This window comes from Micrasema longulum, unplaced genomic scaffold (assembly GCF_059751315.1).
Source record: "Micrasema longulum isolate JH-2025_06_02 unplaced genomic scaffold, ASM5975131v1 h1tg000215l, whole genome shotgun sequence".
NCBI lineage: Eukaryota > Metazoa > Arthropoda > Insecta > Trichoptera > Brachycentridae > Micrasema > Micrasema longulum.
Window position 1 is genome coordinate 1,158,864 of NW_028277420.1, and position 121,896 is coordinate 1,280,759.

Consider the following 121,896-nt stretch of genomic DNA (forward strand, 5'->3'; position numbering starts at 1 on the left):
AAGTACACCAATCGCAGCGTATTTCAATCATGGCTTGTTACATGAAGATATGATAAAATAGAATCCAAGTTATTTTAAGTTCCTCTCTTTTAAAATTGAATTTTTAAACAGTTTTTTTTTCAAATGACCTTTAGTAGGCATAGTTTCTTTTTTTTCATGAAATATTTTTATTCAAAAATAGATAATTTATTCCTCCGTACTTGAGCATATAATATAATATGGAAACTTCACTTGACTATTAAAATGAAATGATTTTTTTATGCCTCCAAATTTTTCTTTGTACTATATCATCGGTGATACTGCAATGCAACCTTTTTTATTAAAGAAAATGTTTTTATGAAATAAATTCGTTATGGGGACTAAGAGCCGTAAGTTTTAAATTATTGCTCTTTTTACTCTAAATAACAATAGTTTCTGATACTGGTATTTAACAGAACGCTTTTAGGTTCCCCTGACAAATAATTCAGTTGATAGTTACGCGGTATTGCAGCATCACTGACGATATGTTTCCTTAATACACATATTTTTTCAATAATCAATCTTACGGTTCAGGTGGTAGTTCAAGGACTATAAAGTATTGTAGTGTAAACACATACATATTTCGAATATATACGTCTTGTCAACCATGTTGGAAATCTAACCCTTCCACGGTAAGAGAAGGTGCTAACCACTACACTACGAAGTGCACTAATCGTCGTAACCGCATGTATCCATCTGCTTGGACACAGACAAGAAGACATATATTTATTGTATAAAAAAGAGAAATATTTAAGTTCTTAATTTTTAACCAAATATTAAAATTTTATATAAAAATGATCAAGATACGCTGCAGTTGGTTTATCAATGCAGTGCCCTATGCACCATAAGGTGCGGAAAGGGAATGATGATGATGATTTTTAGGCCATTTTGCGAAATTTGTAAATAACTGTAAAATAGGTATCAAATTGTGGTAGAGCGGAGTTCAAACCTTGGACGTCTAATTCGTGAGCCTGCGATAATATAAACCAGACCATAACTTGTTTCAAAATATGAATTATTGAAAATATTATCTTTTTTAACTCTGCTACATATCATCGCTGTTCGCTGTGAAATCATGTTCTTTAAAAGGGGCACGTCACCAAAGTAACATAGAAAGGGTAAATCTGAATGATTGGTTTTTTACTGCGTGCTTTAAATTTTAATATTTATTAAACAAAAATATTTGTTTAAACGAAAAAAAAATTCCACCACAAGATTAAAATAATTATTTCTAATCTTTCCTTCCTTTCACCAACTCTTATAGCTCGCATTGTCCAAATTATAAACAAGCAAAAGTCACTTAACCAAATTTTAGCCACCTCGCCTCATTCAAAGCCTTCCAGATATTTTATGTCAGAAAGAAAAAAATGGAATTTATTAAAAAGACAAATGAATTGCGTTGTGTACATAAAACCACCAGAACACAAAAATCAGATTTTTTCTTGGTCTCCAAACTTTCAAATTGCGATTTCTCAGAATGATTTTTGGGTTTGTGGCTTTTGCCTGAATGGCGACAATGTATTTTATAATAAAAAGGAAATAAAACACATTTTATTTTAAAACTTATGTATTACAATTTTCAAATCTTAAAAATTAGATTATCCTCTTATATTTGTCACATTCTATTTCCACATCAGTTCACAAACTAAATACACAAGTTACAATTAGAAATGAACCTCTAGTAACCCATTTGTAATACTAGGTACAAATAAAAGTTAACAATCTCCGCTGGACGAATCATCACTGGGAAAATAAGTCGACACTAAACAGTAATAAACGTAATCAGTCTTTACTTCTAGCAAGTAATTTATCATTAAGGGAAAACAGCAAAGACTGGATAAATATTTTTGGAGGCAGAGTTATGTACATGGAAATAAATCTTTAAAAGAAAAAAAATCCAGTCTTAAAATTTCTATAATACTTTTCTAAATGTACTACCTATTTACATAGCGTAACTTATTGATGTTAAATTAAAAGGTATTATAAAAATATTGATTATTCATTAAAATTGTTATAATTTCCACAGAAATTTTATGTATTTGTCACAGCCGGATTGTCATTTTAGCCAGAATACATATTGGTTAGCCGATTAATAATAGCAAAATAAATGTGTTTCCCTTTTAATGTATATGACAGGTTTGAGAAACAAGTCGGTAACTAACATGTTTCTAGTTGTGAAATATTGCACTTTTAAAGTTAAAAGATCATCCCAAATCAACAATTTGGATAAAACCGCAAGTTGAATATTATAAAATATGGCATATTTTTATTTACTTTAAAAAATATATATTTGATACCAGTTATGAAGAAATCTCATTTTATTTCAATTTGTATTTACAGTTGAAGATCTAAAATGTTCACCATTCTACACAGAGGCTAAACGTGGCTTGTCAAATTGTAAAATGCCAAGTGTTGACAATATGGCTAATCGTCGATCAGCCCGTTTACAATACAGAGACATTTTGTAATTCATCTAGTCAATATGTATTCCGGCTAAATGACAATCCGGCTGAGGCATATTCGCCATTACGTACCTTTCATCAACAGGTGCTTAATATTATACACACAGTATTAAGCGCAGTTCAGATGGCATTGGTAATGTTTTGGAAAAAACGGTATCTCTCGTAGATAATATCTAAACTACGCGAGATGCTGTTCTCCCGAAACTGTAAAATAACAAAAAGAAATACATGTCTGTGAAGTTTAAAAAAGTTTTTTATTTTAATAGTTGAAATGATTATTTTATTTTCAAATGATTCATGTAGAAAATTTATACACACATTTCTGTGACACAACGTCGCTTTAGTTTGTTTTTGCCCAACGAAATTGAGTTAAAAAAACATATTGTTAAAATGTTTTTTTTAACAAATTTTGTCTCAAGTTGTGGTCATTATTTATGCCTAATTCCGTAAAAAAAACTTTAAAGCTCTTATTTCTGCAGATTTGTGTTTCAGTCTGTTGGACAAAAATGAACTGAAACGACGATAATGCTTATGGGTTGTTGCCAATAAAAATGAAGTATTCAATAACTTTATATTTCAACAGAGATAGAGAATCTTATTGAGGGGAGAATATGGAAGTCTAGACATTTACCTACTCTGAGAATGCGAATCATAATATTTCAGCGTTTTTACTCCACAAAAATTAAAATATGGAAGAAAAAATAAAATGGAGTTATTAAAACAAAGGCAAAAAAGTGATCTATTAGACCAGCCAATGACACATGCGAGTGCGTTGACTTTCATACTCTTTTTACAAAAAAAAGGTTCTTTTTTTCTCTGTTTCTATTACTGAATCATAACTGGATGAATAAACTGATGGATAATTTTGATAACAGAAAACGTAATATAAAATATAAACTAAATATTAAAACTAAACATTCTTTGGTTTTAAAACAAAACAAATACATATTCACTGGCTAATTAATTAGTTGGGAAACACCCAAATCATTAGTATTTATAACCAACTTATTTTAAAACAATATTAAATATTTTCTCAAATATGTAACATTCCAGTATTATAATTGATTAAAATAAAAAGTAGTACCTAAATATGGTATAAAATGTACAAAATGCAGAGTTTATAATAATGCTAAAATTTCTTAATAATTTATCTATGCAATTAGTGCATCTTTCAACGACAAGAATTTCAAAACGGAAGAATATAATTATCAAATTATTTAAAATGCTTAATTTTTATCAATAATACTCGTATTTTGAATATCTCCAAGTCTGATGTTCAGGATTTAACCCCTAGGGATTTTTCTAATGTATTTAAATTACAAAGATAAAAAAAGTCAGTAGCAAGCATAAAATTGAGAAAAACATATTTCAACAAAGATGGAGAACATTTAAAAAAAGGGAATATGGAAGCCCGGGCATTTACAGGGCTCATGATTTAATTGGCTGGTTTAAGTGACCACTTTACACACTGTGTGATTTGGTCATGTATCCAAAATAAAACACGTTTATTGAATTTTAATTCTACTTTATTTTTAAAAATATACAAGAGCGTATATTGTGATGCGTTTTGTCTTGTTAGGACACTTTTAAACTAACTGAAATATTTACAAAGTTTCTTTATAAAAGTTATTTTGTAAATGTCCGAATAAGATGAAACGTGTCACAAGATACGCTCTTGTGTATTAAAAAAATAAAGTAGTATTAAAATCCAATAAAGGTGTTTTATTTTCAATACATTACCAAATTTAATATGGAATTCTACCAATTATCTGCATAATATTCACACTTCATACACTGATTAATATTCACGATTCTTTCATCTGTTGATTTTTGTGAAGTTTTAACTTTAGAGTTAAAACCTTTATTGTTGCGGGTGAGGTTCATCTGACTGAATTATTCTCGAAATAATGCTGATAAAATTTAAAGCTTAAAAAAAGAACATTCCAACAAGTGTCAAAGATACAAGATTTTATTAGAAACAATCTTTCCAAACTTAAAATGGTTTAAAAACTCATTTATGTAAATTGTATTCGTAGACTCTGCATTCTGTTACTTTAAAATGGCAATATTAGACGTAACTTAAGATTAATGCTATTCTACAATGTATGTGTCCGAAGGAGGTAAAAATATTAAACCAGTATTATAAAGAATGGTATAGTACATTATATCTGAAAAACTGCAGTTCAATCAGACACAATGAACTACACACAAAATAGACATTAAAAGGACTCTGGTTCGAGTATGAGGGAAGTATAATTTATATTTTAGTCAAAATGAATTATACGAGGAATTAATCTTAGCTAAATTTGTTGCAACAGAGGGAAAATATTTTTGAGAAGAGAATATGGGAGTCTAGGCATTTACAGGGCTTATGACCTGCGATTGGCTGGTTTAAGTGGCCACTTTACACACTGTGTAACATTCACCATTCTGTCTATGTTTGAACATCCACATTTCCTCAACTCTTCCATCTGTTGACTTTTGTGAAGAACTGAAACCTTTATCATGTGGGCGAGTCGTGAGGTTTACTTAATTACTCTTTTACTTCACAAAAGTCAACAGATGGAAGAGTTGAGGAAATGTGGATGTTCACACATAGGCAGAATGGTGAATGTTACACAGTGTGTAAAGTGCCCAATTAAACCAGTCAATGACAGTTCATAAGCTATGTAAATGCCTAGACTCCCATATTCCCTTCTCAAAAATGTTTTCACTCTCTGTTGCAACAAATTTCCAGAGAAAATCCAGCTAGTCTGCAAGCATTTGGACAAACTTAAAACATTGTTGAATTAATCTTAGGTTAAACAATTAGGAATCTATTTTTATTAAACCTGGAAAAAAAAGTAAACTCTTTTTGTTTTATTGATTCAACATCTATACTCTGAAATATCACATTAAATAGTTTTTATCACCACATTTAACATTTTTTTTAGCCTTAAATTGCCTCAGAAAATTCTCACGGAAGATAAACGTTTGAGCCATAAAATAGAAATTGACATTTTAAGACACACTACTGACTGGAAATAATAAAAAGTGACCATTATATAATAAAATAAAGTGTGAGGATAAAGAAATGCAAAAAAATAAAATAATCGCTAAGTTGTAAAAAATTAACTAGGGATTTTTATATAACTTGAGGATACATTGTGTTTGCCACATAACCATTGCTTTTGCCCCTGTCTGAGCCACCTGTGATCGGGGCCCCGAGTAGCTGCCAGTTTGCCTGATAGAAGTCATTATAAAATAAGATATTCCGACAAAAAAAATGAGGGCGTCAGTGTTCCCATGACCTTGTCTTCTTAACCAATCACAAAAAAGAAAACCAATTATATATTTTTTCAATTTGATTTTTTGAAGGAATAACCCGCTGAGCCTCTATTTTGCGGCTTGTCGTCAGCAGGTGGGACAGAGGGGATACGGAAGGAGGTAATGAAAAATACACCATAACACCCGGACCAATTGAGAAAAAAATATTTCTTGGATTTTTTTCTTGCAACTGGCGGGAATCGAACCCGCGACGTCAGTTTTACAGTTGGCCGTCTAACCACTGTGCCGAATTAATTTAGTTAGACAGGCGCTAAATTAATTGAGTGTTGCCGAAATCGGATAAAACTTACAAGGTTGGGATCAGCTGCAGCTACACATCTTAAGCTAATAATTAAGTTACAAAAGGGTATTTGGATTTTTACCCTTTTTTGACAAACTGTAATATACATGGGAAATATAAAAATATTAAGGTAGGTACTGGTCTGTTAGGAATAGCTGGCGCAAACATATTAACACATTGCGGTTGTGTGGTATCTGTGAATAAGCGCATGGTATGACATTGTTGGCATGCGCATTATGAAAATAATATGTCTCTCTCGCACCCAGACGCGCTTATGAGCGGGACAGAGACAACTATTGCTTTGTTTGCTGCTAATGATATTGTAATAAAATATACACAGGGTGCTCTTGGGTTCGTCTGAATTTTGCTGCGATTCTTAATAGTAAAAATATAGTAATTTACGGGTAGTAAGAAATGAATTAAAAACACTGGATTATAAATGTAATTTCTCAGTCAATCGAGTCACGTACAGGTTGATTATCTAGTGCTGGCGCGTTCGCAAAACTCACATAAACTTATTTTTAATGTACAGAATGTTGATTAAAATTATTAACATTTCATTTTAGTCAAATGTTCCGTTTATGAAAAATCTCTTTTGGATAAGAGGCTTGTGTATAAGAAAAAAAAACTGCCAGTTGAGAAAATGCCATATATTTATTTATTTTTAAACAAGTACATTTTTTACCAAATATTTTGTGTTCAATTAATACAGAGTAAATAAAATGCACGGTACAAGTCGTATTGAGAAAATATATTTACACACTTATTGATAAACAATAAATCCTATTATTTGTAAACTAAAAACAATCAACTATAAAAATATAACCTGTTGTATGCATTTAATTACATTGTTTTAATTTTTTATTATAATGTGATGAACACAAAAGATTAAATAAAGACATACTCGTGTACAAATAAATTTATGACATATTGTTAACCCATTGTTTTTTTTTTCATATACACAACCCACTCTTATCCGATAGAGATTTTAAAAAATGATACCACACTTGATTAAAATTTAATATGTACAACCATTTTATAATCACCATCCTATAGACTTTGTGAAAGCGTTTGTGTGAGTTTTACGAACGCGCCAGCTCTTGTTAATCGATCTGTATCGCAAACAGTGTCGGTATAAGTTTTGAAAGGAGCGAGAAAATTGAACATAAAGAAGAATATAAATAAAAATGCAAATAAATTTTTGCTTGAAATCAAATGCCAACCCAAAATTTGTTGGAAATTAATAAATGAGTATGATACAAAAGGGTTTTGAATTGGGAGATGAGTTATTCGACATCCATAGCGGTGCTCATGTACTGATCTATTTCTTTATCTAAGTATCTGCGACTGCCGGCCATATACTCGTCCAGTTGCAGGTCCAACTCTTGCTTGCTCAGTGGAGGTCCCGATTGGGTGTAATTCCAACCTAAAATATAATAAAAACAATTCTAATGATATGATTCAACACTCACTTAAAATCAAGTGAAGCTCCTGAGGATGTTTAGTAGTTTTTTTTTTGTTAATAAACTGTCAGACTAAGCCAAAATTTAAAAAAAATATATATGTTTGGCAATGTATCCAAAATAAAACACGTTTATTGGATTTTAATTCTACATTATTTTTGAAAATATACAAGAGCGTATATTGTAACGCGTTTTGTCGTGTTAGAACATTTTCAAACTCTTGAATTAGTTTAAAAATGTCCTAACAAGACGAAACGCGTCACAATATACGCTCTTGTATATTAAAAAAAATAAAGTAGAATTAAAATCCGAAAAAACGTGTTTTATTTTGGATACATTACTAAATTTAATATGGAATTCTACCAATTGTCTGCATACACAAAAAATATTTTATGTATCGTTTTATCCGCTCTATTTTTTAAACTTTTGAAATGACTCCGTCCGTGACGTCACGGGTCGTCATCGGGGAGTTGTGCTGACATTTAAAATACAACCCCGTAGCTGTCAAAATACACTAAATGTTGACAAAAATGCCTACCCGAAAACCGAAAATCTATCTCAACACATAACATTGTGTGAATAACAAGTGACATTTTAAGGTAGCTCTTTTTTATTGAAACCATTTTTATTCATTCTTCATACTTTTTTTCAAACATCGCCGTATATTCAAATGCTGTCATTTTTACCGTGTGTGGGAAAACATTTTTTATATCCAATTTCCCGTAGCACTTCACTTCCTCATTGTTTTTATCACTGAATAGATCCCTCCGTACCTTTGCCTCTGCCCCTCCCTCTGCCCTGCCTTCCCCTCCCCGCTCCCCGGCCCCGCCAGCTCTGCTCCAGCGCCCCGTTGCTCCCTCCCCCGCCCCCGTCTCCCCCTCTGCTGCGCCAGTTGCGGTTTTGGTTATTTTGGTTATTATTTCTGAAAACAATTGAAATTATTTTGATTAGCAAGGTTTCGCACCATACGATGAATGTTTTATAACAAATTTTGCACTTCAATCAAACTAAAATGTATCTCTTTTATGCTGAAATAATGGCATCAAATTTCTTTTTAGTTTATTTCAAAACACTTAGCTTGGATAACTGTGTTGGTAGTAGGAACATATCAAGTCATAATCGGCAGAACAACGTAAGATACACTTTTGGCAAATTGCGTTTTTTTAAGGAAAAGTGTTCCTTATTGCCCCCTGTATTTATTTTTATTTATTAAAAGAAAACCACAGGCATTATAACAACAAAAAAACAATATTATTTACAATTAAACTAAAATTATAGGCCAATTGTAGTTTTCTATATTTTACTCGGCATCATTTGTAAAAAAAAAAATATGTGGCTTTTAGCGTTTAAACTTATTGACAAATTATTTTTAAGCTAAGCAAAACAACGTAACCAACGACAATGAGGAAGTTCAGTGTTTTTTTTTGAATTTTTTATTTGTTAATAGACTGTTAAACTAAGTCAAAAAAAATATTTTTAATTTTTATATATCGTATTATCGGCGCTACGATTTTTCAAAGTTTTGTATTTCTGAAATAACTCCGCGTCAGAGGTTCATTTCCGCTTATTCTCATTCAGTCCTTCTTATTGGTCCAGAAGCGACAAGCAGACCGGAAATCTTCCATAGCTCTCAGATCATAGGTTGATTCACATGAACCAGTGACGTCATTTAAAGTGGTGCGTTTTTATCAAAGTATTTTTTATTATTTTTTCTGTACATTTTCAAGAAACTTTGTAGTAAAATTTAATGCTCTAATTTTTACCCCGCGTAAGAAAACATTTTTTGTATCCAATTTCCCGTAGGGCTGAAGTTCCTCATTTAGGCGGTTACGCTAGCTCGCCACCAAAAAATAAACCTGTCAGAGTTATAGGCAAAACAGCGTTCCGCCACTATCTTAAAAGCGGAAGGTATTCAAACAATTTGGCTGTCATTTCAGTATTGGCCAACCATTATAAATCCCATTTACCGTATTATTTAAAAAAATATATGGAAGAATTATTTTTTTTAAATTTCTCCTGCACAATTCACTATTTGTCGCTTACGTTGTTCTGCCGATTATGGCTTGATATTTGACCTATTTACCCAGTACCGAGTGACTGCTTCCCTAATCGAAAACCTCACCGCGCGCCCCTGGCACCCACCCTACTGTCTAATCATTTTATTCTTTTTTAGTCTTAATTTAGTTTTTTTTTATACATTCACTATCAAATAGAATACGTATCGACATTGAAAAGCTATGAGGCGAACTTATCTCTTTTGGTTTTTCTTTTACAGATTTTTTTCTTGTCCAGAGTTCGGATTCTATTTAACATACAGAATTGTATTCTTCATTCGCCCTGATAAGGACACCTCTCAATAATGGGCTATCATATTTGAGGTGGTCAGCGCAGAAGTGACCTAATCTACAAATAGGTATAAATTGACTTAAACATTGGAAAGGGTCCATAACCATGCGTTTTATAAACTAGAAGTGATGGAACCAATTTTTTTATCCATCAATAAATGGCACTGCTCACACTATTACCAGTTTGCGTACACGGCTAAGTTTGTACATGGCTAAACATTAAATGTGATTATCTCAGTTTTCCATGTTTGTGGGTTACATCACTTATGCGCTGACCGTCTCACTTATTAGTTTAGCGGATCTGATATTGAGTTTATAATACATTTGTATAGGTTATACCTAAAAGATCTTCTTCCTCTGAAATTCCGTCCTCTGGGGTTGTTTTGGTAACTCGGCCAGTCGGCTTCTGAAAGGTCACCCAGTGAACTGGAGCGGCTGTAATAAAACATACAAGTTTAAACTTCTGTTAGACAAAAATTTATGTATATGGACACAAGCAGTTCCAGAAATTTACATCTGTAAATATGTAAGTTCTGATAAAAATATACCAATAAAACAAAATATATACAAACATTTATTTTTAGATGCTTTTTAAATTGTAGCTAAATAGATAGTTGACTCCGGGAGCCTAAAAGACCTGTGTTGAATTGGAATGCATAATAAAGGGTATGGCAATAAGAAGTGTACAATTTGTTTATTCAATAAAACTCAAATAATTTAGAATTTTCAAAGTTTATACATATCAATATAAAATATAGACATGGAAATTATGTATGGAACAGGATGTCGCTCAGATGCCCTCTTTTTTGCCTTCTCTGGCATGACTCCATCCTTTTGTTGAAATTTTCTAGGACATTTTGACAAAAATTGGGGCTTTATCTCACCAATACGGCGGATTATCTCGTTCTTAGGTCTCGAATTGTTGCTGGCTTATCAGCATAGACTTTTGCTTTTAAAAAGCCATAAAAGAAAAAAAGCTGGATCGCGAGATCTCGGCGGCCGACTGATGTCTCCATTTCAGAAGATAGTCCAACCTCTGAACTTAGATCGCAATAGACCCATTGTTTCATTCGCTGTGTGGTAGGTGGCACCGTCTTGTTGAGACCACATACCGTTGGCATCCTTACAACGCAATTTGGGCTACAAAAAATTGTGATTATGTCACAATGACATTCATCGAATCCGTTAGCCGATAAACGCATCAAACTATGACTTTTTGTGGATAAATAGGTTAATCTACAATCTCTCTTGGATTTTCAGCTACCAAATGTGATAGTTTTGTTTATTAACAAATACATTGAGGTGAAAATGTGCCTCATCACTGAAGACAATTTTCTTCAAAAAATCAGCATGAAATCTGGTATCCCATTGCTGAATGCACGGCGCTCCATTAATAATTTCCCATGTCTCACTCATTTTTACTTTTGCTTCTCTTGTGGCTGCAACCCTCCAAGCGAGGCTTCATGACCTCCAGGGGGTCGGGACCCACAGGTTGAAAAACACAGCCCTGTATAATCAGAAGTGGAAGCATTTTTTTCATTACAGAATGCTTCAACCACTACACTTCGAGGTGGACTTTTCTCTACTCGATTTCCTCTATCAGGATTTTTATCTGAGAGTAGCCATCCAGTCGAAAACACTCGTCCAGTATTCTCGTTCTATTTCACACACGAAACAGAGCTCTTCACTATGCCAGAACGCAGAAAAACCGTTTATATAAATTTTTCAAAAGATGGCAAAACACGCTACATATTTTTTATAAATTACAAAGGAGAGCTTTGATGGGCTCTAAAAAATGGTAATTTTAGTTTACAAGCCTAATTTTAGTAGATGAAAGCTTTATGCAAGTTTTTTTTTCACAATAGCATGTTTACACAAAATGCTAAAATATTCAGTGACGTAATGTAACTCAACATGCCTAAAAAAAATATATATTATTTTGGCCATCTTTTGAAGGAATATTACTTTAAAAAAATGTTATAACATCTTTCTCGCCAACCTAAGATTTCCAACAGAGTTAGTTCTGCTGAAGGGCAGCTGCCTTTGTGTGGGGCGGCGCAGGGTGGCGTAGCTGCTGGTTCTCCGCAGGGCTCCCGACCAGGGCCGCGGGGCCCCGCCCATCCAGGGCCGAGTGAGCCCCAGTCGGCGAGGGGACAGAGGGGAGAGCCCCTTCTGCTGCAGGCTGCGCGGGTTGGGGCGCCGTCGCGGAGACAGCTTGCCTAGTGCCCCTATTCTCTGCTTAAGAGGGATCTAAAAAAAAATTTTAAATGTCAAAATATTGAGAGAATTAGATCCGTAATAATTTGTGCAGTCGACATACATTTTTAAAGAAAAAAGTGTGTTAAAATTTAATTTATTTAAAATAATTAAAGCTGGTCCTATCAATGTTAACCTTTAGAACTCGTTTGGCGGAAGTCACACGTCCAAAATAAAAATATGCTACAGCTCCTATGACGGGAGTCACCCGCACGAGCATATTGTCATGTAAAAATTATGTAACTTTCTTATTTTTTGACATAATATAATACTATTACTGCCATTTATTGAATAGAAAAAAAATTCTGATAAATAAAGAAAAGAATACTTAATAAAACAGATTTCTACTTCAAAATACGGATCATAATAAACAAAAAAATTATGAAAAAAAGAAAAGGAGAAAAATAACAGCGTGGTTTTGTTAGACATGTTCACAGAAACCTGGTCTGCACCCAGGATTGTATTTTACAAATTCTTTACGGAAGGTTCTTTGTTTTAAATAAATCCATTATTTTATTTTTGTTAACTGATATTTTCTATTATTTCCCAAGGATTGAATTCAGAGCTAGGTTCTTAAACAGCGAGTATAAAATAAAGAGTTAAAATCATCATTATCTCTTAACTGTATCGAAGTGGTACATAAGGCAACACATCATCACTCCTAGCGTATCGGCAATAATTTATTATATACATGAAGGTAGGATGATCAGTCTGCATTTTTCTGGTGATGAATCAACTGATAGATTAGCCAACCTGTTGTAGACTTTTTTAATAACAAATGGAATCAATTTATTATCCCTGTCGCGAGTTGTCTTCGGATGAAAGTATGGTGTTAGGGAAGTGTAAACTAATCTTCAAACAATTCATTAAAAAAAAGCGCCATAAGTATGGAATTAACCTATACATGCTTAACGAATCTGATGGAAACATATTGAAATTCCTAATTTATGCTGGAGCAAATGATAAGGATTTAAGCGGACCAGATCATAGTGACAAAGTAGTTATTAGAAGGAAAACTACAAAATGGCTATTCCTTATTCGTGGATAACTTTTATAACAGTTATGGTTTGGCTAAAAAAATTGTTAGAAAATGAAGCAGACTGTACCGGTGCTCTCAGGTCAAATAGAGTTGAAAACCCAAAGGATGTGTTAAATAATAAGTCAAAGAAGGGGGAAAAGGTGTCGATGTTTTGTTACCAAATACATGTTGAAAAATGGAAAGATAAGAAAGAAGTTATGTATATTTCAAACGAATTCAAAAGTGCATTTACAACTTGTAGAAATAAAAGAGGACATACTACGGAAAAACCAAAAGCAATTGCAGGATATAATAAGTTTGTGTCAGGTGTCGACAGACAGGATCAAATGTTAGCAAATTACCCATACGAACGAAAAATTATAAGATGCTATAAAAAATTGTTTATACATACAATTCAACAACTTCTAATAAATTCGCACAAATTTTATAACAGATTTTCCAGAGAAACGCCGCTCATTCTCTATGACTATCGTCTTGCGGGTATTGAAGTTTTACTTCCACTTCGTAGGACACAAGTTCACACACAAATACCAACCACAGTGCCAACAACAACCCACAAAATTTCCAAAATCGATGGAAAAACACAAGAAAGGGGAAAAGGAGAAAGGATAATAAGGAAGGCTTGCAGAATGTGTGTGAAAAAAGGAGACAAGTTAAAAAAAACCATCTACCATTTTACTTCATGTCGAAATGCACCGGGTTTTTGCATCGAGTGCTTTGAAAAATATCATTCTCAATTATTGTAGTTATAATAAACTAAATGAAACAACTTTGTTTTTAACCACTAATATGAATAACCACCAAGTTAGTGCTTCAATGTAAAATGTATATTGTAGTTATCTTTATTATTTCTTCGTATCACTTATGTATTACATTTCTGTTTTTATTGAGAAAAAAATGACAGCAAAACATTAACTCCTATAGGGGTTTGCGGCATATGGATTAAATTTTTTATTGTCCCCGCCACAAACCCCTATCGGGGTTGACTTTTATTTTTTATAAACCGATGCGTTATTTTATAATGATTCGAGACCCAGAAAAACATTTTTGCCATTTTGGCTTTTATGTTGCAGATATGCGGAATATGAAGACAGTCAACGAGTTAACCTAAAATGATATTTTTCCTAATATTTTCATACAAATGGGAGATATTAGAAGGTAAAGTTACATAATTAAATAAGTGAATCAGTAAAACTACGGCATGGAATTTACCGTTTTCAGGGTCATAGCTGCCTGTGCCACCGGCGTGCTCCCGATCCTACTGTACATCATGTTCCGGGAATTCAAATTATCCGATAAAAATGGATTAGGCCACGTCCTCTGCGGAGGCAACGCAGTCCTGACATTCTGTAATGCCGTAAAACGGTCACTCAAGGATAGATGCGTTGCATTCGTCACGAAAATCTTGTCGACAACCATAGTGACCGCCGATCCAAGCCTATATTAACATATAAAACTTCTTAACATTCATGAGATTAAATATTATTTTCATTACAAATCGCAACAAAACCGCTGTTTCATTTTAAATTTGCAAATTTTGACAGGCGGGAATTCTGCCGAGGCAGCCAAGAACATGAGTATTTAAAAAAATACTAGCCATACGAACCTTGATGATTTTTAAAAACGAATATATGATTTATTTACATTTGTGTAACATCAAATTAATTAATAACAGTACAAAATAGATTTGAATAAACAAAAATACCGGAAAACAACAAAGCAACGTTTTGAGTTTGGACGAATTTTGATTTGACATTCGCGAATAAAAATACTATAATTTTATCTGTGGACGTGGGAAAAAGACATAGACAATATTAGTAAAGAATTATAGAATCGAGATGGGCAATATGTCCGAGTGAATGTATCGTATTTGGTATTTTTTTATATTTGCAAACATTATATTCGGTATATAATCTACCGAAGTTGAAATTAACCGACTTGTGGAGTAACGGAATAATTTATCTCTCGAAAATGTGATTGGTGCATGCTTGGTTAAGGAGTTCAAAACCCACGACGCACACATAAATTAGTAGTGTTTTCATTATATATTTTCAATTTTTAAAACACTGAGATTGCATGTACACGCATTAGCTTAATAGCTGCTAATGAATACAATTATATGAATTATTTATTTAAAATAAAATATTCATAGTTCCTCGACTGGTACCTGAAGCGTAAGACTCATTTTTTTACGCTCATGTATAAAAAATGCTCAATATATGATACGAATGATGAAGAATATTATGAAAAAGTCAAAAATAACGGCAGTTTACATGGCACAACGCTATTATTGGCGAGTGAATGTTTATGATACTAAGCAGGTCTCATAATATTTTTTAAATAAAACTTTAAAGTGCCTTTCTATTTTAAAGTTTTTTTGTTATAATTATATTGGAATAAACAATACACAGTATATTAAAATCAAAAGATATATATTTTAACAGAGACGACGTATGCAAAAAAAAATAATGTCCAGGCATTTACAGGACTTATTGGTTTTAGAGTCAGATTGTAGTTATTATTAGATTTATAAAAGCAGTTTGTAGCAACCTTCTGAAAGTTTACAATCGATCTATGATAAGGCGCAAACCCCATAATTATCGATTCATATTGAGACGGATTATGGTTTATGGACCCGTGGTAGTGCCGCGGACTCTAAATTAAGAAACGTTCAACGTTCGAGCCCTACCCTCCCACAACTTGTACCTATTCCATTTCTCTAAGACGGTTATTTTCACGACTTGCAAAAAATGAAATATTTGGGAAAATTTAAATAACGTATAAATAAAAATAATTCTCCTCAAAAAGTTTAAAATTAAAGTTCAATAAAGTCATTCGAGGGTTACATTTAATACTCAATGCTTAGTTGTGCAGATTTGAATTATACAAAAAAATTTACGGACGAATAACTGACGAAACCCTATCCTTACCCAAGGGCGCATTGGGCACTGCATTGAATCACCGAATGCAGCGTACGATCATCTGTTACACGAAGGTAAGTTAATCGGTCGTAGGCTTCAGTGACAGTAAAATATTGGGTTGTTAATTCCCCTTTTGAACAAATATTTCATATTGACCCTGCCAGGAATCAAACCTGGACCTCACGCACGGTATGCGAATGCGCCTACTAGTACACTACAAGGCGGACTCTTCTCCGCTCGAGTGAATTTTTTCAGCATTTTTACCTAAGTAGTCGTAGAGTCGGAAACGCTCGTCGAGGGTAGGTACCTACGTGCTGTATTTCACACACATAACTGTATTTTGCATCCTTCCCGACGCAGAACTGTGTGCAACAGGCCTGTAAATGCCTAGACTTCCATATACTCTTCTCACACAATTTTTCTCTGCCTGTGTTTAAGATTATTAATTTGATCTATATCTTGATAACTGATAATCATCTCGGATTGAGGAGCAGAGAACCCGTCGTGCGACCACGCCCCCGCCCGGGGGACTAACGGGCCGCCGCTGCCCGCACCCCCCGCCAGAGTTGAGAGACCTTGAACTCTGCAGACATGTGAGTTAAGGCCGAACCCTTCCACCTTTCACGTCTACCCACGTCTAACGCCCGTACTAGTGATGCTTGTATCTACGAGTACACCATTTGTTTCCCTAACCCTTGAATTCATAACCAGTTATGATGATAATCGATTAAAAAAATCACTGACATATAATAATAATTTAATAATTATATTTTATACGATCTGTACAGTGCGTTTGAATGTTTAATAATCCTGTGTTGATGTATTAGTGCCTGTCGGCGAACCAAGTAAACTTTAAAAAAATGTTTGTGGTAATGGGCACGAATAATTTACATGAAAATTAATTGTTACACACACATAAAGCAGAGGGTATCAAATATTTTAATAGACTGTACTTAACATGACATTCTGACGACACGGCGCGACGTTCAAACATTCAAATTCATTGCCAGATTTTTTACCCTGATTTTTTTCTTTTCAATATCATCAAAGTTTTACTAATATAATGCATGTGCCATTACTTGTTGCGTTACAATAAATTTATTACAGCAGTTGCAAACTTTATATGATAATTGAAGTGTCTTTATTAGTTATTCAAATAACTTGTTTACTTACATAAAGAACGGCAAATATTAGAATCAACCAATTACCCCGATAACCTATATTGCATGCTTGTTTCGAAATATGCAAAAAGTTAAAACAATAGCACAAAATTTTACACACTTTAATTAAACGGATATAATTTATATTTTAACTTCAAGGAAAATAAAGTAATTAAGTTTACTTACAATGCAATTTTGACTGCAAAATGAAACTGACAGATATATTTACATAGTGGCGAGGATGAAAGCTCTGTGATAAGGAAGTTCAGTGTTTTTCAAAAATAATTTATATATTTAAAAAAACTATCAAACTAAGTTAAATAAAAAATTGTAATCGTATTATCATCGCTACGATATTTTAAAGTACTGAATTGTTAAAATTACTCCACGCTTGACGTCACTAGTTTTCTTCGGTGAGGTGTCCTTATTGGTGAGATTCCTGGATACCGGAAATCTATCACAACACCCTATTATTGGTTGATTTAATATAACTTGTGACGTCATTTTAAGTAGCTCATTTCAATCATAATAATTTTGAGTATTTTTTTCATACATTTTAGAGAAACATCGAGCTACAATAGGGTATTTTCATAAACTGGGAATATGATTTTAAATGTATTGAGTATTTAAAGAATATTTTTATAATTGCGAGCATTTTACTATAAATTTCTGAAACTAATGTAAAACTTCTTTTCTCATCCACCACAAACTTTTTAAGTTCCGAGTATGGAAATGTAAGGCCGCAAGGTAAGGAAATATTTCATGTTTGCTTCCAGGATATATTCATATAAATAATTGTGTTATTTGAATGTACTTTAAATATATTGCTTTGCGCACATTAAATACAAAAGAGAAGTAACGTGACTTTGACAAAACATAACATATAAAATACCATTCTTACCACATTTCGTTTCATAACGTTCAACCATTTTTTCCGCATATTTTCATTATTGGGAATGGCCAAAAAAGCTTTATTTGGCGTCTTTACCGGAGTGTTTGTGCATATCGGAACTAAACAGTACTTGTAACTTATAACTAAAGACATTTTATGCCCATTAATTAGTTAAAACAGTGTAAAATAATCGATTACAACAAAAACAACACGCTGGCTATACAAATTCGTGTGCACTTGTTTGAATTGTCGGTCGGAATCGTAACATGTGACGTCACAAGCCCATTTGGCAACCGAATGGTCGTTTTGGCGCAATTTCAAAGTACGCATTTTTAAACCGCTCTGAAAAATTAACGCGTGGACATAAAAAAAACTGTATAGTCACCAACGTAATTTTTTTTGCAAAATAAAAAATAAACGTGATAATACCATATTAAATGGTTTAATTTTTACCGCGTGCTAGACAATATTTTTACATCTAATTTCCCGTAGCACTGAATTTCCTCATTACAATTTATTAAGGCATTGGGTCCACAACAAAATACAAAATAGAGACGCTAACAAATTGTACTGTCATTACTCTACTCTCTGATCCCCCCAATCCCGATAATTCGTAACACTGATCTAGCACCCAAAACAAAATACCGTTACGTTTTAATATAATACAATAGAACTCCGTTTATTCGAACGCCAGTCATTTAGATTACCAAATATCCGGATCAGTATCAAATATCAGGAAATAACGGAGATGAAAAAATTAAAGGAAACGAGTTTCTCAGTCAAAACAATTAACTTTACTTGGCATGTTTCAATAAGTTTTAAATGGGATTCCAATTCGTTGTATCTATTATTTTAAAATCAATTAAAAAGTAATCTTAAAGCAAATTTTAAGTTTACTTACAAAACATTGCCTTATTTTAATGGTTAATCTAACTATTCGGATTTCTGCATATCCGGATAACGTCTGGCACTTATTCATCTAGATAATTGGAGTTTTACTACATTGAATTTTTCTAATCATATTTTTTACCTACACAAATTCAGCTCATAACCTATGGTATTTTAATTCATGTTCATTTGGTTGGGGTTCAGTTTTTTAAATCGTGTTTATTTTAAGCGATTTGCGGTGCATATTTTAATAACTACTGTTCTCTACTAATTACTACTTTGGGCAAGTGACGAGAGGTGAAAAATACAACGATTTACTAGTCACACAGATAGAAGGCGCATCTCATTGCTGCACCAAGTCCTTGTTCAGGGCAGCTGCCTACAAAGCAAGAGGTGCTCCGACGATATCCAACCACCATCGGGGAGAGGAACGATAAGAATAGGAATAATAGTTTAGTGAGTAACAAAAAGTATATCGGTTATCAATGAACAAATGAATAATCGATTATCGCAACCGATTATCAACAAGTAATCTACTACTTCACATTACACAACTATCATCATAATATCTACCAGAATAAATACATGCCAAAGAGCGCGCGGTGAGAGCATCTCTTCTGGCTTTATCCAGCCAAACTTGAACTCTCCTGAGTGGGGAAAAACGAGTATCATAAATATTTAAATATCCATACTCGTACATACATGCATGAAGGAAATACGTAACCATAAATGTAATTGAATTACAGTTCGTTAATTTGTGAAACGCTTGAAAAAAACATAAAATCATCTCCAAAAAAATCGAGGAATGTCCTTAAATACACTTTACAAAAATAAATCATTCACAAAGTCTCTCTTTTAGAAGTTTGTGGCTCGTTAGCTTGTTTTATATGGAGAAAAAAGGATGGAGAAGAAGTTATGAAAAATACACGACAAAACCTAGAACAATTCAGAACAAAAATTTCTCGCAATTATTATTAGGGTAGTTTCAGGCTGGCATAAATTTCCTGGCCCAGTTGTCCATTCCATTTCGGTCAACCAGTTCAAAAACCATTTGGATGTTTTTTTGAAGGAAGAAGAACGCAGACAAAAACCAGTCAACGAGATATAGGCGCATCAGTAAAGGCTGCCTGCCACGAATAACAATAATGATAACTGGCGGGAATTGTACCTGGAACTTCAGTTTCACAGTTGGGCGTCCAACCAATTGAAACTGCGCCTGAAGCATCGCTTTGGATTCTATTTTATATTTTAAAATATGTCACTTCAATAATGAATTGAACAAGGAAAAATGAAAATATATTTTTTAGAGCTCGTCCAAATGGTTGGAGACTTAGAGGATAAGAAGAGTAAAATTCCTAGACTTCCATACTCCCTTATCTAAAATGCCCCCCATCTACAACAGTATAACTTTTATCTTAATAGGGGTTAAATCCAGTCCTTGTTGATTAATTGCGCATTAATTTGCCTTCCGAAGACTTGGCATAAAAAATATTGTTTAATTTTAATGCGCCTAAACGCTGCAATACCAATAACAAACGAGCTGAAAAATTCAACAAAAATAATGTAACTATAGCAGGAAACAGTTTCATGCTTGTCCTTCTGATTTTTCTTTAAGTAAAATAAGAAGAGCCTCGGCAAAATTGAGAGCTGTCTTCCCGAGCCTTTTCATCTTTTCTTTTGTTACCTAGAATTAAGCACCCATCCAGTTTTATGATCTGATTCGTAATTTATGGACCTCAGATCAGATGTCCATTACAGTGTTGACCAAATAAACATAGATAACGTATTGACATGATTTAACTGACTGCAACATGTGTGGTAATTAAACCTGGATACTAATCCTGCAATCATTGTGTACAGCGGTAGTCGGTCCGCACACACTCTGCGGTGTTGAAGAGAAATAATGGCGTGGTGGAATTATTTCACGTTTTATATTTCTAAATAAATAACAAAATACTGCGAAACCATCTAGGACTGACGGCGTGGCGCGGCGAGAGACGCCTGGCCATATTCCATTCCATTTGCAAGTGGATACCGGAGTCGGTGCGCCTACTTACATGCAGTTGGTAAGTCAAGTTATTGAATATTCATTTTTACTAACGGTTCCATACAGAATAGTAACTTGGTACATCACACCCCACTACCTACTGAACTACTGGAGAAGATAGTTCATTACGATTAACAAACCCTAATGACCTATTTTATTAATATGCATATTGTTATTTTCGTGATTTCGTGAAAACAGTAAGCTGTTTCTTGTTATTTAATAATATTACAAATTATACAGTGGGTTCAAATGTTAAATAGCAAGCACAGAGACATGCATATTTTATAGGCCCAAAAATGTTTTATTTTTTTTACTGGTAATATTTCATTAATCCCAAACTTGCACAATTTTCGTTCTAAAAAACACGAACTACCTCGGATTCAAACAAAAAATATTAACTCTTTTTTTCCTTTGATATATTTTGTTGCCCTTTAATAATAAGGAATATTTTTATGTTTTTTTTTTATTTATTTCCTTTTTCAATTACTAAAAAATATAAAATAAACCTCCTAATCTTTTACATAATACATTACTCTTCTCTTTCCCATATTATACCTGTCTATTATAAGAGCAAAAAAATTATGAACATTTTTTTTATACCCACGAACAGGCCATGCCTTTGTGGGGTTTTTCGTTTACTTTTCTTACTATTAATATGTATTTTATGGCTATGTAACTATTCTTTTTTTAAATACACTGTTTTACCTCTTATGTTTATTGTAAAAAAAATATAAAAAAATTTAGTAAAATAAATAAATAACCCAAAGTGTTTGTGTCTGTTGGTGAACCAAGTGAACATAAAAATTGAATGGTTGAAAACTATCGATGTTGTTTTTCATCGACATATTATCATACCTTTGTTCTCACTCAGTGGTGCAAAAAGCACTGTCAAATGCAGCGTATTTAAATCATCTGTTACGTGAAGGAAAGTTGTCAAGCCGTACAATTCGGGCGCTAGCCTAGGTAGAGTGAAATATTGAAATCTTGATAAAGATTGACAAAAATATAAAGTTACCAATCAACAGATGATCTTGAACCTCTTTTACAAGGGAGGAATTCTTGGTATTATTTAAATGACTCATAATTGACTATCAAGAAGTTTTAGTAACTATTTTAAATTTTGAATGTTTAAATAAAGCTTTTTTATTTTAGTAGGTACCTAATGACTAATTACGATTTAAAGAAAAAGATAAAAAATCAAGTATTATGTATGTAAAACGTATGATTTATTTTGATAATGGTTGGTATCTGTACACGTCATGTTTTGGTATTATTTAGCAAGTTATCTTTTTTTTAAACACATAATGGCTGTGCTTATTGAAATGCTGTCCTGCGAACAATGAGATGGAAAAAAGTTCAATATAAACATATTTTCTTGTTTTTGTTCATGTAATAATAGTTTAAAAATACATAGAGTTAGGAATACGTTATTGTTTTTTTGTAATATGTGTCTTAATATGAATAAATACATTTAAAAAAATATATTTACATGTTTTATAAGTACAAGTATTATCAAACAAAACATGATTTTTTGTACTGCGAATATTGTCAAAAATAGGATTCTTAAGAATTTATTATTATTCCTGTGTACTAGGCAGTGTATTATATCTAGAGCATTTAATAACAAGACATTGCAACAATATTTTTAAAAAAAGAATTTAGGATTTCTGCCATTTCTAAATTATGGCGTTATCTTTATTTTTATTTACCCAAGCATATTAAGTATAATGCATAATAAGATTATCAGCGTCAAAATAGATCTTCACATGTCGCAGTGACGTCAGGAGCTCAAAGCATAGCACTGACCCCCCCACCTCTAAGAATATAGGATAATTATATGACAGTAGATTAATATCATTTTTTAATGTGTAATTTGTATAACTATGTAGTTTTGTATTACATATTTTATAGCTTTGTATGGAACACTGTTATGTTTAATGTATACATGTTTATATTTACAAAAGGCGTTTGTGCCGTGTACACTAATAAAATAAAGTACTAAATATACGTAATTATTATCAATTAATGTGTAAACGCATGGTATCTTATTTATCACTTTTAAAAAAGCCAGTAGCTCAATCACAAATAAATATCGACGTGCTTAAAAACATGCTAAGCATTTGAGCGATCACAATGAACAATAATGAACATGCTTAAGTTATCGCAGTCATTAGTCAACGCGTGTGTAATCTCTAAGTCAACGCTCGTGTCGGTTTATTTTTTGTTTTCCTGGTAAATAAATACTGTTCATTGAAGAAAAATCGGCGTTTACTATAAAAAACAACACAATATTTTGCATTTGCAAAATAGTAAGGAGTATCTAATACAAAAAAGTGAAAATTAAATAACAATTACTATGTCGACTGCTTTTTCTGACATTTGACTTGCCAACCGCCAGCTAAATGCAATAAATAGCATGATAAATAGTAAATAAATCAATAAAAATAGCAGTTTTGGGGTATTTTCCATATTTACACCGGTGAAATTTAAATATTTGATTGCTCAGCAGGATTATACGTCGCGAAACGTAAATGTTTTGACGTTTAATATTAGGTGTTCACGGGTGTTGCATTGTGATCGCGAATACGATAAACAACCATGGTGAGAAATTGTTATTACGTCGCTTATTAGCACGTCGATAGTTATTTGTGATTGAGCTACAGATTCCTTATTATTTCGTGCATCGTTTTCCAACAAACCATTTCTTTCGTGATTTCTAATTCTAAAGTAAAAAATACCAACGAATTCAGTTAATTTGTATATACGAGTAGTAAGCGAACATAAAACTGATTAAAATTGTAAAATAATATGCGTACCTACGTAAATGACACAAACTACCATAATTATTTCTATTGCTTTGATTTAAGTTATTTATTGACAATTCTTGATGGAATTGCAATAAAACAAGTAAATTGCAATAAAAAATAAATATGTCCCACTCTGTTTCATTAAAATATTATTGTAGTGTATATTTCTCGACTTATTATTAAATGTAACTAAACTTTAGATAATATTTCATATTTACCAGTCTGAAGATGCCCATTAGAGGGTGAAAGCGCTAATTGGCCAAATAAATAAAGGGAAGCGTACCTAGTATTTTTAATTGGTAACTTTATTTGAATATAAGTTATTATATTACCTTTACCATAACGTAACCCATCTTTCTTCCTTTCACTCTTGTTTTCTCCTATATTCATCGACATTGTAAATAACGTTAATTACCATTCATCAAAATACGCATAGAATATTGATCATACACAAATAAATAAGTAGATACGTATTAATTAATAATTCCATCGATATCTAAATATGAATATCACGTCCCATGTCATACGTCAGCGATCTTCAAAAATAAGTTACTGAAATCGATTAAATAATAATCTCCAATACAGAAACCGGTCATCGCGATCATTGTCAATGGATGGTTAGTTTCAATGGCACGATTCTCCGAGAAAATAAATAACTGCTTCGGCTCCGAACGACCGGGTAAAAGACGCACCGAGACAATAAAATTTTACATCGAAAGAATAGATATTTGTTTTACTAAGTATTCGTGATTTGTTTGTTCGCGGTTGTCGGATGTAGGTGGAACAACGGTATAGTAGCCTTCGGGGGGCGCGGCGGAGGTCGGGGTCGGGAGGGGGCTGTCTCCTCACCTCTTGCGCCTCCTCCCCCCGAGGATTGACCTAGAAAGCTCTCGAGACCTAACACAGAGAAGAGCCTACGGACACCGACTCGGTAAAGGCGCTTCTCCATTGCACGGTACCGGTAACGGAAAACGCAACGCGTCGCATAATCTATACGATTAATATCTTATAAGGTGACGTTCACCTTTACCCAGAACTAGGAATTGGATTGTGAAAAAAGAACACAATAATCGTTGCAATATGGCAGTGGTCGGCTAACTCATTAGTCAAAAGAGCCAAAGATCAGCAGTTAAACAATTAACCCACAGTAATGGAGGCGGATTCTTTTTATAAGTGACATTTTTTCAAAACAATTATCTAATTCCCTACCATTAAACATTAAACCGGCTTTCTACACAACTAATAATAAAGGAACATTGTTAAAAAATCACAAAGACAAAGTCCATAAATATAATAAATCTGGGATATACAAATTAAATTGTAATGATTGCGATTCAATCTACATTGGAAAAACTAAAAGAAACTTTAAAATTAGAGTAAAAGAACACTTAAGATGCTTAATTAATAATAATTTTTCTGAATTCGCAAATCATCTGATCTGATGAAAATAATCATAACTTCAATAAAGACACTGGATTAAAAGTACTTCATATTGGAAATAAAATATTAAAATGAGACAATTGAGAAATCTTAGAAATTAAAAAAAAGCGATTCATAATAAGAAAACAATATTAATAAACAATATTTATTTTAGTCCTCTCCTGTCTAACTTCGACAATATTGATATCAAATTACCACCCGTGTAAGAAAAAAACGACTTGATTTATTGGGTCCACGTGTATTATTTAGTGAACATAATAAAAATAAAAAAGGAATCAATTAATTACATCAACCACTAATTTTTATTTTCCACCGACCGGTTTCAAAGCAAACAAGCTTCTTCGTCAAGGTTTACGTAACTAATGAATTGATTTATTTTTTTATTTTTATCAATAGGCGATGATAAAAAGCTTTTGATGTTGAAAGAAATTGTGATGACAATATTGATCATTAAAACATTTCTTCTGGAAATGTCTGCTCACAAAGCGGTTCTTGTTGAGTGATGCAAGGGTAAAGACGTATCTCGTGAATAATTTTTGACTTCAAAATATTAAAAAAAAACATTTTGCTCTATCTGCATCACTGAAACATTTTTTACGAGTTTAATTTGATGTTTTTCCAGGCATTTAATGACAGCATTTGTATTAATATTCTCGCCACGTGCTGGAACTTTCGGTGGAAATAATCCGTTGAGTTCTACAACAATGTTTTGAGTATGTCCAAATGCTTGCAGACTTGTTGGATATCCTCCCTAGGGAGTTATTCATATATTTATTGCGACAGAGAAGAAAAATATTTTCGAGAAGGGAATATGGAAGTCTAGGCATTTACAGGGCTTATGACCTATCATTGGCTGGTTTAAGTGGCCACTTTACACACTGTATAACATTCACTATTCTACCTATGTTTAAACATCCACATTTCCTCAAATCTTCCATCTGTTGACTTTTGTGAAGACTTTATCACGTGGGCGTGGGTGAGATTCATCCGGTTGAACAAATTTACCTGCTAGGCAACGCCTGAAAACCATTTTCCAATTTTAATACTTCTGCTTTTACCATGTTGTTAATTCAACAATGTTTTGAAAATGTCAAATGCTTGCAGACTGACTGAATTTTCTCCCCAGGGAGTCATTTAAATTTAAATTTATTGCAACAGAGAGGGAAAACACTTTCGAGAAGAAGGTAAAGCAAAAAGGGAAAGGGGAAATGCCTAGATTTCCATATTCCCTTCTTGAAAGTGTTTTCCCTCTCTGTTGCAACAAATTTAAACGTAAAGTTATTCTTCAAAACCGGTGGACGGCCTAAATCGAATGAAGGGGAAACTTGCGTTGTGTGAGCCGCGGTCGAGTGGCTAAAGAGCCGCACGCGGCTCGCGAGCCGCAGTTTGCCGACCTCTGCAATATGGCAACAATTAGACAAATCTAGGAAAACATTCGTTATAAAAGCAGTTTTATACTAAAATGATTCAAGATCCCCCACTGATCTCTGAAACTTAAAGATGTAGGTTCTGCCAGTGTAGGTGATGAAACATCTTTCCACATATTATGTGAACGTGATGCTTCATATGAGAAAATAAGCTGCATCCTCGGTGGACCATCGGTTAAATCTGATGATGCGAGAGCTCTCGCTCCCTACCTTATAACCCGGGCATGGTGGAGGAGATTTTGCAATAAATACGAGGCTCTTTAAAGACAAAGGCTTTTTTTTTAGTCTTAAAATAGTTCATACATAATACAGGTAAACGTCGTTTTACGCCGGGGTCCCGTTCCGAGAGACACCGGCGTAAAAAAAATCGTCGTAAAATGAACATAATAATATATTGGAAGATAGAAGGTTAGGTTCCGTGTCAAAATTCTAAGAACAATCTAACACGTGTATTTAAAACATATCCTATGTATATTTGTAATGAATTATAAATATATTTAATACCAGTTTAAATTCGTTTACAAAATAATTAATAATCTCTCGATATAAATAATGAACTTTTTATAATAAATACTAACTCACCAGTTCGTCGGTATCAAATTAAATTCTCACACTTAAAAAAAAAAGATTCCAATTTCATTTGCTTTGTTTGTTGTTTCCTTTCTTGCAAAATCATATGAACTACAAATATTTTAATATTCTTTTAATTTTAATAATAATAAATTAAAAAAGAAAATCATACCTTTTTATTTTTCTTAAAAACAAAACGAAAACTAACTCGGAAACAATTTTACACACACAAAAGGCTGCTCGCGTGCACGGCAATAGAATAAAACAACATGTAAAGGTGTGTCTGCTATTAGAATTGCGGCGCTTACTGTCTTCTGGTGTCGACCGAACCGGAGTATCCCACGCCGGCACCAACCAACCAAGAATTTTGCGGTTTTCGGCCCTAGGAAGGCGCCACGATTCGCATCCGTAGAGGAGAATAGGTGTTATGCAGGCGTTATATAGGCGGCATTTGGTTTTCACTGAGTAAATACCCAAAACAAATGATCATAGCGTTGATAATACGATACATAAAAAAATAGATTTTTATTAATTTAATAGTCTATAAACAAATACAAAAAACTGCTGAACTTCCTCATTTTGTTCTAAACAACTACCCATACAATAAAGTTCATGATAAATGTGTGGTTCAACCGACTTACTTTATTCCTACGGGTCGTCATTGATGATTTGCCTTGTAGATATATAAAATGCTAGTAATTTAGCGTGAATATAATATATTGACGAGTAATTAACCAACGATGCCACAAACGAGCGAAGAGGTGAGTCAGGTGAGGAGACAGTAGAGCCCCTGGCGAGTCCCGTTACTGTGAGGAATGCTAAGGCCTAGTCCGGAACTGCCTGACCTTTGAAGGAGACATTGCGCAACTATAATTACCGTGACGAACTCTGCCTTTAGTGGGAAATGCGACGTTACCATTCCTCATAACGAGCACCACTGAAGCTTTTCAAAAATCCAAATTGGAGGCATTTTTATCAGTTACTCGAATTTAAAATTAGGTGTACCTAAACGGAAAATGAAATGCGCATCTCTTGTTATTTTTAGGAAATAATTAATGAAAAATATTACGTTACTTTTGGATTTGATTACTGGGAAGATTGACTTAGAATTTGCGTTTTTATAAATATCTTGATAGTAAAATATTTCATTGATTTAACGTGATGTTACTGTAGGACTGATGCATTTACTTCCTGTAACATGTGATCGAGAAACGTTTAGTCTAAAAATGCAGTGAAATATACACTAGTGTGTTAATAGGGGTTTAATGATGATAATGTATATTTCAAATTATTATTTTTAAGAAAAACAAAGAGGGGTTTTTGCTTAACCGTGCGTTGATGTTTTTTTCATGAGATGGTTGCTCATTTTTCAAGTGATAAATGTTTTTTCATATATTTGGTGCTTGGATTTCTATCTTACTAAACCTATTTTTTGAAATTATTATTTTGTGGAATGATGTATGATTCGATGTAATAATAAAATTAAAATATCAATATTTTTTTACTATTTCGATTATTTCATGGAGGGGACACTAAAGGATTCGAGAACATTCTACATGAAATTTAGCTGTAAGTCTCATATGTTTATCGTGTTTATGAATAAATTGTATACTATTATGTTATTACCCGTGTTCGTCTTTGCTACATAGTTTTACGTTCTTTTCGTTCAGTTTCTTGTGTATATGTTTCTTCGTGTAACTGTTATAATTGGCTCAGGCCGTATATATAATAAATAAATAAATAAATATGAACAGGAATAACATGTTGAGTCAGAAATAAAGTGATATTTTCTAATACCGCGAAGCGTAAGAATGTTCAATAGTGTCACATTCCGTCACTTCTACTCTGACTTTAGTCACTCGGTAGGAAGGAAACCGTTCAACATAACATCGCATCTACTTTGATAATAATTGTTGTTGTTTGGAGAGTTAATTCCCTTTTCCCCATGTCCCGTACTGTGATTTTGTGCTTACAAAACGGTACAAGTTCAGTTAGAACATTGGTATTGCGTATTATGCATTTTCTTATTTAAAACACTCTTAGGTATCACAGTTAAATGCATTTATACTTACAAAACATAAAGAAATATTATAATATACATTCAGCTTACAATATGCTTACGCAATTGATTGAGCTGAAAAATTCTGTCATGTGCAGATTTTGATAGTTAAATCGTGGGTCCAGGCAGATGAAAAATATAATAATAATAATAAAAATACGTTTATAGTTTTATTCCACTTATAGTATTGATTTTTTTACATGACCGGGTTGAAATCCGTTACCGACATCATCAGACTGGTGGGAGACTAAACAAATGTCTGTGTTATATACAAGTGAAAACAGGGGTTGTAAATCATGATTTTATATAATTATGGGGTATAAAACAGTTCAAATTAAAATGATTTAAGCATAAAGTAATAACAATTGTATAAATTTAAGTTTTGTTTGAATGTACTCGTATATAATGAAAACATATGTAAATTATATAATTTTTTGAAGTTTTAAAAAAAAAATGTATTTAAATTTTATTAAAACTATCACAGGGGCCACTGGATAGTAAACCCTTCGACAGCTATGTCCTCGGGCCTGGGAGTAATTAAGTATTTCTCTGAAAGCGAAATTCCCGGAAGTTAAAGTGGAATAAAACTCAATACGTATATTTATTATTATAATTTAAATGCATTTCCACCAAGAAACGTCAGTAGAAAAATTTAATGTATTAAATAATATTATGTTTGTGAAGTATAGCCAGAACCCTGGGTGACTGTTGTGGCTCGATGGATACTCGGGTAAAAAAGTTGAAAAGGGAAATCGAATGAAGATAAACCCGCCAAATAGTGGAGGCATTATCACATTCGCCTATCATGCTTGTGTTTTCGGGTTCGAATCCTGGCAGGAAGATGTGAAAATTTAGTTTTTTAAAAGTGCAGTATTCATAGTGTCTGGCCTGACACATGAAACATAAGTCTGGTCACGATAGCTTCCTTTAATAATGTTTATTTATTTATTTATTGACACTTTATATACATATACAATAAATATACATATAAGGGCGGGCATATTGCCTTAAGGCAATTTCTTCCTACCTACCCAAACCGTTCAGTTTGAGAGAATTATAAATACATGGACATATTGAATCTTACAATTTTATACAAAAATTAAAAGCAAAGATTAACAAAAATAAATATATGTATAAAAAAAAATAACACTTTACTATGAGGAGAGGAGAGGGGATGGGAAGGAAAGAAAAAGGATAAAGGAACAATTTAAATATTTAGATAGTGACATTTCAATCTCGACTTAAATGTAAATAAAGAAGGGGCGTCTCTTACATTAGTGGGTAGATTATTCCACAATCGAGCGGCTACTACTGTGAAAGAGGAGGCAAAAAAATTAGAGCGATGACAGGGTATTAAAAGGGTTCTCTCGTTACTAGAACGAAGAGATAGTCCGTGTTGTGAAAGAGGTTGGATGAGCTCTCTCAGATAAACAGGCGAAGTGGGATTATTTAAAATATTGTGAAGAAGTGATAGAATGTGAATGTTTCTTCTATGCCTGATACTGAGCCAGTGTAGTTGCGTGCGATACTCGGTTATGTGGTCAAATTTGTTAATGTTAGTCCAGATACGTCCAATACGGTGTCTTATATACAAATAGAAAAACGAATTATTGTGAATATGTGCTTTATGACACTTCTAGATGTAGATTTTGCAGTGCGGATGAGAAAACACCCATGAACGTTCAATGCGAATGTGATGCTTTATATCATAAAAGAAGTTAAACCCGAAGATATTAGAGCGCTGGCTTCCTACCTGATGGATTTGGGCATGAAAGATTTATCAAAATGAGAACTCTTGCCCCCCACACAGTATCCAGGCTTTTTTCTAACCTGGGCTCGGAGGGCGAGAACCAATTCACTATAGATCTATAGATCTTCACAGGTTGCAGTGACAGAAGCTTATATGGCACTGACCCTCATTTCGAAGAACAAGAATAATTATGTCACAATTAAAAAGTGTTTGTGTATATAACGTAAATAATTTGATTAAATTTTTATTGAGTTTTTGTTAAAATGTAGGTTTTTACCTAAACGAAATTAAATCACATAAAAAAACCATCTGACTCGTATGTGAACGGACGTAACAAATCTTTTTTGACGTACAAAACGCACCGTGAATGGATTCTGCTCCCAAATAACAAACTGCAAGTCATTCATTCAGTATTCTGCGCTAAACTAGCAACAATAAAAGGAAAAAGGTAAGTGAAGAAAATCAACGCGAAAGTTATACTCCGAGAAGAGGAAAGGGGAGGAACTCACTCCCGGATACGAGAACAAAAGAAAGCATAGCCTCCCACGCGTCACAATGTTCGTATTCTCGGGAAGGGAAGGTGCATCGAGGTGTGAAAGTATACAGACACTTTCTTCAGGTGACTCTACTGTGATAAGAGATTTTCTTTGATCAAGACGACTACAATACCGTTCAGTAGGTGATAGTAATGACAATGATTGCTATTTGTATTTGATTTTGTTAGCACGCTAATTATATTAACAATTGGAATGCTATCGCCAAGCTAAATTGCCTAATAATATTTTCTGATATTTCTGTAATATTTTCTCAAAGTGTCTAGTTAGTGAGTTTTTTAGGAGTGATGATTTTTAATGTTGATTTTTAGAATCTGTTGTATTTTTGGATTGTGCTTTCATTTATTTTAAATGGAAGATCTTTTCCTGGGAGTTTTATATTTTCGGTACCGCTTCCAGGAATTTTCGTCAGATCTTTTCAGAAAGTCATTATATTTTGAGGTTGAAGATATTGGATATAAGGTACTGGACAAATGTTTATTAAGGAGTTAACAAGGTATTTCTGGCCATGTAACTACGAAATTAAATCTCAGTAGAATGTGGCTATAAGGTTTTCCTGTAATTTGAATAAATTAATACCTAAAACACGTACAAATTTTTCTCAGATATATTTTTTGAAACTCCAGGAGAAATATTAAAAATTAGGATTTGTCTAGAGAAAGAAAACATTACAGGAGACCACAACAAGACACTGTCTACATTTATTTATTGCGTGCGTGTTGTTCAGATGCTGATACGGAATTGGTATTTATGTTGTTATTTTAAATTTTTGTAGATTTAAATAATAGGTATGCTTCCCACTTTCCATTTTGTTGTATACCAACTCAACACAGGGCTTTTACGTTACTATTTTATGCACTTTTGAAATAAATAAAAGGTCGCTCAGTTGCTGTAAAGGGGAAATATCAAATACTAAAAATACCGATAAAAATATACGAAAAGGATTTAGAATGATTCATTGTATTTTGAAAATCAATACGACTATTGCAGACAACTTTATTGTTTTCGTGTAGATATTCAATTTATTTTTTTAATACGTCACTAGAAAAACGCGGCATGTGACAATGTTATTAAAAAAATTGAATGGTCAAAAACAAATAAACGCGAATCGTGACGTATTAGGAGCGTGGTCAATGGAATGATCGTTTTTGCGGGAATTCAAAATGTTTTTTTATGCTTCTAATGAGTAACAAAAAAATATTTTTTTAATGGACAATATTTCATATTTCTTTGAAAATGTTTTTAAAAAGTGAAATTTCCTAATTAAACAACTTCGTAAAATTTTACTAAAATTAACACGGATTTTGACCAGTTGCTATTGCTATCGTAAATCCAAAAATGAGTTCCCGATGCTAACGCTAACAATGCCACCAGTCGGCAGTAGGTGAAGAGCAGTCAGTAGAAGGCCGTCGTGTCCGCCGAGCGGGCGCTGATCTCTCCCATCCTCACAGTGCGGGTACAGTTATATTCGGTACTCCGTCCGACTTCTGCACATACTTGCAGGCTAAACACATTACGGGACATTCGCTACACGAGATATACATAAGCGGTACCGAGTTTCGTCAATTCAAACATTTAGATTTAACAACACACTGAATTCCGCGGTCTCCAGTTTAGTTGTGCGCCCCCAGGTCGCGATGTACCGCCTCCCTTGACAGGACGCAGGACTGGGATATCCCGGGTGAAGGATCCCCTCGGGCGTTGGACTGCGAGGACCCGAAGGTCTAGTGAAAAGTGCGAGATACAGTGAACAATGATTCCTTGGAAAGTGTGTCTGGTTCTGGCGGTGGCTTCCTGGAGCGCGCGGGCGCAGGATGACTCATTCGCGGGAAGTTTTCTTTCAGGTTATTGTTTCATTACATATATTTATTTTTAAGAAATAACCGGCTAAGTTTATATTAAAGAGGCTTGTCAGCAAGCGAAAAGACAGGACATGGGAGGATATTTTTTAAAGTACCTAGACTAATAATTAGAAAAAATATTTATTCGATTTTTCTCTTATAACGGCGGGGATCGAACCCACGATGCAGTTTCACAGTTGGCCGTCTAACTGATTGCCCTACGGCACTATGGCTTTATAAATATATCATAGTATTGATTATGATTCTACCTATATATACTCGTAGATACAACTGTCCATTCCATATGATGACAGAATTTAATAAATGAACCATATTTTCTTTTGGTTAAAGCCTTGCATTTCTCCGGTTCTAATAACAATAAATTCACATATGGCATTATTTATTTAGCACCTTTTGTGTTTTCCACTATCTCATACTTTTTTATTTCGTTTTCTACTCAGCTTAAATGGTTTCAATCATAATCAAATCTTACACGAACTCCTCGGGATTCTGTAACAGTGGTGGGTGGTGGGCGGGTTCGTTATCCTCTCGATGACCTACTTAAATCTTATTATCTAAAAATTAGGAATATAAAAAAGTCAGATCGCAACTGATTCAACCTGTTTTTAAAACAAAAGAGTTTTCGGGGATCCCGTATGTATATATATATCTATTAAATATTGTTTCATTACTTCGATTGCAAATTCGTGGTTCCAAAAATAAACTATTATAATCATTCATTCATTAATTCATTCATTATTCCCTTTCCGCACATAATGGTGCATAGGGCTCTGCATTAACACACGAATCGCAGCGTAGCTTGATCATTTTATATTACATGAAAGTAAGACGTTTAGTCTTACGCTTCAGGTGCTAGTCCAGGGACTTTAAAATATTCTAGTGTAAAAGCACCTTTTATAATAAATATTTCATTTCAACCATGTCGAGAATCGAACCCGAGACTTCCCGCATGTTAGATAAACGTGCTGACCACTACACTACGAGGCCGACAAATTATTATTATTATTATTATAGTAAACACGCCAGATTCACCGATAATATATGCTTATATTTGTGTATCTACATGAATCTCGTACGCATTTGTGTAGGTGATTACGATATTTATATAACGGTGGTATAAATTTGTTACGATCTTAAATGTTTGCGTAAATTGGTTCGACTCTGATACTTTTAAAAAATCAATAGATATTATTATGTATACCACCTTCCTTGGAATATCAGTTTAGTAAATGACTAAATGAATTGTACGCGTTTAGCTTAAACATACATAACATATTATAATCATTCAACATGATTTTTTTTCCAATGAATGCGTAAAATAGGTAGGTCACTTCAAATCTATATTTGCAAACATTCGACTACTACAATTCCAAATACTTAGACAAGTCGTCGGTAAACCTGATAACAATTGTGGGATTTCATTCAATACACTCTTTTCCATTATTATTTTTTTACTATTTTCTCAGAAAATAACGGAATATTTACAAAATATTATTTACTAATCATGGAAAAATTTAAGGCTTTAAAATTGTTTCACAATAGGCAGGAGGTCCGTCATTGCAAAATTAAGGGAAAACGAAGATAGGAAAAATAAGTTTTATTTAGATGTGCTAATCAGATGAACAATAAATGTGTTAGAATACATGCTAGATAACGTAATTGACGTAGTGCAAGTGTTAATTTTATTGTAATAATAATTTCAATGTTTGTTATAATATGTCACTACGTTATACTACATTAAACATTGAAGTTTTCAGTACTATTTGATTTTTATAGTATTTTGTTATCAGTTTATTGAGCGTAATCTTCCTTGCTTCTGTTAATGTCAAAATAATTTTCTTTTATATCTAAAAAAAATATCAAGCCATCGCGTTGAATGTGAACCTAATATTTTTTATTATTTTGGTGCGAAGTAACGATCAAATTTGTCGAAATAGTTTTACTTTTGTTTAATAAAACGAATAATATTGCTATTTTTTGTTCCTATATCTTGATAAAACGCCATACTTGATGATTATGATTAAAATATCCATCAACTCCTTGGCTAATTTTTACTTTATTTAATTCACCGACTTTCCCAGCATAACAATGCAAACTAATTGTAATTATCGTTTGTTGTATGTCCCTCAAACAATTCTTACCTGATCTTCTTACCTCTCAAAACCGTAAAAATAGTTTAAAAGTTGAAAATGTAGTAAACAATTTACCAGTCTTGAAGATGCCAACTTATGGGAAAGCGCTCATAGGTAGAAAAAACTAAGTAAAACTTTACTAAAGGATTTTATTGATTTTCGTACGATAACCATTAACAAAATTAAGGTTGTGTCAACATTATTACCAATTCCATTAAAAATACAAAAACTGTTAATATCACTAGCAAAAATAAACAAATTGATTAAAAGACAGAGTGATCTTATAAACTACCTGTTTTTCCGTTATTAATGCATATAAGAATTAGAAAATGTTAATATTTTCCTCGTCTTAACCGTTACTCGCTAGATCAGTTATATTCTTAGATTAAAAAAACCTTTTTTGACCTAGATAAATACGAACACGTAGATTTAATTTCTGTATTAGAACTCGTACGGTACACGTAAGTGCCTTTTAGTGTTAAAAAAATCTTTATTGCTAATGAAACATCACTAAACTCTCGAACTTACCCGAGACAATTTGTGTCGTTATTTGATAATATTTTTTAATAATATATGTTATTGTGTCATTTTTTGTACTTATAATATATATTGACATTTTTTTTAAAAATTAATATGACGCCTGCGTAATGTATGATATTTTTAAAGTGTATGCTAAAATTGCTGGTCGTTATTTGCCTCGATTAAAAGTTTGCTGTCAGGAAATTAACAAACTAAAATGCTTCATTATGAGATATAAAAAGTGGACAAATTTAAAATTGGCGTATTTAAAAAATACGTTAAGAAATTGATGATCAATATATCATAAATAGGTTTAAAATAAGCAAATGTGAGTATCTTAAGTAAAATATCACAAAGAGTTGAAGAAGAAATCATGTTTTTTTTGTGAAATTAGATGGAGAATCAATAGGATGAATTTGTTATTATAGTGGCAAAATGGGGTTGCGGTCCCGTGGCTAGTGTCTCGGACTCACGGCTCAAATGTCCGTGGTTCGAATCCCACTCTACCCCAACTTGATTCCCATTTTCTAATAGTGAGTCATTAAGAATTCGTTGAAAATAGCCCTCAAAGTTAAATATTTGGGTAAATCATAAGAACGCACATTTTTCTTTAAAAAAATTGTTTAGCGAGTTACCTGAAAACATTAAAAGCCTTATAACAATTCATGTAAATTTAAAAAAAATGTTTGTGATATTTTTTTTATATTAAATGCGATATACTTTGTTGTGTTCTTATTCGTTAATTAACTTAATAAAACAACAATATTAACATTAATTAAGTAAAATTGTATTGACCTTTAAATCGGAAAATTCATTTCTTAACCCTTATACTGCTAAACAACGATATATCGTTGTTGTTAATCCCTATCATAAAGTTCTAACTAGACTGATTGCTGACGTCATAATCCCCAAAAGGGTAAATGAATTCGGGAACTGCTTGTTGCACTTAACCGTCAGTGGTATAAAACATTTTCAAAACATAAAAATTACTATTTCGACGGGTTATATGTGAAAAGCAGACAGAACCGAAGGGCATTTATGACAAGATGTATGAATGTGGAAGAGGCTAGGATTGTATGCCAGGATAGACGTGTGTGGCGGTCCATTCTCTCTGCCTACCCCTACGGGGAAATGGCGTGATGGTAGTAGTAGTAGTTATTATTTAGTTTCGTACCTATTTCAGCCCTACGGAAAATTTTATACAAAAAATGTTTTACGCGCAGTAAAAAATTAAGCATTAAATTGTACGCCAAAGTTTCTTGAAAATGAATAAAAAATCATTAAAAATATCTAATGAAAACGAACAACTTTGAATGACGTCACTTGTTCATATGAATCAATCAATGATAAGAGGGTTGTGTAAGATTTCCGGTTTGCTAATCGTCAATGGACCAATCAACAGAACTAACCGAGAAGAAGCGGAAGAGAACTTGCGACGTCACACGCGAATTAATGTCAGAAATACAAAACTTTAAAAGATCGTAGCGCTGATAGTACGATACATAAAAATTGAAAAAAAAAGCTTTGTCAATTTATTTTTTTAAAAACCACTAAACATCCTCATTATAAATTTACTTATGATGTTTAAATTCGCAGTGCTTTTAAGAAAAGAGAAACGACTAAACACAGGAAACTTCTAGCTAGTCGGGACCTGAAACAGTGAACTTTTTTACATTCCAAAAACAGTGAAATAAATCAATGTTAATAGTTAGATTTTTAATCACCTATATGATAGATATTTAAGGAAAATAATTATATTTGGTGTTTTCCCCGCTTTTAAACCCGATTCAGTGATTACGGAAATATTGATGTACTTCCGTAATGAATAACTAATTAAATACTTTACCTTTAATAAAATAACTCTTGTCTAGTGAGGTCCCTATATCACCGGAAAACCCCATAATTAAGAATATAAACAAATAAGTAAAGAGCCATAAAACATAAAAATAATTCACCATGAAACCTAATGATTGTCAATTAGGACGTTTGAATATTGAAAAAATCATTTGTTAATTTATTATAATGGGTAGGTACCCACAGTAATGGGAAATCAAAATGTTATAGCTGTTCATTAGGTAGTAATTATTACTCTACTAACAAAACGTAATTATTACAATACAAACTCTATTCTACAAACTATTCTACAAAACAAACGTAAATGAGGTATATTGGCTCGATATTGATCCAAAAATACTTCAAGAAAAAGCTTCTTCGATTTCGTGCTCTTCGTAAGAGTCATATTATAAATTATTATCACTATCACTTAAAAAAATATCTTTATTGTCTTATTCACTTTCGGAATAGGTTGAGCTGCTAAGCCTCTGAGTTTCTCGGCGAGGTACTATTATTTCTTTATCACTTTCACTATCCGTTATCATTTGGAATGATATATTTTGTAAATTTATTCATAATAAAAAGGACGCTTTGCAGAGTTAAATTGTTAGTTAGAGTAACAAAGTAAGATTAAAAATATATATAAATGTAAAAAATATGTAATTTACCTCAGCTGTTTGTAATTTCGGCAACTGTTGTCTATCTCGCTCAATCCATTATGCGTGAACTAGCTATTAGTGTAACGGAATATTTTTCTTAGAAGAGATATCAATTTGTGAGACAGTTGTACAAAAACATTATTTTTTAAATTAAAATTATATTATAACAACTACCAAGAAATAATATCACTTCTTAGTACATTTACCGGTTACCTTTAAGTTTCAATCTAAATAACTCCCTAAAAAAATTTGGACATACTCAAAATATTGTTGATTAAAATAACTTGCATAAAAAATCCAGATGAAACTCACCGACATCAATAAAGGTTTCAGCTCTTTTAGTTTGCAAAAGTCAACAGATGGAAGAGTTGAGGTAATGTAAAAATAATCATGAATGTGGATGTGTAAACATACCCAGAATAGTGAATATTTCGCAGTGTGTAAAGTGGTCATTTAAACCAGCCAATGGCAGATCATAAGTCCTGTAAATGCCTAGACTTCCATATTACCTTGGCAAAAATGTTTTCCCTCTCTGTTGCAACAAATTTCAAGATATATTTTACTCAATTTTTGTTTAGATGCATTGATGGAAGTGGTCGGTTTGATAATATATATCAGAGCACTTTGCCCCGTAATCAACAAAAAAACTTTCATAATTATTTCGTTTCAATAATAACAATGCGCCTTGAGATTGCAGTACGAGATCAGTTTTGTTTGTTTTTATTTTCAATTAAGAAAGGGTTTACAACCGCTGTACGAAAATTGTCTATTTGTGGCACGAATTATCTATCTTGCTCACTCCATTGGGCTTGAATTAGATATTTATGAAATGGAAGATTTTTCTTGGAATTGCTATTAATTGATAAAACAGTAGTGTGTTTGGAAATCAACGTATTCGATAAAATATTTTTTAAATGTATACATAAGAGGATTTCTGATTAGATTCTTGAAAAACTGCGTAGCAGCGTAAGGGTTAAAGTGGTTTTCTTAAAAAACGAAAAGATTTTATATTGATACAAAATAAAATGGTAAGCGATTTTAAGTGTCGAATTCAGGCCTCCAGGGTTCATTTACGTAATATAAATATGCACTTTATTTCAACAAGTATTTTAACATTGAGCTGGTAACTTTGTAATCGCTTAAGCCACTGTGCATAAGGTTCTAGACTCGATTCTCGACAGCATATTGATATAAACCATTTGACAGGTTGAAAATCTCTAGGTCTATATTATTGCAGGCGTTAGGCTGTATGCAGCATGTTGCAGGCTGCAGGCAGTACAGAGCAGTTGACGCGTGACATTTCTCACAGCAACAGAGAGTGAATCAGTTTCACATTTAGTAAATGCCCGAGATGAAAGTAATCACGAATATATTGTGTCAGTAACAGCTTACTCCTACTAACATAGTCGGAGGTAGACCGGTGCAGCGCGGCGCGGCGTCCATATCTGCACATATACCTACCTACTGCACAAACATACATAATATTAATTTCAAATTATTTTAATTTTACAAATATTCAAGAACTTATAATGGTTTTTAAGGCTGTGCTCGTATCAATCCATGATAATTTACAGGGGGAAAATACAATGAATTATTATTCTTGTAACTTGCCGGGTCCCCCCGACGCTGGCGATCACTACAGCGAAAGCATATGTTCCTGCGCTAATTTTACATTAATTTATTTTTATTCAGATATTAAGAACATTACAGAAAAAAAACGAATTCCTTTCTAATACAGTAATAGATCACAAATTACAATAGATAGTTATGTTATTAAAATAATATGACAAAAAGTAAAAAAAAATATTAAAAGTTAGAAAGTGCTTTCCCAAGGTAAGGCCCACTGTCGTGAAATATGTCGACATCCGAGGTGATGCGATTAAATAGCAAAATTGTTCAATCAACCGGCATAACCATCGGCATGTTGGTCCTGCATCGTGGTAGGTAAAACAATCGATGCTATCTTTGTCGAAGATTGTTATCCTACATCCATCAGAATTTCTGAGTTGTGAATGCGACCACTGATTACCTAGAAAAACTGAACATCCAAATGATTGTCCCTCCTCCTCCATAATGACTGATAGCCTAGCATCCGCCGTAAAAAGTCGGTTGGAAAGAGCCGAGGATAAAATCCACACTCTTTTAGGTACAGATAGCGCAGAAATTTCTTCTGCACTCTCTCCACCATCGAAGAGTATCAAGCCTCATGTGGAGACCAAATAATGGAACTAAACTCCAAACGACTACTTACCGAGGAATTATATAATGTCCTCATAATTTGAGTGTTGGAAAAGATCTTGATCAAAACCAAGCATTTTAAGGGAGTCATTATATAGATTAACAATATGAAGATTAAAAGATAACTGAGCGTCAAACAACACCCCGAGATCTCTGGACGTTGAAGCCCTTTCAAGCCTCACTCCGTCCATGAGATAACGATAGTATATTGTTTTGGATGCTCTTGTGTAAGCCATTACAAAACATTTGGAAACATTGAAGAATAATTTGTTTTGTTTGCTCCATTGAATTATATTTTGAATGTCACACTGAAGTTTGATACAATCTGAAGAAGTCAGTATTTCACAAAACATTTTTAAATATATTTCGCAGCCAGGACGACTGCTTATTGATGTACTCGCCGTAGTGATTCCTGGGAAAAGATGACCTGAGCGGTTTCCCGTTGCCTTCTCTGGTGGATTTTTTCGTCGGGGTTACCTTCCCTTAGCTGGTTGGTTTTGGTTTTGAGGCGCCAAAAACTTTATACATAGTGAAAATGTTGAAAAATTGTATCTGCTAATGCTTTCAAATCGCACCTTTCAGTAAAGCAGAATGTAAACGTAAAAAGTTTTCTGTACGGTAATATTAATTTATGTAGATTTAGATAAAAAATAAAAGTAAAGTTGTTTTGAAAACCATTTTCCCAAATTTAAAATTCAGCGTGTGAAAACAGTGTTTTTAATATATTATTTTTATGTTCTGTTCTGTTAACTGAAAAGAATTTAATTTGTTTATTTATTTATTTTTATTGTAAGAAGGTTGGGGATGAGAAAATAAAGTGGAGGAGTTTAGAGAAGGATTTTTCTAAGATAGTTAACCAATTTGAAATTTACTAAAAAACGGAGACATTCTAAAGGTATATAAATTAATTTCATTTTAATAAATGTTTCATTTTAGTGTTTCAAAAAGTTTTTCACAAAATATATTATTTTTAAAAATTAAGTAAGTTAAGATTTGGAGGAAATATCGTAGATAAATGAGCTTTGAACACATTTTTTTGGGCTATTGCCTTATGATTATAAAAATAATTAACCTGTCGTGTTGACTTAACGGGACAGTTAATTGAAATACGCTCTGAGAAATAAGGACTGTCGATAAAATTGTTAAAAATTTTGAAAAGAAAAGACAGACCAGAAAGTAATGTTATCGCAATGGGTACAATACTCAGAGTAATAATTCGCAAAAGAAACCCTTTAGCTTTATTGCATAGTACAAAAGCCTTATTTTTTTTTTTGGTTTGGTTTTTAGTTTAACAACAAACGCGTAACGGATGGTTTGGGTTTTCGCTTGCAATTCTCGACCTGAGTACCTATGGCCCGCTGTATCGCTGTAACCTGTAGCTTATTTCATTCATCTTGGCCCCTCACTAGGGCCCAAAACAGAAAAATATTGAGTTTTGAGAATAGGTGTTTCAGAAGAATTTTGGGTGTGCGGTGGTTTGACTTTGTGAGGAATAAAGTAACCTGATAACGGAAGCAGCAAGCTCCGGTGACAACTCTCGTCAAGCGGAGGCGAAACGGTTGGCTAGGCTATATAATGCGGATGCATCCCGAGAGCCTTAACCACGCTTGCCTACTTTACAAGGCATCAGGTTCTCGACGTGCTGGACGTCCACTGCTGACTGTTCGTCGGCAGTTCATGTCAAAACTCCGAGACGCGAACCTGACTTGGGAAGACGCACAGGAGCTGGCAGCCGACAGAGATGCCTGGAGGATTTTCGTGGACACCATATGCTCCATCTAGGGAGCGGACATGGAATGATGATGAACTTCATGGTTAATAATCATCAAATAGTTTTCGTCCATATGGGCTACTCTATTAGCCAGTGGCGTTTTATTCCTCTAAGGGTACACTATCACTCGTCTTTTATTTCTACACTAAAATATAATGGACCTCCACTAAGAATTTGAATTAAAACACGAATATTTCTTTTTAATTGCCCCCCAAAAAAATATTTCAATAATTAGCAGATGCTTATTAGATCTAAAGAAAGAAAGAAAGACCCATAGATTAATTCCATTTTCACGGAATACATAACTTTATTTCGCCTACACGAATGTGTGAGTTTGATCCCTCTAATTGATTATTTCCTACCTTTCGTTCAGATCAGCACTTCCTCGTGCATTATATGGTAACGTAATGTGATAACAAGAGAGATGAACCCATTGTTCGTGCACAGATAGCCATCGAGCTTACTGCGAAAGGAGTGCAGAGGAGGGGCGGTAAAATGCTGAACCACAGAAGTGGTGTTGCAAGCTGCACATTATGGACGGAGACACACGTCATGTGCAGAGGTGACTGCTGGTTATTGTTTATGTCATGCGGCGGGGAGGAGGAATAATAGGACCAGCTTATGGCGGAAACGGCGAATTGAGGTCACTGCACATTCTTGTTGAATTCCTCGACCAAACAATATCTGCGTAGGTAACGTATATCGGAGGAAGCGTGACATATTGCGGTAGTAGGGACCGGTGGATTCTCTATTTGTTCATACATTATTCTGTTCTTCTTTCGATAAGAATTTCAGATTTGTATTCTGAATGAAAAATTCATTTTAGAAATGAATATTCATAAAAAGAGTACGAGTCTAACAAGGAAAGACATTTTCATTAACAATAATAAAATCGAAGCGGTTGATAAATACACATATCTAGGACACAAAGTCTAAAATATAACTAGATAGCGGAGTTGCCAAGAAGAATGGGGTTAAGTCGGGCTGCTTTCGGCAAGCTCAAATACATTTTTGAAAATAAACAAGTCTCTGTATGGTTAAAAAGACAAGTCTATGAATCATATATCTATTCTCTTTTTAATATATGTTTGGACCCCTGTATTTAGTAGCCTTACGTGTCATGTACAAGGCTTAGGTAAAATTCGTTATATTTTATCTTATGGGATATTTGATCACTCATTTTTATTCATTACTTTTATGAGTCCAATCACCATTGTTGGAAAATCTAAAAACAATGGCCCGTGATAACTACTTTTAACGACAATGTGAATGGATATTCCATCTTTCCTGCATTCTGCTTCAAGATTATAGCGTTGTAAACTGAAAAATGGGCACTGAAATAACAGATGTTCGATACTCTATGAAGAAATATCATCGCATGGACAATAGTCATCATTCCTTATTTTAAACCTATATAAGTAACTTCTCATAGCTTCGTGTCCGGTAAAGATTTGGGTCGTTTCGAAAGTACTTTGGTGATGACGACGGAAGTTTGCTGCCGCAGCCAGCGTTGGGTTTAGTGATTTTACCGGTAGAAGAAACGCGGTAATGATCCTCCCAACGCTGCTGCGTATTTTGAAATCAAAATGTATTTCGAATTTTGTATAAAAATACAGCGTTTAGCAAAGCTAAGGGGAAAGTCACTGTGCAATACACACCGTGTGTAATATCAGTTATTATAAGTGATTACTTAAACTAGGCAATGACAGGTTAATGCCTAGGATTCCGTATTTTCTCCTCAAAAACGTTTTCCTTCTCCGTTGCAATGAATTTCAACAAAATTCGTTGTTTATAAAAATATTTCATTCACTTATCAAATTATAAATATTGTTCGCTTCATTTGTAAAAAATAAATCAAATTATTTCATTTTTATGCAACAAATATTTGGAAACTTACGTTATTTATTTGTATAGAACAACTAAAACATTTTTTTTAAATCACTTTTAGTTTTTGACAAAAATTAAAAGTCACACCCGCAACTATTATTGCCGACTTTTTATCAAAACATTATCTAATAATTATTACGTTGTTATGAAATTTCCGCCGGGATTCTGATCCACGCTTACGAGGGTCATTGAATCCGTTGAGGTCAAGCTGAAGTGCTAGATTCGTGTCATGTGTCAGGTGACAAGTGACAGGTGTCGGAAGTCAGGTATCAAAAGTCAGGTGTCAGAACTATTATTATTATTATAATTTAGCTGATTTAAATTTTAAGTCTCGAGAAAAAATAATTTTAAAAATAACCACGTTGTGGTCCCGTGGCTAATGCGGTTACTCACGGGTAAAAGGTCCGAGGTTCGAACGCCGCTCTACCATAACCAGGGCCCCGATTACAATGGAAATTAAACATTAATCTTCAATTTTATCTACAAAGTAAAATTCAGTTTTCTTTTTACATTTTTTTCTTCTAAACACGTTCAATTATAGGTTACCAACCAAGATGCTTTAAATGTTTCTGCAAATATACTACATTTTTCTACAAAAATATCGGTTTTTCTTTATAGACAGTCGAAGAAAACTTTGTTAACTTTTCATTTTAATCGAGGCCCAGATTGAAAACTGACTCAAAATGTTATATTAGGCATTTACAAGGCTTATACAGAACAGGCTGTGATGATGCGCGAACGGAGCGAATGATGGAGCCTATTTTAAGCATTTACTTAAAAAAATATGTTTTTGTATTTTAATTTGACACTACCCAGTCCTTTTATCAAGAAAATCTTGTTTTTTTACTTATTATCGTTGCGTAGTCTAACCAAAATAAGCTAGCTCACTTTTTAAGTACGTCTTTAATGAATAGAAAAAATATTTATTTCAGCACTAGTACAATTCAAGTTCACTTTTTAACATGATGCTTTAGCACTAGCCAAATGAAATTTTCAGAATTACTTTACCATAAATAAGAGTAGTTTTTAAAATGGGATGCAGACAAAAATTTAATTAAAAAAATCAATTACAGCCCTTAAAAGTTAGTTGATAAATTTAGTTTGCATATTTTTGGAAAATATTATTTTGAATTAAATCAAATAACGACTCAAAACTGTATTGTAAGATAAAAGACCAACTATTGAGCTACTTGTAAAAAAAAAATAATTATCGTAGACTTAATAGTTTGGCTACACATTTTTTTCATTTCATTTATTTTTGCACCACAACAGGCCAGGAGGCCCAATCACAGTGGTGAATTGCATCACAGAACACCCAGGCTTGAGAAAAATCATATTTTGATTTTTGTGTTCTCACCGGGAATCGAACCCGGAACCTTCCGTGTGTGAGTCAAGCGTCTTGACCACTACACCACGGAGGCCACTTGAGGCATTCAGCCTAAAATAGGATTTTACTACAAAATCTTTAAAATCTGAATAACTTTTAAACGACTGAATATCGCAGAACATACATGGGGGTTAAATCGATAGGCATTGAGGTCCCCCATCGTTCTGCCACCGATGATCCGTCCTCCCAGTTACAGGCTGTATATGAGCTGTCAATTTAATAAAAGGCCTAGAAGTTCAAATTCAGTACTTTGGGCATTCTAATAATATCATTGAAAAAAAAATCTTTCAACTTATCTTCGATTGTTATCTGTCAGTTGTTATTTTAATATCTCTTCACAGACGTATACAAACACATTGTTAGTATCCTGTCATTGGACAGTAAATATGAATATTTTAACTTGAGTCACAGGAGAAATTTTGCTTTCGCAAAGAAACCGTGAGTCAAACTACAGAAGAAATTACGTTTGCTGTGTACAAAACCCTGCAATATAAGGAATGACATTCTTGTATTAGTTTATCAAAGCGACTATAAGAACAATTGATTATATTGATTCAATTTATAATTGCAAAATGAAACTGACGAATATTTTAACAAAGGTGGCTATAATGAAATCTCTGTAATGAGGAAGTTCATAATTTTAAAAAAATACCTATGTATATTTGTTAATAGACTATCAAACTAAGCCAATTTTCAAATATATATATTTTTTTATGTATCGCATCATTAGCGCCATTATTTTTTAAAGCTTTGTAATTTTGAAATTCTCCGCGTGTGACGTCACAAGTTCTCTTCGGTGAGTTCTGCTGATTGCTGATTTGGAATTCGAAAACCGGAAATTTTTCAAAACGATCTATCATTGGTTGATTCGGAGAAAGTAGTGGCGTCGTTCAAAGTAGTTCGTTTTCGTGATTTTTTTCAAACACCTCGGTACAATTGAATGCACAATTGAATTCCAAAAAACTTCTCGGTACGATTGAATGTTTTAATTTTTACCGCGCTTAAGAAAACATTTTTTATACGCAATTTCCCCTAGCACTGAACTTCCTCGTTGCATAGACTAGATATTTTTTTTTTTAACTAATGCCCATATTACAACGGAAAATGAAGGAGTTATCTTCAATTGTGTACAAAGTAAAATCTATTTTTCTGTATGAACAATTAAATATGCACACATTTTTTTTCAACCATGTTCAATAACAGGTAACCGACGAAAATAATTTTCAATTTTTCATAGAACTATACACATTTGCATTTACTTAATTCGATTATACTCTATAGACAATCGATGATAACTCTCTTAAATTTCCATTGTAATCGGCGCCCTGGTTTAGTTCAATATAAGTACAACTTTTGATTAATAAGTACAGTCCATTCAAGTCTCTTATAATAGTTTCTTTATATTTTAGTAACAATAAGTTTTTTATATTATAAATCATCATGATTTAGTGTGCCTCAAAACGAAATATGTATGTTTACTAGTGACTGACCGAAATAAGATTTTTAGCTGAAACCGCAACTTATTTAAATAAGTTAAAGGGCACTTCAAAATATCCAAAATTTGTCGTCTTTATTGTTAAACCTTCCGTGTCCATTAACATAAGTGTAAAATAAAAGCCATAAATTTAATTGTTCGTTGTTATGTAATATACTACTTTTACTTACAAGTTGGCAAGTTAGTTAGTTAGCGTACATACATATATGTAACAGTTCTTCAATGTACGCTATAGGAACTTTAACTTATTAGCTATAAAGGAATTACAAAAATATCAATATGAAATATCTTAGAACTCACGAGAACTTAAGAGTCGCGAGCCACAACATGCACCCGAGTACAGCCCAACGTAATCCGCCACATCGTCGCTTCAGTTCGTTTTTGTCCAACAAAACCTTTTGAACGAAATCGAGTTAAGTGTATAGGAGTTCAAAAAAAGCCTGTATTTATAAAATTCACATAAAAAAAAATATTTTAAAATTTGTGTAAAGAATTTTTTAACGAATTTTGTCTCAAGTAGTAATTATTTATGCCCATATCGTAAAAAAAACTTTAAAACTCTATTTCTGCAGATTTGTGTTATGGTCTGTTAGACAAAAACAAACTGAAGCGACGACATCCCGACAGCGGGTTTCGGCTGAGTCAAAGTTTCGGCCAGTTTTTGGCCGAGACTGGCCGAAATCGAAACCGAAACTTCGCTCGGTCACTAATGTTTACTTGGTTCTCCGACAGGCACTAGCACATCAACATAGGGTTATTAAATATTCGAACGTACTTTTTATATCCGTGTCCAGGCGGATTAAGAATACAGTTATGTGCGTGAAATATTACAAGGACTCTGGACGAGTGTTTTCGACTCGATGCGATGGCTCCAAAGGGGGTAAAAGTCCCGAAAAAAAAAATTGAGTGGAAATAAGTCAGGATTATTGTGTAGTAGTTGACGCGCTAATTATTGGCAGTTTCAATCAGGAAGCTCAGTGGATTTTTACATTTTGAACATTTAAGTTTGTAAATGAAAGTTCATTGTAATTTATTATTAAAATAAAAGACGAGTGAAACTTTAATCCACAAATTTGGATTATCCGGTAACCGGTTTCATCGCTTTCGCGACATCTTCGATACTGATATCTTTATTACGAAATTTAAAGTATTTATATAAAAAAACAGAGGTAAGGATAGAGAATTGAAAATTATATGACAGCAAATTATTTTTGTAAATATTTTGTTTCAAAGATCATTAATCAATAAAGCTATGAAACCGGTCACTGGATATTCCAAATTTGTGGATTAAAGTATAACTATTCTTTTATTTATATATAAAAAAAATATTTGTCTATCAAATTAAACAATTTTTTTAGAAATTATTTTTAAACAGCGGCCTCCGTGGTGTAGTGGTTAAGACAAAAACACAAAAATTAAAATGGGATTTTTCTCCTAATCTGTTGTGAGAAAAAAAAAAAGTACATGTCGAATCCTTATCGCCAAGATTTTTTTTGTACTTTTGAAATTACTCCGCCGGCAACGTCACTATTTTGCATTGGTGAGTCGTCTTGACATTTTAAAGTAGAACCCAGTAGCTTTAAACAAAATATACACTAAATGTTGAAAAAATGTTTAAAAAAATGGCTTCCCGGAAATCAGAAATCTATCATAACACATGTTAACGCCATCTTTGTTTGGTTGATTGACAAGAACTAAAAGATGTGACGTCGTTCAAAGTAGACCATTTTTATTAAAGCATTTTTATACAGTTTTTCATACATTTTTGAGAAATTTCGGGATACAATTAAATGATCTAATGTTTACCGCGTGTAAAATAACATTTTTATATCCGATTTTCATAATTGGTTGGTTGGAAGAAATTGCCATTTGGCAATAAGCCCGCCAATGTACAATTAACATTATGTACAAAAATTGAAATAAATAAAAATATATTAAAAAAATCCCACGACACTGAACTTCCTCTTTATAATTTTTTTTTTCTTCAATAATTTTTAATTAAAAGTCGATGAAATAGTGTCTAGTAAAAAAATTTAATTATTAGTAGCATAAATATATTTTTTGAATTCATAATTTTAAATTCCAGGGAAAACGCTTCGTTGCATCGGCCACGCCCCTAATACGTTTTTGTAGACATGTTTTTTAACCATTTTGTGTTTAAAATCATGTTTGTAATAATTTCTTCATAGTATTTGGAAAATACAGTTAATTTTTCTAAATACATTTCACATGTTTTTAAGGGAATTCGTAGTATGTGATATTTCCCTATTACCAACGTATGCAAATGTTAATCTTATTTCTGACGTTTAATCAAAATATGAATCGATGTTTAAAAACTAGTTTTTAATTTTTTTATTATTCCAGATAATTTTTTGTGGAAAATTACTCCAAGGGCGCAGAACTACCGGTTTCGGCATTGTCTCACACGTTCTGACGCCCAGACAAAAATGAAATAGATTTTTGTCAAATAATAATCAGTCGAAGAAAATACTGAGCAGTAGTCAGTTCTCATAGATGCCCTTGAAAATGCCATGATTGATTCTAGGTACACGAGGATGATTAAATATGTATATGAAAATGCTACCATGGATGTAAAAGTAAACGACGACCTAAGACGGAGAAAATCAAGATCAAAAAGGGAGTAAGACAGGGGGACACGATATCTCCAAAACTTTTTACATTAGTCTTAGAAGACGTTTTCAAGATGCTAAATTAGGCATAAAAATACATGGCAAGTATCTAAATAACCTCCGTTTTGCAGAAGGTATAGTAATAATAAGTGAAGAGGTAAATGAACTGGAATCTATAGTAAAAGAATTATACGAAACCTCTAGAAAGATCGGACTGGAAATGAATATGGTCAAAACCAAAATTTTGAGTCCAATACCTAGCAACATATGTACCGGAAGTAAAACTATCGGTGCTGTTGACGAGTACATTTACCTCAGGCATAAAATAAAATTGGGAAAATTTAATCAAACTGCGGAACTGCCTAGACAAATCGGGTTAAGTTGAAACATGTTTTCAAAAATAATGAAATCCTAAATAATCTGAAGACCAAAGTCTACAACTCTCATGTTCTGCCGGTGGCAACATACGGTCTTGAAACCATGTCACTCACTTCTAGAAGTGTTCACAAAATTAAGTGCATTCAGCGGTCTACGGAAAGACAAATGTTGGGCGTCTCCTTAAGAGACCGAATAAGGAAAGAAGAGATTAGACGCCGTACAAAGGTGACCGATATTGCAAAAAGAGACAGAAATGGCAGTGGGCGGGTCATGTGGTGAGACAAGAAGTCGATAGGTGGGCCCCCAGAATACTAAACTCGAGACCCTACGAAAGTAAAAGGAAAGTAGGGAGACCACGGAGAAGATGGACTGACGACGTCATCGAACTCGTAAGCCATGGATAAAAACAGAGTGCCCAGGACAGAAATTGGAAAAATTTGGATGTGGCCTTTATCCAGCAGTGGAGAGAAACGAGCTGATATGAAGAAGTCAGTTCTGGTATATAATTCTGTCAGACCTGCCATAGTACTCATATTATCAGGATCGTAGAACAACGACGCGTGTGATTTTCTTCAACTTTACGCGAGAGCGGTTGAAATTTTATTTTATCACAACTTGAAAAGTACAAAAGTATACCATTTGATTGTAGTTTTTTTTTATTATTAATAAAACATATAATACAAACATGAATTAGATAGTATACTACAAGGAGTTATAAAGAAAACACATTTGGAACCGTATATAAAAAGAAAACATTTTTGTGGCAATACATAATATCATACATAGTGAATACAATCTAAAATAGTAAGAAAACATGATATAAGAAACATTAAACACGGTACTTTACACCATCTATATAAATTACATAAATAACTATCACTATCAAAAGGATTTAAGTAATATTTTTTAGTTGCGACACTTTTGGACTTACTATTAGACTTTTCGTGTTTTAGCTCATCGGGCAGTTTATTCAATTCGGAATGGCTGATATTTTCCAGAGACTTCTTGCCGAACTTCGTCGAGCGAAATTTGGATATATGAAGAGTTTTTGAGTTACGCGTATTGTGGTTGTGAATATCATTATAAAATTAGTTGTTATTTTTTTCCTTTACATAACTTTTTCAAAATCAAATATAAAAGAAAGTCTAGGTCGCATTTTTCGCACATGCGTCGTTGTTCTACGATCCCGACGCCGACGATGTGAAGTATGCAAGTCTCGCGCATGTGCAATGAATCTTCGGCAAAAAGTCGTGTCTCGAATATTGTTTCGGGACTGCTTTCACCGCTCTAATGATAATCACTAAAGTGAAAACCGATCCACCGATACTGGAGCGACCAGAATCGCAAATTCAAACGTTATAATTAATTATTTAATTGAAGAAAAAAAACAAAGTCCATTGACATATTTTACGCTTTTTAAAAGAGCGTAATGGTGATTCGACGGTGTGTTTATTAAGCGAAATTACAGATGTATGGCGGGGACCGGAAACGTGACAGAGTTTTAGGAAATGAAAGTGGCGAGGGGCTTCGGAGGTCGTTTTGGGAAAGAGCCTAAGCTTGTTTCAATGGGTTCCTTAATCTACTTCTCCCGTTGTTCGCTAAAAATATATTTTGTAAAAATTTTCATCATGGTTTTTATTTATTTATTTGGTTTACAAAAAATTAAAAATAAAATACAGAAACATTCAACTAAAAAAATGGACACTACTTTTTAAAAAAAAAATTAAAGAAATATTTGCGTTCTTATGATTTACCCAAATATTTAATTTTGAGGGCCATTTTCAACGAGTTGTAAATAACTCACTAATAGAAAATCGAATCAAGTTGGGGTAGAGTGGGATTCGAACCATAGACCTTTGGTCCGTGAGTCCGAGACACTAGCCACAGGACCACAACCCGATGCATACTTACTTACTTATTATACTTATTTTTCATCAATTACGTGTAAACAAACAAACCATCTCGCCGTTTCCCCGCAGGGGTAGGCAGAGAGGATAGAACGCCATATCACTCTATCTTGGCATTCAGACCTCACTTCCTCTACATTTATAAATATGATCATGCACGCAAGCCGATTGTTCCTACCTATGTCCATCTTCAAGTATTTGATGGACTTGATTGTGCCATGCCTTTCTCGTTTTTCCTCGTTCATGTAAACACTAATGAAATACGTGTTTTAATAAATTTAACAGCATAAATTATTAAAATGTAATTTTACATTTAAAGTACTATTTTTGCTACAATATTTTAGTTTTTCTAAATGTTTGTAGACGGTAAGATAAAAAGTGGTAAAAAACAAAGTTGTGTTATTTATTTTATCGATTAAAATTAATTAATTAATATAAAATACATCTTATATATACATGTAAACATTAATAAAATACGAATTTCAATAAAATTTACAAATTATAATTTTTTTAAATTTGAAACTGTAACAAGTCAGCAATAATTCTCTAGAGAAGCCCTTAAGCCTTCTGAATTTCCGGTTTGGTTTTAGTTTGGGTTTTAGTTTAACAACAAACGTGTAACGGACAGTTTCGGTTAGCGCTTGAAATTTTCAACCCATAACCTACGTCTCATTTTATTGCTGTAATCTGTAGCTTACTTCGTGGTCAATAATCATACAATGGTGTTATCCGGTATGGGCGACTGAATTAGGTTATTACTTTAAGGTTTGTAATACATTAACGCCAAATACAAATTATACTGAGAAAAAAGAACGGTGTGTACAATAAATAAACATGAAAATCTGTTTTAACTAATGTTCGTTTAATATTAGTATAAAACCACTTACCGACTTTTTCAGAGAACTCACTACATTAACATGCACACATGATAATATATCATCTTACAGCAAACCATTTATTTTTTTGTCAATTCTTTAAAGCTCTTTTTATTATTTATACATTCAGGCATCTCATCATATATTTTTTAACCTTTATATCAGTTCAGTTCAGTGCCAAAAATCGACGTTAATTATAGTAAATAACGTAATACGTTATGTTAGCAAAACAGTGAAAAAGGGTACAATTAAGTCAAATTAGAGTCATGTCAAATTCAATTAAAATTAAATTGTAAGCAAACATATTAGATACTGTCTATCCTCAATCATCATAAGCACGACAGACCTGGGTGGGCCTTGGCTGAATCTAGGAGTCTCCTCCACTCTTGCCGGTCGGTTGCCCTTCCTCTCCAGATCATCACTTCCAACATTGTCATATCTGCGCTGATGCAGTCCATCTATCGCATTTTGTGCCTTCCTGGCCTTTGTCGTCCTTATGGCACAGAGAGAGTTAGGCGTTTTATGGGGTTTTCGTCGTCCATTATAATTAAATGGCCAGCCCACCTCGCGCGTCCCACCTTGATGGAGTTGATTACATCGGGCGCTCGGTGGATTTCGTATAGCTCTCTTTTGTAGCGATGACGCCGATGGTTGTTTTCTCTCACAGGGCCATAGATTGAGGACTCTTCTTTCGAAAGCTGCGATGGTTCTCTAAATACTTTTTGTCATAACCCAGGTTTCGGGTACATATTCCTGGATTGGTTTAGTCAAAGTTTTGTACACTATTATTTTAGTATTTTTTCGTCTATCCTCAATGGGTATGATAAATACCTGTTCTAAGGTAGGCAGCATTTATTTATTTTAATATAACACAGTGTAGAGTTATTTTATTATACTCTACTAGATAGTAGCTATTTGTTAGTTCATATAAATCATATGATTGAATGTATTTCATGAATTTAACGGATTTAACGGATTTAACGGATTTAACCTCAAGAAATAAATAAATTAAATATTTTAAGTTATTTACGATTTTTGGTTTATTACACACGAAAATACAGAAATTAAACAAAGAATACTTTAAAGTGAATTTGAATGCTGGTGAAGACAGAAAAGGGCGAGTGACGTGTGCCCTTATGTAGGTCCATTGGGCACTGCAGCCATAGACAACAACACATCCTCGTCTCTCAGTCTCTGGTCCCCACAACAGCATATCCAGTCTTCGTAATGTCTAGAGATTATTTGAATATGGAAATAAGATGAAATAATATTTAAAAATATGATAATCTTACAAAAATGATGGAACTAAAAAAATCTAACTGTTTTAGCGTATGAAATTGAAAAAAATATATAGAAAAAAGTGCGAGAAGGTAAAAACTGATAGAAACGTATTAAAATCCAGTGAAATATATTGATATGTAAAATTCGACAAAATAACATTTTTTAAATACGGCACACTAACAAAAAAACATGCAGTTTTAGAATTCTGATTTTTCTTAAATGACAGCTTTATTATATCCTTGTTTTTGTTTACACTATCTTATTGACGAGGTTCCGATTTGCCTGAAAAGGAAAACATATGAATCATGTGCACTGCCAGTGGCTGTATATGCATTAGAGACGATAACCCTCACAAAAAGAAATGTAGAAAAGCTCAAATGCACACAGCGATCCATGGAAAGATCCATGCTCGGTATAAGCCGAAGAGACAGGATAGGAATTGAGGAAATTAGGAACAGAACCAGAATAGCTGATCACACGGGTCACGTAGCAGGACTGAAGTGGCAATGGGCTGGGCATGTTGCGAGACAAGACCCCGCAAGATGGACCCCTAAAATGTTGAGATGGAGACCTTGGGAGAATAAGTAAGGAGTCGGAAGATCTCAAAAAAGATGTTCCGACGACATAGCCGTTGTGGAGGGTAAAAATTGGCTGTAAGCAGCAACCGACCGAAAGAAATGGAAGGATATGGAAGAGGCCCATACCCAGCACTCTCAGCAGTGGAAGACAGAAGGCTGAAGAAGAAGAAGAAGATTGATGAAGTATCTGGGCATTCGATTGTTAAATACAAAAGCAAGCGTATTATATTATTTAAGTCACTTTTTTATTTGTATCTGATTGAGTTCTTCTCGCATTTTTATATGTTATAATATCTACCTATGCTAAAGCACAATAGGGTTTTTTCAAAAATCAGGAATGACGTTAGAAATATCATTTATAATTTTTGGGTTTAAAAATAATCACATGAATAAACTCTAGCAGTTGGCACACGTCATTTTGACGTCACGCGTTACGACCACCGACTGAGCTTCCAAAAGTTTGGCGTCAAAACGTCATACGTGTCGTTTGTCCCACAGAGCGCGGAACGTCTCGTTTTCGGGTAATTCAAATTATGCCTATTTTAAACTTTCGTAGAAAATTTATCCGAAGTTGCACGAAAAAATATTAATACCGATGGCACAGTCATTTTTTCGCTTGTTTAGTAACAATATTAATAAGAAAATGTAAAATAACCATATTCACATGGCTCTGTTTTGAAGTACGTCTAATTTGTTTAAATTTCCATCATTGTCTGAAAATAATACTGTAGAACAGTAATCTATAAAATAAGGAATAATCATAGATTTATTTATGAGTTCTGCAGTATTTCTATCCAAATTGGCTGAATAACACACTTACACTTATTTAAGCGTAGCCACTCTCAAACAGCGTCATGTTTACTAAAAAAATTTATGACATTCGCCATTTTTATTATTTTCATTTTATTTAATAAAAGAAAACAACAGCCATTGTAACAAAAAAATACAATATTTGCAATTATAGACTAATTATGGTTTTCTACATATAAGAAAATACAATACAAAAAAATATATATAAAAAAGCGTACCCGTGAATAGCCACTCCGTATAATTCCACTTGTAAAAAAAGAAAATATAACATTAATAATGAGAAAGAACACATATTTTTTTTTCTTAACATACAATGGATTTAGATATTTCATCAACCTCTTGACCCGTCGGCGCAGAATGGTAAACTATTGTTTTCAAAAACATGTAATAATATTTTGGTTATCAGTTAAAACTGTTATTGCATTTTTTCGTAACTGGATATTACGATGCTTCGTACATTATCAAGCACTCATTTGATCTAACTTTGTTGCAACAGAGAGGGAAAACATTTTTGTGAGGGAAATATGGAAGTCTAGGCATTTACAGGGCTTATAACCTGTCATTGGCTGTTTTAAGTATCCACTTTACACACTGAGTAATATCCATCATTCTGCCATGTTTAAACATCTATATTTCCTCAACTCTTCCATCTGTCGACTTTTGTGAAGTAAAAGGGCTGAAACATTTATCATGTGGGTGAGATTCATCGGGGTGTTTTCACACTAGAATATTTCATAGTCCTTGGACTGGTACCTGAAGCGTAAAACTGATAATCTTACCTCTATGTAAGAAAAAAAAATATCAAGATACGCTGCGATTGCTGTAACAATGCAGTGCCCTATGCACCATTAGGTGTGGAAAGGGAATGATGATGATAAGATTCATCCGGCTGAACCAATTCACCTGCTAAGCAACGCCTTAAAACTATTTTCTAATTTATACTTCTAAAACAATAATGTTTTGAGTATGTCCAAATGTTTGCAGACTACATGGATTTCCTTCCTTATTTAGGGAGTTATTTAGATCTAACTTTGGTGCAACAGAGAGGTAAATCATTTTTGAGATGGGTTATGGATGTCTAGGCATTTACAAGGCTGTCATTGGCTGGTTTAAGTGGCTCATTAGATCTATTCTACAACTTGTGTTTTAAAAAATCTATGCAACTAAGCGCATCGCGTCATATACCCACTCGGATTTGGTCAGCCCCTTAGCTCTGTAGTTAGCGCAATATTGTAGCAATATAATACGAAATGTTATAGTATTTCAAGTGAAATCTATCTTCAATATTTTTTGAAATTTTTTGTGCATTTTTTTTTGGAAAATAATTTTTTAAAAAGCTTTTTAAGTCAAAGCCAAAGCAAAACACATATTTTAAAAATGTCAACTAAACTTGTAATAGAATTATAATTTACCAGAAGGCGCATAGAAAAAAGTTTGCATCCATCGCACTATATCTAAAAATCTGACATTCTGCCTCCGCGCATGCGTGAAGTGGCCGCGTAATGTTGCCAGACCGCGAACAATTATTATCAGAACAGAAATGAAAGTTAATTTTGTGTTATGTTATACCACAAAAAATATTTTACTAACTGGATTATAAAAAAAAACACGTACTTTTACCAGTAAAAGTTGCCCAGGCAAACGTAAAAAAAAAACATAAAATAATAATTTGGTTATTAAGTCAATTTACGTTTAATATTAAACTAAGGCTTATTAATAAAAAGCCGGGTAAAAAGTTCGACTACTCTGACAATACTTAAAAAAATGTCCAACCTGTTTGGTAAAATAATCGAATTCTTAAACATTATTATTCATGAATTTGCTACTTACACATGAAATGTGATCTCACCCAATCCCCATTTAATCCCAGCAGTATTTTGACACTGGAAAACGACACAACATGGCGTAATTGAATTTAAATCAGCAGTTGCGTCCTTAGCGATGTCTACAGAGTAACTAATGGCCAAAACGTACTTATTTATGGGTTAGGTGATTTCAGTTTTATACGCGGTTACTATTATACTTATACAATATTATAAGTATATTAGACTATTATACTTATAATATTGTTTTAATTTACGAATCAAAATTATTATTTGTTATTATTATTGTTATAGATAACTTACTCGTATATAGCGCCATTTTCGTAATAAAATAACCTCAGGGGCGCTTTACATCGTGATTGTATAGATAAATCAATTTAATTGAAGCTTTTAAATTTGTAATTGTATTGAAACTACTTATTTTGTTATCACATGCTACGGACTTATTCAAATGATTTAGAGAACAAGTGGGTTTTAAGTTTTTTTCGAAACATCACTCCACTCTCCGGGCCTCGCACCTCTGCTGGGAGAGCATTCCATGCCGTAGGGCCTGCGACCGCAAATGCGCGTGCACTAAATTTAGTGCGCTCTTTGCGTAGAGGTGTAATAACTTTTTCTCTCGCCGAGACGTAGCTGATCTAAGCGCAAGAAGCCTGTCAGTTAGTGCATCTGGAATGCATAGTTCCCTTAGATATTCCAGAGTAGAGTTGTGCGGTGATTTATACATAAGCCAACAGAGTTTGTATTCCACCCTCTGTGGAAAACGTAGCCAGTGTAATTCCCGAAGTAGTGGAGTGTTATGACTGAACTTAGATATTCTGAAAATAAGTCTCGCTGTAGCATTTAATACAGACTTCGATTTTCTCTGGACAGTTTATTAATTCAGAGAAAATCGTTAAAGATAGGGTTTTTTGTAAAAGACAACCAATCTCTCGGGCAATATTAACAACTTTTTTAATTGCATTTTTCTGATTTCTTAAATGTTTACGTTTGGGACCATTTGAACGACTTGTAAATAAATCAGTAATATGAAATGAGAATTAACTCGTGACTTAGCGGCGTTTGAATTTCTGTTTCTTGTTCCGCAACACTTCCAAGGAACCGCTGCCGAGCTTAACTTTAAAGTCTCGACAAGAATAATGAATCCTGGTATATGCCATAATGTCGAGGTAGTAATGTAACGTTTCGCCACAGGTCTGCTGGACACCCTGGACTCGACGCTGGACGCCAAGGACTGCCCGGGCATGTGCGTGCACGCGCTGGCCACCCTCATCTGCTACGACGTGCTGGAGGACGTGCAGTGCCCCAACCCCAACATGAAGTGCTGCGTGGACTCTGCGCCAGGTAACCCGCCGCCACCCGTCTATCTGGACACTTCTTAACAGCAAAACATGACGTATCAAACTAAACTGATCACATTCCCAATAACAACTTAAGTTAAATAAAAAGTTAGCGGCCCCTGGCAAGCGGCTTGCTCAAAGCACGGGGGGTTTTTAGAGATAAATACGTCGAATCGAACCTCACCTAAATTACCGGTGATTTTTAAAAGAAATTGAACCAATCTAAGTATACTTAAATATCCCTACTGACTTATGAAATTATCTGAACTCAACTGAACCGAAGTAAACACGACTCAGCTGAAATAAACTGATCAAAACTGAAAACAACCGTGCTGAAAAAAACTGAATTAATATGATCTAAATTTATTGCAACAGAGCGAAAACCTTTTTGAGAAGGGGTTATGGATGTCTTGGCATTTACATGGATTATGACCCGTCATTGGCTGGTTTACACGCTACATACACTGTTTACACACTTTGTAACATTCACATTCACATTCTGCCTTTGTTTATTTATTTATTTTAAACTTCAAGTACAAAGAATAAGTACTTTGGCGGACTTATTGCTAAAAGCAATATCTTCCAGCCGACCAAAAAACAGACTAATCAAAAAAAGAGATTGGTCAAAATTTTGTACTGAAAATATATTGAAACATCCAAATGTCCTCAACTCTTCCGTCTGTTGACTTTTTGTGAAGTAAAGAAGCTGAAACCTTTATCATGTGGGCTGATGCTCATACCAACCGCCTGGCCAAACGACAAGTCATAAGCCCTGTAAAAGACTAGACTTCCATATTCCCTTCTCAAAAATGTTTTCCCTTTGTTGCAACAAATTTAGATCGGATTGACTCCCTAGAGAGAAAATCCTGCCTGTCTGCAAACGTTCGGACGTACTCAAAACATTGTTGAACTAATATGACCTGAACTGATCTAAACAGATTATTATGAAAATAAAACTTTGTTATCAGTGTTACACAATTTTATTCTTTTACAAGAACACAACTATAGTTTCGGGAGAGCACTCCTCCCATCGACGGGTGATATAAAACTAATATAATAAACACAGAATATTGTTCACAATGTCATCGAATCTAAACAAAAAATAAACAGATTAATCAGTGAAACTTAGAGCAGGGGGTTTTTATTCTTATCTAAGGTGTTGGCATATGAATGGATGGTTATCTTAAGTACAGATATGAGAACATGGACAAAACATTAAGTCGAATTTATTTCTTAAAATTTAGCACATAAGTGGAAGTTGCAATAAGTAAGTCTAAGATTTAATGTGTGGGAAGACATCGCTCGGCTAAGAGAGTGTTAACAGACGCGGGTCTGAGAGGGTGAGTGCGGTGAGGGTGGTCGCAAAGGGAACATAGTCAATAAAGGCGAGGGGTGGTTGAATGTGTGATTATTAATTAGATTGTTTTCAGAATTTAAATTTTTGTGAATTTCTATAATTTCTAAATCTCTCAGACCCGCGTCTGTTAACACTCTCTTAGCCGAGCGATGTCTTCCCACACATTAAATCTTAGACTTACTTATTGCAACTTCCACTTATGTGCTAAATTTTAAGAAATAAATTCGACTTAATGTTTTGTCCATGTTCTCATATCTGTACTTAAGATAACCATCCATTCATATGCCAACACCTTAGATAAGAATAAAAACCCCCTGCTCTAAGTTTCACTGATTAATCTGTTTATTTTTTGTTTAGATTCGATGACATTGTGAACAATATTCTGTGTTTATTATATTAGTTTTATATCACCCGTCGATGGGAGGAGTGCTCTCCCGAAACTATAGTTGTGTTCTTGTAAAAGAATAAAATTGTGTAACACTGATAACAAAGTTTTATTTTCATAATAATTTATAATGAAGTGTTACGAAGTGAATGCCGATTCAATTAAAAATATGATCTAAACAGAATTACTTTGCATTAAATTTAACTCTCTTATTTTAATTCTGGTATTGTTTTTTTATAATTACCTGCCTTTTCTCAACCTCGTATATTCTGTTTCGTAAATATCCAGCTATGTAATTAAGTCCTTTAGTCTGCTTTGGTATAAAATCATTGAACAATCAACTTCTAAAATCAATTTCTGCAAATATTATTGTAGATTTGTTGACTAATTTTTTTTTTTGTAGGGAATGAGACGACGAGCCGGCGCCCCCCTCCGGCGCCTAAAGTCACCGAGCCCCCGAGCACCAGCAGCACCACGGAGGAGCCCCCGGCCCCCTCCCCCGCCGACAAGCAGACCCCTACCAAGCAGGCCAACAAGAAAGACAGTGGTAATACTTAGGTTAGCATTGGCGGCCCCACACTAGGCCAGCCAGGACAAGCCATACTTTTACCATACAAACATATACTATAGAATACGTACAACGTTTAGCAAGTGAAAAGATATCGTATTGAATAGATTCACCATCTTCAAATTGAGGATTCCGTTTGATATGGCAAATATTTGAGGGCATTGGAAGCAAAGATAGCAACCCCAAAAAAAATATTTTCTTTGGTTATGATGTTATTATGTTTTTTATCCACTTTATTTTTATAAAAATCATGAGTTGAGTTGCAAATGTGGTTTAAAATCATACTTTTGATGGTTTGAAAATAGTGTTTGGAAGCAAACATAGCAATATCCATCAGCCATTTATTTGACCAATGACTGGCTTGAGATTTAATTTTTCAAAATGGCCGTGCGATACAAACATTAAGAAAGTTTTTTGAATTCGTTTTTCTATTAAAGCTAATTTATTATTATCTTAAAGTTTAAGTTCAGTGAAAATAACATTTCTAACATGAAGACTCTCTTTGGCATTAGTGTAGCAGTTTTTGTTATTTTTCTCGAAAACACTAAAACGACAGTTTGCTATTTGCTTCCAATGCCCTCATTTCTCCATTCTAAAGCGCGGCAAAATATATTTTTCGTATCATTTGCGCATGCGCTTGTCTCGCGTAATTTTAAATGTCACGTTGCGTATGAAATAATGAAGAAGTACAATGGTTTTTATAAATTTTTAAATAGACTATTAAACCATGCCAAATTTAAAAAATATATTTTTGTGTATCGTATTTTTTTTAAATTTTGAAACTACTCTGCCCGTGACGTCACAAGTCACAAGCTCTCGTCGGTGAGTTCTGTTGACATTTAAAAGTAGAGCCCCGTAGCGAAAAATACACTAAACGTTGAAAAAAATGGCTTTCAGAAACCGGTGATCTATCACAACACATAACAGCGCTATATAATAGATATAATTGGTTATTTTTCACAACAAAATATGTGAATTATAAATGAGATTCCCCAGAACTCATTAATCTACTTGCTTACTGTGTCCCCGTAAAATTAAAACTAATCATCGGAAACATTCTACGATCCCTCGTATATATGAAGCATTCAACAAAAAAATTAATGGTCTTGAAATATTAAATACTCCATACAATATGTACAGAAGAGAATTAATGGGCTTGATTCAGAATAACAGAGAATAGACGTTTTGTTTCTTTTCTTGCTCTGTATTCATAATTCATTTAATCATTAAATCAAATGCAATTTTCCACGCTTACTTTCCTTTAATTATCCTTTACCACTCCTTATCAATTTCCTTCTTTTCCTTCCCACTATCTCCTTGTTTTATCCATATTTATCTTATTTTAATATAAAGTACATTTATAATTTATATAGTTAAAACGTTAAGCCGTCTTCGCTTTATTACAGTATTATATAGTGAATACATATAATTGTATGGCAGACCCTACTATGTAAACATTTTATTTATTTAATTTTTTTATTAATTTAACCAGTACATCTGTTTGTATTCGAAATAAATAAAATAAAATAAAATAAATAAAAATTCTCTGACGTTTCAAAGACGTTTATTTTACCTATTTTTTTCATACGTTTTTGAGAAATTTGGCCGTTCAATTAAATGCTCCATTTTTTTCCTAAGATAACAATTTTATTCCTTTTTGAGGGAATTCCTCACTGGGGGTCACCATCAGATCCACGTGGATTTTCTGCGATGACGATCTTAATTTGAAACAGCGTCAGAGAATGGTCAGATGCAATGAGCTCTTCCAACCTCTATCACAGCATGGGCTAAATCTTTGTTCAAGTAACGAGAGAACCCTTTTAATTCCCATTCACGGCTGTAATTTTTAGTAGCTGCTCGACTGTGGAATAATCTACCCACTAATGTCTGAGACGCCTCCTTCTTTATTTATATTTATTCCACGCAGGAAATGTCACTTCCTATTTTTTTAGTATTTCTGTTCTCCTCCCTCTTCCCTTCCCTCTTTGCCCCTCCTCTCTTCATAGTAAAGTGTAGATATTTGTTAATTTTTATTTCTTAAAAAATGTATATGTTAATAAATTATTTTTTCTATGTTGAACATATTGTAATAGACCAACAATATGTTCACGCACGATTTTCTCAAATTGAACGGTTTGGGTAGGTAAGAAAAAATTGCCTTAAGGAAATATGCCCGACCTTATGCGTATGTATGTGAACTGTGTATGTATATAAAGTGTTTAAATAAATAAACAAATATGTGTGGTCTGTACTCTTATATGGAGTTGAATTATGGACCCTCAAAGTAAGTGTCGTGAAAGCTTTTGAAATGTGGGTTTGATGGATATGAACAAATGAAAAATCTCCAATTAAATCATTGGCTAGGGAGTAGAGAAGATGCAGAATTCAGGACAGAGATGCTAATTTCAGAGTGATAGTCAGCGTTGAGGTGACCTAGCAAGACGCAGGAAGAAAAAAAAATGGGGCAATCCATATCAAATCAATAAAAATCTTCTTTTGCGACAAATGTCGATTGTCAGAACTATAAAATACACCTTTTTTATTTTATTGTATTTATTATTTAATTATTTTTTTTACAATAAACATAAGAGGTAACAGAGTATTAAAAAATAATGGATAACTCATCAATAAAATACAAAGCAATAAAATACATATTAATAGTAAAAAAATTCCACAAAGGCATGGCCTGTTTGTGAGTATACTAGAAAATGTTAATGAATGTTTGCTCCTATAATATATTTATTGGAATATGGATATCAAGTATGGAGTCCCTAATTTACTAAAGACATCGAGTTATTGGAAAAAGTCCAAAGATGTGCTACGAAAATCCCCAAATTAATCAAAAAGGATGCCTTATCACGGTAGATTAAAAGCACTACGACTTACATCATCGGAAGAACGACGGAAGAGAGGGGACTTGATTAAAACTTATAAGATACTCAATAATTACTATGACTGCCCACTTCATGAGATGGATCAATTAAATCCCAGCACAAATTTACGGGGTCATAACTGGAATTAAACTGGCTCTATCGTCCCCAATTCTACCTCAATCCCAAGAAAAACTTCCTTTCCAGCAGGGCAGCAGGACAGCAGGGCAGCAGGGTAGTTTCAGACTGGAATAAATTGTCAAGTCTAGTTGTCCATTCCATTTCGGTCAACCAGTTCAAAAATCGTTTGGATGCTTTTTTGAAGAAAGAACGCGAACAAAAAGCTGTCCACCAGCGCATCAGCAAAGGCTGCCTGACTAAAACAAATAATAATAATAATAAAACATTGAATTTAAGTTTGTTAACTGATGGAAAAATGAAATCAAATCTTTCTACGGGAAGACAAACGCATTTACGAAATACGTACAATCAATATTTATTAAATTTATTTAAAGTTTTAGCAAAATAATGATTTACATAAATAAATCTACAAAGAAAGTGTTTCCGGACTCGCGGAAGAAGTCGCCATTATTATTAGAAGCAGGTAGGTTGATTGGTGAAATTTTCATTCAGTGTTTGAACCACCTGACCAGCCGTAGATCTGCGTTCTAGATAAATAATTACTCGCGAGGCTCCAATAAATTTGCAAATTAGATTCATGATAATGATACCCAATCCAGAGCAAGATTAGTGGTTTTAATCGTGTTACCATAAGAGGAAAGATTTTTAATGAATATTGATAGAGTTGAACGAATCGTGCATAAAATAATCGAAAAAAAACAATATTTAATTGTACATTAATAAAAATGGGTATTTTTAGCATTAATAATTCGTAAATTTTAAAGTAAATGTTTTTTTCACATCATCTGAACGTTTAATAAATTACTTATGAAACAATAGATACGGATATTCAGATGATGAAAGGATTATTATAGTAGTATAGTATTAGAAAAAAATACGCTTTTTATTTGCTAAAAATAATCAAGTTGACTGCAGAGAAAAAATACATTTTTGGGAAGAAAATATCGAGATCTAGAAATTTTATTCAGAAAATAAAAAGTACACTTTTATAGTTTTAGAGTATTCAAAATTAGATTTAATTCTAATGGACTAGTGAAGTTTTTATAGTGTATTACATGCTAAGGTTATCAATAAACTAATTTAATTATTTCAAGTACAATAACAATATTATAAGAAAGATGACCTGTCCTTGGCTGGTTTAAGTGGGCACACTGTATAATATTCACCATTTAACCTACGTTTAAACATCTTGTCAAGGAAAAGAGCTAATATATTTAAATATGCAGCGAGATTCATCTGGCTGAAGTATTTCACCTAATAAGCAAAGCCTGAAGACATTTTGTGCCCGTAAGTTGAATTTTGAGAATGTTCAGCTTCCAGACGTACACATTGCCCTCTCTCTGATGCAATAAATTTAAATCTTAATCATTCCCAGGAGAATAAAATCCAGCCGTTTCTACAATCATTTGGGCATACTTAAAATATTGACATTCAAATAAGTTTATAAAAAACATACAAGGCACAAAAAAAATAGAAAACTTATCTAAGACGAGAAAAAAGTTAACAACGTAAATATAAAATTTGGTAAGGTATCCAAAATAAAACACATTTATTGGATTCTTGTTAGGATATTATAAAACTCGTATCGAGGTTGATAATGTCCTAACAAGACGAAATGCTTCACATATATATTTTTTTTAATGTGTTTTATTTTAGATACCTTATCAAATTTTAATATGGAATTCTACCCATTATCTGATTACACAATAAATAACGTTAAATTCACAAATAGATTTTTTATTTATAAGCCCCAATATGAAGCAGTCGCTATTTCTAAATTTGTTGCAACAGAGAGGGAAAACATTTTTGAGAAGGAAATATTGAATTCTAAGCATTTACAGGGCTTATGACCTGTCGTTGGCTGGTTTCAGTGGCAGTTTACACACTGACTGTGTAACAATCACCATTCTGACTATGTTTTAAAATCCACATTTCCTCAACTCTTCCATCTGTTGACTTTGGGAAGTAAAAGAGCTGAAACCTTTATTTATTTATTTTTTAAACTTTTTGTATCTAATGTTAATTTTACATTGCCGGGTTTATTGCCAAATGGCAATATCTTCCAACCAACCGACAAAATAAAAGTTTTATAATTCAAGTTACAAAACATATTCAAAAAAAAAAAAGCTAAAGATTCATAAAAATATAAATAAATATATTTGTGTTCAAATTATCTTAAATCAATAGTCAATGGGAAAAAGGAAACAGGAAAGGAGGAGAGATTAAGGAAGAGAAAGGAGATGTTTCTTCAGACGTGATTTAAACAGAGACACAGTAGTAACATCTTTGATGGTGGATGGGAGATGATTCCACAGTCAAGCCGCATGGACACTATATGAGTTAGAGAATATCATGTAGGTGAAATTCATCCGGCTAAACCAATTTACCTAATGTTAAACATTGTGTAAAGTGGCCATTTAAACCAGCCAACGACAGATCAAAGGCCTGTAAATGTCTAGAATTTCATATTCCCTTCTCAAAAATGTTTTCCCTCTCTGTTGCAACAAATTTAGATCTTAATAACTCCCTAGGAAGAAAATCCGGCTACTCTGCAAACATTTGGACATACCCAAAACATTGTTGAACAGTCCATATTTGTTTATATTGACTGTCCACGATGTCCTAATTAATAATTAAAATGCCTCCCAAATGAATGAATTTAAATTAAACGTAGGTATATGGAAATTTTCGCCTCATGCATCTAACTAATCCGCCTCTGGGTACCTCAATTAACTATTAATTGCACCCATCTCACATCGAGACGAAAGTGATCTAAATTTTTAGATGTTTTTTAAAATTAAATAAAGACTCGGTTTTCTCCTAGTAAGACTGCAATTCAGTAAAAATTATTTGATCGATTGATAAATAGATAAATTAATGCTGGTCCTACACATATTTAAAGCATGATATTTTCAACCACAACAGAACGGTTGAAATCAAATGGTCGATTTTACGCCTTCAAATATTATTACACGTTGACGAATAAAAAAGGATGACGAAGAACAAAATCTAATACAAATATAAATGTAGGTAAATCAAACTCAAGTTTTAACTGTCTATCACAAAGATGTGATTTTTATTTATTGACGGGTCCCGGTGAATAGTTCTCGCCCTCCAGGCCCAGGTCTATAAAGAGCCTGGCTAGTATGTGGAAGGCGAGAGTTTGCATTTCGCTAAATCTCCCCCTCCAAGCCCAGATCCGTAAAGTATCGGGCTATTAGGTAGAGAGCGAGTTCTTTAAAATTCTTAGGTTTAACCAGTGGCCCTCCGAGGATGAGACTTCTTTTATGATGTAAAGCATCACATTGAAAGGATTATTCTAGCACGGTGTTCGTTCAATCTGCAGTGCCCTGGGCGGGCCCTAGTGATAACCCTCACTTGGTTTCGGCTGAACGTTATTAGGTCAAAAGCAAAACTTTGCGAGTACCTTTTTATTAGTTCCTTCGCATGGTGCTAACCAGATACTTTTTGCCATACAGTTTAGTTTATATACATATGCATAAGGGCGGGCATATTGCCTTAAGGCAATTTCTTTCAACCTACCCGAACCGTTTAATTTGAGAAAATCTGTGGTGTACACTGTGATAAACATATCGTAGGGATATTAGAATATTTTTACTATAAAATAAAGCTTTTTTATTATTATTAAAAACAGAAAATACTAAATATCTACACTTTACTATGATGAGGTGAGGTAGTAAAAATGGAAAGAAAAGAACAAGGAGAAAAGAAAAACTCAAATATTCAGATAGTGACATTTTGGTCGTGATTGAAATGTGAATAAATAAGGGGCAAGCCGGGCGTCTTTGGCATTAGTGGGTAGATTCTACAACCGAGCAGCTACTTCTGTGAAAGAGGAGGCAAAAAGATCGGTAAATTGGTTTTGAAAGGGTTCTCTCGTTACTAGAACGAAGAGAGCCCATGCTGTGAGAGAGGTTGGAAGAGCTCTTTAATTTTAACACCTTCGTAAGGTCGATATGAGCTACGAGGTCTTTAGATATTACATATAAAATATTTATAGAGATATTTAAGTTATTAGATGCGATGTCTACTGGCTACACATCACCGAGAAGGGAGAGTTAAAAATTGAACTGAAAAATTTAATTAGCTTATTTACAAAAAAGAAATAGAACACATTTTAATATATCTTATTGTTAATCAAAGCCTAAACACAATAGGTTTCAATTCGATTTCACCATCGAACAAAAATACACAACTTATTATGCTAAGGAGGTATCTCTCAAAAAATATTATTCAGTTTTTTATAAAAATAATTTGCGAAACATTTGAACTTGCGGCGTTTTTTAATTAAATTGAGTGTATCCCATTGTGATGCGCCTTGCTTTACGCAATTAGCATAGCAGAGTTCGTAAATATTAATTAAAAATATTACCTAATAATAAATATTCATAAAAATTACTTTTATCAATTAAGTTAATTTTTTTCTGAACACATAATAAACGAGCGAATAAATATCGTTTAATCCTGTAGATAGGTTTATAAAAAGCACTTGGTGCCGTGAACATCAATATATACTTTTATACGAAAAAACTGCAGTTAAATATTTTGTGGAGGATTTTTTGTCATCGGTTCGCGAAATAAAAATAATTAACAATCTTAAAAAAAATTTTTTTACTGGACATTTTTCCATAGACATTTTTTACTTTTAAAATTTTTAAAAAAATGTCAAATGTTGTTTTTTTTTATTTAATTATTAAAAGAAAACAACAGGCATTACAACAAAAATAAATTATTACAAATAAACCAAAATTATAAGCCAATTATAGTTTTCTATACATCACTAAATACAATGTCAAAAAATAAGAAAAAAGGCGTACATTGAAATAGCCACTCCGCATCATTCCACACGTAAAAAATAAACAAAATGTTACAGTAATAACGAAATAATAAAAAAAAACAAAAGAAAAAGTTTTTTTGTTTACTCGGACTTAAAAATCCTTTCGCCGGCGGATCCATACGGAGTAATACGTCCTCCCTTCTTTCTTCTTTCAAACAAGAGAAAATAATTACAATATTAAAGTGTACAAAAAAAAAAAGTTAGGTAGGTACAGTTAGATTATTTATTATTATTATTTTTAATCAGGGTTCAGGCATTTTCTTTAAATTTGTTTAAAGTGGGGAAATATATATCTATTTCAGCAAAAAACGTGTTATAATTATATAAAATTCTAGGCAAAGATGCATTCTTATTATTATTCGTGCTTGAAATACCAACATGAAATAATTGTTGCAGCCGAGTCGTACGTTGGGGAATACGAATTTTAATTTTCTCAAGCAGTTGAGAGCAATCTAAGTTGTTATTGCATATTTTGTAAAGGAAAACGGTATCATTGATGATTCTTCTAGAATATATAATATGTTGGTATTTCAAGCACAATTAACAATAGGAATGCATCTTTTCCCTGAAACTTAAATTATTATTACAGTAGTTTTCTGAAATCGATATTTATTTCCTCGCTCTAAACAACTATAAAAAATGCTAAAACTTTAATTTCAAAAAATAATTATAGTTTAATCCTCCATTTTTTTTGTAATGCTTTCATTTTATGTTTATTTTCTATTGTTGGAAAGAAGAAATAAGGGAAGGCTGATCTGGGGTTACTCCGTACGGATACGACAGAGTAAACAAAAAAAAACATATGTTCTATTTCATTATTATTGTCACATGTTATTTTTTACTAGTGTGCTACAGAGTGTCTTTTCACGCGTACGCTTTTTTTTATTTTTTGGCCTTGTGTTTATGTTTATGGACACAGTCACATATGGAAAATTATAATTGGCCTGTAATTTTGGTTTATTTGTAAAGAAGATAGAACTCATAACAAAAAAGACAGAGACACTGTTCTGTGGCCGGTGTTTCTGAGAAAAGAGATTCAGTCAGTTATTGACAGTGATGAGGGATGTATAGATGCTATAACAGGGCAAAATTCAATGTTTATTTTTATAAATTATAGAAAAGGAATTATTTAATCGGATTACAAAGGGGTAATTATTCCTATTTTGAAATAGAGCAATCTCTTAATCTGTCTTCATTGGAGAAACAAAGAACTGAGATGGACCTTATATGCATTTTCAAAATACTTAATGCTATAAGTGATCTCCCATCTCTGTTGCACTCAATTTCTTTTCATGTTCCCAACCGTGTCACCAGAAGTCAAAATCTGCAATTTATAAAATCTTCTAAGAGCAACTTTTGTTTTTATGTCCAGAATGTGTAGATTAGTCTATTCATCACATGACTTGGAATTCTTCGGGATAGATATTCCGGCTTTTCGTGGATCTCTTCGCGACTAAACAGTGTGGGATGAAGTTGGATTGGCATGGTTCAGCTCGAAGTCTAATGTCTTTCGTTTTTATTAATGTTTTGTATACCATTATTGTTTTGCCCTTGTTTGTCTTTGCTACATATTTTTATGTTCTTTTTGTTCAGTTTCTTGTATTAGGTTTCTTCATGTAACTGTTGTAATTGGCTTAGGCCGTATATATAATTAATAAATTTAACATGTTTTTTTCCATGTTTTTTTTTTCTTCAAATGTCTGAACTTTGGAGTATTCCGTCTATTACTTGTGGTAACACGATGTTACATCACCGCGCGAAAAGGAATTATTTACCACGGTATTTTGAGAGATAACCGATTTGTGTTTAATTTCTAGTGAAGAGTTGCCCCGGGGTGTGCGTGGCCGACCGCATAGCGGAGTACTGCGAGGCGTACCTGTCCCCGGCGGAGCTCTGCAAGGCGGGGCTGCGTTGCTGCGTGGCCAGGGACGCCTACGGGGACACGCCCCCCGACACGCTCGTGGTGCCCGCCAAGCACGTGCGCGCCCCCAACGCCACGCGCTCGCCCTCCACCACGCGCAGGCCCACCACCTCCGTCGTGGTGAGCAAATACTCCCACCGTAACTCTCTACCCTACATTCACGGAGACTGGACGGCTGTACACGTGCAAACCGCGAGCCCGCTGCGTGATATCGCATGATTGGACCATTTCACACCGCGGCATGATAAAATACAATATGGTGGATCGATCTGTCTGATCTGATCGCCTGGCAAACGCAATAACCGGTACACCATGAGACCGACTAATATCCAGTCGATTTCCTTTTGCAGGATTTTTACCTGAGAGTAATATCTAAATTAAAATAATTGTTTTGATAAAATTACCATTAAAATATCTTTTGTTAAGTTTGACTATATTATTTGAATCGGGTTGTAGTCCCGCGGCTAGTGTTGCGGACTCACGGATCAGAGGTCCGAGATTCGAACCCCACTCTACCCCAACTTGATTTCCAGTTTCATATAGTGATTTATTTACAACTCGTTTATAGACTCAGCCTCGTGGTTTAATGGTAGCGCATTTGCCTACCGAGTCCCGAGTTCGATTCCCGACATGGTTATCATCTAATTAATTTAAATTAATTAATAAATTATTATAATTTTAAAATAATAAAATTTAAAAAATATATATTTTGTGTACTTTTACACTTTACTACCATATTTAAAGAATCTGGTCATTGATATTGAAGAGGATTTAAAATATTAAGTAAATAATACAATTGATACATTAATTTTAGCAAATAACGACACCGCCCCCGCGCCCCAAGCAGCCGGCGGCGGCGGCGCCCCCGTCCCGGGAGTGCGCCGGCGAGTGCGTGTCGGGACTGTTCGCCCTGTTCTGCGACGACATCGACTCTAACGCGGACTGCCCGGGAGATTCCAGCTGCTGCGTGACTAACACGGTCAGCGAAGGACCGCCGGCTTCCTCTACGACCCCTCGGCCCACCACGCAAGTGAGAAATTAGTTGCTTAGCCTACAACGATCCATACCAAATATTGATATCACGATCATTCCCCACCGAAAGGGTTACAGCTTGCCCGCCACACGCCGCACACTGCATCTGAGGATACAAGTCTCCTTGGCGGTGCCCACATACACGGAAGAGTCGCTCGTTTTCGAGCGGTATTGGTCATCAATTACACCCAGCGTACCTCGTTCATTTATTGAATCTTCTTCTGTTGGAAAAGACCTTTTCCAAACGTCTCTACTCCTTCCTATCACCGGCTATCGAGGCAATGTCATCGACTCATCTTTTTTATGGCCTTCCAACACTTCTTTTGTTTGCCCATGGTCTCCACTTTATTATTCTGGGTGTCCACCTGCCATCATTTTGCCTCGCTGAGTGTCCTGCCCACTGCCATTTCAATTTTGCTGCACGACTCCTGTTCGGCGCCTTATTTCTTCATTTATTATGGTCTCTTAGATATCTACCGATCATCTGTCATTACATGGATCGTCGCGTGCATTTTGGTTTCTGGCTACTTTTCTGTATCACAGGCATGAGTTTTAGTCCGTATGTCGTCACCGGCAATATACACTATTCATAGACTTGTCTTTTTAAGCATGCTGGGACTTGTTTATTTTTTTAAAAAAACTTCAGCTTGCCAAAAACAGCCCAATTTAGCCATATTTAGATAAACAGTCTTAAGATCCGGTCAAGATTAAAATTTTAAATAAAAATTTTAAAAAAGGTAACTACTATAAGTATATACAAATACGTATAGTAGTGTAAAAAAGCCCTTTAAAATAGGAATCAAAACCGGAATCTCGTATATGGTGGGCAAATTTTTTTTTTTTCTTTGTTTCTCTTAAGTGAAATATGCGAACAACACCAGGTGCCTCCAGGAGACACGCAGTAATGAGTTTGTTTATATACTGAAGAAATTACGGAGGCTGATAAAAAAATACGACAGCAACTGATGCTACATCAGTTTTGAGTAATAATTCCGATAGCCTGATCCGTTGAGATAGTCGGTGTCAACTTTGAACTAGTTGTGACTTGTCAGTCGGCTTTCGGAGCAGAAAAGTGAGGTTGTGTTTACTGTGTCTGTGTGACATCATGGATTTTGAACAACCATTAACATCAACTTTTGTTTTATGTGGCAAACAAGTGCCAAAAACCCAATGAAATATTTAAATAACTGTATGGCGATAATGTGGTGACTCTGAAGACTGTTTACAAGTGGTATGGGTGATTTAAAAGCGGAAATAAGTCAGCAACCTGCGTATTTTACACCCCTACATATCGGAGATCCTCATATAAACAAATCAATATAATGTTTTTAGCCTCCCGCTCCGCGCTGCCCCGGGTTCTGTCTGCTGAGCATCATGGCTGCGTTCTGCGAGCGCCCCTCCGTGCTGATCCCGCACACCGCCAACTGCAAGCGGGGCAGCGTGTGCTGCGACAACACTCGCGCGCCCCCGCCGCGCCCGCGCCCCACGCACCCGGCCCCCACCAGCCCGCCGCACACCACCCCGGCCGCGCCGCCCGACGCCAGGGAGGAGTGCCCCGGCTCGTGCATCGTGTCCTACCTCTCCTTCACTTGCTTCCGTAAGTTAAAATAAAAGCGATCTGCCATTGGAAATGCCTTTTGTGATACTATGAGTTTAGTTGTTGGTTGCGTGTTTGAATAAAATGGAACACATATGCAACCAACGGTGATCGGGAGAGGTCTGTCGGTTGGGAATACCGAAGCTGCTAGGCAGACCTATAAACATATTTCTAGCGCTGTGAACACTTGTATTTCTGAAAAGGAGTCAATAGTTGAATTTTCGGTCGATAAATCGATTAAAAATTGCCTACATAATTGAAGACACGAGTGGACAAAAGTATTATTTGACAGAAAAAAAAAAAACAGTACCTTAAATCTGCGCTACAGATATTATAATCGATAAAAGCGGCGTATAAACGCGATAGTGAAACTGAAAGCTAAAATTTAATTACAATATTTAGAGTCTGTCCAAATGTTTATAGAAAAAAGACTGGATTTCACTCCCTAGGGAGTCATTCCTGAAATGCCTGGACTTCTATAATCCCTTCACTGAAATATTCTCCATCCCGGTTCTGATTTGTTATTAAAATTTGATGTTTCGAATTTAAGGTAGAAACTGTATAAATTAGTTCCCTGAAAATTAAATGCTAATTTGTGTAAATAATAAAATGGCTAGCATTTTTATATTTTTATTTATGCTTTATTATGTTAGTTCATAAAATCTTAACTAATATAAACTTTTAGTAACATTACAATTTTTTTATCAAAATTTCTCAATAACATATTTTTTCAAATTAATTTGAAATATTTCAATCTTTTCTATCTCCTTTATTTCTTCAGGTAACTCATTGTTCATATTCAATCCTTTGTACAATGAGTTTTGAGATTCTGTTTTTCTCCTCATTGGTAATCTTATCTTTTTTTAATCCCCTGTTTCATATGTGTGACATTGTTGGTTAAATTTTACTCTTGTTTTTATTTTATCCATCCCCTTAATTATTTTATGTATAAAAATTGCTACATTATATTTAATTTGCTGCTTTATTGTGAGCAAGCCAATTTCTTTGTGCATTCGTATGTTAAGTTCATACGTTTTCTCAACTGTTTATAAACAACCAATTTCATGTTTTGTTCAAATTGTGATGTTCAAGGTAATGGAGAAATGAAAAACACAAATGAAGACGCAAAAAAATACTATTTGTATGCTAGTTTTAAAATATTTTTTTGGAAAATAAATTGCATGGAAAACATCTACCAAAATCAGAAATTAGAAATAATAATGTAGTATGTTATCGGTCTACCAAGTAAAATTATTTAGACGAAGTAAAACAAAAAATCCGCAGTAAGATATTCCCCCGGGAACTCATTGAAAGACGTTGTAGGAAAATGGGTTAATTGTTTCTCAAAAAATAACTGATTTTTGTAGGTACTTGATTACAAAAGTATTATATAATTTAATCAGTATTTATAACGCAGCTCCATTCAGCAGAAGGGAATTATGAAAATCCTTATTTTAGGAAGTCTTATTCCGCACAAGCTGCTAGCTGTAGGTAGTGTAATTATTTACACAAAACAAAAATGGTTTCTAGGTAACGCAGAGATGACGGACCTGTTCAAGTGTCGCAAGGCCGGCACGCAGTGCTGCGCCCCCAAGTGGAGAGTCCAGGAAGTGATGGGTCTAAAGCAGGGCTCCGACGGCGCGCCCCCCAGCAGCAGGAACGACACCCAACCCACCCAACCCACGCCGCAGGCGACCACCCACTACACCACTCCGCTCTACACGACCTCCTGTAAGGAAGATGAAAATATATCTGTTAAATTAAATTGGCTTTTAATTTATTTAAAGACTCTTCAACTGTTACGACGTTAAATTTAGTGGATAGTTATTGGTTAATGTCTGCTGTTTTAAATATTGGTTCAACTTTAAATTAAGTAGAAAAACGCGTAAGAAACAATTGCACTTTTAAAATGAATACATTGGCGTAATAATATATGGTTTGTACACTAAATTACGCAATGTATCTACATTTATTTATGTGTTTAAAACTTACATCTACATTACAGCGCACTTGCCAATTACAATGTACGTGTACATATAATTTTTAAAATGTATAAGAGATCTTTTTTTTCATATTATAAACAATGATTAATAATAAAAAGAATTTGACCTAAATGGGGTTATCTGTGCCGAGGACGCTTAACAAAATACTTTTTTACATTAATTTAAAGGTACAGACATATAAACACGTAATCCATAAAAAAAACAATAAAAAACAAAGATAACTAAATCACTTATACACATTACGATACATCAGAGTTAGAGAGGAAGAATCTAAAACTGGTAATCCTAGCGTGAAAAATATCCACCTCTCTCGGTAGGCTGTTCAACGGACCAATCATCTTCCCTACAGGCATCATCAATGGTAAATGGTCCTGCATTCAGGAAAAGCTTAAGTTAATAAAGTAAAATTAAATCATTATGTTTATCCTGTACAAAATTGTAGGTTTGGAATATATGTGAAAATCGTTAGTTATTTTATAGTATATTAAGTTTCTCAAATGTTTTTTTTAGTTTTGACTATTTTTAATCGTTCACAAGCGGCTGGGTTTTTTAGATAAGAACACTATTTTTGTCTCATGAACTTTCTCCTCGTCTCTATACCCCTAAAATGTGTTCTGTTCCGACTAGTCATGGAGCAGCAGACGCCGAGCCTCTCCACCACGCTGCGCCCGCCGGTGTACAGCAAGTACGTGTGCGGGGTGAAGGGCACGTCGCGCTCCTCGCGCGACGCCGGCGCCGACGCCGACGCCGGGCGGCTCTCGGCGCGGGCGCTGGCGGCGGCGCGCAACTCCAGCGCGCGCGCGGCGCGGGTGGTGGGCGGGGAGGACGGCGAGCACGGTGAGTGGTGCTGGCAGGTGGCGCTCATCAACTCCCTCAACCAGTACCTGTGCGGCGCGGCGCTCATCGGCACGCAGTGGGTGCTCACCGCCGCGCATTGCGTTACCAAGTAAGAATAAAGAAACACTCTTTTGGTCTTTCAAGAATGACGATATCCGACATAAGGGGCGATGGAAGCGGTAGAGTTAAATTAAATTAAAATCAGGGTTTACGGAATTGCTTTTTTTTAAAAATAGTAACTCGTTTATTAGGGATAGGGAGCGAAATTTTTTATTTATAAAATGTGGATCTCAGATGTTATTTGCGTTATTTTTCATATTTTTTAAATAGTGAAAAAAAAAAAGGTATTACAAATAAATAAACTCGACTATGCTACTGACTGCTCCTTTAAAAAAAAAAACATAACTTTTTCGTCCTTTTTTTTTTTTAAAAAAAAAGAAATATTTGCGTTCTTATGATTTACCCAAATATTTAATTTTGAGGGCCATTTTTAACGAGTTGTAAATAACTCACTGCTAGAAAATGGGAATCGAGTTGGGGTAGAGTAGGATTCGAACCACGGACCTTTGGTAAGTTGATGGGCCGTATATTTTTTAATTATGTTTTTGTTCCTTATAATTCACATAATGATATATGGTGATACCGCACCCGTCACACGAATCTATCTCTTTTCCATGTACCCACAGTTCGCACCAACTATGCTCAGAACTCTCCTCTGATTCGCTTGACGCGTAATTATAATTTATTTTTCAATAACATAGACATATTTTATTGCAGTAAACTCACTTTTAAAACCAAAATTAAAAAACTATTATTTGAAAAAAATTATGTTTCGTTATAAAAAAAAATATATTTATATTTTTACATTATAATTTTAAATTGTTTCTATTCACTCATATCAAATACACACTTACCCTGTCCTTAAACCTACCCTCACACCCATATACAATCACACACATATTCACATACCTACCAAAACCACACTCCACTTTTTTACACACGCATCCTCACACACAAAAAAAAACTCGCACACTTGCACTTCTATAAATTATATTTAACTGAACTGGATTTTTATAATTGTATTTATGTGAAAAACTGATTTGGCTTTATTTTATGTTTTTTTTATTATGTTGTGTATATTTCTTTGTATTGCTGTTGTTTTTCTTAATAAACAAAATAAATACGTATTTTGTTTAAGTGTTATACATATTTTTATCCCAACTCAATAAATGTAAATATAATATATTGTGAATAAAATAAATAAATAAATTAAAATGAACTCGAATGACCACATGAATGAATTTGAACTCAGGAAACGAAAACATCAAAAATGCCCTCGAAATTCTAATGGATTTAGCCTAGTTAAATTTGAAAGAAATTCAAAATATGGATTTTTTTGTTTCAAACAGCGAAAAATTCATCGACTGTATTTAATTTTAAACTTCACAAACATCAACAGATGAAAAAATTGAAGGAATATAGATGTTCAAATATGGGCAGAATGGTGAATGTTACACAGTGTGTAAAGTGGCCACTTAAACCAGCCATTGACAGGTCAAAAGCCCTGTAGATGCCTAGACTTCTATATTATCTTCTCTTAAATGTTCTTCATCTCTGTTGTAATATGTTAATATAAACAGCTCCCCGGGGAGTTGAATCCAGTCCTTGTCTACAAAAATGTGTACAAACTCAAAATATTGTTGATAATCTTTAATTGTATCTATCCCAGAATGAGATTGCTAACTCGTGGGAATACAATTATGTTATTGTACATTTTTGTATTTTTAAATTTTTAAAAAGTAGTATTTTGCGTTTGTGGATGTATGGAGTGAGGGGTGAGGGGAGTGGAAATTCGATCATTTGCAGTTATTCTAAAACTAGACAAGAGTAGACTATCGGAAACGTTAAAGTTATGTTTTTGAATTTCCAGTATCGTTCGTTCCGGCGACGCCATCTACGTGCGCGTCGGCGACCACGACCTGACGCGCAAGTACGGCTCGCCGGGGGCGCAGACCCTCCGCGTGGCCACCACCTACATCCACCACAACCACAACAGCCAGACCCTGGACAACGACATCGCGCTGCTGCGGCTGCAGGGGCAGGCCGAGCTGCGCGGGGGCGTTTGCCTCGTGTGCCTGCCCGCGAGGGGCGTGGCGCACGCGCCCAGCAAGCGCTGCACCGTCACCGGCTACGGATACATGGGAGAAGGTGAGTCACTAAAGAATGTAATATGGGCCGCGCAGGTTTACACCACCCCTGACCTTTAAAATTAATATTTTGTATTCATTTGGCAGTACAGGGTTAAAACAGCTGGAAACGGAGGGTCCAACCGAATACTAGAAAGCGACTGACCGTCGCTGCGTAATGGTCTGTCTCAAATGCAAAGGTGGAGTCATGCGCAGTAGAGTGGGCCGATGATGTATGAAGTGTTATTATTTTTTTAGACATCAAAGTGAAAGGGGTCTAAAAAGTTGCAATTTGGATCACATTGAACGTAAAAATTATTTAAAAAAATATTCCATACTACTTTTAGCTCTCAACCGAGGTTTGAAGTTTATAACTGTCTGAATATTTTGTTCATTATCTATATTGAGAAAATTATTATTTTGTTAGTAATGATATAACTTAATCACATTACAAATTCGAGCACCTTTTAAAACTACGGAAATACAAAAAGTTTACACTCCGCGGAACTGATTCCGTTGAGCGCCTGGCTAATATTGACGAAAACAATGGCTCATTAAAACAATGCTACCTATATATTACAAAACGAAGTGCAACTCACGCCCTTAGATGCTTATTTAATAAGGTTTAATGCACATTATATTGCACAATTTTATGGACTGATTTTCTTACTTAAATACAAAATGACAGCCGGTTTAGCGCAAAAATGCACTATTCCGAAAACTTCAAGCTCTGGTTGAGTGCCAAAAGTAGTATCAAATATTTTTTTGATAATTTTCGCATTCCGAGTAATCCAAAAGGCAACTTTTTAGGCCCCTTTCAATTTAAAATTCGGGGAAAAAATATCGGCCCACCCTAATGCGCAATAACCATATATTTTCATAAAAAATCGGACATTCTTAGGAGAACCAGACTATGCACATATTTTCTAACTAGAATTTCACACGTCTTTGTCCTAAATCCACACCACGGTAAAATTAGGGTGGATTGACATTATTTATTATTTTCTCTTGTATTTATTCAGCGGCTTGTCTAATCTAAGGTGAAATGTCGTCCATAAATCAAAACTCTTTTTTTATCTTTGTTTTAACAAATGATCTATGACCTCCATATTTTTTTATTTATTTACAATTTTAAAAAACCCGTTAGGGTTACATTAGAAATTTAATATTGTCTAGTCATTTTATGTCTCGTCTAGTCTAGTTAGTTCAGTCATCATGTGCTTTTTCAGATTGATTTTAAATTTGTCTCCATTAAAAGTTTTCAAGTAGTAAGGTAGGTCGTTGTAGTGTTTAAGTCCATTATGTAGTATTTTTGACTGTCCTGTGTTTGTCTTTGCTTTTTCAACATGATAGTATTGTTGTTGTCTGGTGTTATATTTGTGTATGTCAGCATTTTTTACTAATATTATGTCGTCGTCTTGTATGTTTCTTGTATAAAAATAGTGTTTTATTTATTTATATATATATATTTTTTTTTTATTAATTTTTTTTTTTTACATAAACATTCTTCTGAACAATTTTTTAATTCCCGCCAAACTGCGAAAGCAGTTTTTTTGCAGGGATTTCTCTTTTTAAACATTTTGGTAACACAATATAATAATGTTTACATTAAAATATATAAAAAATCTTAAATATATAAAAATAAAAGTTATAAAAAATTGAATACAATTGAAGTCTTTTTTGATACCGGAATATATAAAAAATAATATACAAACACTTTTTTGACACTGTTTTTAATTGTTTGGTTTCCCCTTTTTTTTTACACACTAAACTTAGAATTTAAGAAAAAGATTTTTAAAACCAATTTTACTTTATTTTTATTTACATCACTATTCTTTATTTCGTCCGGGAGTCTATTTACTATGCGAGGGAGAATATACGCCGGTCCTCTCTCCATACGCATTTGGAGCTCTTCTTTTCAGAAATTTCCTTTTACTTTTTGGCGCGTTTCATGTTTATGTGATATTGGCGTTTTGTAGAAATCCATGAAGTCCTCTGTTACCAGGCGATAGTATATCATATTCTGTACCGTCAAAACTTTACACATCGAGAAGATTTTCGTAGTCATTTCGACAAGTAATCATGTTGGTTTTACTTGCTAACATTTTAAGGAATTTAATTTGTAATTTTTTTATCCTATTTGTATACGTTCTGAATGTTAGCCCGTAACAACTCACTCCATATGATATGATTGACTCAACCAGCGCATGGTATAAACAGTACAGGTGGCCCGTGGAACACAGAATTTGAAATGATTAAATTTTATAAGTACCGCTTTTAGTTTTTGGCAAACACTTTCTACGTGTAATTACTATGTATCATTGCCTTTTACCTCTAGTAGGATATTTCCGCAAGTCGGGAATAACGTCAAAAATACAATATAAATTTAAAGGAGTGACAATACAATTCTCTATGCACAGCTGGGTGATGGTATTAATTCGATATTGTTTATCACTAAAATGTATTTCAGCTGGTCCCATCCCACTGAGAGTTCGCGAAGCGGAGATTCCCATAGTGAGCGATGCGGAGTGTATCAGGAAGGTGAACGCTGTCACAGAGAAGATCTTCATTCTTCCGGCCAGCAGCTTCTGTGCGGGAGGAGAGGCGGGGAATGATGCTTGTCAGGTAAAAATTTCATCTTAGGGGAAAGTTATTACTTATTGTGTTCAAATAATCTATAATTTCATACAGAACATATTATTTAAAATTTGAATAGCTATCAATTTATTTTTACGCATCATAACTGGCCAGGATGACCAATGACAATGATGAATTACTGTTTGTTAAATCAATTGAAAAAAATAATACTGAACGTGAGTACGTGTAGAGTTAGTGGTAGACTTGTAGTGAACTATTTTGTTGGAATGAAATGGTTGGTTTGACTTTACGTGAAATTAAATGAAAGATTCACTTACATTGTTCTCAAGTTTCATGGATAATAGATGAATGCAAGATTGTACAAAAAGCGATTAGATTAAGTACAACACTGAATGAATTAACCGTGACACGAATTTACATTAAGTGGGTCTTAGAGTTTGAGAGATTTGAAAGTCTTAGAGAGAGCAAAACGCTAACGAACTGAAGTCAACGAGGGACATGGAGATTCCGGTGTGCCTTGAGCGGTGTTGCTAGTGGTTGAAATTATGGCAGCGTAAGTGCGTGCCCATAGACTGATTCGAAAGAATGGTCGATTGCAATAAAAAATATTGCTATAAAAAAACTTCATCAAAAATTTAAATGGTTCGCTTATGAGGAAACTTGTGAAAGGACGCCTCCATTGACTACACATATTTATTTATTCAAATCTTCAAGCACAAAAATACATGTACTTTGGCGGACTTGTTTCTAAAAGCAATATCTTACAGCTAACAAAAAACAGACTGGTCCAAATATGTAGTAGAAAATTTGTAGTTACCAACTTGTGCCAGAAACCCGACGATATATAATAATGTTTCAGGTGTTTTTGAAATATTTTACAACTTCTGAAATTTGTATAGATGTCGAAATCACAAACAGAATGGTAAATACAGAGTCTTAAGTCATCGCTTAAACCAGCTATTGACAGGTCATAAGCCCTGTAAATGACTCGATTTATACATTCCCCAATAATTCCTTCATCTCGGTTGAAATATTTATCAGACATTAAGATATTGGTCTTTTCAGATAAAATCGTAAGAGATTTAAATTCCAGTATTTGGACATACTTAAAATATTTTTTTGATTTGTAATTTTGGCTCTCGTTTAGGGCGATGGTGGAGGTCCCCTGGTGTGTCAGGACGACGGCTTCTACGAGCTCGCGGGACTCGTGTCGTGGGGCTTCGGCTGCGGACGAGTCGACGTCCCTGGAGTTTACGTCAAGGTCTCCTCCTTCATCGGCTGGATCAATCAAATCATCAGCGTCAACAATTTATAAACAAAATTTATCATATTCCCAGGCATACCTTGGATGTTAATGATGATCGAAAGTCTGCAAACAACGATTGAAAACTTTTCAATTTGGTTTATTTAAGAAGTCGATGGATTTTGCACCCCTAACTCGTCGACATGACTAGATTTTTTTCAATTTATCAGTGGTGAAATTTGTACCCATTCGAAATCATTGCTTTTATGATAGGCTGCTTATAAGGTGTAAATGATAATCTATTCAAAGGTTTAGAAAAAGTCTTTTGATATGTAATTCCACCTCTTATATGTTTATTTTTATATCAAAGGAATTAACAGTATTTTTTTTCAAACTAAAATTTTAATCCATTTTCTATTCACATTACCAAAATCTTTTTTACTGTGTTGAAGGATTCAAAACTAATGTTGATGGAGTTAACTATATTTACAGTTAGAAAAAAACGCTGAAAACACACATAAAGGAAAAAATTATCAAAAAAGCTGCGAATGGCTTTGAAATGTGGTTAAATTTTACATAAAATAAATAACTTTTTTCATAAAAATTTGACTGTATTTATCAAATGGTTAAATTACTATCAAAACACTCAGCTGTTAAAATTCAAATATTTAATTATTTAAAAATTCATTTACATACAGTAAAACTCCAATTACCCGGATTGATGAATGCCAGACGTTATCAGGATTGAATTTAAAGCAATGTTTTGAAAGACAATGTAAAATTTACTGTAAGATCACTTTTTTATTGCTTTTTATTTCATTACACAGAGAATTGATATCACATTAAAAACTTACTTAAATATGTCCAGCAAAGTTAATTGCCTTGACGAAGAAACTCATTTAGATTTATTTATTATAACATCTCCTTTATTTTTTTATTTCCCGATAACATTCCGGATGACTGAAGTTCGGATGATCGGAGTTTTCTTAAATGCTTTGAAAACAAGAGTTTACATAAAAAATCAAACAGATCAACTTAATTATGATTTAGTTGTTCATGTTTAATACAATTTTGCAAACAACACATTGTTTTATTGTTAATAATTTTATATTGTATTGTTTGTCTGAATCATACATACAAAAAACCAACAACATAAATTTTGGTTAATTCTGTTTTTGCAGGTGAAATAAATAATAGCTTATTCTGTTAATTTTGTTAAATCACCACGCACAAATGCAGCGCTTTATAAAAATAATTTTGTTATTTATTCGATAAATATTTACATACACATTGGCCACTGTAAACGCTAATTATCAGCAGTGTAAAGTAATTTTTAAATACAAATAGCATTTTATTATTATTTACGTAAATCAGTAAAATTACAGAACTGTTTTTTTTCTCCCATGAAAATGAATTTGTAAATAAACCCTAGGATAGTTAAGATTTAGAAAGTGGATGATAAATTTATTTATATAAGGACTATAATGTTATCCCTATCTCTTTAAAGATATTATATAAACCGCTGCTCAATAGAAATACTTCATTAAAAAGACATCCTGGTGAAAATTCTAGTTTATCAGATTTTCATTTTTAAAAAGACACAAGTAAATTTTTTTATTAAAATTGCTTTTTATTTTATTGCATATTATTTTGCAAATATTGCATTTACTTAACAAACAATTTGATATTTTCTTATGTGTAGTGGAAAAACTTAAATAAAATACTTATTAAGGGATCCAGTGATAAGCTTTTTTTTATTGTAAATATCTAGGTATTTATTTATTTATTATTCACTAATAAGGCTGGTGTACAAGACCCTATAAAACTTACCATAAATAGAATCAAGCAATCTAATCCAAGGACCCATTGTTTCCATGGCAGTAATAATTCCACCGACAGAAATCACTGTTCAAATTATGAAATATACGATTACCCTCAAAATTATTCAGGCATTTATTTAAAATAAATATAATTATTGTTATGTACAATTTTAAGTTTCCTCTAATGTGTTTAGTATTTATTAAAATAAACGAGTCAGTTACACATTACATCCATCTTCCGGAGCTCGATTTGATTCAGAATGTAACAATGGAATATCTTCTCGCTATATTTGTGGTTAAGTAAACTTTTACGGTATATTCGGAGCCAGTGCAGACTGCAGCAGTGTTGTCTCGCACAGTAAATGACGTCATCTTGCACACAAAGATTCTATTTTATGATAAATTTAGCTTTATGTACTTAAATGTTATGATGAATAAACAAATGAAATAACATAAATTACATATGTACTTTATTCTATAATCCTTCGTATTCCCTTTCTAAAAAATAATTTAGCAACGCAACAACGCATCTTTTACCCTTACCTGTCAAAATAACTACTTAATTAAGGTTCTACGGGACTGCCTGGCTGCTGAACAACACAGCTGAACGACCGCCAGGCGACCATAGATCAACGCGCACGCAACAACCATCCATATTCCAGCTCAACAGACCTCTTATTTACATTATTCATTAATATGAAAGACATATCCCCTACGGTTCTCATTTAGTGACTCTTTGACGGCACATATCAGATCACTTATTTCTAGAATGACTCGCCCATTAGTGACTTTTAATAAAAAAAATTATATAGGAGTTGCTTTATTATTTACCTTGCTTCTTATTATATTTTTGTATATTTACAAGGTTTATATTTCAATAGTGGATTTTTCTGCAATTAAATTTCTTTAAATTTATCTAAACTGTTGGGATCAGGAGGGATATACTTATGTGGGCCAATCAGGAACTTCTCAGCATTTGCTTATGTAGAGAGGAAACCACTCAAAACTCTTCAGGAGAAGCCAGCCTGTTGGCAGTAGTCAACAGGCCTTCCGTTCCACTAGAGGAGTGTTCGGCATTCTCTTCCCTACTTTGGTTTATTTTACCAATAGCCTGCACTATACTGATCATGTATAATACTACCTCTCGTGTGAGTTCTTTATTACCTATCACCAATGGGATGTCGCATAGATCTTCAAAGCCATTAGCGACTAGTACACAAATCTATAAATTAGTTGACCCTTCATTTATTTCACATACATTTCACCGACTCATTTGTATCGATGGTGGAGTGGTCAGATTGAAATGAAACAGATATTGAATAGATTTTTATGCTGCAAGTATTAACCCTTATTTTTAATATGTATCGTCTTTTTTGGTGATCCCTGTAGGCTGGATTGGTTCCGACATTTCGGCTACCGTCGCAGGAGCCATCTTTAGGTAAACTCCCTGCAGATATACCGGTGGCCCAGGTGTATGAGGTTCATAAATAAAAGGGTAAATTGAAATAAAATAGATTTATTTTTTATCATAATACACAACTACAAAACTATTACATACTACAGATTAACCATTTAGAATTTTTTTCACACCGAAATGTCGTATCTTAAAAATGTAAATATTTCCAACGATCGAACAAAGCAAAATATATAAAAAAATACTTGAACTTTATTATGGATATAATATTTCCATAATAAAATTATTACAAAGTGTTACAACACTATTCCATTAGGAATCCGTGTAAACTCTGTAATACCGCTCGATGCTTCTTCACTATATTCTAATACAATTACATAACACACAAAAAAGAGGTCTCCCGAAACTGAATCGAATCAGAAAAAAAATTGATGACATTGGTTGACAAAATTTTCATAGATAATAATTATTATTTTATAATATATTTACAACTCTCCGCGTTTTATAATATTAAATAATAAAACACAATAATTAGGTTAATTATTCTACAAAAAGAAACTTAAGGTAATATGATTTTGTAGTTTGTCAAAGCACAAACAATGTGTGTAATTATATCCGTGTAGGTCAGTAAGAAATACAAATTATTGCTAAAAATAATATTTTAAAATAAGTAAGTTACATATTTAAAGGAATTGACCTATTTTATAACTGTTATAACTGTACAAAGCCGACTATATTACAATTTATTTATAACCTCCCGTCGTAAATGGCACCATACATTTTACAGAACATAGTACTCGTAATAGAGAATCCAAATTACATCTTCAACTCGGTGATGAAAGTTCCAAGCGTGTAAATTTTACTGTCAACTTTATTAGACCAAACTTATGATAGCAAATATCGGCTCAGTACTCGACTCGAGATTAGACTGGAGCAAAGTTTGACTGAATAGAAGGGTTGTTCCAATCCTGTTCTGTCGAGGAGAGCTAATGGCGCAGTTTGTCATCATCTAGATGACACAAGTCGTTAAAGCATCATTTTTCATCATCTGACATAAAATTGTGATATGCGTCAGCTAAACACGGACACGAAACATTCCATAGTCCGAATAACAGAGAAACTCAAAGTGCACTTCTCATCAGCCAGACATTAGTATTTTAAAATGGATGTTATGTGGACTGGATTGTGTGCTCATTGTGGGTTGAGAAAGGCGCAGTTAAATTGAATCAATGACTCTGATCAATACTCGACTTAAGAATTATTACAATATTTTGATCAGATGTCAGCTATTCGAGTTCCATTCCATATTGTCAAATTGAATATTGTTTTTACCCTCCAATAATAAACATAAAAGCATTAATTGCGATTTTTTTAATTGGATTAAATGCGCATATTTAACACGATGAAAAATGAAGTTATACTTGAATTCTTCACTGCAAATATCATGGGTGGCGCCCGGGCGGGGGAGGCAGGGGGAAGTTCAGTAGTTCCTGTTCCCGAGAACCTTCTTCTGTGAAGTCGGTTGCCTCAACCGAGATTTGAATTCTTTCTTGTCATTGTCAGAACGGTTGAGGTTTTCTTTACTTTGCTGTAAATAAATATATAATTATTTCTTAAGTAGTTCTTACTACACGGAAAACATTTCAGTCATTACTCACCCCGCTAATTAGTGGGGTGATTACCCAAGTAGCTACCGATGCCAAACTATACAAGCATTTTTTTTCATTTTTAAGAGAATTTCAACTAATTTCTTTTTTTGACACAGTTTTTATTGGCACATAAATTATTATTCTGAATGTATAATAATGACATAAAATTTGTCACAATTTATTATTATTACAATAAATTATAAGCCGCCAAATTTGTGCGATATCAACATTGTACAATTATTTGCACCACATTGGGCCAGGAAGCCCAATTACAGTGAATATAGTATGGAATAATTTTAATAAAATCATTCGACAAATTCTTTTAAAAAAAAGAGCAGCCTTCTTACTTAAATTATTGTAATTTTATTGTAGTACGTAAAATTATTCAAAGTTCGTTCTTACCGAGTCAGTGCCGACAAGAGAGAAGATGTCTCCCTCGGAGGTAGACTTGAGGAGGCCCTGCGACGGTGCGGCGGCGAGGGTGTGAGGGGGCGGGGGCATGGCGAAGGTCTCCGCGGGAGAGGCCGTGCCGCTGTCGCTGCTTTCGCGAGAGTTGTCCATCCGCTCCTTCACCGGAGTCTCATCGATAGTCTGGTCGAGGTTGATCACCTGCACGCCCTGCGGACAAAACTATAATTTTAAAAATAATTTACGGTACCGTAGTAATTATCAAACATTGGCCACTCTAAAAATCAGCCTTTTACAATTCAAAGAATGCAGGGACAAGTGGTGATCGGTTGAAATAATAGAGTAAGAATAAAAAATATAATTGACATTGAAATTGCCAATGAAAAAAACGTGACACTGAAATGTGCATTACAGAATTGAACTATGCACATAGTGAGGAAGATCAGTGGTTTTTTTATTATTTGTTAATAGACCATCAAATTTAAGCCAAATTTAAAAATTTATTATTTCAAGTTTTGTAATTTTTGATATTATTCCGCGTGCGATGTCACACATTGTCTTCAGTGAGTTCTGCTGATTGCTGAATTGGCTGACCGAAAACCGGGAATCTATCACAACACTCTATCGTTGGTTGATCCAGAAGAACCAGTGAAGTTGTTCAAATTAGTTCTTCTTTTTTACAATCATTTTTATATATTTTTTCATACATTTACAAGCAACTTCTCAGTACAAACTAATGTTTTAATTTCTATCTTTTATCGTACGTAACAAAATATTTTTTATATCCAATTTCTCGTAGCAATAAATTTTCTCATTAAATTTGCCAGTACACATTAGAGGGCCCTAAACATTCTTATATAAAGGGAATTTTGATCCCTGATCTATATCACGTGTGTACACCTACTAATCTAACTCAATTCATCATCATTTCCTTTCTGCACCTAATAGTGCATAGGGCACTGCATTGGTACACCAATCGCGGTGTATCTTGATCATTTTTGTTACATGAAGGTGAGATGATCAGTCTTACGCTTTAGGTACCAGTCCAGGGACTATAAAATATTCTAGTGAAAAAACACCTTTTTAAATAAATATTTCATGTCAACCATGTCAGGAATCGAACCCGAGCCTCTTGCATGGTAGGCAAACGCGCTGATCACTGCACCACGAGGCTGATGAGGCTAACTCAATTCACCACAACTAAATTGGTATGTACAAGATAGAAAATAAAACATAAACTACAATTTATTTTAAGAAAATTGCTTTCGGGATATATGGGTTAAATAATCAAATATGCGATGATCGTACATACGAAAATAAAAGGAATGGCATATTGTCAATGCCTATTTTCTTCTTTTTTAATGTTTTTAACTATTCTATATTGCAATATTAATGCCCTATGAATTGTATAAACGGACAATGTCCATAAATAAATAAATAATGGCTAAGGCTATTCGCTCGCCTCACCCACGGAGGGTGGAGTTTGGGAGTTTGGTAGTGTAGTGTATAATGTGGTAATGACCTGCGGCGAGTGTATTCCGTTTCTCATATTCCTGAATCTGCGTATGATCCTGTCGTGTGGTGAGGTGCTCACGAGGTCCCGAGGGTAGGAGAATTCCCTTCTCACCGGAGTCTTTCCTGGAATACAATAATTAACCAAATAAACAAACGTTACTGTTATTTTTTGTCAGTTAAGAGATAATTTCTTCTTTCTTTAACTTATAGAGTCCAGTTGGTTATTAAATATAAAAAAAATACTTAAAATCTTCACTGTGTAAAAGAGGACATTTTTTAAAATTTGCAACATATCGCCTTCATACACTCGTATCTTCAATGGGTCTAATTATGAATACCAATTATACCAGAATCTAATTACAGGCCAACGCACCTGGTAGGTAGGTACCTAAACTAAATAATTAGTAAAAAAAAATTACAACATATCTCGATAGATGACTTGAACAATTTTAGAACTTTTCGACTTCATACTTTAATTTAACTATCCCTTATCAACCAGCGTCAAATTAAGGAGTAGTAATAATAGGCGAATGACGAATGAAAGATAAAACTTTTGAATATGTGTCACCATTTATTGTGGACAACAGGGCCCGCATTGAATAGAATAAATGTAACAGATATATTGACTAGGCATAATTTGCATAACATAATCCAGCAATAATATTAATAAAACGTAAGTAATTTAGAGAACCAAATTTCTTAATGAACATCAAATAAATTTGGAAAGGGTACGAACCAGTCGGAGAGTAAAGACGGTAGTCTTCACTGAGAAATTTGTTTTCCAGGGCATCGTTAGTGCAGATCTGTTTCATCATCTCCTCCTTGAATACTTCCGAAGACTTGTGCAGACTACATAAGGATGTTCGGAGGGCCTCAGCCTGCTGCGGGAGAGTGGAGATAGTGCTTTCCACGGAAACGAGGATCGCCGATGTTTCCGACTTGCAGCGTTCCGAGAAATCCTAAAAATAATTTATTAAGTATACCCAATGACAATGATGAATGTTTCAAGTGAACACTTCCAACGACTGCCAAGGGCTGGTATTCCGAACGCGTTTACAGCACGCTATAACGCGTATTTAGTACGTAAAAACGCGCTATACCGCGCTATAATCTGGTTTGGAATACCAACCCAGGTCAGAAGCCCTAAAATCTCGGGACTTCCATATTTTCTTCTTTAAAATGTTCTCAATCTCTGATGTTATCAACATTTTTAAAAAATTTACAGAGTACATGAAAAACTACAAAAACATGGACAAAACAATACTCCATGTCTACTGATGGACAATATTTTAATAAAATACTTTGATAAAAATTATTAAGAATATTACAAAAATTACGATACTAAAAATATTTTTTTAATATTTATATAGGATAAAGTAAAATCTCGAACTCTGTTAAATCTAAACATTGTCAAATCATCTTCTCGTTGCTATCAGGGGCAAGGTACCAATCCAAAACAATCCACACGCACTATCCTGGATATATTTTGTTGCCCTTTAATAATAAGGAATGTTTTTATGTTTTTTTATATATTTTTTTTCCTTTTTTAATTACTATAAAATAAAAAAGTACCTTCTAATCTTTTACATAATATTTTATTTTCTCTTTCTTATATTATACAAAAATATTATAACTGTCTATTTAGTATAGGAGCAAAAATTCATTGACATTTTCTTGTATACCCACGAACAGGCCATGCCTTTGTGGGATTCTTTTGTTTACTATGTTTACTATTAATATGTTTTTCATTGCTATGTAATTATCCTTTATTTTTTAAATACTGTTTTACCTCTTATGTTTATTGTAAAAAAAAAAAAAACAAAAAAATATATGTAATATACAAGATATTTGGTAGAGAGTGAAACAAAAAAAAGTGGTGGATAGAGGAGTCATCTGGAACAAATTTGCTGAAGTGGTAAATAGAGGGGGCCATTTGGAAACAAATTTACGATTACCTAAATAAGTACAAAGGATACAGAAAACATGAACTTTGCATCGCATTAAAAAAAAATCAAAACTGGTCAAGACGTTAAAATTCTTTAGTGCATACCCTTTCAAATGGTACAAAATCCTGAAATAAAGGTTCAGATTAAGGATAATACTTCACAGGGGTATCTCAGGTAAAGAAATTCCATTGTTATTTGCATAGTTAGGCCTACCTACAGCATCTACCCTAGTTCGGAGAAACATTTTTGTAGAAAGTAAAAATACTTCGCTTCATTTCCTTTTGTCTATTTTTTTTCAAATAATTATTTCTACCAATTATTTTCTCCAGTACAACGGTAAAACACTACCGAGGCAAACAAATTTATTTGAAGCTGAAACAAGCCTTAAAATTTGTTTTATTAAAGGCACAAAACCAAAATCTGGGAAAATGATAACAAAAACATAAAAAATCGCGATAATAAATTGGTGACATTTTGGGGGCCACTACAGAAAATTTTTTCGGAGTGGCCCGCTCTATCTACCATTTTTTTGTTCCACTCTCTACAAAACATCCTGTATATTTCAAACAAATTATGTATAAATTTATGTAGACACGTTAAAATATTATTAACTAACCGTATAGCTCTGGTGATGTTTGGAAATTACTTCAGACTGTTTCTTCTGTATGTCCACAGATACATTCTCAATATTTGTCAAGTTACTGTTCCATCCTTCCTGCCAGCATGATGATATTTCCGATACGGACTCCTAAAACAATAATAAACAATAATGTTCCGGACTCCCGATATTACCCATGTAGACAGTATGTCTTAAGAATACACATGAAAGGCACATGGCTTATATGGGCTGATTGCATTTTTTTGATTTTAGAAATATTATTGCCATTGTATTCACCTTAATAAAATGGAATATTAAAAACTAACAAAATGTATCTGCCTGTCTAACAAATTGTGGGAAATACATATGGGGTCATGGCTGGCTAAAAAAAACCGTAAAAATGCGATGATTAATGCAGTAAGCTCATTTAAGTTTTTATTAAAAATGAAATGAGACTATTTTATGTATGCTATTTATATTTTATTTTATTATATTTTATTTTACAGTCAGTATAACGGCTAACAAACATCGAATTGGAATCCCGCGAAAGCTCACTTCCTTTATAGCAAATTTAATTATCTCCAGAAAGGTAGAAATCAGTGTTCGCGGTCATGCTGTGGTGGAGAGAGAGTTGAGCAAGGGACTACCTCAGGGTTCTGTCCTGAGCCCGATTCTCTTCAATATCTATATGCATGACATCAGCGGAATTGTTCCCTCACAGACAAGTTTGCTTCAGTACGCGGACGACTTCTTCATGTATGCATATGGGAAGGACCCAAATAATCTAGAAAATACTCTAAATTTAGGTATGAGAAACATCAGGAATTGGTTAGTGGAACATGGCTTGGATCTATCGACTGGTAAAAGTAATGCCATAACCTTTTGTAGACAGCGAAAAATTCCAAATATGTCCATTTTGTTTACGTTTGTACTTATATTCTATGTTTTAATAAATAATAAAATAAACATAGTTATACGAGGTTCGTTCAAAAAGTATCGCGAATTTTGTATTTTTTCAAAAATTATTTATTTATTCATGATTATCTATTTTGTCGTATTTTCTCCCATTTTAATTGCTGAAAAAATATTTACATAATTTAAATTGTCCCTTTGAAACATAGTGCCATAAAACATTCACAAAAGTCGTCACATCCATAAAACAGTTAAAAAAGTCACATTGTCCATATCTTTAAATAATTTCAAAAAACTATTTATCTATTGTATTTTTCATTGACGTTATATTCAATTCAATTAGTTAGATTAAAATACATATAATACAGAGGTCTACACACATTTTTTGTGAATATCTCAAAACAAAGCTAGATGGACAGGACGAACTTTGGGCGACATAAATATGGGCGACTCAAATATAAAATAGACATTTTTGTTTCTTCTGTCATTGTATGTAAAAATACATATTACATTCATTGAAAACCTATTTTATCAAAAACGTGAACCCACTGAACCCAGTGTACCACAAATAAGATTTGTATTCATATTTTTGGTTTCCTATAAAATTTGTTACCTGTTAATGAGCCAGTTCTCGAAGTGAACCGTTCATACATTATTAAACAAAATCAACGACAGGTCACACGACCTGAATGCCTAAAGTTGCATATTTCCTCTCCAGAAAAAGATGCTAAAAGTAGTTTAGAAAGAAACAACAAAAACAGAAAAATATTGTTTGTTACATACCTTGATCTGTCCCCCGATCTGTTCCGCGCCATCCACCCGGAGGACTTCATCCGCCGCAAAGGTGTCCATGTCACGGACGAAGACCTGGTGGGCCCGATCCAGCGCCCCGAGGGCTCCGGCCGCGTTCCCAGCGGCCCGCGTGGCACCCTCCCGCGCAGCACCCAGCGCCCCCTCCAATGCACCCCTGGCCTGCCCCTCCCGCGTCCCCCTCTCCAGGTCCTCGCCCTCGCGCGCCGCCTGAGATGAACTCATTCTCTCCTGGAGCGCCTCCATACACAAGCGGAGCTGTTGCATTTCTTTATTCATTTCCTGAAAATTAGCCAAAAATATAGTCTTTGATGTAATGCAACTCACCGTGATCCAACCTGCACATCATCATTCCGACATGAACCGTCGGCAAACTGTAAGCGGTAAAAGTGCAGAATTGAAGAATATTTATTTAAAACTTGTTCAATAAATATAGCAACATCTTCCCGCCAATCAAAAAACAAAAGAAAAGTACAGTTGAAGAGCGTGATTGTATTTTTTAAATTTAATGTCGTTTATATACTCATATTTTACATAACTTTCATGTATGTAAAAGCCTTACGGGCGTGAAAAATTAATAAAATAAAATAAAAATAATACATGTTCAAATGTGTTGAGAATGCATAAATTATATGAGGTAAGTGACTCCTTGAAACAAATCAGCTATTTTCCTTTGTAGTCACATAGTAAATATACATTACATTAGTATTATAAGTTTATACTAGTTCTGATGCTAAGAAAGGGTTAGAAATGTGTCATTACTTCCTGTTGCTGCTTCCTACACTCGGCGTGTCTCTTGGCCTCGTCTTGGGCGGCTTCGTGCTGCGCTTTGGTCATGGCCTCTACAGTCTGCAGGTGTGCACTAGCCTCCTCGTACCACTCGGTCTGGACGTGACGCACATTCGCCAGCTTGGCCACAAATGCGTCTTTCTGTAATCAATAATAATAATAAGGCCAATTTAAAAAAAGAAATGTAGTAACCGAAGAATTCCAAGCATTAACAAGAATACCCTCACCGTGGTAGAGTGACAGAATTGGGATAAACTCCATTGAAAGAGTATAATCGATAGAAATATTTATTATTTATTGTTGTGGTGGAGTTATATTGTGTTTTTAAAGTTAAGTACCTATGTAAAATTATTTAAACATGTTTTGTTTAATTCAATTAAAAAAACACATTATATTGTATTGATTAAAAAAATACAAAATATTTTAATGAAATCATAGGTAAATATTAATAATCCCTAATTATGACTGTTTTTATGCAGTACATTTAGTATAGTCTAGTACAATAATTATATTTTTATCTAAATTCTTTTTTTCGTGTATTTTTCTTTTCCTCAGTTTTACACTTTTTTTCTGCTCCCTAGAAAAACGTAAAAAGGGGGTTTTACTGTATTCTCATATTCAAAAATAAATAATTTTTCTTCCTAATGGAGAATTTGTTCAACTTGTCGCAAAGTGAATTTCTTTGATGAAGTCAAATGCAAGAGTATTTACCCATTGCTGCACAAACAGTGTCATCTTGTGCGCGGCCTCCTTGTCCTTCTGTCGTGCCTCTTCCAGCTGCCGCACCAGCCCCCCCAGGGCGGCGAGGCGGCCCGCACCCCCCTCCCGCGCCTCCTCCGCCGCGCGTCTCACCTCCCCCACCCGAAGAAAGCAGTGCGACGACAGCTCCGAGCCGGCCTCTTCCCTCCAGCCCTCGGACTGTCGGAGCACCAGACCGATGTTGAGGGACAGGGTGGAGAGTAGTTCCTTGGTGGTTAATTCTCGTTTGAGGTGTTCATCGTGTTGGGCGTCTGAAAATATGAAACGTAGCAAACATATAAATTCAAAGCAACACACGTAACCTCGTGACTTCTGTGAGAAAACAAAATTATTTTTTTCATACATTTCAAGGGAGATGTAATTAAAATATTGCAAAACTGATCATTTTTAAAACACAGAAAATAAATTAAAAAAATAATTCAAGTTTTTAAAAGTGACTGGCTGAAGAAGATAATATTTTTTCTTGTGATATTTTACAGTTATCGTCCTCTATTTTATTATTTTAATAATTTACAAACCATACGGCCATTATCTTTATTTTAGGAAGTGCAGTGCTACAGGAAATAGGATGCAAAAAATGTGTTCTTACATGTGGTAAAAATTAGACTATTTAATTTTAAGGCAAAGGCACTCGAAAATGTATGAAAACATTAAACAAAAAAGAACTACATTGAACTACATGACAAGTTCATACAGATAAACCAATCATAATGTTGTAATAGATTTCAGGTTTCCGGAAAACCAACTCACCGATCAGCAAAACTCTCAGGTGAGAACTTGTGACATCACGTGCGGAGTGATTAAAAAATTATAGCGCTGATAATACAATACACAAAAATAATTTTTTTTATATCACTGAACTTCCGTATTTTCATTTAGTTTTGCATCAAGCAATGTTGTAAATTCTGGGAGCAAGTTGTACATGACTCCTCTGACCAAATGATGTTGTTATTATAATTGCATATCAGTTTGTATCATATTAGTTGTAGGTTTTGGAAAGCAACGTTTGTACGCATGTCTATAATGTTTATTCTCACCAATAACATTCTGTAGAGCTTGCAGGTCCCGTATCTGCGAGTCTGTGATGGAGCTGAGGTAAGTTTTCATGTTTGTGCGTTGTCCGGCTGACTTTTCACCAAACCCTTTCACCCGTTTTAAGTTTGTGTTTTCCAACAATCTGAAAAGTGCAACTTAATTGTTATTAAACACATTAGAGAGAAACAAACGTGGAGGGATCCTTTGTACTACGTGATATTTCTTCATTCATAATAAATAATTCTTAGCTAATGTGGTCATAATCAGCTAGGAAATTTTCAGAACATTTTTTATCTGTATCTAGGTGGGTGAAGAATACAGCTCTGCGTTTAAAACTAGAATCCTGAATTTTTACTGTAATAGATTTTCTCCATATTTTTATTTATTTATTTTCAGTGCGCTCGAATGTTCATGGTCCTTAAAATATAGTTTGATTAAAATGACAGCTGTCAAACTAATGTGACTAGTGATGGGAAAGTACTGATCAAATCGATTTTATCCGTTTTTTCGTGCAAAACATGAAACTCTGTTTCCGAAAATTGATATAAAAACGCTAAAACAAGCCTATTATAGTGTGTAAAAAAATAAGACATTTACACTTTTTTTCATGAACAACATCAAATGAATTATTTTTTTATTCGATCGATTTAAATTGATCAATTTGTCCCATCTCTAACATTTTTGCAAAATGATGTAACCTTGTAAGTACTTAGTTGATAATTAGGTTTATTTTAGTTTTAAAGCTGATTTTATATAATTATGTTGATTTATAAGTCAAGCATTGTATTAAAAAATAAAATTAACTTGCCAGGTACTAATGATTTTTCGTGTATCAATATAAATCACTCCTTAGATGTTACTACAAAGTTATATCGTCACTTTTAGTGACAACTGTCATTCTAATCAAGCTACATTTTAAGGACTATAGTAAGCCTGTGTCTGTCGATGAACCAAGTAAAAATACAAATTTCATTTGTGTTAGAAGGCACATTAGAATGATTTAGACTAAGCTAACAGAGTCGCCCATATGGACAAAAACCACTATATGATTATCAACCACGAAGTTAGCTACAATTTACAGCGATACAAAGGGCCATAAATACTCAGGTCAAGAATTGTAAGTGCAAACCGAAATCGTCCGTTAGACGTTTGTTGTTACACTAAAAACCAAATCAAACATTTCATTCAAACATCAGAACTAAAAGATCTTCTCTATCGAATTATAACTCTGAGGATTTATATGAAAAATTTTATTGGGTAGTGGTCCTGTGGCTGCAGTCGCGGACTCACGAGTTAGAGGTCTGAGGTTTAAACCCCCCTCTCCCCGAATTTGGTTCCCATTTCCTAATAGTGAGTTATTTAAAATTCGATGAAAATAAAAACATCCAAACATTAGAAAACAGACGAAAATTAAATGACTTGCTTTTTTTGTTTAAAATAATAATGTCGATGTTCGATTGTTGTGAGCTTATCAATTTGATTAATGTGCGAGTGCCTGGTCGAGATACCCGATGTAATACTTTGTTCTACTGCGGTCCATCATCGACCAATTACAGCGCGAATTCGCCAGTAATGCGGATGCATGTACTCGCGAACCAATATGCTAACAACATCGATGTCTTTAGCGTGAGTCTTGTAAATTTTAAATATCAATGTATATGTTCCTTATCAAATAGAACTTAATATTCTGTTCATATTGTATTTTATAACATTATGTACCTAGCTGCTTTAAACCTTTAATTGTATTTCTTTAGCTTATTAAAAAAATTGAAATATATATATATTGCTTTAATTTTTTTAAAACCAACTTAACTTTAAAACACAGTTCTATATTTTATTACAGTATATTGTATTTTTTTTTTAAATTTATGTTGTTAATACACTCATCTTTTTATTTTTATACCAACTATACTTCTTAACACTGTTCCTTTATTTTGTTCCTTTATTTTATTTCTTTATATTGTGTTTTTTTTTTTTTTTTTTTAATCTATGCTGTTTATATACTCATCTTCTTTTTTTATACCAACTTTACTTCTTAACACCGTTCTATCTTTTGTTGCTTTATATTGTATTTTTTAAATTTAATGTTGTTTATATACTTATATTTTGTAAAACTTTCATGTATGTAAAAGCCTTATGGGCGTGAAAAAATAATAAAATAAAAAAATAAATAAAAATAAAATGGTCCTAAAAATTAAAACATTTGGGTAATTTATAAGAATGGAAATATTTATATTTCTTTTTTAAAAAAAACTTGCTACACATACATAAAGCAGAGGGTGTTGAATACTTTAATGGACTGAGCCTATTTAGATTATAACCATACGTAAATACAAATTAATGGTTACTTCTTTTTATCGACAGTGTTGTGGAGATGAGCAACATCCGTGGTGCTGGTGTCGGCCACCCCCAGGAGAGAACGAGCCTGCTCTGACAGGGTGACTTCCGTCTCCACGTGCTTCCCCACCAGGTGCTTCTGTTCATCGCACTCGTTGCGGCTCCCGACCAGCTCCTAAACATCAATCATATACATCAATAATCATAAATCCACTCACTGCTGAGATTCATTTGGGAGGTCAACTCTGCAGTGTAAAAAAAAAAAAGGATTTTACAATCCATGGATAAATTGTGTTATTACTGGGAAGACTTGACGTGATCGTGTAAGTAACACCATAATTCGAGAGGTCTTTTAGGTTCAAGAATCTGTGACGTTTCAAAGTAGTTAATGAATTTTTTCATACATTTTTGAGAAACTTCAACATACATTAAATGCTTCAATTTTTTACCGCGAGTAAGATATCATTTTTTATATCCAATTTCCTGTAGTACTAAACTTCCTCATTGCCTATGCCCTGTAGTTTTTATATAAAAGAGAAGTTTTAAATATTTTTTTGTTCTCATACTAATCATTTTACAAGTGAATGGAATCCATAGTTTTATTTTTCCAGTGGATATAATGTTTTCCAAAGATATAAAAGAAAAACCTCTACTAAACAATCGCAGATTCTCCATTTCGTCACCGTAATTGCTGGAGTGTATATGCCAGTTTCAGTTAAAGTACCTTTTTGGTGTCTATTAGAACAAGCTTGGTGTTGGCAAGAGCGGAGTTGGTCCTCTTGAGTTGCTCGTCCCTCAACTTGAGGTTGTCAGCCATCTCCTGGAACAGTCCCTCGATGCGGTCCTTCTCTTCCTTCATGGCGCGGATGTACAGGATCTGCTCCTGCAACTCCTTGCTCTGCTCCTCCATCTTCGTATTCATGTCCGAATACGAGTCCATCGAGATGTACACACCTACAGAATGAGGACAAATTGGATTCAAAACTTGTTTAACTGTGCATATGGTGAAATTTCATAAGAAAAAAATAAAGTGTGAAGCGTCTCGTTCAAAATTAAACACGACCTCTTTCACATGCAACTCCAGGAAGAGCTTCCGGACCAACCGAATTTAATTCTGGAGCAATGAAATAGCTTTTCCGGAAAATAGATTGGTGCAAACTGCCTGGATAAATACATTCTTTAATATTTTCTATTGTACTATATGTCGTGTACTCTTTTTTTTTTTCTCCATATTTAAAACGCAGTGCGTTAGATGTACATGTATCAGTTTAATGCTACGTGTATGCTGCGAGTAGTGGTCAGCGTGTTTGCCTACCATGCAAGAGGTCTCGGGTTTCAATTCCAGACACGGTCGACATGAAATATTTATTTAAAAATGTGTTTTACAATATAACATTTCAAAGTCCCTTGACAGGCACCTGAAGCATAAAACAGATCATCTTACCTTCCAGTAACAAAAACTTTCAAGATAAGCTGCAATTGGTGTACTAATGCAGTTCCCTATGCACCATTAGGTGCGGAAAGGGGAATGATGATGAGTGTACACAATAATAATCATATGTACCTCACAAATATGCAGTTCCTCTTGATAAGTAAAATCTTATAAAAACATTATTAACCCGTGTGCGGCTATGATGTCACATGAGTCTGAATAAAATACAAGACTTGATATATCTCTCTTGTTTGTAAATAATGAAGCTGTATTTTGCTATATTATTATTTTTACAAATTATGGAAAACAGATTGTTAAACAAATACATATGTGATAAATTTTTATTTTTAAATACCTGTACTTCAAAACATGTCGTCCTTTGATAATGTAACACGAAGTCACAGCACCGTCTCCAGAAGGATTGTTTAGTAAAAGATTTTTTCAACGAAATGAATTTTCAACTAAACAAGAAACTTTTCAACTAGCAAAATGCCATACAAATAAGCTCTACACACCGTTCTTCTCCCTGGAAGCCAGCAAGTCCCTCTTGAGGCGGTCGATCTCCTCGCTGTATTCCTTGAGCACGGCGTGCTTGGTGATGCGCTGGTTCACCTCTGGCTTGTTCTGGATGCAGCGCGCGCGGTTGGCGTACTCCAGCGTGGACAGAGTCTCCTCGACGTCGCGGTGACCCGGCGAGATCGTGGCGATGATGGATGTCTTGGTGCGCCCCCCGAGTGACTCTTGCAGCAGTCGGGTAAGCTTGGATTCTCTGCAAAGTGGATATCGTTTTAGTTATGGTTCTAGAAAGACTAAAGACGTTCGGTCCATAGTTACTTGAAACATTTTTGTGGCTCTCAACAAGATATTGAAACTTTGAATAAATCATCGGTCGGTTCAAATCAAGAATTTGCCATATGGCAATAAGCCTGTCAAGGTATAGAAAGTTGAATAAATAAAATCATAAGTTTGATAATTGTCATTTTACTAGCAACAGTTGGCAAAAAAAAAACACAAAATTATATCTATGGGAGAACATAAGTCAAAATGCCGTACTTTTTACAAGACAGTTTTTTCTGTCTCAAACATTGCGGGAATCAAATCTGACATTAAAAGAATGTCCTTTTTTTCTCCATACTTATAGGAATTGGATGATTGCTAATAATTGGGAATACATAGTTAGGTGATTACTCTTCAATGTTACGTCATTTAAGGCATAAAGTTAGAAAAGGTTCTTCTTCGAGAAAACTATTTTTGTAGCCGATAACTGATAAATTTATCTTGAGTAAAAAAGTATATTGATAATATTATTCTTAATAAGGTTGTTTGACTTACATGTTTTGGAATGTGTGTGAACATAGTTGCATACTACAAGATGACCAAGTAAAAAAAATAACTTAATAGTTGAATTATATAATTTCCCCCGCCCATAGATATATTTTTACAGCCAATAAATTAGTTTATCAATCAATATCTGTGAAAATATTTAATTTCACTGATATCGTCTATGATAGACGGCAATGGGAATACCAATGCAGAGTCCTATTCACAACTGGAAGTGGACAGGAAAATTATGATAATGAATTACTATGATTGAAGTTGCAACTATAGAAATAACTCTGTATGCAGACGGCCAAGGAACACAATTGTGTTTTTTTTTTCCTTTTTCAGAATTTTTACTCGAGAGTAGTAATCGATCGCCTAAGGTTTTTGTTTTATTTCACATACAGGACTTTATTCTTATATTTATTTATGTTAAAATGATTGAGTCGAATTTGCCTTATAAATAAACACAACTATGTGGCACCGAACTGAACTGAATCGATTGATACACGGAGCGATCGGTTACCTATAGGGGATGTGCGGATGCCTCTCCACCAGCGAGGTGATGACACGCCCGAGGGTGAGGAGACTCTGGTTGATGTTGACGCACTCCCGAGCGCGTTCCTTCCGCGCCGGGTTGTCGGAGCCGGCCTTGGAGATGTTCTCACTTCCTGCCAGGTCCACCAGGTTCAGTTTGCCGATCTTCATCAGTTCCTCACCATCGGAACTGTTTTCTTTCATATGCACCACGATTGTGAACACTGTGTGGGAACGACTGGAAAAGCGCAATATAATGTAGGTGTAATAATTTGACATAATCGAAGATCAGTAAATGAGGTCGACTAATTAAACACCATTGTCAAATCTGTGAATCGGCATTTTAGCAAATTTTGAGATACACTACAAAAAGATTGTTTTAAACAGACTTGCAAAACTTTGAAATGTGCATATTTAACTAGCAGATTATCCTCAATATGTGAAAATGATTTTGTTAGGGGACATTTTCAATGTTACTTTTTAATTTCAACACTCAAAAAATACAAAATTATTTTAGAAAATGATTCCATGCGAGTTTTTCAAAGCATTGATTTCCTTTTTGAATTAGGTACCAGATTATTTTTAATTTTTAAGAAATAAATTTCAATAATCAACTTTATCTTTAGGCTCCATTTTATTTTTTTTAAATGACATTATTAATAGTCGAAGCACTGAAGCGAACAATAATTTTCATTGCATTGTGATCAATAAATAAAATTGTTAATACGATCTAAACATATTTATAAACTTTTCTTTATTTATTTGACAATTGTAGTCTGCATTACTTTATGGGCTGTTTAACCCATCACGTAACATGTTACAGTGGGTGTATACTGACAAACTGTTCTAAGTTCAGAAGGACTTGAATTATAAATAAAAATATAAAAATCATTTAAAAACAAATTAAAAAATATATAATATATACATAATCTAACTCACATAGTGTCTATGTGGCTCGACTGTGGAATCATCTCCCATCCACCATCAAAGATGTTACTACATTATCTCTGTTTAAATCACGTCTGACGAAACATTTCCTTTCTCTTACTTAATCTCTCCTCCTTTCCTTCTTCCTCTTTTTTCCTTTTTCCCATTGAGTAATAGTTTTGATTTAAGGTAATTTGTAAACAAATAAGTTTATTTCTATTTTTATATATCTTTAGCTTTTTTTTAAATTATAAAAATAAAATTTTTATTTTATTGGTTAGTTGGAAGAAATTGCCATTTGGCAATAAGCCGGCCAATGTACAAATAACATTATGTACAAAAAGTTAAATAAATAATGTAATTGTACTCATGGTGCCAAAGAAATTACCTGGATTGTGCATTCATCAGTGTTGAGGCTATCCTCCTTTTCTCCTGCCCCTTGGCCATGATCTTGTAAACCTCGTTCTTGTTGTAAACAGTGACCTCCTCCAGGCCGTTGACGATGTTAGAGCCCTTCCTGGTCACATCCTCGTATATGCGCAGCTTGGAGTTATCCTCGGTGGAGGAGAGCAAATCGAACAGTTCTTCATTGTACAACTCCAGGTATGACACCCGGACCGTGTACTCCGAGTTGGTTATGCGCAACTCGTCAAACAGCTGGCTCAGGGAACGGGGGATTATACCGGCCATGGGGTCCTGGAAACACAATGCATTTGTTACATATATTAGTTTATCGAGTGAACATACAGCATGTACAAATATAAGACTTTTTGTGTTGGGCACCCATCTACACACCAAATGTAAAGTTCGTACTAAAGAGACTTCTAAAAATCTAGACTTTAATAAAAATCCAGCGACAGCTTTACTCGCAATATTTCCCTCAACATACATTTGTGAGATCCTATTCTCGGTGTTGATTAATGTTAAAACAAATATAAAATACCACTGACTGATGATGTTTGCAACACTCGCTTCGTTTAAAACTTAGGAAATAAAATCCTTCAATAGGGAAATATCACATACTACGAATACCAATAAAAATATATGAAACGGATATAGAAAAATAATTGCATTTTCGAAATCAATATGGATATTGTGGAGAAATATTTTCATCCATAGATTTAAAAAGGATTTTTTTTAAATATGTCACTAGAAAAACGCGACATGCTTGGCATTGATACTTGTGATGTCAAGATTCGTGGGGATGTTCTGTAAATTTTTTAACAGTTTCAAACAAAGTTACAAATAAACATGAATCGTGACATATTAGGGGTGTGGCCGATGCAATGAACGTTTTAGTGGGAATTCAAAATTATAAATATTTTTTATGCTACTAATAAGTAGTAAAAAATATTTTTTTACTCAACAGTATTTCATAGACCCTTTTAACTTTAAAATTGTAAAATAAAAGTGATATTCCCCTATTGAATATAAAGCAAATGCAATTCAGCTACAAAGAAGTCACTAACATAAATAATTATTTGTTTTTGCTTTTCAATAATAATAAATAGTTAAAAAACGAAAACTCTAATATTTACTAAAGGATGCAAAAATTATTAATATTCCTAGATGTGATACCCTGGTCAATCCAGGTTTTTCAGAATTTCAAAACGCGGAACCAAACTAAAAAGGGTTACATAATGGCTTACCAATCACTGGCTTATATAAAAAAAAAAAATACAGCATGTTTTGCAAACGCAATATAGGACTTACATTTTGCCAGGGAACATCTCCATCCACCGCACTCTCCCCCACCATGGTGTGTGTCTTCCCCGTCCCGGTCTGTCCATAGGCGAACACGGTACAGTTGTACCCGGCAAGTACTTCCTCGATGAGAGGAGACACCACCTCATGATAGACATCCACCTGGACAGGTACATTTGGAAAGTCAATTGCCAGATACGAGAAATACAGACCTTCCAGCAGAGGCAGAATGGTATACGTTACACAGCACAAAGGATCACTTAATCCAGACAAAGAAAGATCATAGGCCCTGTAAAAGCCCATACTTCCATATTTCCTTCTCAGAAAACTTATGTGCTTCCATCGGAATAAAATAAAACCATAAGTAAAGGTGAATAAAATATAACCATAAGTAAACTGGACTTTCATATTACAGTAGCAGAAGATCCTTCTTATATTGGTGTACCAGTGGATTGTAGTTCTAGAAAGACGTTGCTTCTACGTAGACATTTATTCTTGGAAGATTAAAACACAAATTGGGAGGGCTCAAGTGCTGCAGGGACCCGATGAACACGACTGTTGTTTTGGGAGCTAGGCAAGCAAGAGAGGGGAAGAAAGCTTTTTACTGCCTTACATAGCCTCTGTGGGTAGCTCCACATATAAACCAAAATATGCATCTGATGCACTGGAACCTACCTACAGAGGAACATCAAATCTAAACAACACTCTTAAAGATGTTATCGATCTTTGTTGAAAATATTTGGCAAGTATTTATCCAATATTATGTAACATACAAGGTTGCAATTGCTAAACTGAACTTATCGGTCATCTTTAGGTTTTGACATGCATCACAGTGTTTTTTTTAAAGTTAGAATCGTCTTTTATTGTTTACAGAAGTTAAATTATTATTTCTTTGAAAAAAAATCGTCATTTTCAGCTAAATTATTGTCAAAATTGTAGATACGATTATTCAATAGCAACAAATTCAGTTCCAATATTACAAATTGGAGATGTATAAATTATGAAAACTCTCAAGTTCTACAAACCACCGTCACATTATTGCTTTATACACATTTAAAATCGAGATTCTCTGAAGAAATGTGTAATGACAAGTTCTACATACCTGTTTGGAGTTGGGACCAAAGGCTCTATCAAATGTGAACTTCTTGGAGAGTTTAGTCTCCAGGGGAGACTGCTTCACAATAACCTCCCGATTCCCCGACACTTCAACCACTCCCAAGGATTTGAGTTCCCGTTCCCGGTTGTTAATAGGCCTGAAATATTACAATAGCTTTAGTTAACTTAACAATAAAAGAGCAAAAAAGAACTCGGTCTAAGTTAACAGAAGGATTGAAAGAAAAAAAAATGAGAATGTATCGATTGGTCTGAGAAACATACAAAATCCTGATTAATGATATTCACCACTATTAAAACCAATGAACATCTACAAGACCTCTCATTGAAGCTTCTTCACCATCCGCTAGCAGTACTTCTTTAAAGGACAGAAGAGATTACATCTCCTTATTCCATGCCTCTTCCCAGTTCCCCTGGGACCCTTCCGGTACGCAGCCTCCGAGTCCTTCTGTCTCGTCTGATTAGCTGCTCCTCCCTCAGGTTCCTCTCAATATTAGTCGAACGGCTTGTGGACTACTACAAGCTCTCGCTTGTGTGGGGACATCTAGCGGAAGTCTGACCACATGATCGACATTTTGTCAGTTCACGTGTCCGCACAATCGGAGTCCCGAATAGGCGCAACCCCATAACTACCGGTTACACCTTCATTACTGCATTATATATTTTTGGAATATGCCTTTTTATCATGGTCCAGCATTCCAATCCGTAGAGCATAGCTAGATGAACAGCCATCTTGCATATTTTGCCTTCGGTTCTCATAGGCATTGTCGAGTCGAACATAACACCTGACTGGGCTTTTCATTTAATCCAACCTGTATTATCTCGGTGCATTACATTTGCATATACAGACGCACCTGGCGTTACTACAGATCCGAGGTATTTGAAGCGGTATGTTGTCTATAATTACATATATTGGGGCAGTCGGTTTTTAACAGCAAAAATGCAAGGCATGTACTCCGTTTTTGTTCAGCTTATTTTAGATTATATGATTAATAAAAATGAAAAATTTCACATAAAATTGCACCAGTTTAGATTATTGTGACTAAAAATAAGACACAACACGACAAGAAACATGAGATTACAAACATATTAGTGTCTCCTGCGAGATAAAAATGTAATATTTACAAATAAAAAATTTCAATGATGCTAGTTTTGATACAGTATGAATGAAATAACTTTCTGAATAATAATCCACAATGAAATCGTAGAGCGCCGTAAATACAGAGGTAGGTATATTTTCCTGTTTGTACTTGAATGGACAACTTTTAAGATCCATTTTTATAACCTAACTTTTTAACTAAAATATGGTCAACGAAGACGAAATATTGAACAATAAATAACAATGTCAAATTGTACACTCTGCTACTAGGTTTCATTTTAATATAGATGTCCAATCATACATTTCGATACGAGCCCATGTATTCATTTATGCTTCCGTATCAAGTTCGGAGATTTAATTAATACTAATTAGGATAGAAGAAAACCGTTCTTATTTTATTTTTAATATCATTTTGCTTTAATACTGTGTTTTCGTGCACAAATATGCGTCGATTACTATTATTTTCGTTTGAAGTGTACCTAGAAATGACAAAGACGTCAAAATATTAATCAATTACTTCAGATATATTTTTGACAACGGGAATACTACTGGTAGAATAATTTTGGATAGTATATTTGATAAATTATCTAGTAATTAACTTACGCCTTAAAAACTGCCTAGATACTAGAAATGCGTAATAATTGTAACCTTTCATTAATCCCAGACAGGCGAATGGCAAATAAAAACACCGCAATTTCTTACCTCAATCGTACAAAAACCTGAATATTCTGGTTTTTCTCCTTCCGACTCACTTTTTCGCCGTTCATTTTGATGTTTCTATATTTACAATAATTATTAAACTTTCAATTTGTCAGAGAAGTCACAAAACAATATCACGGAAGACCGTTAAAAAGTAATTTTTCAAACAACATCAGCGGTTGGAAGCGAGCAATGATTTGATTGGTTAACGCAGTTGTCACGTGACATGGTTTGTATGATTAGGTAGAAAACTGTTAACTTTTATGTCAAGTTCTGAAATTGAACAGTACTTATAATTATTATACACAGATGACTCTACACACGTCCTGCTAAAATAAGACTCGTAGTGATATTAAATAATAATATACCGAAATATAAAATTAATAACAGGTATATCAAATATATTGTACGCTCAAAGTAATAATTCTCTAAAGAAGCGTTCCAAATTTTTGGTTTGGTTTTTTGTTTAACAACAAACGTGTAATGGACAGTTTCAGTCAGCGCTCGCAATTCTCAATCCATGTACCTACGGCCCGTTGTATTGCTGTAATATGTAGCTAACTTCGTGGACAATAATCTTCGAATGGTTTTTCTCCGTATGGGCGACTATATTAAGTAATTACTCTAATATACGAACGTAATACGAAGTTAGTTATATTATTTTCAACCCCAATAAATAAATTATATGTTTATTTTGATAAAAATGTTACACCGTCGGAATTCCATTATTTTTAAGCAAAGACCCAATAATTGGTAATTACGTTCATCTATTAGTTGTAATAAAATATTTTATTTCTCACAGGAAATAAAAATACTTTTTGTGATATTTATAAAATCGGGTTGTGGTATATAATAGTATTGTGGACTCACGATCAAAGGTCAGTGGTTCGAATCCCACTCTACCCCAACTTGACTCTCATTTTCGAATAGTGAGTTATTTACAACTCGTTGAAATTGGACACCAAAATTTTAATATTTGTGTAAATTATTCACCGCTCTATTTTTTTGCCTCCTCTTTCACAGTAGTAGCTGCTCGATTATTATGGAATAATCTACCCACTAATGTCAGAGACACCCCTTATTTTCCACTCAAATCACGAATGAAATGTCACTTCCTGAATATTTGAGTTTTTCCTTTCTCCTCCCTCTTTCCTTCCCCCTTTACCCCCTCTTCTTTTCATAGTATAGTGTAGATATTTAATAAATTTTGATATCTTAAAAAATATATGTATTTAGCAATATTTAGTTTCATAATGAATATATTATAATACACCAACAATATGTTCATATACCACTGATTTTCTCAAATCTAACGGTTTGGGTAGGTAGGAAGAAATTGCCCAAAGGCAATATGCCTGCCCTTATGCATATGTATGTAAACTGTATATGTATATAAAGTTTTTATATAAAAAAATAAAGAATAAATATGTTGTAAGAACGCGAATATCTATTTTTTTAAATAATAATAATAGTACCTTATGCAATGCTGTAACTATTGGAAAATTATTTATTTGTTTACGAACTTTTTCAACACATTTATTAGTAAATACATTTTTTCATAAACAAGTAAGTGGGTATAATAAAAATAAAACACAATTTAAAAAAAAATCAAGTTAGAACAAAAGAAAATAATAACGACCTCGAGACAAGAGTCCAGATCCTGTCACGAGTTTACAAAACAAGACAAGATGTTTGTAAGTTGAGGAAGCGAGGTATGCATGCAAAGAGAGACTAGTTTGGCGTTATATCATTTTTGCCTACTTTTACTGCGGAACGGCGTAGTGTTTTACCCTTTTATACCTAAATTAATTCCTGTGGCTATAAAACTATTTTTTATTCTGTGAGTACTGAAATAATTATTTGAAATTTTTTGATATTTTTAATGTTTTTTTATCTTTTAATTAATTAACGAAATTGATTGAAAATGTTTTATTATCTTACAATTCATGTTTATTAAATTAAATTAATTTAATTTTACAAACTTGCTGGTTTTTCAACACACGTCAAAGGGCGCTAACCAAGCGCTGGTCATCGCATCCACACGTTGGCCCAGCTTTCAGTACCGGTTGTTTAACTAAAGCTGGCGCGTTCTCAAAACTCATTTAAAATCTACGGGGTGGTGATTTAAAAAGAGGTTATATTAAATTTTAACCAAACATGCTATCTTTATTGTTTATCAATAAGTGTGTGTACAAATTTTCTCCAATATAATTTGTACTGTGCATTTTAACTACACTGCATCAATTATTATTATAACGAATTCAAAATATTGAATAAAAACGTGCTTGTTTAAAAATAAATAAATATATGTCAGTTTCTTAACATTTAACATGTTAAGATTTTTAAAATCAATATTCTGTACATTAAAAATGTTTTTGTGTAAGCTTTGCAAAACCGCAAACACTAGAGAATGAAAATATGTAAAACCAGTGTTTTTAATCCATAGCTTAATACATATACATATAATACATATTATTATATTTTTACTATTAAGATCGCAGCGAAATTCAGACGAACGCAAAAGCAACCTGTGTATATTTTATTACCATATTTTTAGCAACTAACAACGCAATAGTAGTGTATGTCACGCTCATAAGCGCGTCTGAGCGCGAGAGAGACAGATATTATTTTCATAATGCGTATGCCGCATGCCGTGCGATGTCATACCATGAGCTTATTCACAGATACTACACGATGCGTTTGCGAACATGCCACCTTTAAAAAATCCACCAGTACTCTACGAAATATCGGAGAGGGCGCATGCGATTTTTTGTGCGCTTTCGACGTCCGCACATTGACCCGCACCTACAGATAGTGAACGACTCGCCAACGTGTGGGTAGTTTGGCGATTTCGTTGCCAATACGCGCACCAGCGTACTGGCCAACGTAGAGTCACCTTAACGCAACATGTTCTACTTAACTTTAAATAAAGACTATACGTTCTGTGTTCTAGCCACTGCACCATGACGAGGTGAAATAAAAGCATCAATTTTCCGTCGTTGTATTGAAAGTTACGTAAAAAAAAAATGTTATTGAGTCAAGAAATATGTCGGAAAATCTGACAAAAACAAATGACGTATGTAGGTACCTTTTTGCGCTGAGATCGGTGGTTGGTCATTGCATAAAATAGGCGTATATGCCAATGATGAACGCCCATTAAAAAACACTCATAAATAATTATTATTGCAAAAAAGTACCTAACAGTTACCTATATAACTAGGTATCTACTAGGAAATCTGACTAAAAGTGCACGTTTCGCAATTACGTTCAATTTCGTTAAATTTCATTAAAAAATCATGTTACCTGTGTATTAGAAATACTGCTACCTGTGTATTAGAAATAATGTAATTATTTGTGAATATGCATATAATCAGCGTAGTATCTGATAATTCATTGAACTATATCATTATACATCATTTACTGTCCACGCCTTCTCCGCAAACAAAGAAAAGGCAAGCCATTTCATTAAAACGAATATGTACTTGATTTTATTTTTTTAAAGAAATATTTGCGTTCTTATGATTTACCCAAATATTCCATTTTGAGGGCCATCGAGTTGTAAATAACGCACTATTAGAGAATGGGAATCAAGTTGGGGTAGAGTGGGATTCGAACCACGCACCTTTGAGCCGTGAGTCCGAGATACTAGCCACGGGACCGCAACCAACCCAATTCCGGGACGGGATTTTTCTTTCTTACAGAGAGCTACCGTGAAACCAACCTCTTTTATGTTTGGCAGAAGATACGTCCTTTTCCCATCTGAGTTTTTTTTTTATTTATTTATTTTATAAAAATTAATTTTTGCGTTTTTTAAATTTACCCATATTTTTCCCAAACGGGAACTAAGTCATAGTACAGTGGGCTCCGACCCTCGGACCTCTGATCCGCGAGTCCGCGTCACTAGCCGCGGGACCACAACCCCGTTCTTTTCTTTTTTTTCCACCTATTCTTACAACAATGATTCGGATTATTCCGTTCTGTTTTTTCCGAATAAAATATATTCAATTCAGTAGCTACCACTCTATCTTTAAGACAAGAAAACTAAAAGCTAAAGCTTTTTTCTAAAAAACAATCAACTACATACGAGTATCTACCCAATTATATATATTATATGTCCGTCCACCGCTAACTGTTCGTCGGCAGTTTATGTCAGAACTACGGGATGCGAACCTGACTTGGAAGGACGCACAGGAGCTGGCAACCGATAGAGATGCATAGAGGCTCTTTGATGACACCATATGCTCCAACTAGGCAGCGGTTATAGAATAATGATAATGTGTATAAAATTTTAAGGAAACCTGTTTTTTCTTTAAATTTCCAATTGTTCCGATTTTCTCATAAAGGCTATTTAAATAAAAAGCCCTAATTACATAATATATACCAACAATAATGCAGAATTAATTTTGGCAGAGACATGTTAAATATAGTCCCCTATGACGAATTAATATCGCCGTAATAAAATATTGTTCAAATATATTTTTTTTAAATTAAATTAATTATATATATTTTTTTAATAATAAAAAAATAGGTTGAAACTTAAATTTTTCATAAATAACACATTTTGAAAGTATTTATTTTTTCAAGTTGGAAAATATTTTTCTCAAAAATTGATTCCAACAAGAAAGCAGTTTGATATTACTAAAAACCAACACCGTTTTGCAGTAAGGTGGGCTAAGATGAAACGAGTCTTTTAAGGGTGCGGCAGTGGACTTGGCTTGGACACGTTCTGCAAACGGAAAGCCTCAACCCAAGCTACCTTCTCTTCACACCTACGGGCTCTCGCCGTCATGCAAGCGGATCATAGGGACGCGGGGTTGACGTAGGAGGAGGCGAGAGTGCTGGCTGGCGACAGTATCTCCTGGAGACGTCTGATGATGTCCACATACTTCACTTAGAAGAGGATGTGGAAAAGAAGAAAATTGGGGGGGGGGGAAACGGGACAAGATAAAATATTTATTATTTGTCATTTTATTTTGGACCATTTCGAAGTCAAAAGGAGCAAGTATGCGATTTTAAATATTATAGGTACAATAAATATTTGTAATTAAAACGACCATTTTTTTCTAAAACTTTTTTAAATGCTAAATAATATAATGTATTAAGATCGTGGTAATCCTTTAAATCTTTTACCAAAATATATTTACAATAAAATTTAAGAGAATACGAATTAAAGAAACAGCAATACAATGGTTCGAAGAGTATCTGAGTGACAGATTGAAAATAGCAAAAGTCAATGACGAAGTTTCTGAGCCGCTTAAAATAGCATTGGGAGTCAAGGGAGTCAGTCAGCACAAGGATCTGTTCTCGGACCGGTTCTATTTATTATATACATTTATGATATTGTAGAGACGTTAAAACATATAAAATAAGACTTTTGCAAATGATGCTTTAATATATATATATCGGGAGAAAATTATAAAACAATAATGGACAAATTGAATAATGTATTTATATGGCTAAAAATTAATTAATTATAATTAAATATAAACAAAACCAAATATATGAATATAGGATACAAAAGAATAGAAGTTACACCGTCAATTATAGTTGAAAATGAAAAACTAAATGAAGTTAATGAAATGATAGATTCGAAATTAACATTTCATCAAAACACAAAGATGGTAACGAAAAAGATTTTGGGAAAAGTCAAAAGATTTGTTGATAAGGATTCGTGTAAAATTATTAACAACACAATTATTGAACCACGCGTAAACTACTGTAGCAGCCAGCAGCATATTATTTTTATCAAACCAAGAAAATTAACACAAACTCAATATTTTACAAAACAAAGCTTTAAGTTCTTTTTTAAAAACCGCTACACAATTTAATGTAAAAAGAATTAAAATCACGAACATCAAAGCAAATAATATTTTTCAGTATGATGATGTTTGTGTATAATTTTATTTTTAAAAAACACAAAATTTTATTTTTTTATCAAAGCCAAAAATCAGACCTCCATTTAGAAAAAATGCGAAGTCACAAAATTCTGTTTTATAGAAGGCAGCAACAAAAATTGTGAAACGGGAAAACATTTATAAAGAAAAAAATAAAATAAAATCCAAACAGAAGGTTAAGAAGTATGTGTTAAATAACTAATAAATGAAATATCATATATGTACACCATTATTATTAGAGCACACATAAGAATATGTTTGTGTGCCCTATTTCAAGATTCAAAGAAAAAAAATATAAATAAATAAAAAAAGTAATTACGCATAGGCTCCTTTTATTAAAAAAAATATGATTTACGATATTTGATTTTAAATAATAAACAGAACAGGTTCTTGTCCATATTGGGCATAATGTGTAATTATTACAATAAAGGTATCGGTAGAGCTCCTGCTCCTGCTACCTGTTACCTGCTATACCGTCACGTCAGGCGTCGCGACATTCCCACGAGATTATTATCTCCCACTGTCCCGGTCCAGAGTATTGCGATAATATGTTCCGTATTCCCGATATGGTCACCCGACTCCAGTCATGAACGCAACCGGTTGTGATACGATTATCATCGAATAGTTCGATTATTTACATAACACAATCGTTCGATTATTTATGTAATGTTTTTAGGTAAATCGGTTTTGAAATAATTATGAAATTTATCATTATGGGACATGAAAATAGTGAAACATTAACAAATGTGAATATCAGTTTGAAAATCACAAAAATTCGACCTTTTTTAAAAATCGATTTCTTACAAACATCGTCAAATTGATACAAAATAAAAAAATACAGAAAACTTGCTGAAGAAAAAAACAATAAATTTTATTAATAAATTTACATTAATATTAAATTTGTTTAACAATATGTAATGTTTTCATCTGATGTCGTTCTGGAAAAAAACCTAGATCCTATAAATCATCGCAATTTTAACACCACAGTTACATATTCAATTATTTGACACTGTTATGAGACAAATCGTCCAGAAAATTCTTAATGTGAATAAATTTTGACTAAGTAGCAATCAACAATTATAATTTAATCTAACTTACAAATACGAAACTTCGTTGGTTTTATTCAACGATCTTTTCTCTTTATTTAAAATAAACCAATCTGGGCTGGTACTCTGATCGGTAGGTATAGCACGCCAAGAGATCGCTCTGTTAGCGTGTATTTAGTACGTAAATACGCGTTGAAAATGTGTTCTCTACATGCGCTACTGTGTTTAGAATACCACTCCTAGGATTGCTCGGTGTAAATCCATTGGCAATATACAGCGTCAAAGCTAGTGTCATGAGCCCCTCTGGCAATATTTGAATTTTGCGTCCCCCTAAGACTTATTTTCTAGGAAGAGAAAAAGAAAAGATGGCTATGGGTCTGGAAAGTGCGCGCCTCTGAGGGTTGCGACCCTAGAAGCCGCCCGCCTGGCCAGGCCCTAGGTACGAAGCTGGTGATATATTTTTTATTTTGAAGATACCGTAGTTAACGATAAAAAAATAGTTTATTTGATTTTAATTGAATTATTAACATATTACAAGAGGGATGAATAACGTTTTATAGCAGGGAAGTCTATGCGTTTACAGGGATTATGACCTATCATTGGATGTTTTAAGCTGCCACTTTACAATTTTCATCATCTCTGTTGTAATATATTAATATTGATAATTCCCAAAGGGGGTTGAATCCAGTTCTTGTCAACGAAAATTAGGACAAACTCAAAATATTGTTGAATTATTATTTTCCATATTTTTTTTACAAGTAGAGTGATATGAAGAAGCCTCAAACAAGAATGCTTTTTTATCATTTTATTTGTTAACCAAAATACATATAATTTTGGTTTATTTGTAAATGTTGTATTTTTTTGTAATGACTATTGTTTTCTTAAAATAAATCAAACAAAGTATTTGTATTTTATCAATCGATCATTCCACTATCGACAGTAAATGAATTCAGAATTATTCGATCTTTCCAGACCTAATATTTTCAAGCCACAATCGATTTCAATCTTCATCAATGGGATATTCTCATAACGTTTTGAGAATAATTCGATTATTTCCATTCCATAGAGCTTCGCTGCTTTCCTCCCTCGGGATACCCAATCCATTGTGCCATCGGCTTTTTACATCAACTTGTTTTACAGCACGACGCAGGTAAAAGATTGGCATCGGGAGACTCGATTAATTAGTTAATCAGAAAACACAAGGTGATGAGAGACAAGGTACCAGCTATGCAATATGGTAGGACATATTCCATATTCCAGTGTAGGGTTGAAGGAAGGGAGTTTTTTTTTTAATTAGTCAATTTTGTTTTTTTATATTTTTTTTATTGATAAATTTCATACTAAGTATTCGTACATGTTTTTGTAAAATTCTTAACATATCTACTTTTACATATCTAGTAAATGTTATCACTGTAACTCTCCAAAAAGAGATTAACTCTTGTGCTTGGAGAGTGACTTACACTGTTTTAGTTGTTTATTTATTTAGTTAGCATTTAACAGTACAAACGAGCAAACTTTAAAATGACTCAATATTTTGAGTTTGTCCAAATGTTTGTACACAAAAACTATATCGGACAGACTATAGCGGATATAGACATCTTCCTTTTACTCAAATTGCTGGGTATTTTTATTTTGCCATATTTTCACATTCTAATCACATTGTTATTTTTTTTCGTGTCATGTAGGTGTCTTGAATATATATTTTCTAATGTTCATAGACATATTAAATAAATCAATTTAATTTAATTTCACCCCCTATTAAGATTAACATATTGCAACCGATGTGGGGAACATTTTAGAGGAGGAAATATGGAACTCTAGACATTTATAGGGCTTTTGACCTGTCATTGGCTGGTTTAAGTGGCCACATTACACACTGTGAAACACTTACGATGTTTAAAGGCGTTGCCTAGTGGGTGAAATAATTCAGTCAGATAAATATCACCCACATCAATAAACGTTTCATCTCTTTAACTTCATAAAAATAAACAGAAAGACGAATTGAGTAAATATGGATGTTCTAACATATGCAGAATGGTCAGCTTTGGTATATCTAAAAGTACAATGACACTTAGCCAGCCAATATTAAACGATATTTTTTATTAATTAAATAAATGATACCCTTTATAATTTTTTTCAAAATTTATATTTTTTTTAAATATTTTAAATCTTGAATTAGGACACACGTATATAAATATGTTTAAACATAACATTACATTTTTTAAACAATATCATAAAGTAATTGATAAAATCAACACAATTATCAATCGGGATTATGTTTTGTGCACAATTATAATTAGGTACGTACAGATTATAAAACCGACACAAAGCGTTTATACTATGAACATTCTTTAATGATGGAATGTTAATACTAAAGTTGCCTTACTTTCTACTGATATAGTTTTTATATAATATGTATGAATTTTATAGAAGCCCCGTTGTCAACAAGAATGCTCTTAAAAACTTTTATTAAATTCGAAAACAAATCAAAAATACTTTTTATTGCAGATATTGCAGAAAACATACCTAAGTATTTTCAACACATGTTTTAAAATTCAATCTTTTAATACGCATTTTCAAAAATTGGTTTTGAATGGAATCTAAAAATGTAAAAAATGACAAGTTTGTCTATCCATAATGGAAGAAATAGTTATATTGTTTTACAAAACGGACTTCAAAATTCACTTATCTTATAAGATTCAAACTCGTTGCGAATGGCCCCCAAATTTAAATATTTGGGAAAATAACGATAAGATTAAATATTATTAATAAGCATGTTTCATGTTAGCCTGTTTTGTTTTTAGGTGTAATATTACTGCATTTACTTAATCGAGAATCGATATGCAATGCAGGTAACTGATTAATGTAAGTCATTTATAAGTTTACCTAATTATGGGTAGTATATTTGTATGCATTTTACATTTTACTTCATTTCGTTTAAATCCTAGGTTTTGTTTTGCGGCAAACACCCGAAACTCCTCCGTTCTACATTGCACTCGGTATAATTTGACTATCACAGTTCTTCCAGTTGGATTCTAGTACGTCACTAGTTCGATAATGTTCGGGAATCGATGATGTTCGCCATTAGTAGGTTCTATACTCGCATGTTCGTCGAGTGATCGTGTATTGAACGCGGTGTAAGCAGAAAATATAATACTACGTCCCCTGTGTTTAGCTCGCGGGTCGTTTTCTCTGGAAGATCTACCTGGTAGCTTCGTCCCGTACTGCATACTTACCGCCAACTGCCACGTCCTCATAACCTCAACAGGTCCAACTGTCAAACGGCGTCTTTTGGCGGCAAAAACTCTCGTCCCGCGCTCGGAATCTGCAATCCTCGGCCGAGTATACACAAAAACTAGTCTCTGCGTAGCCTACGCGCGCCGCATAACATGAGGAAGGTTTTTTCCTCCAGTTCTCATGGCAGCCGAAGGGTTTTTACCTCCGAGATTGCATGCCTCCCCGGCCGAAGGAGGAATTATTATTTACTTCATTCTAAGGGTATCACCGCTCCGTCAGATTCCCTGACTTCGGACAGAGTAGGAACGAAGTTACCGACCAATCCGTAGGTATACAATGAACCGTAGTTTCCTTATTGTTGACTTTAGGTTACTTTGTATTGATTATGCCAATTTTTCGAAAGTTCGTCAAACTTTTTCAATTTCAGTTGATTATTATGATAATGTACCCACCAACCAGAGTTTCCTATCCGTTTTTGGGTCAGAGTTCACATTTTCAAAAGACGATTCGACGAACGTTGGGTTAACCGTCGTATTCCACAACTCTATATTATATACTATTAATGTACTTATATAACATAATATTATTCCATTATTTTACTTTGTAAAGTATTTTAGTAAACCATTTTCTAAGAGTTATTTACGAGTCGTTGAAAATGGCCCCCAAAATCGATATAGTTGGGTAAATCATAAAAATACAAATAATTATTTTTCTAAAAACAACGTTATTGGGATTTATATTTTTGATTTTAACTAAAAATGAATACCTCTAAAAACAAGCTATTTTTATTTCGGAAAAGGAGCGACGAAATTGATATCAGAAATCTATAAGATATTTTTTTATTACATAAATGTTTATTGCGTCAAGTAAGTACATATATAGCTATTTTTTCACAATGTTATCATTATTTAAAATGATTAGAAACGTTATTAAAAATGTTATGTTACTTATTTTAATTATAATATCTATTATGTTTGTGTATAACGTAGAACATAAAACACACACATTAATGTAAAACAATATTCCATAGTTCCTAGAATTTCGTAAGAAAATAACATTCAAAGTTTACTTCAGCATTTTCAATGTGCTCCCGCATGTTAGTGTAGTAATAAATTATTTTTGCTTTATTTTCTTGATTTTCCTTGCGTATTTGTGTACTTTTAAAACGCAATGAAATTATTACGAATTCAGCCTTTTTTGCCGGAAAGTGGACGCTATGGTGCGCAGCGCAGTCTGCAGGACAATGAATCGGATCGCGATGGACGAGCGGATTAACATTATATTACAATAAAGTGGAGAATATTAGTTTTTACCCCTACGTTCATAGGAATGCTAGAGACAGACCAGTTCTTATGGCTTATAAATATGTATTTACTTTAAAGCGTCGAGTGCTACAATTAATGTCCGCTCTCTGTCAGGCAAATATGATAGTCTCACTTGACTTGAATTTATTAAAGCTATCTTGAAGTTTTTACTATGTGTGTGGTACCGATGCATAATAACGATGCTACCAGAGTATACAGAAATATATTCGAGGCTTATGCATTAGGTCAAAGTTATTTTTACCAGCCATTTTTTTTGAGATGGTGTTTTTTAATTACTTTTTCATGCACCTACTTGGTGACAGTTTCACCACAAAAATTAAAGTCCAAAAAAATTTAGTGTAAATTAATTCACAAAGGACAAAATACGTTGCATGAAAAAAGTAAGATAAAGCAATCCATTTTTGGATTGAACGATTGCAATATGTACTACTAAAACTTCCATCGAAAATCTTAATGCTTAGTATTATTTATATTTTTTGTATATATTTTCTAAAACGCTGTTTTAGAAAATTTGACATTAACGACCATCAATAATCAAGTAGAATTTAACATTTTCCGAAAACCAACTTACACGAATATGGTCGACGATACTTTATCCAAACATCCTACTTCCCGAAAACATTTCGATTTCCATTAAATGTTGCAAAGTTTAATAAATATTTCTCTTTCTGAACGTAACATTGAAAATGAATTAAATTGAAAAAAAAAACAAATTGTGTTTAAAATAATGGATTCGTAACATATTAAATTAGTGCCATGACGAGACGGGTACGTCTCAAACCCGGTAGACATATTGTAGAAAAGTCGGTAAGATGTTATATGCAATTATTTACCAACAAGTTAGTTATATATTTTACCCAAATATTATAATTATCAAACCATGCCCTGAAAGTCGTAAAGAACTGCTGGAAACGGAGAAACCTTCCATCGATGAGTCCATGACACTAAAACGGTATCACAAGCCGGTTCGCAATTTAAATGATTACTATTTTTGGTTTATTTGGAAAAGTTTATTGTCACTTTTTTAACATAGGTTTGGGTTTACGTGGGCAAGCGCTGCAAATTTTCGGTTTAACAACAAACATCCAAAGGACGATTTCGTCGTTGTGCTTTCGATTTTCGACCTGAGATCTACGGCCCATTTACAACATCGTGATTGATTTTATTTTATAACGGAATTCAACGAAGATTCACACCGGAAAACATACAATTTTAAGTTATTCGACGATGCAATTTCACACGCATATATATCGTCAATTATAGAATTACACGAAATAGATAGAATTACATTACATACAATACAATGACAAATAAGTTTTTCGTGTGTACTTAGTAACAAAGACTTATTACTGAGAGATTATTCCCAAAAGTTAAGAGTATCATGAAAAATGACAATAATTGTGTTATTTCGGCAATATATACTATATTCCCGGCACATGCGGGCCATAGGTGTGTGGTATGTAGCATTACTCGAAAACAAAGGCAGTTCAAATATGTCCCGATGTCTGAATGTTCTCAATCTCACATTTATTTGTATTTTATTGAGGACGTTAGTATGTTTAATATTTTAAAGATACATTTTATACTGAAAACAGCGCGGCGTTTTGTCAAGTAATCAAAATGAAAATGATAATCTAAATCTATAGTGAGAGCGCGTCATCACTCCGAAGTAGGTACACTTGATAGTGAAATAAATGGCATTCATTTAACTTTATTATTCGTAGTAATTACGTAAATGTACTCGTTTTAGTGAATTTTCACCCCTCTTTTAGTATAACTTAATGGTATTTTTTTCATTTTAAATGATGTGTTGAGGGGTCGAATTCGGCGGCGGGGAATTAAGATGTATTGCATTAATATCTACATTTGGTACAATCGTTATTTTACTTTCTACACGTTGTCGTAGTAGGGGTACCGACATACCTACTGCAAACTACACGAGTGTACCTTATTCATCGGGAACCTGCGATCTAGATATCGCACATTAAATAAAATAGTAATCACCGAAAAAAACTCATTTTTAGTTAAATGTACTGAATATGTATATTCTTTTAGTCATAATATGCTAAAAAAAATTACATAATTCCAGTTTTAATGTTTTCCCGCTTAATGGCAGTATAACTCTCTTACCCCATTTTCAAACAGTATCATATTTTAACGATTTTTTTAAATGATGATAGTGATTTTTCAAACATCTTAACATATGTGACACGTTGGCATCGCTTTAATAAGTGAAAAGAAAATTTAAAAAATCAATATAAGTTCATGGTTTAAGATGACGTATTTATTGAGATTTTGTGCTCTCCTCGAAATTCTGCTTTTTTAGCTTTATCTCTATTTTGTCGGATATGCTATATATGAATAATATTGACCGTATTTAGGACAAAGACTTCAAACCACAATTTTTGTTGTTTTTTTAGTTATATTATGTTTGACTTCTTCCTCGTCTCCTGCAATCTGCTGAGATCGCTCCCTGCTCCTCTGCTGTCCGATCACTTCTGTTTATTCATTCTTATAAGAAGTTGTATAAATAATTCAATTATTAAAAACCGATAAATTCTGGATTTTAAATAAAATTCATAAAAACGAAATAGTTTACTATTTAATGTACCGTAGTTTTTGTGTTAAACCATAAAAAAAATTATTCACAATCATATACCAACCATAAGAAAGTAAATGAGCGATGTAGGGCATTCCAATAACAAATAGCATAATTATATTACTATTGAGCATTGTCAAATTAATGTCAAAAAATATTTACATTTATAGTAAATAAATAACCCGCTTAAAAACATCGATTAAAGTGAATGAATCGATTTGGACTTGAAACATAATTTTAGTGAATTGAATTCAGTTATTGTGAAA

At 33.7% G+C, this 121,896-nt stretch overlaps 3 protein-coding genes across 5 annotated transcripts; 1 reads left to right on the forward strand and 2 right to left on the reverse strand.

Moving 5' to 3' along the window:
- Nucleotides 1-1,567: 1,567 nt before the first annotated feature.
- Nucleotides 1,568-14,975, reverse strand: LOC148283632 (uncharacterized). Its single transcript, XM_088243540.1, has 6 exons — nucleotides 14,797-14,975; nucleotides 14,403-14,628; nucleotides 11,895-12,145; nucleotides 10,235-10,330; nucleotides 8,324-8,472; nucleotides 1,568-7,513 (listed from the first exon to the last, which is right to left on the reverse strand). Exons 2-6 carry the CDS (start codon nucleotides 14,607-14,609, stop codon nucleotides 7,374-7,376), a joined length of 843 nt encoding a protein of 280 aa, XP_088099666.1. The 5' UTR covers nucleotides 14,610-14,628; nucleotides 14,797-14,975; the 3' UTR covers nucleotides 1,568-7,373.
- An 18,127-nt stretch (nucleotides 14,976-33,102) lies between these two features.
- On the forward strand, nucleotides 33,103-84,983 carry mas (trypsin-like serine protease domain-containing protein masquerade). 2 transcript variants are annotated; one of them, XM_088243544.1, is made up of 11 exons: nucleotides 33,103-33,549; nucleotides 58,965-59,114; nucleotides 61,256-61,399; nucleotides 71,107-71,330; nucleotides 72,025-72,240; nucleotides 73,575-73,839; nucleotides 75,370-75,570; nucleotides 76,470-76,788; nucleotides 78,610-78,887; nucleotides 81,336-81,490; nucleotides 82,611-84,983. In XM_088243544.1, exons 1-11 carry the CDS (start codon nucleotides 33,459-33,461, stop codon nucleotides 82,776-82,778), a joined length of 2,211 nt encoding a protein of 736 aa, XP_088099670.1. In that variant the 5' UTR covers nucleotides 33,103-33,458; the 3' UTR covers nucleotides 82,779-84,983. The 2 variants fall into 2 exon arrangements, 1 of the variants encoding a protein (XP_088099670.1); XR_015825552.1 differs by lacking the exon at nucleotides 75,370-75,570 and having other exon boundaries at nucleotides 73,575-73,746; nucleotides 76,636-76,788.
- A 2,297-nt stretch (nucleotides 84,984-87,280) lies between these two features.
- On the reverse strand, nucleotides 87,281-107,703 carry Klp61F (Kinesin-like protein at 61F). Of its 2 annotated transcripts, none has more exons than XM_088243542.1 (17): nucleotides 107,533-107,703; nucleotides 105,721-105,871; nucleotides 104,628-104,780; nucleotides 103,303-103,610; nucleotides 101,977-102,225; nucleotides 100,646-100,899; nucleotides 99,423-99,652; nucleotides 98,710-98,873; nucleotides 96,364-96,503; nucleotides 95,279-95,577; nucleotides 94,541-94,708; nucleotides 93,752-94,060; nucleotides 92,075-92,206; nucleotides 90,249-90,471; nucleotides 89,520-89,635; nucleotides 87,992-88,207; nucleotides 87,281-87,528 (listed from the first exon to the last, which is right to left on the reverse strand). In XM_088243542.1, exons 1-17 carry the CDS (start codon nucleotides 107,595-107,597, stop codon nucleotides 87,421-87,423), a joined length of 3,285 nt encoding a protein of 1,094 aa, XP_088099668.1. In that variant the 5' UTR covers nucleotides 107,598-107,703; the 3' UTR covers nucleotides 87,281-87,420. The 2 variants fall into 2 exon arrangements, with proteins under 2 accessions (XP_088099668.1, XP_088099667.1); XM_088243541.1 differs by having other exon boundaries at nucleotides 87,992-88,219.
- Nucleotides 107,704-121,896: the final 14,193 nt, after the last annotated feature.

Excerpts from the sequence above, each read along its gene's own strand:
- LOC148283632 (XM_088243540.1), bottom strand. The coding sequence starts at position 14,609 with ATGGTTGTCGACAAGATTTTCGTGACGAATGCAACGCATCTATCCTTG. Across the intron at positions 12,146-14,402 it reads CAGCTATGACCCTGAAAACG|ATCCCTCTTAAGCAGAGAAT; the intron begins GTAAATTCCATG and ends ATTTTTTTTTAG. Across the intron at positions 10,331-11,894 it reads AACTCTGTTGGAAATCTTAG|CCGCTCCAGTTCACTGGGTG; the intron begins GTTGGCGAGAAA and ends GTTTTATTACAG.
- mas (XM_088243544.1), top strand. The coding sequence starts at position 33,459 with ATGATTCCTTGGAAAGTGTGTCTGGTTCTGGCGGTGGCTTCCTGGAGC. Across the intron at positions 75,571-76,469 it reads TCCGCTCTACACGACCTCCT|TCATGGAGCAGCAGACGCCG; the intron begins GTAAGGAAGATG and ends TGTTCCGACTAG. Across the intron at positions 78,888-81,335 it reads CTACGGATACATGGGAGAAG|CTGGTCCCATCCCACTGAGA; the intron begins GTGAGTCACTAA and ends AATGTATTTCAG.
- Klp61F (XM_088243541.1), bottom strand. The coding sequence starts at position 107,597 with ATGAACGGCGAAAAAGTGAGTCGGAAGGAGAAAAACCAGAATATTCAG. Across the intron at positions 105,872-107,532 it reads CAGGTTTTTGTACGATTGAG|GCCTATTAACAACCGGGAAC; the intron begins GTAAGAAATTGC and ends GTAATATTTCAG. Across the intron at positions 94,709-95,278 it reads CACTGTTTGTGCAGCAATGG|AAAGACGCATTTGTGGCCAA; the intron begins GTAAATACTCTT and ends TATTGATTACAG.